Source organism: Camelus dromedarius, chromosome 2 (assembly GCF_036321535.1).
Source record: "Camelus dromedarius isolate mCamDro1 chromosome 2, mCamDro1.pat, whole genome shotgun sequence".
In the NCBI taxonomy this organism is placed as follows: Eukaryota; Metazoa; Chordata; class Mammalia; order Artiodactyla; family Camelidae; genus Camelus; species Camelus dromedarius.
This window is the reverse complement of record NC_087437.1, coordinates 120723713-120845608: the sequence shown is the minus strand read 5'-3', so window position 1 is coordinate 120845608 and position 121896 is coordinate 120723713. Positions and strand designations below refer to the sequence as shown.

At 52.3% G+C, this 121896-nt stretch overlaps 3 protein-coding genes across 9 annotated transcripts; all 3 read right to left on the bottom strand.

The window, feature by feature from the left end:
- Positions 1–1283: 1283 nt before the first annotated feature.
- Positions 1284–11478, bottom strand: GATD3 (glutamine amidotransferase class 1 domain containing 3). 2 transcript variants are annotated; one of them, XM_031460708.2, is made up of 7 exons: positions 11276–11476; positions 10984–11036; positions 9462–9575; positions 8413–8532; positions 5799–5891; positions 3171–3327; positions 1284–2022 (listed from the first exon to the last, which is right to left on the bottom strand). In XM_031460708.2, the coding sequence occupies exons 1-7, from the start codon at positions 11432–11434 to the stop codon at positions 1894–1896; spliced, it is 825 nt and encodes a 274-aa protein (XP_031316568.1). In that variant the 5' UTR covers positions 11435–11476; the 3' UTR covers positions 1284–1893. The 2 variants fall into 2 exon arrangements, with proteins under 2 accessions (XP_031316568.1, XP_064332563.1); XM_064476493.1 differs by having other exon boundaries at positions 1284–3327; positions 11276–11478.
- Positions 11479–19448: 7970 nt separating this feature from the next.
- On the bottom strand, positions 19449–33255 carry PWP2 (PWP2 small subunit processome component). Its single transcript, XM_010997671.3, has 21 exons — positions 33196–33255; positions 31482–31594; positions 30668–30762; positions 30321–30420; positions 29900–30043; positions 28958–29093; positions 28534–28748; positions 28088–28231; positions 27493–27563; positions 26993–27129; positions 26517–26665; positions 26180–26327; positions 25716–25866; positions 24828–25008; positions 23697–23844; positions 23278–23386; positions 22691–22756; positions 21629–21847; positions 21266–21416; positions 21046–21120; positions 19449–19937 (listed from the first exon to the last, which is right to left on the bottom strand). The coding sequence occupies exons 1-21, from the start codon at positions 33211–33213 to the stop codon at positions 19754–19756; spliced, it is 2754 nt and encodes a 917-aa protein (XP_010995973.2). The 5' UTR covers positions 33214–33255; the 3' UTR covers positions 19449–19753.
- A 3204-nt stretch (positions 33256–36459) lies between these two features.
- Positions 36460–104418, bottom strand: TRAPPC10 (trafficking protein particle complex subunit 10). Of its 6 annotated transcripts, none has more exons than XM_031460676.2 (23): positions 104247–104417; positions 88914–88995; positions 85478–85613; positions 76567–76763; positions 72589–72784; positions 70692–70803; positions 68090–68337; positions 62756–62902; positions 62000–62114; positions 61078–61154; positions 60196–60287; positions 58011–58151; positions 57617–57729; positions 54647–55161; positions 53761–53902; positions 52026–52184; positions 51018–51247; positions 45880–45980; positions 44453–44579; positions 43281–43451; positions 39076–39253; positions 37466–37660; positions 36460–37236 (listed from the first exon to the last, which is right to left on the bottom strand). In XM_031460676.2, exons 1-23 carry the CDS (start codon positions 104311–104313, stop codon positions 36998–37000), a joined length of 3780 nt encoding a protein of 1259 aa, XP_031316536.2. In that variant the 5' UTR covers positions 104314–104417; the 3' UTR covers positions 36460–36997. The 6 variants fall into 6 exon arrangements, with proteins under 6 accessions (XP_031316536.2, XP_031316533.2, XP_031316544.2 ...); XM_064476472.1 differs by having other exon boundaries at positions 37091–37232; positions 104247–104418; XM_031460673.2 differs by lacking the exon at positions 88914–88995 and having other exon boundaries at positions 104247–104337.
- Between the last annotated feature and the right edge of the window lie 17478 nt (positions 104419–121896).

Genomic DNA, 121896 nt, shown 5'->3' with positions numbered 1-121896 from the left:
GTTCTCCTCCCCAGACGACAACCACCACCGTGAGGGTGGGAAGCAGGCCCACGTTAGATGAGGGCTGTTTGCTCATCAAGATGCCGCTGAGTGAAAAGACAAGATGGGTGAATACGTGCGGTCCGTGTGACAGACAAAGGACTTGTAACCCAGACACACAAAACTCCAGTCACGAAAGACAGACAACTGACAGGTAAATGGCCTGAGACTCCAACCGGCATTTCACCAGAGGGTCCCCAAAGGGCCAGGGAACATACAGAGAGGTGGTGGCCCTCAGCGGACACCAGAGAGAGGCAGAGGAAACCACGGAACCGCCATTCACACCCACCAGGGTGACGAGAGTGAAAAAAGAAAGCCCGACAGACCCCAGGGCCAGACCCGGCGCCCTGCTGGCCAGGGACACGGGCCGAGCGGACGTGCCTGCAGACGCTGCCCCGCCCTGCCCCGCCCGGCGGAGGCCGTGCCCGTGGGCCGCGACATCCTGCGGCCAGGCCCCCTGTGCTCGGAGCTGGGATGTGCGCCACAGCCTGGCTTCCTCCCACAGCCGGGGGGGGGGGGGGGGGCTGAGGCTGGTGACGCTGTTTACTCTGGATCCGAGCGGCAGTTCACACCACGAAATCTCACCAAGGTGCGTGATTTTGCATTCTACGTGCACACACGTGTGCTTATTTGTAAAGTGTTTCAGCGAACACGTTTCTCGGGAAGGAGTCGCTGACCTCCGACGGGCCATGCAAAGGAGAGGTCAATGATGGCCAGCGTGGCCGGTGCCTGCAGTGGGGCCGTGGGGCTCCTGTCCCAGAGGACCCAGCTCCGTGGGAGACAGGCTACGAGAACGGAGCCCCCATGGAGGAAGGACCAGAAATGTTGGAGGCCGGCTGACGCACGACACCGGGGGAGCTGGGGGGACCGGCGATTGTGGACCCGGGCTCTACTGCCCCTCCCACGGGCCCTGCTCTGCCCGCGCTCCTCAGACTCCGGGAACCCACCGCAGGCGTGTCCAGCACGTCACCTGATAACGGCAGAGGGAAGGGGTGCAGCATGGGGGACCTGTGTCTCTGCGCCCCAGCCACATGGCTCAGCGTGAACTAGGCCATACTAAACAGGCTGCAGCGCTGGCCTGAGCAGCTTTATCAAAACCAGACAAAAACACAGCCGTACCATGCGTCCAGCGCGCTGCACTTCCAGGGCACCATCCCGGGTCACGGAGGACAGACTGGGGGGCTGCGTTGTGATGGACGAAGCACCCCGCCGTGCTTTCTCCCGGACAGAAGCCACACACCGAGGAAAGCGCCAGCCAACGAGCTGCCACACTTTATTGCTCCTTCTGCACCATGTCCCATCCGCCCCGCTCGGGGCCCGGGGCCAACTGCACTGCCCCCCCTGCAGGCCGACACACGGCTGAGTGCCCACCCCTAACATGAGAAGCTTCGTGCATATTACTAGTCGGCCAGCCTCAGGAGGCCTGAAACGGGGCTGCCCGAGTCTATCTGGGGGAGGGGCTCATTCTCACCAGCCAAAGGGCACGCCTGCTCCAAAAGCCCGACTGTCCTGATCAGCTCGTATCTGCTCCAGATCAGAGCATCTTTAACTAGCGATAATCGTGGTACTTTGGTTTCCTGATTACTAGGGCTGCAGGGTCACCTCTCTCTACCTGAGGTTCCTGCTGAAAAGCAGACTTGATTTCAATTCCGAGGCTGCCTCTGATCCAGTGGCCACTGCCCGCCACCCTCCCCACCAGGAGGAAAGGCCTCACGCTGTCTGCCCCTGACCCATGTGGCGCCAGCTCCCTCTTTAGAAAGAAAACACACAGATTTAAGCAGAGAAATAAAGTCCTGCCCCTCCCAAGCTGAGAGGGGAGCCATCGGCCGGGGGCGAGCTGGCCCGGCGGTGGCCTCACTTCCGGGCGAGCTCCAGCACCTCCCTCACCATGGCCCCGGTCCCGTCGTGGACGTGGTGCAGCGCGGTGTCGCACATGAAGGCCGGCGTGGTGACCACCTTGTTCTTCCGGTCCACGTGAGCTTCGTGCACACGAGTTAGGGAAACCCATCCTGCAGCGAGAGGGTCTGGCGGAAAGCAGCCCCAGCCACCGCCACAGACGTGTCCCCCGCCCCGCCGTCACCAGGAAGGGTCTTTCTGCACCGCCTGCACTACCTCCGGGAGAGCTGGTAACAGGTGTCCCGGCAGCAGGCACAGGGACCAGCACCCCACAGAGCCGGGCCAGGTGCCAGCACTGCCAGGAGCCCACGACCCTGAAGGTGGAGGCAGCCCCGCATCCTTCAGATCAAGAAGCCACACTTAGCCTGTGTGAGCGCCTGCCACGACCACCATGGGCAGCCCGACCTGGGACCCACCCTTGACCCCATCAGGCTCCTGCCCCACATCACCCACACCCGGCCTCGCCTCCACCCTCAGACCCGCTCCCTGGACTCATGCCAAAGCCCCCAGGGCTGGCCACCCTACACTGAAGGGAGGTGGACACTTACACCTGAAACCGCCCGCAAGGAGACACACACCCTAGGAGAGCGAGCCCCCTTCGGACAGATGCCCTTTGGGACAGACACCCAGAGGGTAACAGGCTGGCCTCCAGCACCTCCTCAGGCAGTGTGCTGCTCTGTCCCGACTTCCGCCACATGGAGACCCTCTGCGTCCAGGTGCGGACCAGGACGGTGGTCAGCCTGTGGCCTGAGGCTCTCCAAGCCCACAGATCGCTGCCCCAGTACCCTGGCACCCTCAGTCCACCACCTCCCAACACAGAAGACCCACTCACGGGACAGAGGTGATGAGGCTGCCTGGCGCAGCAATCCATCCACATCACCCAGGGAACTTCTCCCAAATAAAGACAGGAAGCCCCCCATCCCCCAAACTCCTTCCACCCTGCCAAGGGGCACTCCCTCTCCCTCCACCTCCAGGCAGCCCCCCAGCCTCTACACCACAGGGTCATCCCCCTCAGGCCCAAGGCTGTCTCCTTGCCCAACTGAACGTACTCTGGGCCTGGGGTGTGCTGAGCTCAGCCAGCGTCACTGCGGGGACTTGGGAACTCAGCATGAGATGATGGAGGCGTCACCACCTCGGGTACTACGCCCCATCACGCACACGCTCTGGGCACCCCCTGCAGGGCAGCACGGAGGTGCCAGGGGTCCCCCATGCCGCTCTGGATGCTGGAAGGATATGGTCACTTCCTTCACACAGTGCTTGGCGCCCAGGGCTTTGATGGCCTCCGCAGTCCCGGCGTATGGCCACCTGCCGCCTTCCTCCTGCTCGTGGCCCACGGTGACCTCGACGCCGCTCAGCACTTTGGCCGCGAGGACAGGGGCGATGCAGCACAAGCTGAAAGGTGAACAGAAGAGTGTCAGCTCAGGCTTGTGCGTGTGGACATCAGGCTGGGGCACGGCAAGGCCACTCGGACAACACGGCTGATCTGGAAAAGGGGCACTACCCTAGTGCCATGGGGGCGGAGGACAGCTCTGAGGGCTGGAGGCTGACCCCCGACCCCGGGATGCCCGCAGCGGTGGTGATGGTGGAGCTGGGGGAGCCTCTGGGCACCCGGTGCCGGCGGGGCAGCCATGGAGGGAGGCTAGCTGAGCCCAGCTGCTGGATGCGCACCAGGAACCTGATGTGGTGTCCAGAGTGGGGAGGCTGACTTAAGAGAGGAGGCCACAGATGGCCGAGTTGTCTTTGGCCCCAGTTTGAGGGTCACTGGTCACGTGGAAGCAGAGAAGCACAGCTGTAGGGACTGGACGGGGGCGCGAGAGCCCAGGGAGCTCGACCCTGCAGAGCATTGAGCTCTCCCCTCCCCACAGGCAGGCCGTCCCGGGGCCCTGAGCCCTGCAAGTTCACACTGGACGCCTGTCCCCAGGGTTCCTCCGAGGACCTGCTCTTCACCAGGGGGTCTCCAGACCGGAAGATCATGAGACCATCGGTTTAGCCAAAACCAAGGCCTCCGGGAGCCGAGGGCCCACCAGTGTCCTGTCCCCAAGAGGACACACGGGACATTAGCCACAGCAGCACCAGGCCAGGCTGGCCCGTCATGCACCTGTCAGGGACGGCCCCCTCCCCAGGGGGGCTGCACCCCTGCCTCCTGGTTCTGGTTCTCTGTATTGCCTTCAAAGGCCCCATGTCCAAGCTGCTGTAACGAACTGGAATAAAACATCATACAAATGTGTTTACACACTTGCTACACGTCGTGACACCTGAACAACCTCTGCTTAGGAACCTGAGATAAACCTCTTCAGACCCAAATGGGTGGGACATCACTGGAACTGACACCTTGGGAGCCTGCTGGGTCGTGAGGTTCCATAGGCGCCCAACGGGGGGTGGGTGACCTCCAAAGATGAAGGCCATACCATGAGCCTCCAGTCTGGCCATTCAGGCTGCCCGGCCGTCTCTGGCTGTGAACACCAACGCTCCCGCGCTGGGGGAGGGACGCACCAGGCAGGTGGCAGAGCCATGGAACCCCACGCTCCGTCTGTGCGGTGGAGTGGTGGGACGGCTCAGTGCACCTGGCCTGGGAAGGGGGCCTGCCAGAGGCGGGATAATGCTACTGCTGCTGGAAAGAGAAGGCCGAGCAAAGCGCTGCAGGACGGGCTGAACAGGGCCCTAACGACACAGGGCGGCGGGTACGCGCAGTGTCCCCATCCTGCGCCCCACCCAGGGGAGCGGGCTGCTCTCCATCTGTGCAATCGAGTGGGCAGGATGCCCGCAGTGAGGGGGCCAGTCTGCTCAGCATCTGTCCTGTCTGTCATGTTGCTGAATCCACCACAGAGGGCGGGCACTGGGGCCCTCCCTGGTGCTCGCCTGCATGAACAAGTGCTGCCCCCATGAGGCGTCCCAGGAGGCGACCTCCCTCCCTACCTCCCTGGGCACCAGCTCCTCCGTACCCAGGGGGATGGAGAGAGAAGCGGGAGGTGCGCCTGCAGGCTGACCGGGCAGGGCCCCCAGTGGTGACAGTGGGTCCATGAAGGACGCTGACCCCTGGTGGGGCCCATCCCCTCCAGTCTCTGTGCCCCAGTCAGACTGGTAACCTCGTTCCTTTCCAGTCGGCTGATAAAAGGCAGCGAGCCACCTGGCGGAGGGCCTGTTCACCACGGTGCTGCTGAGAGGCCTCCCCAGCCAGGGACGACCCCAAGCCTGCAGCCACTTGCTCCAGCACCGCCCTGGGACGCTCAAGTCAGAGCGGGACGAGGAGCCCCCGCTGGACGCTGGTGGGAAGGGCCACCGGACCAGCAGGTCTGACAGCGGAGTCGCCATCACTTGTCTCCGGGGCCTCCGGGTGTGGTTACGGCCGACCTCGCCAGGCCAAGGACAGGGGTCCAGGCGTGGGCTGTGGCTGGGCCCGTGATGTGGCCCAGCGTGCGGCCGCCACAGAAGCCAGTCCTGGGGCGGCAGAGAAGGATCGGCCCGTGGCCCCTGGGGAAAGCAACCGAGAGCCACGGGTGTAGGAGACGATGCCCACGGCAGCGGTGGCAGAGCACCGACGGGGCAGCAGCTGAGGGGCCGCTCCGAGCCGCGTCAGGAAGGCGGCAGCCAGGCGCGGGCCAGGCAGGGACGGATACTCTGCTGGACGCTGACAGAACTGCCCCCCGCCCCCAACTAGGTCATCAGGAGAAATTACTATAACCACACAACCGCAGGATTTTCAGGGCTGGAAGGCACCTGTGACAGCGCATGAAACCCCCTGGGTTGTAACGAGGAAAGGGGCTGAGAGTTTCCGAAAGCACACAGCTCAGAGCAGCAGCTCCCGCGGCGCGCCCGGCCGCCGCCCCCGCCCGCCCTGCAGGCCGCGCGGCGCACGCACCCACCCGATGGGCTTCCCGGCCTGGTGGAACTCCTTCAGGACGCGCTCCACGTCTCGGTCCACCCGGCAGTCTTTCCCGTCCACGGCGAACGTGCTCCTGCCACGAGAGAAGAGGCCTCCTGAGATCTCGGGGCCCCACGCCTGTGTGGGGAGCCCCCAGCCCACCCCAGGGGCCCTGTGCTCCCTTAACTTCTCAGCAACAGGAATAATTAACACGCGTGTGCAAGTACGTGTATGTGGCCTTTTATATAATTATGTATCTTCCTTTTGTTTTTTAAAATATAAAGCAGCATAGGAAAAAAAAGGAGGGGGGCAGCAGAGGTGAACGGGGAAGCTGCCACAAGTCGGTGGGGGCTCAGGCCCTGAGCTACGCCCACACGGTCCTTGGGGGTTGATCCATCAATCGCGGAGCAGCAAGATGTGCCACCAGCGATGGATACTGCACCTCGCAGCAAGGGGAAGAGATGCAGAGTGCACAGGACCCCTCCTCTCTCTCCCGACAGCAAGACACTGAGGTATCTGCAGTGGTCTTCCTCTGGCTGGCAGACTCGCACCGGTACCACCTCTTGGGAAGATAAATTGCTGAGACTCAGCAAATGTCAAAGACCACACCTGTTTGCCAAGAGCTCCGCTTCCTGTTCTTGGGGTCGATGCCTCTGCCCCGGGTGCCTGGTGGTTGAGCGCCCAGGACAGGACAACTCATGGGCATGCTGGGTGCTCGCTACCATGCCGTGGGGCTGGCTTCTCAGGGTGTGTATGAGTCTCAAAGTGGGTCAGATTCTACACTTTAAACACACGTGTGTCACTCTCACCTCCAAGAAGCCATGAGGATGAAAGAGGACTGGAGGCCACGAGCCCCCATCAGCGCTGGGGGGCTCACGCAGCGGGGTCCACGTGTGCAGCTGTCAGACGATTAATGGACGAGCTGCAGAGCTATGTGAAAACACGCAGTGCAGAACAGAGGCTACCGTTTGGCTGGATCTTTAACACAGCCGTACGGCTCAACCTCTCAGAAATAAAAAGCCACCAATGGTACCAGGGAAGGGTCCACAGGAGGACCTGGGTTTCCACAGTGGACATCTGTCACACTGACCTTGCCTGCTGCCCGCTGCCTGCCACTCAGGAGACCACCAATGCAGAGCCGGCATTTCTTTGGAAAGGTCAGAATGGGAGCAGCGGCCACAGGCTGCAGCTTCCCCAGGGGTGTGAGCTCACACATGTGCAAACCTATCCAAAGCCCTGCTTCCTCGCGCGCCAACACAGCCCACCACAACCCAAGGCTCCTGGAGCCGGCACTCCTCCGTCACCCGAGGTGGGTCAGCCACGCCAGGGACACATCCCAGCCGACCCTCAAACTACCCTCACGCCAGACTACCCTCCCATGGGCTCCTGGTCACAGAGGAGCTCTGCCATCTCCCAGCCAACCCCCCAGCAGACCCTCAAACTACCCTCACCCCAGACAAGGTCTAAGGGCCGAGGGGAGGTGATAGGTTTGTGAATCCAGCTCATCCTTCAGAGAAAGAAACCCTGGTTGCGTTGGAAGCACAAGTTCAGCCGCGGGGAATGACCCACTGTCTCCTGCCAGGAGGCTGATGAGGACAGTGACATGGAGAGAGCACTCCAGAGGCTAGATATGGGGAGAGGGGTGAACATGAGGAGGGCCAGTGGTCCCAGAGGGAGGAAGGACTGTGGGAAAATGAGTGGAAACCTGGAGAAAGGTGTTCTGGTGACGCCCGCAAGCAGAGGGAGCCTGCGAGGTGCCAGGAGGCGAAAGGGCCAAGAGCAGAGCTGGACTTCAGGGAACAGAACCACCTCTGCCCTCACTCCGGGGTGCACTGGCTGCCTGAGGTCACAGCCAGGCACTGTGTCACCAGAGGCCCCGGGCCTGGGACAGAGCAACGTTCTCATCCGTGACACAGGAGAACACCTGATTTGCGGGTCTGTTGTTTCCGTCTATACGTGCATAGTCCAGGTTGGTACGCACACTACACTATGTTTAAAACCCCAAAACCACGGGGCACAGCTGCTTCACATCTTCTCGCCCCGTGACAGCTGCGGGTGAACCCTTCTGTCTCCAGAGCAGCAGCCCTGCACCACTTTGGGAGGGATGTGCCGGGACCGCGAGGCCAGAGCGGGAGGAGGGTGAGGAACGAGAGAACAGAAAAATGATCTGGAGCCCAAAGCACCTCACAGCCTCCGGGAGAAGGTCCGCTTATCATGGCAGAAACCCAAAGAGCAGCCTGAGAAAGGACTCCCTTTCCCGTCAGGACCGTCATCCAAACAGCCCCACAGGAAAAGCAGTTTTCCGCACCACAAGGTCCACAGGAGAGCTGGTGACCATGGGGAGCACACACACATGTGGGGAGAGCGGTTTTGCTGTGATCAGACTCCACATGGCACCTGGCTCAGAGGGCGCCCGTGTCCCCGACAGCGGCCAGGCCCCACCTGCGCTCAGGAAGAAGCCGAGGAAATGCGGCCAAGCCTCCTCCCGTAGGTTCCTGGTCACAGAGCAGCTCCACCACCGCCTGGCTGACCCCCCAGCAGCGGCTCCCGTCACCACCGCGTCCCCCTCTAACGCTCCAGGGGAAAAGCAGAGGGACCCGAGCTGGAACACGCACAAGTTTTTGGCAGCTCCGAAGCCCCCGGGGAAGATGGCGGCGTCGTGGTCAGCAGCACGGAGCTTGGCCAGGTCGGTGATCTTGCCACGGGCGATCCTTGCTGACTCCGTCAGAACGTTCCTGGAAAAGAGAAGACAAAGGCTCCCAGAAAGGTTCAGTGCGCCGACAGACAACAGATGGAGGGGCAGACGGGATACAGGTGGGAGGAGCCCGCCACGGGACAGGAGGATGCGTTTTCCCAGCCTGGAGAAGCGCACTCACAGGCCAGGGTCGCTTTCTAGGAAAGGTGCCACAGCCACAGGGACCTGGCTCTGTGCTCAGATCAGATTGGCACTTAAGAACCTCCCCAGATTATGCAGACTCCTGGGTCGGTCAGGGCCACCAAAAAGACAGGAATCCTTCCGCGTACCTGAGCAGACGGCACTCAATGCAAGGAACTGGCAGATGATGGAACAGAGCAGGGACAGTTAAGAAGCAACCTCAAGGGATGAGTGAAACAGCCCCAGGTTCGGCCACGAAAGGAGTCCCTATGAGCCCAGGCTGTGCAGCCCCGGGCCAGTGTCTGGCCGGGGGAAACACAGCCCCCAGGAGTCAGAGCTGCTTCTCCCTCCCTGCCCCATCTGGAAGGCACTTGGGAACCACAGCCTGCAGTCCAGGCAGGGCAGGAGGGGAGAGGTGGGTCTTAGAGGACACAAGGCCAGGACTGCACACCCTCAGGGACAGAAACGCTTCTAGGAGCTGCTCAAAGACACCTGGGGCCCAAACAAGTGAATGAGGTTCGTGACCAGATGCACACACACGCCTCTGGTCAAAATGAAGGTACGAGGGGCTCACTCAGTAGGAATTTTCCTTCACTGTTTTGGCAACACTGGAAGGTGAGGAACATTCCAAGGCTCAGAGCTTTATCACAGAACAGCCTGAGGACTGCTGCTCTGAAGTCCACCAGAACATGGACTTGGCTCCCAGCTAAGATGAAGTAATTGTGTGCAGGATCTCGGGGAGTTTCAACTCACTGCCGTGCACATCCCAGGGTGAGTGGGGGCACATACCTGGTCTCACCCTCAGAAGGCTGCCCCTTTGTGTGGTCAATCACGTGCATCTGAGAGATGTCAGGAGCAAAGATCTGGACCTCGGCCCCACCACGGCTCAGGTGAACCAGGATCCTGCCCGGGAAGAAATCAGACAAGTCTCTGACGTGTGCCCAATCCAGCTTTACCTTACAATGGGTTTTTAAAAAAAGGATTTTAGCTGAGTGATAACTAGAAACCTCTTACCTAAGTTAACCTCTGTTTACTTTGCAAAAAATTATGGTTGGCTTACTAACGACCGTTTGAGTGTAATGTCACTGAACTGTCTACGAAGACCACTGAGCCCTGAAGCTCCCTTTGCAAACCAGGGCGCAGAGACAGGTGACCCGGCTGGTGTCACAGCCTGGGTATTTGGGTTCCTAGGCTACTCTGGGGCACTCTTCCCCCAACAGGCCCATCGACGATGGCCTTGAGGGTTTGAGAGCTTTTGGTCTCCAAGGTGAGATCAGTTCCTGGTCTCCACTCCCGTCAAAGGAGTGGGGAAACACAGGCATTCCCGAGGGCTGTGGACTACCTGCCCCTGCCCCTGCCCCCAGAGGCAGCATTTACCAAGGGTTGCTCTGTGCCAGGCCCAAGTCCAAATGCCAGCAGGCAACCCAACCCCCCCCTTACAGACAGGGAGTGCTGTCACTACCCCCTTTCAGGCAAGGAGGAGGCACAAGAGTGTGACCCCAAGATCACAGCCCTTCACTGGCAGGGCTAGGACCACCTGGACTTGGACGCTGCTCCTCGGAACCTCTCAGACACACAGGCAACTCCTTGCTCTGCTGGGCAGGTTTTAAGCTGCTGGCGGCTACTCCAGCCTCCTCGTCTCGTGCCCCCTCTCCCAGCCTCCATCAGGAAACTCGTCTGGCCCTCTGCCCCCACCAGCCCAGCACACTCCAAAGTTCGCGTCTTGTCTAGCCAACACCAGCACGTGCTGGCCATCCCCAATGAGAAGGCTGGGCAGCCATGCATAGTTACCAGCCTCTGGCTCCTCTGGGTACCAGAGAGGCCCTGGGCTTGGGACGGGGGTGTCCTAACTCTCCCCCCACAACTTAGACTCCAAACTTGACAGTCCCCACCGTCCTGCTCACAGGAACTTCTAAGTAAATAAAAAATCAAAATACAAACTACTGAGCAACAGCTGACAGGTTACATCACTGACACTCGTCTACAGAGAGGCTGCTGCACAGCCCTTAAAACCGCGCCGCAAAGATAGAAAATAGCTCTGGTTCCAAAACGCAGGGCAGTGTGATTCCAACAGCGGGGGTGGAAAAACAGCAGCCGGAGGTGTGAAGTGGTTCCCGCTGAGGGACAGCATCACCGGTGCTACTAAAAGCTCGTTCTGTGTCTCCCTGTATCTCACACGCGTGATTCACACGTTTCCGCTCCCGCCTCTCTGTGTCGCGTCAGTCATCTCCGCCTCTCTAATCAGGAGACGGGTTTCTGCCAACGGCTCAGAGGACCGCCCCTCCCGACGGCGAGCGGCCCAGGGGCTTACGATGAGGCCTCGTGGAGCTCAGTCCCGTCGTAGACGCCGCATCCGGACAGCACCTGCGGGAGTGGAGCGGCGGTCGGGGGGGGGGGGGTGTCACGGGGCCCACCGGGCGGGCCGACCTGGGGGGAGGGGCCGACGTGGGGGGAGCGACGTGGGGGAGCCAGAGGGGCCGACCTGCGGGGAAAGGGGCGGACTTCATGGGGGAGGGACCGGCCGCGGGCGGGGGTGGGTGGGAAGGTCGACCTCGGCCCGCCCCGCCCCCACGCCGCCTCGTCCCCATGCCCCGCCCGCTCACCAGCGCGACCCTGGTCCCGGGGCGCGGCGCGGAGGCGTGGAGGGCCGCGCGCGGGGTGGCCGCCAGTCCGCTCAAGGGCAGAGGCAGCAGGACGGGGCGCAGCGCGAACAAGGGGGTCACCGCCAGCCTGGACGCCAGCAGAGACCTGAGGGCCGCCATGCTGCACTGGGACAGCGGGGTCACAGGGTCACGGTGGGCGGGCCCGCGCCTGCGCAGTTGCCCGTGGCTCGGGCTCAGCCTCGCGAGTGCTGGAGGCCAGACTTCGGGTCCGTGTGGCCTGGGGCGTTGCCCGTTCCTCGCCGTTGGCGTTCCCAGGAGGAGCGCTTCGCTAAGATACGGCCTCCGGTGTCGCCGTCAGGCCTCAACGTGACTCCGTGACACCAAGTGGCCGGCCCCCAGATGTCCAGTTCCCATCACCGCCCCGTTTTCCTGGCCGTGCGCAGTCGGGACCCACGTGGGGTCCTCACGCCCGGCGCCCCCTGCAGCTGCTTGCCTTAGAATTTCCACTGACGTTGGCCCTTTTGTAAAGGAGCTCGCTGTGCAACGGAGGCCAGGTTTCTGCAGACAGCGGGCTTGACCGCAGGGGTCTCGGGAAGGAAGCCGGAGCGATGCTCAGATCCGTGGCGCCATGGGCTTTGGGCTGGGGTATTTGCCAGGGAAGTATGGAGCAGGAAGGGGAGGGGGCTGGGATGTGATTGGTGGGAAGCAATGTGGGTTTCAAGAGCTCTTTACGCAGCGCGGGGACCCCCTCTTCCTGCCTCTTCATGGGTCGCATGTGCAAATTGGGGGGGAGGGGTCATACGTAACATGCATTGGATTTTCCACCTGTGAGGTCTAGAGTTCACTGGCCCTCCCTCTAGCCCCTCGGTGTGCCTGCTGTCAGCACGTTGTTTCCTATCTGCCGTTTCCCTGGTCTGCAAACGGAGCTTGGTGTTGGCTGTATCATCTTGTTTCTACCTCATGGGCCTTGTAAATTACAGGGTATGTTTCAGTCCACTGCTGTCTTTGGTTTATTCCTCAATCTTGAGGGATCAGGGGCGACCACCCGCTCCAGCTGCTTCTTGCTGCTAAGGGGTGCAGGCCCAGCAAGGGCTTCAGGAGTGAAACAGGTTTACATTGAGCTGTTGGAGGGGTTGGTATCGCTTCAGTTCCGGGTGATGACAGGAAAACTGGTGGCCTACAGCCTTTGAGACAAACTTGACAAGAAAGTTAGGAATTATAAGCCCAGACAGGCATGTGAACGATGCTCAACATCGTTAATTGTCAGAGAAATGCGAATCAAAACTACAATGAGTTATCACCTCATACCTGTCAGAATGGCCATCATCAAAGTCTACAAATAATAAATGCTGGTGAGGGTGTGGAGAACAGGGATCCCTCCTACACTGATGGTGGGAATGCAAACTGGTGCAACCAGTATGGAGGCTCCTTAAACTAAAAATAGGCCTGCCATATGATCCAGCAGTCCCGCTCCTGGGCATACATCAGGAAAAGATAAAAACTCTAATTCAAAAAGATACATGCACCCTAATTGTTCATAGCAGCACTAGTTACAATAGCCAACACATGGAAACTTAGCCATTAAAAAAAGTGAAATAATGCCATCTGCAGCAACGCAGATGGTCCTAGAGATAATCACACTGACTAAAGTCAGAGAAAAACAAATATACCACTTACATGTGGAATCTAAAAAATACAAATGAATATATTTATAGAACAGAAACAGACTGACAGACACAGAAAACAAACTTACGGTTACCAAAGGAGGGAGGGGCAAGGGATAAATTAGGAGTATGGAATTAACAGATACATACCACTGTATCTAAAATAGACAACAAAGGATTTACTCTATAGCCCAGGGAACTTTAATAACCTAAAATAGTCAAGAATCTGAAATACATATGTATAACCGAATCACTTTGCTGTACATCTGAAACTAACAATATTGTAAATCAATTATGTTTCAATTTAAATAAGTAAGTAAATAAATTTAAAACATTAAGGGGCTCAAACAGAAGAATCAACGTGGCTGTGACCAAAGGAAATGTCAGTGGGCATAGCCATGTAACCAAGACTTACTGGGGAGAAAATGCTTTGTATAAAGAATTCCACGTCTCCTGGGCAGGATTACCGATCCCGCGTAACCAGCTGTCCTGTTGGTGTGTTTTCTTTGTTATCTTGCTCCACTGGTCCAGTGGTACCTGTCCTTGTGTGGCAGGCGCTGTCAGCAACCACACAGACATGGCCTTGCTCCGCGAGGAGGTAATCCAGGGCTGTTCTAGGATCTGAGGAGTTCACCAACATCTTGAATTGGTCTAAACTGGAGGCTAGTGTTTTGCTCAGTACCCCCATAGAGGCCGTTAGATTTTGAAGGGTAGTCTCGTGGCCAGCACGCCCTTCCCGCGGTGCTGCTGGTCCTAGTGCCGAGCCTGCACCTGTGATCATCAGTCCTGAGGCGCTCTTCCTTTTTGTCTGCTTTCCTGGGGGAAGAATACTTATCTTAGAGTGGACATGTTACCGACCCTTTTGAGTCAGGCCCCAACAGGGGTCCTCCTGCCTGGTGTCACTAACACCAATAAAACCAAACCAAGTAGTTTCAGGAAGAAAGGGAAGGTTTATTCTTTGATCAAAGGATGGAGAAGGCGGAGCTTCCACTCTGGAGCACACACGCTCCCCTGAAAGGCCGTCAGCAGAGCTGCTTTACAGGGTCCTTGTCTGGAGGGAGGGGCGGCGTCTGCGAGTCGGGTGGAGTCACGTGCTCACCGCGGTCCAGAGGGAAGAGCCAGGTGCAGCATTTCTGCACACAGCACGCTGTTGCCATCTTGAACTGAGGTGTCGTGAGCAGCCCCTCTGCACACGGCTCGCCAAGTCAGGGTGTCAGACCTAGAGGTTTTGCACTAGGAACTGATCCGATGTGTTAGGTGTGAGGCCTCTGCACAGGGCCCCCTGCCAGCAAGTGAAACTAGACTAAGCACCAGAGGTTAGGCCTTAACACCTAGATTCCATCTCATCTTTCCTGGGGGCCACAGGGGCTTTGTTGGTGACATTTCCTTTGGGCAGTTGGCTCTCTGGGCCCCAGAGAAACAACTCCCGGTTGCGTATTATCACCCACATGTTTTTCTGGAGAGAAAAGGGCTGAGGCCAAAGACGAGTTAGTGGCACACGAGTGACACGAGGAAGACAATGGGCCCAACTCGTAGGGTCTGGTAAGCCACAGCCCTCCTTGGGGGCCTGTTTCACTGGTTTTATTTTGGCATGCTTGAGCCATTCTTGCCGCTGGAGGGGCTCTCGGTAGCCAGCATGTTGTCAGACCCTCTGGGAAAGACGGGAGCGTCCTGGCAGGCTCGCCCGTGTTTGGTTGGGGTCCATGCCCAGGCTGACCCATTTTGGACTCCCCCCTGGAGTGGTTGCAACTCGTAAGGCTGGCATCAGCGAGGTGTCCTGGATTGCGGGAGAGTGGTGGGTCCGAGCTCTGAAGGGAGGCATATAAGTTCTCAGCATTAAGAGAATTGCATAGTGTGCAAGGAGAAGTCTTATTAATACCAGGGAATTTCTGTTTTGGGAGTGGATGCTAGGGAGGCCTCTAGAGGAAGGTCAAGGTCATATTATTTAGTTCTCTTTCAATTAATGGGGGAGCTGGGAGACGTTTTTGGCTGGCAGGGCTGAGTATATTTTTCCCCGACTACGAGGATTAGGATGACAGACCCAGGTCCCTCTTCACCCTTGCTGCAATGGTTTTTGAGAGCCGATTCAGTTTTTGTATCCCAAGCTCAGTGCGGGACAACTGGCAGGAAGCAGGGGGAAGAGGGGAAAAAAAAAAAAAAACAGGGTCCACCCAGTTCTCTTCACGCCCATGGGGATTGTTGACAGATGAGTTATTTGTGTCTGAAAATACAGGACTGTGAGTGTATTTATCTTCTGGCTTAGTAGGTCGGGACAGAGGGCTCTGGGAGACACTGTTCTGTTCACACAGGGAACGACTGCACACTCAGGTGCCACACAGACTTTCACAAGAGACAAGACCACACCGACGACAAGCAAACAACCCTGCTGGACTGGTGAGGACCCGCCTGCTAGTCAGCCTGGACACCTCCTCATTTTCCTCCTTATAGTTTCTTCCTCGAAAGCAATTTAAGCTCATTAAGGGCTCGTAGTCACAGCAGGGAGTGCAAAGTCAGTGTTGGGGTCTGCCACCAACCCACGTCCGGACATCCCGAGTTCTGTGACACTCCCTCTCTAGTTTCTGTTCCCTGTCTTACTTGGATGGAGTGGTCTTGGCGGTTCCCTGGGCTGGGCGGGAACTAACCTGACTCACGAGTGGCGCACCCAGGGCTTCATTCCCTGCAGCTATACAGAGGAGCGAGTCACCACGAGCACCTCGTTCAGTCCTACCCCACCCCCGGGGCTGGAGCTGGTCTCTAGGATGCTTGATCCTGCCGGGACTTCAGTGGTGCCCAGTCTCCTGGACACAGAAGAATAGGAGGATGAGGAGGAAACATTAATCTGCTAGAGGCGAATTTACGGAGAGCAGTTAATGAACAGCCTAAGGTCTATACATAGCTGACAAGCTCAAGTTCTTCACCTCTTTGGCCCTCTGGATTCCCCAGGTCACATGTGCTGTAGAGGACAGTCTCCCAAGTAACATCCCACAGGGGCTCCTTGGGAGCCTGCTTTGGGACAATGGGCAAGGTCTTGTCCCAGGTCAGGTTAGTTTCTTGGCAAATCTTTGCCAAAGTCTTCTTTAAGGTATAGTCTGTCTCTAAAATTATCCTCATTTCTATGAAACATAGCCAAATTAAGACTAATTAGTTTGCGAAATAAGCGGTTTCAAAAACCTTGGCCTAATTATATAAGTGTAATTGATCATATAGGTTCTTTTAAAGTGGCTTTCCTGGAACTCTTCATAAGGAATCTCAGGTTGAACTTTTCAAAGGCCTCTCGAGGCCAGGAAAGCCATACCAAGGGCTTTTCATCAGATTCTGCCTGCAATATCTGTAGATCTGGTGAATTGCTCTCTTCTCAAGGTCCCCCAGGTGTCTGGAGATTCCTGCACCTGTCCGGAGGTGGCCTTCTTTATTTACTTGATAAGGCTGCTGGGAACCTATGAGTTTTCAATTTCTGGAGGGTTCAGGTAGACAGAAAAGATAAAATGTTTCAATTCCACTTACAAAGGTATAATTTACCAAGTTGCTGTAAGTCATAATTAGCTTAAAGGGAAAGGTTTCCTTATAGTTGGAAAACACAGATTGAAAGCCAGTAATATTTCAGACAAAAAAACCCCCATAAAAACTATAGCCATATTCATCAGTTCACTCAGTCCTGTGTAACTAATCCTTGAGCTCGATCTTTTGTTAACAGTTTGATGAAGCCCTCAGGGTTTCCATTAGAATTATTTAATTTCTTACCCAGTTCAGTGGTATGAAAGTTACCAGAAACCTATAGTTGTCAAAGTCCTTTCTATGAATCTTCTTGAAGATACAGCATTTTTACAAAAGCATCAGAGTAAAACGGTAACTGTCTATAAGTGACAAGAGACTTACAGAGACACGTTTAAAGATACCTGACATCTGATGCAACTGACAAAGGAGTACGGTCGCTGCTGTGACAGACATTTTAATATAATGACTAGAATGATGACTGATATTATACCAAAGCATATTCAAATTTTAGAAATTCCATGTAGTTTCTAGAACATTTATATTAATGACATTTACCCACATAATACAACCTAAGAAGGTTTATCCCCACTCATTTGACAATGCTTCCCATGCAACTGAATGCACAAGTCAATCTAATTAGTTTAACATCTCTCGTAAAGAGAAAATAAATCTCTTGAGGTGTTCCGGGGGTCACTGGAAAACCTCAGTTAGCTATAGGTCAGATGAATTTCAGTTGGAATTTGATCTTTGGGAAGTTTGTCAAAAATATCAAAAAGGTTTTAAAACACCTGGCTGAACAGGATCGTAGATCATGGGGAAATGATACTCGTTTAACCAAGTGACAACAAAAGGTTTCAAAGGCAAGTAGAGAAAGTTACACCACCTTACTTAACAGGGAGAGAAACCTTTACAGTCTCATCAGCAGCCAATCAATAGTCCAAGGAAACCTTGTTCTCCTAACAGAGAGAGAATACCGAATTCCAGTTTTGCACCTGCTAGCTTTTAATAACAAAACTCATTTACTTTAATTCAATCTAGCCACAGCCAGTCCTGACCAAGCACAAAGCTCCTCTCCCAGGGCTCCTTTCCCACGAACCCTCCACAACCTTCCATGTCCGTATTAAGTTTGTCCCTTATTTTCTCCCCCTTTGGGGAATAACCAGCTTTAGGGCAAAATTACCTTCTTTCCCCTTAATGAACTGTATTTCTACACCTCATACCTCCTTTTACTGAAAACACACACATGCTGCCTTGCATACTGAAATGTTTCCTTTGTTATTTCTAGAAGCTTTAATTACATATGTTGCAATTTTTAAGCCTTAACAACCTTTATCTCCTGCGGAAACCACGAAGGAGACAACCGTGAGGCAGCCGGACCCGCGCTTCCTGACTGGCCAGCCGGCGAGCATCGTCTGTAACTGCCAGGAACGCACATCTTCTCACAGCAGCTTCATCCTCAGCGTGGGGCGTGTGTCTGAGAAGCCCAAACATCTTTAGTTTTTCTCTAGTAAGAGGACAAAAGCAGGTGAACTTGGGACTTGTTTTAGCAATTAGTGTTTCAGTATCTGATCCTACCTGGAAATGATCCAGACATTGTATAAATTTCCTTCATTTAACTTAACTTGGCAAAACCAAATTTCAAATTACCAAAATCTGGAGAAACTATTTTTAGACAGACGTACCTAAAACAGAATTATTCCTACAGAGTCCACCTGAAAACTCTCATTTACATTGAATTCACTGACTAATGTTTCATCATATTATGTCATTTTCTTGCTGACAAATTTTTGTAACAGAAACAAGATTCCATTTGACTTCTAGTAAACCCAGGTACAATAAAGATATGACCCTCTGAGAACCCATTTTTGGGCTATTTCTCCCCTAACTCCAATTGATATTGGGGCCAGGTAGTATTAAAATACATATATAATCACCTTTTTCAGAAGCTCATAGGTAAAAGTGCCCCGATTTTGGAGACTGCATCCCACTGGGCTGCAGGCTGGTACACCATTTGTGGTTCCCATTTTAGGGCTTTCCCCCAGTGGCTGCAGCGATCGGTCTTTCTAAGGGGCACTGGGTCAGCTTGGACCAGGTGGTGTTTGCAGCAACTACTCCTTACTGGTGCCGGCAACGCTCGGGTGCGTAACCCCCAGCAGAGCTGCCAGGGCCAACTGCTTCCCCACCAACAATGCAGGCAGGTCACAGGCAGAAGCCCCGACCCCTGAGCAAGTTCCCCAGTCACCTGGGAACGTTGCAAAGGTCTGGAGGAACAGTGGCACTTTTCTTTGGACTCAGAAGACTCATCAAGTTACTCCTGGGGGCAGTTTGCCGTGGTCAGTCCCCACATAGCCAGTTCAGTTTAAACTAACAGTAAGAGACAGTAATACGTACCACTCACCCACGCACATTCACAGGCCTCGATCCAGACAAACTTCTGGCTCTGAATCACACCAAAGACCAAACTTAATCTCTGAGTTTCCAAGAGGATCTAGACCACATTCAGGTTACCAGGACCTCTGAATGAGGGTCAGTTACCAGGGAGAGAAAACAGCTTTTGGACTCAGGCACCTAGATCTTCACCCAGAAGACTTCTTGTTCCGCAGCCTCTTTCTGCAAAAGTGGACCTGCAACGCGCCCAAGGTGGCTGCCACCATGCTGGATGGAGGTGTCGAGGACAAGTCTTCCAGGCAAAGCCACCTAGGCAGCTGCTGAGGTGGGTATCCAGGCCCCATTCCCAACGCAGCGCCAGCAAGCCACGAGCTGTCGTCCAGCCAGGACTTGGATTCCATCTGGGCCGCCAAAATTTGTACCAAGCAAGTGGGCTGCTTGCCCATGCACAACAGAAAGACCAGTTACCAAGGTACTAGTCTTCTGCAAAAAGGCTTTACTACAGGGCAGCCAAGCAAGGGGACAGGAGGTGCCAGCAGGCAGGTGGCCCTGCTCTCCCACAGGACAGTCACATTCAGGGTACATCACCAATGTTTCAAATTCAGAGGCCAGACTTAACCCATAGCTACTTTTTAGAAAAATTTATTTTCATCCCTAAGTTTATTGTCAAAACTTTGTATCAAACACGTAAAATTTCTCATACAAAGTCTGAGTCCACACACATGATCCCACTCGCCTCTCAGTTTTCAGCAGCAGAGGCTCCACGTCCACTTTCGCTCACGTGCCAGCTCCAGGCTGTGAGCTCACTGACCCCGCGGCCGCGACAGCTTCTCACAGAAGCGCCAGCCTCGGGGACAGAGCCCCACCCTCCAGCGGCGCCCACCTCCCCTGGGGTCTCAAGCACGGCCAGCGGGCCTGCAGCAGGGTGGCTCTAGGGCAGCGGCCCACCTGCGCCCACCTCCCCGGGGCGCCCCCGGAGGAGGTGCAGACCGTCCTCGTCGTCGTCGGGCGGACCTGCTTCATCCTCACTTCCCGGCGGGTCCGAGGGGCGCTTCACACCCCGCTGCTTGGAAACTGCCAGGGCGTACTGGACGTTGTAGCGGTTCCAGTCACAGCTGCGAAGGCACGCAGGCGGCCGTCAGCAAGGCCGGCGAGCGTCTCCCACCCCGTCGAGAGCCCCGCTCACGCAGCACTCGACCACCTGCTCCAGAGCCCAGAAACACCCGCCACGGGCCCCCACCCGGACAGCCCCCAACGCCGCCTCCTCTGGACACCCCTCGGCCCTCCAGGGCTGTCTCGAGGAATGCGGGCACGTTTAACACATGAGCCCCACACACCAACAGAGAAAAACCCCTCCTGCATCTCATGTAGAAGCTCTTGGGGGATGGCCTGACAGTACGAGGGTCCGTCAGCACAGAGCAGAGCAGACGGCACCCCGCCAGCCCGTGTGGGCCGCAGAGATGGGAAACAGCACCAGGTTCTGTAGTGCAGGCAGCACGGAAGCCGGCTGGGCCGACTCTGCGTCCAAGCATGTTGCGTCCACGTCGACACCCAGTGACGTGGAACAGATCTAACACTGCTTCTTGTGGGAGCCCGATGGAACCGCAACACGGGGAAGACCGCCCCCCAGAGGAGCCACCAGCCACCCTGCGGGCAGCCTGGAGCTCGGAAAGAGCCTCCAAGAACAGTGGTTTGTTGGAGACACGTGAAGACCAAGAAAGCGCTCAGGACAGACGGGAGGACCGGGGGACCTGAGCCACACGGGAAGGCACAAAGCAGACCTTCGGGGCAGAGTAGGGACACCTGAGCACCAAGCCTGGAAACAGCACGTCGGAGCCCCCCCCCCCCGCACACCTGACCCCAGCTGGAGGGGAGACCCCCAGGAGAGGCCGAGCGCAGATCCTCCGGGCCCGGGGGAGGGGGCAGGAAGTGCGAGGGCCAGGGCGACACCACCTGAACAGGAGGAGGGAGGCTTCGGACCCTCCCTGCTCATCCAAGCGGCAGGGACGCTCTGCCTCCCTGGGAGTGCTCTCCCGGAATCTACCGTGGGACAGCCCAGCGTGTTTAGTTTGCCAGCGGCATGGGAACAAGCACATCCACCACCAGGACTTTCTGTCCCCAAATCAGACAACGCAGGGAGCAGCCCCAGCGTGGAACCAGCTGGAACCAGCTGGCGACAGTCCAAGCCCTGCCCGGCCCACCAACCACTCCGGCAACACGTACAGTTTGGAGATGTCCTCCCAGTGGCGCTGGATGCTCTTCTGAAGGAACTGAACGGCCGGCAACAGCTTCCCCGCCCTGGAAAGGAGACTTCCCTCAGTGCGGTACCGGACGCCAGAGCACCCGGTGCTTGTGCGCAGAAGCCTCCGCCGGGGCCGCGCAGCTGCAGACCCCGCAGAAGGAGTGACCGAACCGCAGGCGGAGGGCAGGGGCACCCGTCTACCTGGACTTCAGCTTCTGTCCGTGCGCCACAAGCAGCTTCTGAGTCCATAGGAGATAGAACTCCAGGTGGCGGGACACCTCAAAGGACGAAGCTAAAAATTCCAGCACCTTCTCCACATACAAGTCAGGAAGCGAGGAGCTGACGACTTCAACTGTGAGGGAAGTGTGGACACCATGCTCAGCCTAAGAAGCCTTCAGAAGAGCCGGCCCCCACACGGCGGCCTCCGCCCTGCACTCAGTCCACCCCCCCACCACCCGGTCCACGCTCCGCCTAGGCCCCACCGGGCGCCTCCCCCAGACCCATGCCTGCCCTCGCCCCATCCCAGCCCCTCCGCCGGCCCACGCCCCGCCCCGCCCCACTCACTCTCATCCCAGGGCACTGACTCCAGGGCCTCCTGCAGCAGCTTCCTCTCGTTGAGCCTGAAGGCCATGAGGATGGCCCTGGTGAAGTCCCGCTGGCGCAGCGCAGCCCGGATCCGCCCGGGGGTGACGCTGGTGTCCAGCTCGAAAGGGTCAAAGAGCATGCGCGCGTCCAGGGAGTAGATAAGGAGTCCCTCAGTCGTGGTGGCTGCCCAGCAGCGTCCTGGGAGACAAAGCCTGATTAAGGCTCCCAGAACACTGATTTCCATGTTTCCCATGTTTTGAAGAACAGGTGCTGAAGACGTTCCTGGAGTCCCCAACACACCAGCATGAAGGGAGCAGGGGCGCCTGCCCCACTCCTACCTTGGCCACCAGCCCCTCACCGCTGCAGGTCCCCAGGGCCACCTGCCCGAGTTCACACCCTACCCTCATCCCCGCTGGGTGGGCGAGCTTCCCTGTGAAGGGCACACTCTCCAGCTCTGCAGGCCTCTCCTGCAGCTTCTCTACTCCATGATGGTGCGAGGACGAAACTGCCCAGACACCAGAGCAGGGGCCCCCGGACTCGTCCCTCGGGCCCCGGTCTGCAGCCCTGGCTCCCACGGTGGTGCAATGACACGTGCTGTCTGCACCAGCTGCCTGTCTCTCAACCAGGGCTGAAGGCACGGCCACCACCCCGTAGAGATGAGCCTGCTGCAACCCTGTCCCACTCCGTCCCCAGGCTCTGGGGGACAGACCCTCCCCCACTGGACACTCTCAGTGGTGGGGATGAGGCGAGGGAGCAAGGTGCCTGATGGCCCCAAATGGCACATGGGCAGGGTGCTCAGGGCAGGTGCCCACCTCCTGACTTTGGGCCTCGCAGGTCTAAGGTCACAGCCATCCTCAGGGAGGACGAGGACGACCACATCTTACCCAAGGGGGACAGCGGTGCACAGAGCTGGCCAGAAGCTCCATGCTGATCCTGCCCCCGGGAGCAGGGTGACAGGCCCACTGTGCACACCACAGGCCCAGAGGCCCATGGGACCAGGCCCACCCCTCCCACGCCAACCACCTGACCCCCAGGGCTCACCGGTGGGAGAAAAGCGGAGCGAAGTCACCCTGATCTCAGGTTTGAAGTGCCGAGAGCTCATGTCCCCTAGGGGCAAAGGACAGCCGGTCACAGCATGCACACTCCCCCACTCGGCCCACAGAGAGAGGGCCACCCTGTGGACCCAGCAGGAGTGGCAGCCCTGCCCCCCACCCTCCCACAGACACAGCAGGTGAGCCCTGTGCCAGGACCGCCTCCACAGATCAGCCCTTGGAGCAGACACTCTCGTGAGCTCCAGCCTGGTGGGAGATGGGCTCGTCTGTTCGGGAGAAAAGTCCCTGCCCAGCCCAGGGCTGTGAGGCAGGGTGGTTCCCGGTTCAGGCCTGGGAGGCGGCCAGCCCCCCCAAAAAACCGAGTCTTCCTTGTGGCCCAGGTCGGGGCAAGTGCAGGGCACAGGGCTGAGCTCCGGCCCGGCCTCCAGCAAGACGCCACACCTGTGCAGCAAGGACTTGGGGACATCAGCCACAGCAGCCCCACCAGAGGAGACAGCGTCAACACCAGGAAAAGCAGGTGGTGAGCAGGGCGGCCTGCTGTGGCCTGGCCACCAGGACCAGAGACCTACTGCTCACCTTTCTTTACACCCGGAAGTGGTATCGCGACTCCACCCTCCTCTGCGGCGTCTTGATCAATCAGCGCCAGGTTGCCAAACTCTGTCATTTTCCTTCGGTTCAAAAATTCCTAAAAGCAAAATCCAGGACATCTTACCATCAGAGGTGCAGGTAGGTCTGCCCCGCATCCCTCCTGTGCCACCGACGGTGGGAGGCCAGCCCCGCCTGGAAAGCACACGGCACACACAGGGCCTGAGACGGGACGGCCAGGCCTCCCCTCAGTGCCTGCTGCTTGCCCTGCGGTGGTTGGATTCCCGTCGGAGGGGGTGTGAGGAGGGCCGAGGGTGGGCTGAGGAGACTCGGGGCTCACAGCCGGCTGAGACCCATGTGGGGGCCCATGCAGTCTGCAGCCTGGCTCTGGAACCCCGCAGCACACTCACCTCCATGGCGTCCAGAGAGAGGTTGCAAGAGATCTCAAACTTCTTCCTGAGAATCTGCTCCTTGACATGATAAATGCACACGAACTTGGACATCCCTCCCGCCAGGATGCTCTGGCCGTCCGCGGAATAGCAGAGAGTGGTGAAGGCCCTGGACGGAGGGGACGCGGACTCAATCGCCACCCAGAAGGCAGATGGCACCCTCCCCAACACGGCCCTGGCCAAAATGCTGCAGGATGAGAACCGGCAGCCCAGCCTCCCAGTTCCTGCCGAGGCATCATTGCCCCAGAGGAGGGACAGCACAGTGACCTCCAAGAGGCCTTCTCACAGGACCATGTGGCCCCATCTGGGCAGCTCCCTGCTGAAGTCAGGACGAAGGGGGACCCATCTGCCCGCCACCCTCACAGCGGCCGCTGGCAGGGGTTTCTACTCAGTCCCGCATGACCAGAACCCAGGCACTCACTGCCGTGTCAGCTCAGGGACTCAATACAGTGACCCTGGATTTGGCAGAGGATTCTTGGATGTGACACCAAGAGCACAAGCAGCGAAAGAAAAAACACAAACGAGGCTTCGTGAAAATTTAAACACCTGTGCTCCAAAGAGCACCTTCTAGAACCTGGAGACGAGCTGCAGAAGCGGGGGAGGATGTGTCTGAGGAGGGTCTCAGGTCCCGAGTACATGGAGAACTCCCCCGAGTCAACAATACAGACACACAGCCTGTTAAAGCAGACAGGTGCTCCGCACAGACATTTCTCCAAAGCCCGCACACGAGTAGCCTATCTGTCCGTGAAAAGATGCCCAAAACCACGAAGCACCAACAGCTGGGGTTAAAAAATACACACGAAAGAGCGCCAGTGATTGACGTGGGAAACTGGAAACCCCTGCGCTAGTGGTGGTAACTGAACAGTGCAGGCTCTCTGCACAGCAGTCTGGTGGGTCCTCAAAAGGTTAAGCAGAGCCACCATGTGACCCAGCCAATGCCACTGCTGGGGATACGCCCGGGAGAACTGAAAACGGGGGCCAACACCCATCCTCAGGGTGAGGACGCGGGAGCCTGTTAACCCACAGGCCCCACCCACGCCCCACGGCCCCACAGGCAGGAGGAGCCCTGCTGGGGTGGCTCTCGGCACTCACTTCCCCTTGGCTGAGTGCTTGGCGGTGATTTTGTCCAGCTCCTTCCTGCCCGTCTTGAGATCATGCCTGCCCTCAATGGAGCCCGTCTGCACCGCGTTCTCTGGGTCCCAGAAGGTTATCTGTGAGTTTAGCGTGGCCACAGCCAGCTCTGCTCCGTCAGGGCGGAAGGTCACAGCCAGAGCTGCAGAGAAACGCAGGTCTGAGGCAAGGAAGACCCTGGGCTCCAGCCGGCAGGCCACACTGCCCTCATCCTGCTCCAACCCAGGCTGCACAATGGCACCAGGGGGGTCTGGGGGCCACGGGGCAGGCAGGGGGCACAACTGAGAGGGGCCAGCTGGGTGGAGGGCTCTGGGCAGGAGGATCACACTGAGATCATGGGTAGACTAGAAACAGACTAGCTGTGGGCAAGAGGTCAGTAAGTTAGCCCCACAAAGACGCAAGGGGCCGGCCACTAACAGCCTGAACCAGAGCCAGGTGGGGCGGCCAGAAGCACTGGACACGGCAGAGGCCACAAGCCCCTGGGGCCAACGGCTGTCTTCTGCAAGGACCTCTGCTGGGACCCACGGGCACTGCAGCCACAGCCGAGACGTCCACCCGCGGCCCACTGTGCACAAGGACACTTCGTTCCAGCCACCTCATGCTTCCCCGTGGTCAGCATGGGCAGAGCCTTGACCACTTCTCGCAGAAGTGTCACTGTTAACCCACAGGCAAGCTCAGACAGTGCCAGCAAGTCTGCTGCAATAGGGCCCACCTCGCTTCCCCGGGGGGCCCGGCGCCAAGTGACATAGCCAGCCCCTCAGCGCTTGGGGTCCTGGGTTTATCCAAACCGGTGCCCCAGACAGGTGGCTGACAGCACAGAGCCTGGGCCTCCCCCTGGGCGCTGCGTACCATCAGAGGTCAGGGCCAGTGTCTCTGTGGTCCTCCAGCTGTCTACCATGTCCCACAGCCGCACCGTCTTGTCCCAGGAGGCGCTGGCCAGGATCGACTTCATCGGGTTAAAACACAGACCACTGATGGGCCCTTCATGGCCAGACAAAACCTACAGCGGTTCGGAGAAGAGCTCTGAGAACATGAGACCCTCCGCGGCCGTCCCAGCCCGACGTGCCTGCCAGATGCTGGCTTTCAGAGGCCACAGCTGAAACACAGCCCCTCTGAGGCCGTGCTGCAGGATGAGGGGGACACAGCTCTGTCTTGGTGCAGGCAAGCGAGGCGCCCCCAGAATATGCACGTACATGGTGCGGCCCGCTCCTGAGATGCGACCTCTGCCCCACCCGCTCCTCTGGGGTCAGTGAGGCCCCCTCCCTGCACCCCAGTCCCTCGAGAGAGCAGCTCCTGGGACTCGCGGCCCTTACGTCCAGGAGCCTGCCTGTCTGCATGGACCAGATAAAGATCTCGAAGGAGTCCTGGGCCCCAGCAGAGACGATCTCCCCGCTCGAGTCCACTGCCACACAGGAGAACTGGGTGGGGCGCGGAGACGTGAAGGTGCGGAAGTTCCGGTACCTGCAGGAAGAGTGCATCCCGGGGGGCACGGCTCATGGAGGGCCCGCTCACCCTTGTGCGCGTCTGGGGTCTGACGCTGGGCTCCACTTCGTTCCCTTCCCGATACACCCAGAGCCCCCAGCCTCACTCTCAGCCCAGAGGGGACGAGGAAGTTGCGGAGCCAGCATCCTGAGCCAGCAGAAAGGTCACCTGTGAAGGTCAAAGGCACGCACGGTCCCATCCATGGAAGAGGTCACGATGACGTAGCCGGTGGAGGTGAAGGTCACGCCGGTGACCCCACTCGAGTGCTCCGTGAATGTGATGAAGCAGAAGCCACTGAGGGTGTTCCATACCTTGACCTGTGGCGGGGAGGGCAGGGGCGGGAGGGCCACAGCTCAGGTGGGCCACGGGGGCCCAGGTCTCCCCAGAGGCACAAGCGCCCTCCCGGGTCAGATCGCAGCTGCTGGGACCACAGAGCTCTGAGCCGCGCATGGGAGCCCAGCCCAGAAGAGACCCCCACAGCCCCTCCACCCAGATCTGGGCAGACCTGCAAACACCTCCTCCTGAGCCCAGACGAGGCGGGGTGAGCCCCAGAGCCCCAGGCTGAACCCCGCTGTTGGGGCCTGGCCGCAAGTGCCAAGGCTGGCAGGACAGGGACAGGCCCCCCACCCCCGACACAAGCCCACCTTGCCGTCGTCCCCGCCGGTCGCGATGCGCTGCCCATCAGGGGAGTAGGCCAGGGACACCATGCTGTTGAAGTGGCCCTGCTGCTTGAGCACGTAGGACTCGCTCTGCCACTCCCACACCAGCAGCTGGCCCAGGCCTGCGGGCACATGGCGGGGCTAACTGCCTGTGGGACTCACACTGGCATTCTGATGGCCAGTTTCACCCTGAGGCAGGTGCCCTCACCAGACACCTGAACGAGGGAACTCAGCAAGGAGATGCCAACCTCCCGATGCCCCAGCAGAGGGCCGAGGGCCAAGGCCAAGGCAGCGCTGCTGACGGACACTGGGACTCGTGACTCAGATGAGCGTCTGTTCTGAAAGTCTCACCGACTGCTCCTTCGAATGTGAGCCACCCAGCTGCCAGCCTGGCCCCAGTGCCTCAGGGGTGGGGGTGCAGCAGGCTGACTTCCTGGAGGAAGAGGTCTGCTCCTGTCCTCACAGACCTGGGCACGAAGACTAACCTGAGCATCCAAAGGCGATCCAGTCCCCGGAGCTATTGATGGCGATGGATGCGACCCTCTGATCTGAGACGCTGGGGAGATGCAGGCCCGGTCAGCACACAGGGCCTCCCGTCCCCACCTGGGGTGGCCGGAGGTGCAGACAGGGCTGGTCTCCCCATGTCTGCACCACTCCCCCCGCCGTGCGGTTACTGCACTAAATAGTTCACTTCATTCAGAGCATCAGCAGATGCAGAGCTGTGCTCGCGTTCAAAACCTCCAAGCCATGGGATTTTGGGAAACCAGTGTTTTAGTTTTTTCCATGTTCCAAAGGGACACGAGAGAACAATGAAGACAGAAAATAAAAATGTCGTGATGTACAGGTGGGACCAAAGCTCCCCATGACTGGGGATGAGGTGGGGGGAGCTGCGTTTCAGAGATGGGGGCAGGGCAGCAGCGCTCATATGCGCTCAACCCGGGACAGAGGCGACAGCAGGTGTCCTGGGAAGCCTGCTGGCCCTCCTCCTGGCCCCTCGGTCCGGGCAGGCACGGCACGGCTTCTGTCCACCCTCCTGCAGACTGGAGAGCACACACACAACCACACGGAGCAGGTGCTGACCTCAGGGAGTGGATGAGGCTGAACTCTGGGAGTTCATGCAGGTGGAAGATTCCGGAAGCAAAACCAGTGACCAAGAGGTGGACTTTCTTATGATATGCTGCCGCCGTTAGGTGGTTAAAGTCTCCCTCTTTATTAAAAAAGTACCTAAACAGACGGGACACGAGGACTGAGGGAAGAGGACCAGAGGCCAGGCTGGTCTTACACCCCTCCGCGGCTCTGCCCTGGACCCCGGGGTGGAGGACCTCACTGCACGCGGGCAGCCTGCCTGCACTGCCCCTTGTCCCTTGGGCGGCCCCCTACCTCCTCGCACCTGCAGTTCTGCGCTCCCAGCCTCCAGCCCCCATGCTCGCTCAGCAGCTCAGGTGCCTTGGGGGGCTCCCCACACTGGCCCGCCCAGGGCCTCTAAGGCAGGAGTCACAGCTCGGCCTCTGGAGGCGGAGACCTACTTGGCCAGCCGAGAGTACTTCACTTTGCCCCGCTGCTCCTCAGGCGCCGGTGCGGCCTTCCCGCGGATGGTGGTCTCCTCCTCCCCCTCTGCGTCCTCCTCCTCCCGCTGCAGCAGGTCCGCCTTCCAGCCAGTGGGGGCTTTGAGCCTCAGGCCCTCAGGGGGCGTGTCACACTGCCACACGCACAGGGCTCCGTCCTGGCTGAGCGTGTACAGCTGCAAAGGGAAATGTGTGGGTGTGGCCCACTCTGACCCTCAGCCCCTGCCAGCCATGGGCTGGAGTGACAAGGAAGCTCCACCCGTGCCACCAAAGACTGCCCCGCTACTGCTGGCTCCCAAACCACCCCAGGGAACCTGGGAGCGACTGGCAGGGGCCTCAAGGGAGTGCCCAGCACCCCGACTCAGGGCTGTGACCAGGGACATACGTCCAGGCTGCTGGATTCGAAGAAGCAGGCCACGATGGCATCCTTATGTCCCCCCAGAGCATAGTAGATGAGGTTGTCCCAGCGCTCGGCCCCAAACACCCATGTGGACATGTCTTTGCTCCCGACTGCAAAGCACCTGGATGGAGGAAACACAGCTCATCCTTGGAGCTGCAGCCGAGTGCAGCTGTCAACCTCCCTGTGTGGTCCCTGGACTTAAGGGAGATGCCAGGGTGACAGGCAGGGACTGGTCGGGTCTGCGCCTGCCCCGCTTGCATCTCCCCCGGCAGCTGGCCACACCCATAAGTGCTTCTCCCACGACCAGGAGCCTCAGCGGACACTGCCCCTCCTCGTAAAGCAGTCCCTGATGGAGGGGCAGCCCGGGGCAGCCCGAGAACCAAGCACCAAGCCTATCGGGGGCTCTGCCCCTCTCGCCTCCCTGGCGTGCCCTTGGTCCCAAGCAGCGTCCCTTGACTCACGGCATAAAGAGAGCCAGATGTGTGACCAGGCACCGCCGCAAAAGAGGCAGGAAGGCTGGGCTGCAGGGCGCCGGCCTCCTACCTGCAGACCCAACCTCCAGGGGCACACCAGTGTCTCCCAGGAACACACTTCACATGGCTTGGGGGCTGTGGCCACCACACTGTGGCCCAGAGCACGGGAGGACCGCTAGCCTGACATACAAAGTGGCAGCCACCACCAGCCTCCCCTCCCCCTGCACAGAATGCAGGACGGCTGAGGAAACAGGGTCCTGGTCAAGGTCCCAAGTCTGCCTTCTGGTTCCCGGTGACAAACACGGGGCACGCCTGACTCAGACTCGGGAGCCCAGCCTGCGTTCAGCCCCACAGGAGGTTCAGGAGGCCATTTGTAAACAAACGAGGACGTGACGAGTCACCACGCTCCCTAGTGAGACGCTGTTTACAGGGCCCCGGGGCCCCAAGGCCTCACCGGGAGTCGTCTGTCCAGTCGATGCACGTGGTCTCATCATAGGGCCCAAAGTAGGTTTTGTCCAGGATGAACGCGTTGAACTCCCGCTTCCTCCCCGGGGCGTGGTACATCTGCGCAATGTTGCCTTTTGTGACCACGAATTTCCTGCAGAAACGGCGCCATCCAATACCAGAGAGGGTCCTGAGACCAGCTCAGAGCCCCTGGGGGGACAGTTCTCTGCTCTGAGACCAGTTCCTTACGAGGCAAACCTGGGGACCTGCCTCTCACGGGCCCCGAATCCCCTCTTCTCTGGGTGGGCAGACCCAGTGGGAGCTCTGGGCCCAGGCACCTGTGGCCGGCCCTGACCAGGCCCTGGCACAGACTCTCCGCCAGAGGCTGCAGCTGACAGCTCCCTGCTCCCCGGGCACACGCAAGCGCTCACCTGCCATCAGGGGAGAAGGAGACGCTGTGCACGGCACCCTTGAAGTGGAAGTGGTGGAGCACGGATCTGCAGACCAGGCTGACCAGCAGCGCGTCGCCCCCTGCGGGAAGGGTTAGGGTTAGCGTCAGGCTCTGCACTTCACCCCGGCAGCGCAAGCCGCAGGCCCCAGGAAAGCCTGCCCCGGCTTGTCCATGCCCCGCACACCTGCCCTAGTCCCCAAGCCCACCAGGGTCCCAGACACAGAAGCAACCAAGGGAGAGGACCACGTGACTGGAGTCAGCCTGACACAGCCACTCTGTCCCCCAGTCACCAGCCCACGCCACCAGCTCCCGGCCAAAGGTGCTTACCTTCATCGACGATGATGGCAAGGCGGCCATCTGGGGACAGCCCCACACACTTGACGTTGTACCGAGTGGCCAGCGGCAGAGTGTCCGACTTGTTGCTGGGGGAGAGAGAGCAGGGCTAAGCAGCAGGTCTCTGTCACCAGGAGGGGAGGTCGGGCCAGCCTTGGGCCTCCTGCCTGCCTGCCTGCCCACCCCTGCAGAACCCCGGGCTGGAGCTGTCAACAGCCCCTCCTGCAGAAAACTTGGCAAAGCATGTTAAAAACCTTAAAAATGGGCTTTGAGCATATCAATTTTGCTTCAAGGACCCCATCCCAAGAGGACGCTGCAAACATAGGAAGTCAGGAGACCGGAAACAAGCCCGCTGCCAATGGGGGAGTGAGCCACAGGGACAGAACACTGGGCCACACTTTGTGCAAAAATGGAAAAATGCACAGAAGTGGAAAAGTAAATAATGTTAAAGACAAACCGCCACTGGATTCCACCCTAATTTTGTCCCTTATTACGTCATGTTCCAACTTTCCGGCTCCCACGGCCCAGGCATCCATCCCAAGACATTTCAGCCAAGTGACACATGTTTTCTACCTTAAAGGTAAAGTCAAAGACCTCGATACATGGGGTTTAGCTGAGGGACTAGAAGGAGGAAACTGAGACTCCTACAGCCAGTCCCACGACTGACCCTTCGACACCACGTAAGTCCTGCAGCCCCTCTTGGGCGGCCCTGAGTAACAGTGTGCTGCTAAGACAAAGGTGAGGAAAACTCCACGTTTTTACCTGCAAACTATGATCCCTAGCATCAACGTCATTCTAATGTACTTACTTTTTTAGGTCAAATACGGTGACTCTATTTCCCACGGGACTAATAACTGAATTCCCATCACATGTAAAATTTAAGTTTCCACACCGATAGACTGTCCCCAGCAAATTTGAAAACTGAAAAGAAAACAGAGCTGTCTTAATACAAAGAAAACACAACTCTAGGAAAGGGCTGCATGAGGCCCCTGGTAAGATGGCGCAGAGCACCCTGATCACTCCTGAAGTCTCTCCAGTCCTCCCACCCAGAAACTTCCTGGGCACCTGTCCGGCCCAGTCCTGAGCAAGAGAGAGGAAGGAGTGAGCCCAAACCCCAGGGGCCCCGAGCTCCCACCAAGGTAGATCAGGGGCACCGTGGCATGGGAGATCAGGGGCACCGTGGGCTCGGGGAAGTCTCCAGGCAGGAGGCGTCTGCCATGTGGAGAGGAGGACAGGACCTCGTGGCAGGAAGAGAAAAGCTGAAACAGCAGAACAGCCCCCACTGCACACGCACCAGGGGTTCAAGGCTTCCACAACAGGGTAACCTGCCGGCAGCCTGTCCGTCAACCATTCATTCCACCAGCAGCACTGAGCGCTGGCTGGATAGCACTCTGCACCTGGTCTCCCACCCCCATGTTCTAGTCCGGCAGGCAGGCCACGGCCATGGTCATTCGTGATTAGGAATGACCGCGGGGCTGCGAAGTCAGCCGATTCCATAGGCGTGATAGGAAAGGTAGTCAAAGGGGTGGCCAGGGAAGGACCCCTGGAGGGGCCACCTGAGCTGGAACTCAGATGACAAGGAGCATCTGGAGCTGTAGGCAGGCAGGGTCCTGGGAACCCCAGGCTCAGGGAGGAGCCTGTTCACCTGGAAAAGCTTTAAGCAAAAGTGAACTGTAATCAGTTCCTGTTTTTTGAAGGCCATGCTAGTGACCAAGGGAGCAAGTGGGGATGCACGGAGCCAGTGAGGGCTCATGGCTCTCCGCACAGAAGATGGTGGTGTCAGGACCAGAGAGATGACATGAGGGATGGGGAGCTGGGACGAAGGGCAGGCAGAGAGGAGCTGGACAGAGAGGGTTTGGGTCACAGGGAGGAGCAGTCTGAGAGGGAACACCAGCTTGGGTTTGGGGCAGCGGGCGTGGGATGGAGCTGCTGGAGGCCCGCGCTGTGGCCAGGGCCAGGCCAAGCCTGTAAGGAGCTGGGCCCTGACCGTTGGCGAAAGGCCGGAAGCGGCGGCCCGGAGGAGAAACAAGCTTCAGGGGAGTGGCAGCAGGAGGCGGGGCGCGCGAACGCCCCGGGCTCCAGACCGCGGGTGGCCCGCTGCGCCAAGGGTCCCGACACGTGGGCAAGATGCAGCAGCGCGTCCCGGGGGCTCGGCACCCGTCTCCCCGCCCTCTGCCCCCGCGTCCTTCCCACGTCGCTCGCCGCGGCTCCGGGAACCGGGACTTCAGTCCAGGCTGGCTTCCGCTGCCCTGCTCGGAGCTCAGCCAAACCCTCCCGCAGGGCTCCTGCCTTCCCGCCCACATCCGCCATCTGCCGCTCGCCCCTGCGTCCCCGTCCACCGCGCTGCGGCCCCTCACGACCCCAGGCCCGGAGGGACCGGTGCTGCGGTACCTGGCCCGCCCAGGCGGCTCTCTGGCCCCCGAGGGAGCAGTCTCGGGCAGCGACCCCACCCGCACCCCCGGACTAAGTTCCCTGCACCCTCCTCCCCACCCAACGACCCCCCGACCGCGGGCGGCGCTCACCCGGTACGCGAACTTCATCGCGGGAGCTGCACATGTGTTGCTTGCAGCCTCTGCGCCCCGCCCACCGGCCCGCAGGAAACACTTCCGGGGCGAGAGCGCGGCGGCGCGCCACAGCACCCCCCCGCGGAAGGGAGGAGCGCTGCCGCCGGAGGTGGGGAGGGGGTCCCAACCTGCTAGTCCCGCCCCCCAAAGCGTGGGTGCCCCGGCCGGCCCCGCCCTGAGGCGGAGTCCCAGCCAGCAGGCCCCGCCCCTGAGACGTGGGTTCCCGCCCTCCGGCCCCGCCCACCGCAGTCCCGGCTCGGATCCTCACCGCTAGGCGGGCTGGGGCTCCGCCCATGGCTCCCACAAACCGTTCAGGCACTACGGAGGATGAGAAGGTCCGACCCCATGCTTACTTGTTTAAAAGCTCTAGATTATGAAATGGGGACCGAAAGGAGACTCTTAAATTGGAAACTGAACGTTTCCGAAGAAATTGTAAGAGCGATGACAGAGGCAGTTGCGTTGTCAAATTTGAGGATGGCAACTATGTCTACCACCCGAAAACTGGAGACTCAAAAGTCTTACCACTTGGGAGCTACTTCGCAGCAAGTTGTGAAAAAAAGCCCTAGTGCGCCCCCAAAAGTAAATAATCTATGCTTCGAGTCAGGAACAAGGATCGGGGAAAGAAAACAATTCTTTAACTTTACAGGCTCAATTTTCACACTCCACAGCAAAATGAAGTTCAGAACAGCAAGTTTCTTCTTAAAATGTGTATTTTCAGAATTATAATGCTTACATTTTAAAGTCTTAATACAATGGTTTTAGTCTAACAATATATTACAGAATAACGTGAAAAATGACTTTCATAGTAAACCATGAAAATGGTATTAATACCTGCAGTATCAAAGTCACCAACTTGTCACCTTTTCCAGCCACAGAATCCCAGCAAACGGTATTAACAATGCCTTCAGGTCTTACAGCCTGACATACAGGATGAATAAATTTAGAGAAAGGGGCATTTTCATGAAAAATCAGATTTTAAAACCACATAGGATTTATTTTAAAGATCACAGTTGACAATAAAACATTTAGCTCAGTCTAGTTTGATCTTTTATTAAAAAAAGTAGTATAAGTTTTCATCGTATATACATACCTGGAGTGTTTAATTTCATTTTGTAACACAAACTTATTTTAAACACTAAAGAAAAGCTGAGTAGAAGCCTGTGTGTCTTCTCCGCTCTTACGGGGTGTCTAGCCTCATCAGCAGGGACTAACACAGGAATCTGGCCCACTACAATGGAACTGCAGGTAGAAGTCATTTTCAGATTAAATACCACAATTTCCACATTAGAATCAGCAGAGTTATAATTTTTCCTATCACAGGAGGCCCCATGAAATTCACCAAAATTATAACTTTTCTTTTTCATTTGCTAGTATTTACATGTCTCACAGATATTTGTAAACTGGCTGCATATTCTGTTTTTTAGACGCACAGTCTGTATCTGGCTTCACAGTTACTTAACAGCTGCTACACCTTTACCAGCAAAATCAGCTTGTCTCAAACCCGTAAGCCCTATTTTATTTTAAACACAACAAAAATCCAACTACAGCCTTTTAGTTTAAAAAAAAAACAAATTTTAGATGACATTATACACTGGTGTTAAAAAACAAAACAAACAAACAAAAACCCCGAGGAGCCCATGTAATTGAAGATTGCAAAAGATCTTTTGGGTAATTAGGGGGAAAAAATCCAAACCTCTGATCATTTCGATTTCATTCAATTTCCAGACATAAGAAACCACCATAAACATTCTGGATTTCCCCTTCATTTTTTTCCCTTCTGAATAGGTATGTAGTTAGAGAATTTCATCCCGGAATTGGAACCCAGCACAGAAGTCCAACAGAAATAGGGTAACCTAACCAGTGATCACGCCCCCCTTCCAGGTGAGCCGGGAAGCTCGTTATACTTGGAGGAGGGGCTCCTTCCCGGGGCTCCGAGGCTCGCCATGCGGTAGACGCTTTTCTGACAAATCTGAAAGGTCTCTTCACACATGGGGCGTGGCAGACCTGTAGGGCAATCAATTTTTACAATAAAACCAGTTTACTTTAGGAACCCTAAACTGTCGTTAGATGCTGAAGTTCTAGCTTGCCTAACCAGCTGACCAAGTTTACTGGTTTTAAACTGCACATAAGGAAAGAACGTTTCTGAAAGGTTTAATGAGACACACAAGTACTATCTTCTTTGTACACGTCTCCAGTTTCTATAAGTGAAGGACACGGAGGGGGATTCACCACCTTTATTCGTTAAATGAGCTAGGAGACCACATCAGAAGACTTCACAGATGTGCTCTGCACCCATCTTGACCTGTGCCTTCTCACCGCCCACCGCTGCAGGCAGGGGACAGGCAGGGACGGTGGCAGCTGCAGAAGGCTCCTTTTCTCTAAGGCTCACACACTTGAGGTTCTTCACAGGACGCCCCATCCTCCGCTCGACCTGACTACACTCACTCACTTGCATTAATCTGGCCAAGTTCAACTCCAACCACTCTTCCCCAGTGAATTAAGAGTTCTCTATTTCATATGTACAAAAATACCTCGCTTTGGAGAGCTGGAAAAGGGTTAATACACACAACATTTATTTACAAGCTGTGACTTTCACACCAATAGAAACACACACATTTATTTTGTCCTTGATTTTTGGTGCAACTTATACATAAACATTACATCAGTTAGTTTGTACTTTTAAAAATAATAAATCAACTTTATGTACAATTAAATTTACAACCTAAAGCAAGTTAATCCATTGGTATGACTGCGATTTAGCGGACAGCAGAGAGTAGTCCCAGACTTTCATCCTTCCTACGACCAGACTAGAAGTACACTGAGAGACCCCGAATCTTCATTTAAGTGGAACCTCTTAATTTCTGAGACTTAAGGTGCAAAAGAAAAATAGATTATACAGTTACAATTACATGTAAAGACTTTAAAGGTGAGAGAAAAACAATGCAACGTATTAACCCCCACATATGTGACAATTAAATAAACACACATTTAATTCCAAGTGCATGTGATACCTAATCAACATGGTGAGGGTGGGAGAAAGGGTTCCAGAAACTTTTCTTCCTAAATTGTTCAATACCGCGCTGTTTCTCATGCCCTGGCCCAGTTGTCCTACAGTACCTTTAAAATGGCTCCAGCTAATGGGTGCTCCAGGCCCACCCAGTCTGACCTCCCAAGGCACAGAAGGGGTTTGTTCCCTCCCCACCCCACCCTCAGCCCCACCCACCCCCAGCCCCACCCACCTGCCCAGAAGGGGTGTTACTGGAGAAAAGCACAACCAGATGACGTGGGGTAAAGAGCTGTGTGTTACCCCTGAGGAGACTTACAAATCCACCTGGTCCAGACACCGGGCAGCCGTGTGACACACACGGGTCACTAACGAGACAGCGAGGCCTGCTATGTGCACACCTGACGCACACCTGGACTTCCGCCCAGAACCGGCAGACTGCCGTGGGGTGGGAGAGACCACTGGAAAGCGCGTCCACGAGCAGGGTGAGTGGTGTCAGAGTGGGGCGCTGGGCAAACGCCAGAGGAAGCAGGGCACGGGGTCGGGAGCGGAGAAAAACAGCGAGGACTCCACGCCACAGACAACACAAAAGAACGACGCGGCTCCGTGGGCCAGCCGAACACCGAACACTCTCTGCGGCCGCCACGCCGGGCAGGACCTGGAAGTCTGGTTAGAGCTAGAAGTCACGGCAGACAGCTGCCGGCCGGGTCCCCTCAGGCGCACACACGCCGGCCTGGGGGTGCGGCCGGGGCGCGGTCATGTGACACTGACTTCCAGAACGTGGTCATCCTTGCTGGGGACGACCAGGACCTGCGTGCCCGCGCTGCAGTTGAAGACCTGGCCGGGGGGCAGCGCCTGCAGCCGGGGCATGGGCAAGCCCTTGTGCTCACTGCTGGCGGCTGAGTGCCCACTGCCCCTGCTCCTGATGCTGCTGCTGTCCAGCTGCTCGTCCACGTGCTTGTCCACTGACAGGCCGTCGTTTTCTATCCAGCTGTCTGCAAAATGCACAGGGGGTGAGGCAGAGGCCATGCTGACCTCAACCCACCCCCGACTCCCCTTCCCGGAACAGCAAGCTTCAGGGCACAGGGGTGTGAAGGGAATCTCGGGCAGGGGCCTTGGGGGCTCGCTCTCCCAGTAGGTGGCGAGACGCGAGCCCAACTAGGTGTCTGGTGTCAGATCCCACGGGGCCACCTTATCCCACCTTGGCACGGACCGCGCCCTTACCGGCATCCAGCTGTGAGGAGTGTGCAGAGTGATGGGGGAGGTACTTGAACAGCCTGACATCGGGGAGGGGGAGGTAGCCCGCGAAGAGGGGCATCACCTCCATGTGGACTCTGTGAGTGGCCCGAGCACACACGGGCATGGAGACGACGCCGGAGCTCTTCCCGCACACGGCCCAATTGCTGCTGTTGTCCACGACTGAAACAGAGAGCACGGCTGTCACCAGGAAGGGCCTTCAGCGCTCACACCAGAGCAGAGGCACCAACAGACCCGAACACTGGAGCACAGACCGAGACCTCAACATCTTGTAACTGCGCCTTAAAATGAAACACACTTGGTCCAATAACTAAGATATATGTTAGGAGCATGAGGAAGACCACTGTCTTCTCAGGTTAGTAAGCGAACGGTAACTCAGTTCTGTTTTGAAAGCTCTGCGTGTAAAGAACCAAGGGCGCGGCCGCTCATGCTGTCCCATCAGGGATGCGGACGGAGCAGGGTGTGGCTCGCCCGGCACCAACCCATGGGTCTGCCTCCCAACTCTGCCCTCGCGGGAGCCCCTGGCAAGATGGGAAGAAAAGACGTCTGGCAAGCACTCAGCGCCTCCTCCAGTGCCTCAGAGAGTCTCATGCGCGGCAGTGTCTTCAACACTGATGATCTTGGTGGGTTCAGGGTGAGCCGGGCACTGAAGGCTGCTGCACCGCGCAGGCCTGCGTGACTCGGGCACCACTTTCCCTAGTGACCGAAGCATGGTGCCACGAGGTGGTGCCAGAGCGGAAGAGCCCTTCAAGATGCAAGACAGACCAAAGCGCTTTGAGGAGCTGAGCTCACACATGTGGTTCAAGAGTCCACGCGGTAACTAGCCTGTAAAAAGCCACCACCTGTCAGGTGTCGGGGGCGTCAGAGAGAACTATCCAGTTATCTGAAGGCTGCTAGGTGCATCCTCCTTTCCCAGCCACGTATCCATGCAGGACCGGACTCCCTCCATGCCTTCCCCCAGCTCGGGCTGCTACCGCAGCCTGGATGCGCCAGGCGGGGACTCGGGCGCCTTCCCCCAGCCACACACGGCAGAGACGTGAGAAGATGCAGAACCACGCCATTCTTCTTGCTATGGTTTCGTGTTTTGGAAAACAGTTTTTTCCAGAGTAACATCATGTAGCAGGTTTCCTTTTATTTTAAAATAAGTACACAAATATCTGCCTCCATATTTATTTCTGGCACATGAAAAGCCTGACAACTTCACTGCTGAAGCAGTGAAGGCCCCCGACAAGGGGGCTGCAGAGGGGGATCCGGCAGACCAGGGAGGGAGGAGGAGCCGAGAAGGGGGGTGACAGGAGGCTGGAGGGAAAAGGGCAGGAGCCTGACCACAGGATGCCCGGATGGCTGAGCGATGGAGCCTGGACTCCGCTCACGGAGGACACGCAGACCCTGCCTCACGGGTAGAGGACGGGCTCAGCCCCAAGCCCCTCAACGGCTTGAACACCTCCTAGATGACTCCACAGGAACCAGGTTCAACACCCTGCGAGCCCAGGGCCACGTTGTATCACGCAACATTCAAACGCTCTTTTAATTCTAGAATGTCTCACCACCAAGGGGAGAGCCACTTCCAGACCTACCTTCGTACATAAGCTTTGTCGAAAAATACTCCGCAGATTCTGTCAGCGCCTCATCCTTGTCCACCTCCAAGAGGTCGGCGAGCCGTGTGATGGTCACCTCCAAGGAGCAGAGGGCGCCCGTCTTACAGAGCTCGGCCCCCGGTGGGGGCGAGATCTCAGCTGTCACACTGTACAGCGTCTGAAAGAAAGGAGAGAAGATACAGAGCAGACACGCAAACACTCTGAAGAAATGCCACGTGAGGCCGCAGGGTCCTGCCTGCAGACCGGAGCGAGAGCCGCTGCTCCATGCAGGCCACGTTATCAGCTGCGCCCCCGGACCGGCCCCCAGCACAGACCACGTTCTGGGGAAGCCCCGCCTCGAGAGCCTTCAGTCTCCCTCCGCGGGATCCGTCCAGGCCCCGCCAGCCCCCGCGAGCCTATTGCAGACTCAGGGTCACCACCGCCTGCCGGGCCCCTCCCCCGTCTGCGGGTCCTCCCTATCCAAGTGCCTGGGCTATTTCAGGGCAGAGGCCAGCCAGCCCGTCAGTTCACCCCACGGCTGCAGAACGCGCTACTAAAACCACGGACACGTTCTCACGAAAGCACAGCATCAGTAATCACAACATGAACGCCAGTTCCCTGGGATCATCCAGTACCAAGTCCACAACCAGCCGCCTCCACAGTGTCTCTGCCTCTGACCTACTGACCTGGTTTTCACACCTGTTCACCCGCACCCCATCCAGGACCAGCAAAGACCCAAGGTCTGCACGGGGAGACAGACAGCCCCGCAGGCAGCCCTGCTTCTGAGGGTCAGCACTCCTCCTTTCAGGACACCGTCCAGGGCGCAGCTCAGCTTCTCTGGGGTATCGCTGCCTCACCAACCGTCCTGCTTGACTGAGCGGCCTGCAGGGACCTTAAACTGACACTGGCCCCTCACACCAGTGCTCGTCCCAGACAGCAGCCCACAGTCACAAGCAGATGGAAGTCCCTGATACGACTTTTCCCACATCCCTTGTGATTAACCGTCTCCCGGCCTCCCAGGGCCTTCCGCCTACGTGCCCCTCAGATGAGACCCCCGTGGGGCTGAATGAAACCCGCTCTGTGGTGTGAACTGACTGATCCAGGCATAGGAACCCCTGACGCTCCACAGACCCACTCAAAGGCACGTGGCCCAGGCCCTGCCTCCCTGTCTGCGCGCGGCCTTGCCCTCCCTGTGTGGCCCCGGCGCAGGCCGCGTCCCTCCTCCAGGGCCCGTGAGCAGTAGACCTCTCCATCTCCACTTCTTGTGGTCGGTGTGGAACCGCAGTCCACCGCCGGCAACCCGTGCTCCACTTAACAAGCGTGAAGGTACCGACGTCACAGCAGCCATAGGTAGTGATCACAGCACAACCCGACTGCAAAGCGTTCTGCTGGGACAGCGACGTGTCCAAAGAAAAGATTTCGGAATTTTAAAAAGCCTGCTACCGAGACAGAACATTTCTCTGGGAGCTAACAAGGCCAAACACTGTCCCAGAGGGGCCTTGCCCAGCGACTCTCCCGTCAAGCACCGGCGCCGGGGTGGGGCAGGGACAGAGCTGCTGACCCGAGGGGCTGCGTGGCCACAAGGACACAAAGACGCCGCGTGTGTGGGGCAGAGGGATGTGACCCCCGGATGGGAGCGGACAGACCCCATCCCAGGGGAAGAAGGTGAAGGAACGCCAGGTGGAGAGAGCGGCAACAGCGAACGGGCTGACGGAGGAGCTCCTGCCCTGGCAGCTCACGGCCGGGCCGCGCAGTCCGGAAGGTCTGAGAGGCCAAAGACGCGTGAGTCGTGCTCAGGGCCAGGAAGGCAGCTCTGAGCTACGGAGCGACGGGTGACTGTGCTCCTAAGCGTCCTGATTGCCGCCCCTGGACACTCACGGGCTGAGGGGCGGCCGCAGGGAAGCCCTGGACCTTCGGAGGCTGCAGGCACCACGCCCAGAAATAAGCCTCCTCGGAAATCAACCCCAACACTGACAGCCACCAGATCTTCAACAAGGGTGCCAAGGCCACCTGAGGGGAGGGAAGAGTCCTGCCAACAAATGGGACGGGGGCACCTGAACGGCCACGCAGACAGAATGAACTTGGAACCTCCTCTCACCACACAGAGAAGTTAACTCTCAGTAGGAGTTAAAACTATACATGTGAGTAGAGCTAAAACTATAAACTCTAAGAAGAAAACACAGGAGACCTTTTTGAACTTGGGATAATAAGCAATGGTGGCTCAGATCCTACACCGAGAGTACAGGAAATAAAGAGAGCCTGGTAAGCTGGGCTCCAGCGAAAGTAAAACCGTTTGTGCTTCAAAGGACACCATCAAGAAAGCGAAAGTACAAACACGAAGTGGGAGGAAATACCTGCAGACCCTGCGTATGATCAGGGACTGAACACGCGAAGAGCACTGACAACTCAACAAGAAGACAACCGCACTAAAAGTGGGAAAAGGAGATGGACAGACGTCTCTCCAAAGAAGATGCACAAATGGCCGAAAAGCACAAGGAAGATGCTCACCGCCACCCGACGTCACGGAGGTGAGAGACGGCCTCCCTCCCAGCGCGGGGGCTGCGGCCGGACGGCCAGCGAGAGCGAGCGTCGGCGGGCACCTGGAACCCGGAGCCCGCACGTGCTGCCGAGAGAACGTAAAGTGACGTTCCCTTAAGAACAGTTCAGCAGCTTCTCACAAACTTACCACATGTGTCCCGGCAACACAGAACCGAGCACATCTGGGTGCACAGAACTCACCCAAGGACCCCCCCAGACAGCATCGCCATGCCTAGCAGCCCTGGGGGGGAACAGCCTGGACGTGCAGCGCAGAGGACCGAGCAGCCATGTGGTCCACCGCACCACAGGGCGCTATTCCGCCCCCCACGAGGAGGGGCCCCGCCACACAATGCAAAATGGGTGACCCTGGGCAACACTGTGACACGGAGAAGCAGCCAGTCTCGAAAGACCAAACGGAACACGCCTGCCCTCGAGCAGGTGGCAGAGGCACACCTGCCTCTGGGTGGGCCGGGGCTAAGAGGGGGGCGCAGGCGTGGGGAGGCCCTGGGATGGTGGAGGCACTCTGACGTCCGGTCCTGGCCGTGGTGACACAAGCCTGTCACACACAACACGCGCTTAACGTGCCACACGGGTGAGCTTCACGGTGTGCAAACTACATCTCCATAAAGCTTTTTCTTAAAAAAGTGGCATCTGTATCTCCGGCCCTCGGAGGACCAGTGTGGAAGAGAGCGACCCCCCAGGTGCTTGCGCTGGCCGTCCACCCGCTCGCTCCGCGCTGAAGGAAGCCCTTCCCTACACTCGGAGTCTGAAAAGAAACAAGAAAGATGGAAAAGTAACAGTGGACACGGCTACCTCGTTATTAACCATCCGCAGCGAGCAAACCACGGTAACAGTATGCCGACTCCTCATCGTACGAATCATTTACTGTTCGGCGGCTGTTAACACATTGAAAAGGCCCCTGTCTGTACAACAAAACGATGAGCTACACCAGGGATTACGCTTCACCCTGAGGCTAATGAGAAAGCTCAGAAACTCAGGAGGGTCCAAGCAAACAGACTCCGGGTTGGAGGAGGGACTGAAAAAACTGCTAATATCAAGAGCTACGCACACAAACACCTTCTCAGATAAAGTGCTGTGTGACAATCTCAGCTGTAAAAGGAAAGGAAAAGCCACAAAACAGTGTGTCCACATTCTGACTCACCTCACACGAAGCCCACTCAGCTCCCCAAGGAACAAAGCCCATCCCTCTTTGCTCGCCCAGCCCAGGCCACTTTCAGCTCCGCACTTAACGCGCAAGTTAAAGAAAACCTTCGCCCCATCGACTGCGTAAATTTCTATAATACTCTCAGTTTTCCTCCTAAGAAACTAGAGACATGCCTTAATAGAGCAGCAGCCGAGGGTCGAGGAGGAAGGAGTCGCTGTCGGGGGGGAAGGGGAGACGGGAAGAGGTGGGGGTCCCGGCTGCAGACCAGCACACTCAGTGGAGAGCGCGCAGGAGGGCGGGTCTCAGGCCCGCCACCTGGCGAGGACCCGGGGCTCCAAACGCTGCGGGCGACGCTTCAGCCCCTCCGAGCGCAGGCCGTTCCCGGGGTCTGCAGCTTCATTATACTGAAAAAGCCTGTCCGTCTGATCTCCAGAAGATACAGAATACGATGCCACCGTCCACCCCCCACCCACAACCCCACCAGAGAGAAGGCAACACATACAAAAAAATTGTCCACTTGGAATTCATACGTATAGGGCTTTAGGGAGACAGACAGTCGTTGCTCAGAAGCCGGCGAGAATCCAACGGAGAACTGGCCGTGCAGGGGCGGGGGAGGCTCCCGGGTCCACTTCAGCTCCCAGACGAAGAAGGCCGCCTGCTCGCTGCGGACGTGCTGCAAGAGAGCGGCCGTCACCGCGCATGCAGAGGCGGGGCCGACGCGCAGCCCCCAGGCGCCCCGCAGGGCCTGCACCAGCCTCCCTGCGGGGACTTGCCCTTGAGGAAGACTGCCCCCAGCTGGTTAAAAGGCTTTGATTTGTCATGGTTCACAAGCCTGACAGCACAGGGGAAGACTGTTTACTAGAACGCAGCAGTCCGAACGTTTCCGACATGGGACGTGTCAGCGAGCGTGTGAAAGGGCCACTGTTACACCCACGCCAGCTGCTCTGTTTCTACCACTAGGTGAAGCGAGGAGAAGAACTAGCACCCCTCAGGCATGAAGTCCACGCCTGCACGTGCAGCGACAGACGTGGGGAGCGCTTGAAATGGAGCAAATGCTAGTTGGGAAAAATCCTTTGTAAATACTAAAGATCAGACATCCATTAAGAAAAGTCTGATCTTCTAAACACTCAGCATTCACTGTCTAAAAACACACGCGACAAGTGGACAGAAAAAGTGGGGCCGGGGCTCAGCCAGGCCGCGCAGACGTGAGCGTGGCTCCTTTTCACAGCTCCCCCCTACCCCCGAGAGCCATCGCTGGGCACAGGCGGGCATTTAATCGGAGGCACTGCTTCCGGGCTGATGGAGTCCACGCGGTCAGCACGAGACTCAAGAATGAGCCTGGAGTGCTGTCGATCTGCGCATGGAGGCAGACACATGTAAGATTTAACCTTTCTGAAAACACAGATACCAGCCTATCTCCTAACCCGTCCACTGTGCCGCTCGGCCCAAAGTGAAGCGCAACCATATGATGTTGCGGCCACAGAGCCGAGCCTCAGGGCCATCCTCCTCCCGGTGTGCGCTCCGCCGACCACCGGCACGGTCGCGCTCTGTGCGGAGAGGCTTAAGCTAAAAACACACTGTCATTTTCATCAAGACGTGACGGGCGTGCCATCACCACACTTCTTCCACCGTTTTCTGTCCAGAAGTTCATGCTCGACTCCAGGGAACGGGTACCTGCTGGGAGTCCGTGTGCAGCGGTACGAGTCGCAGGTCGCTGCTGTCCCCGGCAGCCACGAGATTACTATCTGACAGCTGGAAGTCAAGTTCGGACAAGTTCTGGACACACACTTGAACATACTTCCTAAAGGAGAAACACAAAAAGTAAGATTCTGACACTTGAGACCTTTATCAAATATATTTTGGCTGCGTTAAGACACAGTCCAGGAAATAAAAAAAGTGACACAGTAAAGTAAGAACGAGTTGTTACATATATTTCTACTTTCGATTTCACATGTAAAACCGTGAGAAAGAAACACATCTTCCTAAGCAAGCTATCTCTCGGGAAAAACAGATCAAAGAATATTCTATTTTGGATACATCGTTGCACGATTATAACCGACTTTCCTAAACATACAACAGATCGCAACATGTCATGGGAAAGAGCAATGAACACTCTCCATCCTCAGAAGCGATGACGACTCACTGAGAAACCAGCCAAGTCCAGGGCTCACCCTAATTTCCATCACATGTAAAGAGGGGCTTTGAAAAGCAAGGCTCAAGCAAAGCAGCTCAGAGCCGGCGCGGGGCTGCTGGTGTGTCTGGCCGCTGACCCAACAGGCCCCTCGCTCTGATGTGCAGGGAAGACACGCCGCCGCTGTAACGCTACTCTCTGCACATACCCTGCAGCTTTGCTTCCGAGTTACCTGAACATCGTCACGGCTGAAAGCCAGAGGGGACCGTGACAGTGAGAGCCCAGGGTCCACGGGCGCGCGGCACTTGCAGTGGGGCCCTGGACAGTGCCCCCCGATGGGGGGCCGATGGAGCACACGACAGCACCTGCAGACTCTTGTCCAAAAACTGACTCTGAGCCGAGTCAAGCGCTACAGCAGTGGCTGTCACAGGGGCGGCATCTGGAGACATCTGCGGTCTCAGACTGGGGTGGGGGTGGGTGGGCGTGCCACTGGCACAAAGTGGGGGAGCCAGGGGTGCTGCCAAACACCCACAGCTCAGGGCTACCTGCCCGAGCTCCAGCGGGGACAGACAGCAGCTGACGGGGAACCAGCCAAACAAACCCATGAGGACACGGCCAGTCAAACCCAGAATGGCGGACCTTCTGGAGGACCACTGGCCCAAGCCTGTCAACGTGCCAGTGGCTTGAGAAATGGGGAGGAGGGATAAAGACGGATCTCAGAAGCAAAGGGGGCTTTGCTGGAATCCCATGTCCTACAAATCAACTCTGCTCGATCATTTTTGAGACAGCTGGGGGGGCCTGGGTATCAACTGGGCATTGTAGGACCCAGGGAATTACTGTGAATTTTAGCAGGTGGACCCTGGCATCACAGCTGTAAGAAAATATGCTCAATGTCACCAAGGCCAAGCTCTGAACGAGAGGGCCTCCATGCAGGAGAGCCCAGGAAAGGAGCCGGGCCTGGGGTCCTTACCGTGTCCCAGCCGACAGCAGGGAGTGCGTGGTCCGGAAGGGCATGCTGAACGTCAGTGCGATGACAGTGGAGTAGATGGACCACGGGCAATCGATGGACACCTGAGGACAAAGAGGGACACACATTCAGACCACTCACCACACGGCAGAGCCACCACCACCTTCATCCCTCCAAGTCTACAGCAGCTGCCAACTTCCTAGACATCTAATGTCTTCACCACTTCTCACCCAGAAAGAGCCCAGTCCACACCTGCACGAAGGAGACAGCCCCGGACACAGAGCGTCTCAGCAGCCCCGGAGCAGAAGCACCACCAGCAGCACAGACCCCACCTCACTGTCCTCGCCCACAGGTGGCCGCGACGCCAGGTGTGACTTTAGTGTGCAGGACGTTGTGACAAAGTGCTTTTACTCGCTTATGTGCAGATGACACTAACCAATGACTATTACAAAATTAAATGAACTGTCAAACTCTCAACCCACATGACACTGAATACCTAACTGAAAACCAATCAATTTAAGGATGCAGTGTGGACCATGCTATTAACTTCCTTAACGGCAGAAACCAGGTCTCAAACTTGCTTCCCCCACAGAACAAACGAACACACAGAGTACAGAACAGTTGTTCGCCCAGCCCCGACTCCGTGCGCTTGCTGGCGTGTCACCTTTCCCTCCCGAAGCCTGCAGCCGGTAAGGAGGGAGGGGATCTCCAGGACGGTGATGAGCACGTTGTTCCTGAGGAGCTGGCGTGTCTGGTGTTCATCATAATCCTCTGAAGTGACTGCTTTTCTTGGCCTTTCATCCTACTGCTTTTGTATACCCCTTCTTTTTTTTTTTTTTTTTAATTATTCAGTTTATTTAAACCAAAAGACAAAAAAATAACAAAAAAGATAGTTCACCCATTCTCTCAGTCCCTGCTCCACACCTCAGGTAACCAGCAATCTCTTCTCTGTATCTTGGTTTTTATTTTGATTTATTAGATTCCACATATAAGTGAGATCGTTTGCCTTTCTCTGCCTGACTTAACTTCACTGAGCATAATGCCCTCTACATCCATCCATGTTGTTGCAAATGACAAGACGTCCTTCTTCTTTATGGCTGAGTAATACTCCAGTGTGTGTGCACACCACATCCTCTTTCTTCATTCCTTCGTCGGTGGATACTTAGGGTGCTCCCATGTCCCAGCTACTGTAAATAATGCTGGAATGAACATGGGGGTGCAGGTATCTCTCTGAGTTGGTGTTTTTGTTTTCTTCAGAAAAATACCCAGAAGTGGAGTTGCCAGATTGTATGGTAGCTTATTTTTTTCAAATTTTCTGAGGAACCTCCATACTGTTTTCCACAGTGGCTGCACCAGTTTATATCCCCAACAATAGTGCATGAGGTCCCCTCTTCTCTACATCCACGTCAACACTTGTCATTTGTTGTTTTTTGATAATATCCATCCTGGTAGGGCTGACGTGCTAACTCACTGTGGTTTCGATTGCATTTCCCTGATGACCAGTGATGCTGAGCATCTTTTCATGTCCCTGTTGGCCTTCTGTGTGTCCTCTTTGGTAAAATGTCTCTTCAGATCTCCTGCCCATTTTTAAATCAGATTACATGTTTTTTTTTTTTTTTTTTTTTGCTATTCAGTTGTGTGAGTTCTTTATACATTTTGTGTATTAGCCACTTATCAGATACATGATTTGGAAATATTGATTCTTCCAGTCCAGGAGCATGGAATATCATTCCACTTATTTGTGACTTCTTCTATTTCTTTCATTCATGTCATTTAGGTTTCAATATACAAGTCTTTCACTTCCTTGGTTAAATTTATTCCTAGGTTTTTTTTTTTTTTTTGATGCAATTGAAAATTAGATTGTTTTCTTAATTTCTCTCACACTTCAGTATTAGTATAAAGAAATGCAATAGACTTTTGCATACTGATTTTATATCCTTCAACTTTATTGAATTTATTAATTCCAACAGTTTTTGTTGGAGTCTTCAGAGTTTTCTACATATAATATCATGTCATCTGCAAATAATGAGTCTTACTTCTTCCTTTCCAAGTTGGATGACTTATTTTTCTTGAATAATTGCTCTAAGACTCCCAATACTGTGCTGAACAAGCGGCAAGAGTGGGCCTTTTGTCTCGTTCCTGATCTTGCTGCTGATCTTAGAAAAGCTTTCAGCTTTTCACTGCTGAGCACAGTGCTGGTTGTGGGCTTGGCACGTACGGCCTTTATGATGTTGAGGCATGCTCCCTCTCTTCTGACTTTGCTGAGTATTTACCATAAATGGACGCTGAACTCTGTCGAATGCGTTTTCTGCGTCTATTGACAGGGCGTATGGTTTTACCCCTCAGTCTGTTAATGCAGTACAGCACACTGCCTTGTGGGTGTCGAACCCCCCTTGCATCCCTGGAGTAAACCTCACTGATCACAGCGTATCGTCCTTTTCACATATTGTTGAGTTCGGCTTGCTGATGTTTTGTTGAGAATTTCTGTATCTATGCTCACCAGGGATACTGGCCTGTAACCTCCTGTGGCGTCCTTGTCTGGTTTTGGTATCAGGGCAATGCTGGCCCTCCTGTTTTCTGGGAGAGTTTGAGAAGGACTGGTACTCCTCTGAATGTTTGGTGGAATTCACCAGGGAAGCCATCTGGTCCTGGTCTTTGGTTTGGGAGGTTTTTTGACTACTGATTCAATCTCCTTACCAGTAATTGGTCTGTTCAGATCATCCACTTCATCATGACTCAGTCTTGGCAGGCTGTTTCTAGGAATCTATCCAGTTCTCCTGGGTTGTCCAATTTATCAGCACATATGTCTCCCCAGAGGTATGTTAGTATCTGCTTTATATTTTAGGTGCTCCTATGCTGAATGCATAAATGTCTTAAAATGTATTTTCTTACTGAACTGACTCCTTTATCATTGCATAACTCCCTTCCTTGTCTGTTACTACACTTTGATTTGAAGTCTGTTTGCTGATGTAAGTGTAATTACTCCAGCTTTTCTTTTTCATTCCCACTTACATGGAATATCTTTTTCCATCCCTTCACCTTTAGTTTGTGTGTCCTTACATCTAAAATGGGTCTCCTTTTTTAAAACAGTATTTGATGAGCCTTCTTCTAATTATGTGGGGTTTTTTTGGGGGGGGGGGGATTGGGTTTACGTATTTATTTAATGGAGGTACTGGGGTTGAACCCAGGACCTTGTGTGTCCTGAGCATGTGCCCTACCACTGAGCTGCACCCTCCCCACTGAAGTGAGTCTTCTGTAGGCAGCTCATAGGTGGGCCTTGGTTTTCTTTTTAGTCACTCGGCCCGTCTTTCGGGGTCCAGTTACATTTAAGTGACTGCTGACAGGCACGCGCTCACTGCCATTCTGGTACCTGTTCACCATTTCCAGCCCCTCCCTGCCCCTCTGCCTCCTGCCGTGCCCTCTGTGATTCACTGCCTGCACCCAGTGGTGCTTCTACTCCTCCATCTTCCAGGTACTCACCATAGGCTTCTGCCCTGTGGTCACCACGAGGCTCGTGTGTAACAACTCACACCTGCAAAAGTCTATTTTAAGTTGATAACACCTTAACTTTGATCTCATTCTGAAGCTCAACATTTTTACTGCCCTCCCCAACATTTTGTTTTTGAGTTGTCACATTTTAAATCTTTTTATCTTGTGTATCCCTTATGTTATAATCATAGCTATTTTTATTGCTTTTTTTAACCTTCATACTAGCCTTCTAAGCGATTGAACCATTACCTTTATTAAACAGTTACTTTTCCAATGAGATTTCTTCTTTCCTGTGTTTTGTTACTAATTAGCACAGTTTCTTTTCAGCATAAAGAAGCCCCTTTAACATTTCTTGCAGGGCGGGTTCAGTGGTGATGACCTCCTTTCGTTTCCGCTCGTGTGGAAAACCCTTTCTCTTCCCTTCACTTCTGAAGGGTAACTTCACTGCCTGGGGGGAAGCTGCCCCTACTGTCCTCCTCCAGCACGTATGACGCCCAGTGCCGCTCCCTCCTGGCCTGGGCGGTTTCTGCTGAAGAATCTGCTGAGAGTCTTAGGAAGTTCTCTTACACATAACAGATTCTTCCCTTGTCTTTAACTACCTGACATTTTACCTATAACGTGTCATTGTGTGGGTCTCTTTGGGTCCATCTTGTTTGGAACCCTCTGGGCTTCCTGGATCTGAAGGTCTTTTTTCTTCCGCAGGTTAGGGAACTTTTTGGCCATTATTTCCTCAAATAAAATTTCTGCCCCTTCTGTCTCCCCTCCTTCTGGGACCCCTAGAATGTCATGTTTGTCTGTATGGTGTTGCCCCATAAATTCCTTAAGCTGTCTTTAATTTTTTCAATCTTTCTTCTGCTCTGACTGGGCAAGTTCCACTGCCTTGTCTTCAAGCTGACTGAGCCTTTCCCTGCTCCACCTAGTCTGCTGTGACCCCTTCTAGTGCATTTTCAGTTCAGCTATTGTATTCTTCAGCTCTGAGACTTCTCTTTGGTATCTTCTTATATTTCATATCTCTTTGTTGAAGTTCTCATTGTTTTCATCCATTCTTCTCCCTGGTTCAACAACCATCTCAAGCCCCAAGGATACACTTCTACCCTTGGGCTGTTCAAAAGCCCTCAGAACTGGTATCTGTGTTACAAGACAAGCATGATGCTAGTAACACGTTCTATGAGAGACTGACTGGGGACCTGGGGCCAAAGTCATGGATCTCTCAAGTAACTGTCAGTAAACACCAGCACCAAGGCAGAAAACGACAGTACTTCTTCTCTGCTTTGTGTGATGTGATGTCTCAGTGAGCAGAAAGCGAAGCACACCAAGACACAGAACTGCCTCTGGCCTAATCACCAGGACAAAAGGACGGCGGAGACACACTCACTGCCCTCTAAGCAAACACTGATCTCTGACAACACCCTGTCCCTCCTCCTGAGTTGGGATAGAAAAGTTAACAGACCGCTCGTCTATGTCTTTGCAAGATGTACCCCTTATCTAAGAAGGGCTGACCCACAGCTGTAAACACTGAACCCAGCCAGAGCAGGTGGTATCAGGTGCTGGAAATCCGCCCCCTCCACAGAAGCCATCCTGACGTACTGCCTTTCAGAACACACAGACGGGCAGAGGCCACCACCACGGGCTCGCAGCTCAGCCCTTCTTACTCTGTGGTCCGTGGTAGCCATGCTGTGGCTGGCCTTCTGTGTGTCCCTATGCTTCCAGTGGGGCTCTGTCGTCCCCAGCACAGCGCTCTCCCCTCCGGCTGCTGGAGCTGAAGGTAAGGAGAGGACTTCCAGCTCGAACTCGATCATGTGGTAGGCAGGGGCGGCCGGCAGACTGATGCTCGTGACCTTGTCAGACGACTGAACCCGGAGCGCTGCGTCAGAAGCCTTTTCTAGGAAAGACAGAAACGTCACTCCCAACACACTCCCTCTGTCTCCTTGTCCTTTCTCCTCTGGTGGGCGATGGGCCCAGCAGCGACCCGCCAGCCCAACCCGGTGCTCTTACACGGGGAGAGGGGTGTGTCTAGGAGGGACCACAATGGGAAGGAGGGGAGCAGGAAAGGCAGGAGCAAAGCCCCCTAAGACAGAGCAGCACTGCCTGAAAGCGGTCTGGTCGAGGCCCAGACTGTTGCTGTGCTCAGTCTGAAGACAGGAAAGGGCCCCCTTTCACACGGCCGGCCTGGCCCGCCTGTGTCCCCGTGACGCTCCCACTCCGCCCCGCTGCAGGACCAACTCGGACCAAGTCCGACTCAGAGAGGGAGCTGCATCCTTCCCGCCCTCCAGCCCCAATCCTCAGGGCTGGGGCCTGCGGCAGGTGGGACTTCACAGGGATCCTGACCAGCATCTTAAAAAGCTTATTTGCTTTTGCTTTTTGGCGAGGGGAGCTGGGGAGTGTGGAAGGAGGCTGGAGGCCAGCAGGGCCTCACCACGGAGCACAAGCCTCCTGAGATCACAGCACGGCCAGCACTGCCCCCGGCCGAGCGCGTGCGCAGCTCTCCGTCTCTGCCCTCGAATGCAACGCCCCATGGGTGGGCAGGGCCGCAGTCCCCTACAGGTGGGACACCGCAGTGAGACAGCGGCAAGGAGAAGCCGTCCTCAGGTGGACAGCAGGGACAACATTCCTTATAGCCTCACGGTGCGTCCACCTTTGCCAGGTGGCTGCCGCCTCACCTCTTGTGTTGGAGTAGATCACAGCTCTGTTCTCCGCGTGACACAGGATGAGCATGGCTTCTATGTTGCTCAGCTGGAGGCTGTCCCCGTTTTTTACAGTATAATGGCCAGTAGTGACAGTGAACTTGACCTTCTGAGGAATACCAGCCAAAAGGCTATCTAAAGGGAAAAGGACAGCAATGAGCCTCACTGTCAACCAGAAGGACCAACAGAAGGCCCACTGTAAGTTCAGAGAGCACTCTGTCTCTTCAAAGAGAAGATCTGTTCACTTTAAGTACTCCATGAATCGCTCAGTCTCCATCCGTCCACCTTCCCTTCTTGCCTCAGTTACCAGGACCGCAGGGCTGAAGGGGCCCGCGCTGGAACGAGAGAATCTGTGAGCCTGACGGGTCTTATCACCGCCTTGGTTTAGTGAGTTAGAGATCATGGTGGCAACTGTGCATATGAGGGTCTCAAAATTTACCTGCTGGTTAGTTATTAAGAAAGAATCACCTATGGTGACAAAGAATATGAAAACGAATATATGTGTGTTCATGCATGACTGAAGTATTATGCTGTACACCAGAAACTGACACAACATTGTAAGCTGACGATACATCAGTAAAAAAAAAAAAAAAAAAAAAAAAAAAAAAAAAATATATATATATATATATACACACACACACACACACACACAAAAAAAGAAAGCACGAGAGAATCAGATGATGACACTAAAGAAAAAACTAATAAAACAATGCGCTGCTGCCATTCAGATTTTTCCTGGCCTTCTGCGGTCAGGCCTTCCGCATCTTTGGTTCAGAAACAGCTGGCAGGGCCACCGCCTTCTCCTAGATGGAAACAGAGGGCAGGCGTGGGCTGAGGTTTCTGAGAATCCACTCCAGGGACGGCAGAAGGAAGACAGCAAGAGGGAAGACACAGGAAGCAATCAGCAGACAAGAGAAAGGAGGAAGGGCCTGGAGCTGGGCGAGGTGTGAGCCGGCATCTCCCAGGCCCTTGACTCCATGAAGCTTAGCCTTTCCCACAGAAGATTCTCTGATGAAAATTATTTGAGAGACTGACTGCTGTCTTCAGCATCTGAGGACCTCCTAGGTAGCCATGGAGAAGTTTAAAAGCAGAAAAATAGGGAGTTTGGAGAGGTTAAATAAAAACAAAGCTCTCCTTGATTTCTTTCCCCAAATGGAAGAAACAAGCAAATAAATACATTGTTTCCAGCCTAAAACAACCAAGCCAGTCACTCACTAGTGTTTCAGCCAAGGGCCACGCCGCCTCCACTAAGCTGCTTACGGCGATTTCTACTAATTTCAGGACTTAACAAAAAGGACAGCAGCTTTGAGTTTCCCAAACGCCGTGCTGGGGGCCAAGTGTAATCAACACTTGGAAAGAAGACTTCTGATCAGAGTACAGGCCATAACTAAGTCTAGCATTTTGCCTCTGTAATGGAACTCTAAGCATGAACGTGTACTTACTTACTAAATTCTCTGCAGTAGGCATCAGCCAATGTCTGGCTTTCATTTTTCCTACCTTCAGATGCAGAGTATTTATTAAACGTGAAAATAGCGGTTGCAGAAGAGCAATTATTCAGATGAGCAGAAGGGCCACAGTCGCTGCCCAAAGGCCCCGAGAGAGAAGCCGGCTCTGGGACGGCGGGAAGCCCGGCCGCACGGGGCTCCCCGGGAACGGGGCGGCGGGGCCCACGGACAGGAAAGCGCCCCCGCGGCCCCCGCGGCCCACTCACCGGCCAGCGGCTCCACACGCAGCTGCGGCTCCTGGGAGTACACGTCGTACTGCACCGGGGGCTGGATGTGCGGGAGCACGAAGCACACGGGGCCCAGCGAGGCGCACAGCTGCCGCAGCGTGTAGGTCCCGGGCTCCCTGGCCTGGGGGCGAGACCGAGCGTCCTGGCTCAATTAAGGGAGGGCAGAGCCACAGCCTCTGCGAGGACGGCCCTCCCCCCTCCTCTCCCGCCTCTGGGCTACCAGGTCCACCCTCGGGCTGCCCCACAGACCCCTCAGGATCTCTCGGTCAGTGGTCTTCTGCGGAACTGCGGCTTACATCTGACTCAATTTAGTAAACTTTATTTGTGGCATTCTCTTCTGAAAAGGGTCCTTAATTGAGACACTCAGCATGAAACTTAAGAATCAACTGAAAACACACGTGGCAAATAGCTGCGCTTTCTGCCGGCCAAGTCCTCTCCAGTCACAGGGACTTACAGAGCAGCCTGCACTGGAGAAAGAGCGCATCAGAGCGGCGCAGAGGCCACTGCAGCGCCATCCACGCAGCCACGAAAGGAAAGTGAAGTTCACCGTGAAACAGCTACCTTCTTTGAAACCTCCTCATTTTAACAACTGAGGGTGTATTTTAGTAACAGGGAAAAAGTCTAACTAAATCCAATGAGAACACAAATAATTCTCTGTTAAGAACTTCATTCAAAATTTATCTGCTGCCTTCAAATGATTTTAGTACGAAAAATTTTTCAAGACATCCATCTATTTTTCTTTCAGAAGATCAAAGCCTGGTTAGGGGACAGAGGCCTCTGAAGGACCTCCCCTCCTTCAGACAACTGTGCGAGCGCCACCCACTTCCTGACCATCTCTAAAACCAACGGCCGGCTCAGCGCCTACCTGCGTCCGGAAGGTTATGGTATTGGCCCCTGGTTCTAGGGTCACACTGGTGCACTTCAGCACATGGGCCCCGTCCTCCAGGGCCACGCCCGTGGATGCTTCCAGAGCAGCCCCGCTCTCCTGCCTCCTCAGGAGCATGTGAACATTTTTGCATATAATCCCTGTGGTGTTCAAGGAGTTGTCAGAAGGGCTTCTCTCAAACATCTCACACAGCTCCAGCGCGGGCAGGCTGCTCTGCGGTGCAGGGCAAGGCGCAGCCTCCGTGGGAAAGCTGACCAGCCCGCCGGCCGCCCTGTGCTTGGTGAGCCACTCAGCAGTCTTCCGGTAGTTGTTCTTCTCGATGCTGAAGTGGACATGGATGGCGATCTGCTCCACCTGGACGGGGACAGGCATCTGACTGCACACAGTTATCTCCACGGACAGAACGCCTCCCACGTGGACCACAGCGTTGGGTGGGGTGAAGCGGAGGTCTCTCAGGTGTGCAAAAGAATGCAGGGGCAGTACTATCTTGTGACCTGGGAACACAAAGGGCCATGTTTTACTTCCCAAGTCACACTTCCAGATGCCACAGAGACAGCGGGGCCTCAGTCACTGCCGGGCCGGCCGGCGTACCCTCCACTTGAGAAGCAGGACGCAATGGTGCACAAGAGATGGCTTAGCACCTCCCAACCCCATGCCATCTTCACACACTGAGAAGAGTCACTGTGTCAAAAGCATAAACACATGCCTACATAACTCCTGAAAAATCATAAAATCTGAAGAAATTAAGGTTTCTAAGTTCTCTTTTAGCAGATCCGGCAACTACAGATCAACTAACAACTCAGTTTCAAAACAAGATTTGTAAACAGTCTGATTCCTAGAGCTGTTCCAAGGAATCCCACCACATTCCCACCCACACAAAGAAATTCACAAGTGGAGAGGCCCGAATCTCCCTGTACACCTGGACATAAACCCAGGGTGCGCCACCCCATCAAGGCAGCCACTGGAGCGGGGAGCCAGGAGGGCAGCGAGCCGCTGGCCCACGGTCACTGTCGGGGAGGCCTGGCCGCACCCTCCACTGTCCTTTCTGCGAGCGCTGGCGCGTCTAGGAGCCCACAGGCCTCCGGGCTGACCGGGAGTATTTGCTAAATAAACACGCCTCAACCGCATGCTCTGCCAAGATGGACACTGTGACATCACAAGCCGACAGAGGACGGTCACAGGATGCTGCATCCACACAGCGATGCCACGGGCCGTAGGCAGAAGAGTGCCCCTGACCCAGCTCACACCCATGTCACACACAGCTGACGTGGCACACGGCTCTCCCGATGGCCAGTCTATGCACAGCAGACTCTAAATGACAGACTCGTCAGTGCCATGCTGCCTGAGAAGCCGTCCAGGGGGCCCGACATGATGAAGCGCACCCCCGTGGTCTCTGATCCTCAACCCGCAGCCACCACCTCTGGAAACACTGGCTTTCAAGCAGTTAGTAACTTCTATGGACTGAAGTGCCCCTCCCATATTATTAAGTTTGGAGGTGGGGCCGCTGGGAGACAGTCAGGTTTAGAGGAGGCCATGAGGGACTCCTGCCCTCCTGCGAGGAGGCAGCAGAGAGCCCCCTCTCTAAGTCTCTCCACCTCTCCTCCCACCTCCCATCCCCTCCCCCCTCCCCGCTCCTTGTCATGAAGGACAAACCAGGAAGAGAGGCCTCACCAGGAGCCAGCCCTGCTGGCACCCTGACCTCAGACGCCAGCCTCCAGAACTGTGAGGAGAGGGCCGTCCGCTCTTCCAGCGCCCACTCTGTGGCGCTTGGTCGCAGCGGCCGGAGCTGAGGCGGCAGCTGCTCTGAACAAACGCTCCTGATAAAGCAGACAGGAGGGGCTCGGCATCGCGATGAACCTCGCCCGCCGTGCAGCAGCATCTGTGTCTGCTGCGACGACTGGCCGGGCTCTGCCCTTCAGACCTGCCTTCCTGACAGGCACCCCAAAAGGAAACACTCAGCAAACTTCAGAAGCTGGGACAGCCTAGGAGACACTGGCTCGATGTCTCTAACAGGTCGGCGTCTTACAGCCCAGATGTCGCACACCGATGAAAGGAGCAGTGTGGCCCAGCCACACAGCAGAATAGTCACGAGAAGGGACGGAATACTGACACAAGCCACTACGCAGGCAGATCCCGAAAACACTGCTGCGCGAAGGAAGCCAGGCACAAAACCCACAAACTGTGTGATTCCACTTACATGAAATGTCCAGAGCCGGCATCTACAGAGACAGAAAGTAGACCGGTGGTTCCCAGGGACTGGGGGGTGGGGGGAGGGCAGAAGGCAGCTGGGTGGATGTAAGTATGGGGTTTCTTTCGGGGTGATAAAAATGTTCTAAAACCGACTGTGGTGACGGCCGCACATCTCTGTGATACACCAAAGCCACTGAACTGTGCCCTGCAAACAGGTGAATTACAGGAAATGTGAATTCCCTCTCAATAAAGCTGTTATGTTTAAAAAGGTCAGAGCCTTGAGAAAAGGGAGAAAAGGAGACAGGGAAGAGGCGCTCCGCGTTAGAGGAGAGCTGAGATGTAATCCATGCGGTGCGTGACCCTGGTCAGGCGGGGAGAGGCCGGCCATTCTAACACAAAACAAAGCATGAAAACATGTTTTGAGACAATGAGGGAGACTGGAAGGGGGGCCGCTTGGTGCCCAAGTCAGGACCTTGTCTGCTCCCTGGGCAGGGTGGCTGGGGGACCGCCCTTGTTTTCAGAAGATGCTAAACTGCCTCAGGGTGAAGAGGTACACGAGGTCTGGAGTGGCTCTGACGTCCGGCAAAAAGGAGAAAATAAGAAGAAAGGAGTACCCAACGCCCGTTCCCTACACAGCGGAACGTCAACAACTGCCGAGCCTAGGTGGCCAGCACACGTCACATACACGTTGCGTTACTCTTTCTACTTATCCACAAAATGTGAAATGTCTCACACGACAGTTGTGAACCTGCGCCTCACCTGGGCTGTCCGTCTGCTGGCCGGCAAAGCTGAGTATCTCCCTGCAGAAGGACTCCCGCTCCTCCTCGGTCAGGTGACAGTCGCTGGCTAAGAGGCTGCTGGTCTGCAGGTAGCTGAGCGGACAGTCAAGGGGCCTGAGAGGACCCCACGCTGCGGGAGCCGCGCGCAGCCCCCACCGCCCCGGCGCGGCCTGCCAGGCGGCCCTGCTCTAGGTTACGAGGTCAGACCTAATGACGGGGCGTCATCTGCTACCCAGCAAGGCCCGTGCGTCAAGGCAGCTTTTCTCTCCTAACTATCAGGTACTTATCAAGCAAGCACTCGGCCGTGGGCACTGCCACCGTGCAAACGGAAAGTGACTTTCCCATTTCACGACCGTGTTCAACTTAAAGGATACTTCTCAATTTGTCCGAGGCGCTTTTGACATTCGGCTAGCTGCTTCCTTGTGTGCGTGACAGGCAGGGCCCAGCCCTCAGCCAGGTAATTCTTCAGCGCTCCCTGAAGATAGACTTCTGCCTTTTGTGGGGACTTCTTCCTCCTTGCAAATCAACACACAGAAGCTTTCATTATGAGTCATAAAAAGCGCCAGACTCAGACACAGCCCTCCGTGCCTCGCCCTCCTCCGCCCTTCACAGCCCGCGCAGACACAGGTGAGCAGTCCCCTGTACGGGACAGAACGTGAAAGCAGGACACATGGCGCGGTCTGGGAAGTGCGCTCAGGGTGCGGGCCCGCACGCCGTCTGCCCAGCATCACACGTCAGTCAGAGAGCTTTCGGATCTGAGCCTTCAGACAAGAAAGTGAGGGCACCGCTCACTATTTCACGCTGACTCAGGAACACCCAGCGTAAAAGAAGGCGAAGAGTTTGTCCACAGGTGCACAACTAGTTATGGAGGGAGCCACGGACTCGGGGCTCGGTGCCACGCCCCACACAAGGAGACACAGGGCAGCTTGTGTGGACCCACTGAGACATGAGTCAGGGTTGCCTCCGAGACCCACAAATAGCACTGAGCAGGTTTATTTACAGAGAACCATGAAGAATTTAAACAGCAACACATACCACCCAAAAGATCTTCCCTGTCCCAATTTACACCCTGAAGATGTTCAGGATAAAACAAAGTTTAACACAGTTAATGAGCACTTTCCAAAGCTTCAGCAACAATACGGATCCCCTGGCCTTTCCCAAAAGTACCAAAGAAACTTCCAGGGCCAACAGGCGCGGGGCTACAGAGGTCAACACTAAGCAGCCCTCGCTCGCCAGGCGTCCCGGGAAACAGCCAGTCTTCATGACCTTACTCTGGAAGGAACGAGCGTTCCCACATTCTCAAATGCACTTCAAACCTATCAAATTACATGCATGGATTTTTCTAGACTTCCACGGCCCTCTCCCACCCCTATCTTTAAAAGGGTCACTGCCTCTTTGGTTACCATCTCTAGCCAAAGACTCTTATGTTCCAGAGCTGGAAGGGAGACCCTCTGTCATCCAGCCCCTGGAGGCACAGGCCGAGGGGCACCCAGCCCGTCTGTGGTCAGGCTGGAACCAGGGCCCAGGTCTCCCTAGCAGGCCAGTGCCCTCGCAGCACAGTCCAAGCCTCGGGTGGGCTCAACTCCCAGCACCTGAGGGTGTGGCTTCTTTGCTCTGTTAGCTAATAACCGCTCCTCAGCTGCACCTGGTGGGGGCTCAGGAGAGCCCGGCTCCAGCCCCGACATTGATTAGCTGTGTGGCTGGCTACCTGCTCCAACCACATCTAGAAAACGAGGACGGTCACTTAGAGGACCTACCTCTTCACAGGCCCCTCGATCATTTAAAATAAATGATTCTTCCTTGCTCCATCTAGTGAAATTACTTTACTAATTATAGACACACGTTTCTTCTAAGAAAACCTAAACATCTCTCCCTCACAATTTCTCTCCCTTCCCAGTGCTTTGAAACAGCAGTTACACTGCCAGCCAGATTCTGCTCTTTGACAGGCTGATTTCATCAAACACATGAGAAACAGGCCACGCTCTGAGTCTCTTCTCTGGAACCCAACTGTAAAGCGGGAGCCAGACTGGAAATGTTCACAGTGCCTGGACCCAGTGGCTGCCCGTCAGTCACAGCTCAGCCCTGGCGCTCGCCTGGTCACACACGTGCTTCCCATCACTGACCTCGAGGCTGTCCATCCTCCTGGGAGGCGTGTGACAGAAACCAGACAGACTGCTACAGAGCAACACGTGAGAATCCATGACACACATGACTTGCCATTGGGTGTGGATTCATACGTGTTGTCTCACAGCTCTTTAGATTTCATAATAACACTACATTTTACTGCAGATAATATTATATATATCTTACCTACATATATGAGATTATGTAAGTTCACTAAGTTAATAAAAGAAGCAGATCAGTAACAACTATTCAGGGTAATAAGCTGAACTCTCTGGCTTTCAAAAGAAATTTTCTTTGAAAATGATGATGACTGGTGAACAGTTTACATTTTTCATTTTAAAAGTTACGTACACTTCGTGTTTCCTCCCACATAGAAAACCTCTCACCATACATGTGAAATGTCTGAAATTCAAGTTAAAGTTCAAATTCAATTACATGTAAAACTCTGCCAGATCCTTTCCAACGAACTTAGCAGATCGAATCCTCCCGATGCTCGTATACATTTCAATGGTAGCATGGGACAAGTCCTGTGGGAAAGAAAAAGCAAGTAATTCTGGAATTTTAATGCTAGACAAAACTTACATTTATTTACCCAAAGCTAAAGCAAAAGACTTTGTCACTAATATTTTACTTTGCATCTATTTTTGCATTGAGTTTTTATGTGATAGTGATTTATACAAAGTCATTAACTTGTATATAAATTATGAAGCATGATAATAAAAGAAATATGAACTCAGCAGCACAGAATATTCACTTTTTTCAAAGTATTTTCCGTACGTGGGTAACATTTTGATATTTTTCTCACATTGTGGATAACAGAGATAAAATTACAGACTACTGTCAGATGCTCTTGAGTTTTCCATGACTTGAGAAAGCAAATGGTTCGCCGCGCCTCCACTGCACTGCTCTCTAAGCTCTCCCAAATTCAAGTCCTTTGAAACCAGGCACAACAGCTCTGCTCAGGTTCAGATTATTCCTCTGCACACAGAAAACCATTCACTGTCCTTTCTTACAATTTCCGTTCTACTGAATAGCAGTACCACTGTGAACAAGATCATGAACATCCAGAGATGCTTTATGCCTAATTACGGTACCATGGATACTAAGAAGCAACGATCCTTTCTGGTCTGATCTAATGAAACTGCTAATTACAGATTTCATCCGCAACTCCCTAGGGTACCAAAGAAACTTATAAGGCCAACAAGAGGGGGTTCCCAAACACCAGCTTATTACCAATTCAAAAGCTCATGTACCAGCAAAGTCTCAGGGAGACGGGCTGTCTGCCACGGGTGGGCAGGGAACATCTGTAATACTTACTAAGTAGTGTTTTTCAAAAGCTTCTACTGATGACAATGCTTCTTTGAGTTTCTTATAAGGACTCTGAGCTGTGTTGGCTTAAAGAGAAAGAAATGAGTCCTGTTTCAGCACCATCATGCCCATCATGTGTGTTTTACATTCAGCCCCAAATGCCACAGGTAGAGGACTCCACCTGATGCTTGTGGAGATCACAGACACCCATGCCAGCTGGAGCTGTGTCACCACTCACATCCGTGTCCAGGTAATATATTCACAAAATAGTCTCAACCCTTCACGTAATACTTTTATCTTTGAGACTAGAATTTTTTTAAGTATGTATTACAAATCCTCCAAAGAACTGAATTACTTCCAAAGTGATGTGAAGCGATCCCAAGCTGAAACAGTATAATTAATACACATGTAACACATTTTCCCTAACAAACCTACTCAATTCAGTAGGAGTCCTTTCAGGTCACTAGGATTTCTGTACTTAAGCAGCAGCTTTGCTAAACCACACTCGTCTCTATGTTCGTACCAAGAAAAATTAGTCATGCTCAAGTGCTTTATTACCTAGGAGTAATTTACTGAATAAAAGGATCTGTCTGGCCATATAGTTAAAAAAAATACATCACCTGTAGTTCAGAGGGAGACTGGTGCGTTTAAACCTCACGTGGGCTGTGAAAAGTCACAGGGAGCTCACTTAAGCCTGTGGGAAACTCAGGCACGTTTTTAAGAGTCCCTCCAATTTCTTAAACTATTTCTAACATTTCTTTATGTTACTAAAAGGTAAAATACTCCATGCATTAATCTGGCCAGCTAACAATGAGTACGATTTCCCAAGCGGTGAGTAGCTACCTTGCCAGAACCTAAGTCATACACGCCCAGTTACAGCCGACGTTCTCAGTACTTTCCACCGCGTGCACAGGAACATCCCAGAAGGTACCTGTTTCTGGTCGCTCGGCTCCCAAGCCCGCCAAAAGGTCAACTGTCCTGTTGAGGTCTTCTGAGTTAGGGCCCTTCTCAGACACAAGCCCACACAGGTAGCCCAAGGACTTCAGCTGTTGAGATAAACACAAACGTTCACTGACTTTGCCCTAAGAGTCAGCAGAGGATTTATAAATTGCAATGCAAAAATAAAATCCAAACTAAATCCTGGAAGAAATGTCGCTTTCCTACCCACATAACTCTCACTTGAATACAAAAATGCACCTCACTGGGGCTGCTTCACACTCAAACCTCCTAAGCACGGTAACTCTGAGTCACCCTGAGGTGGCCGCTCCCAGCCCACGCCTACCCCCAGGCTTTCAGGGTCTCCCACACCGCTTGCCCCACACAACCCCCTCCCCAGGGTCTCCCACGCTGCCTGCCCCACGCGACCCCCCCAGCAGGCCTTCCTGCGGCACGTGGGGCAGCCACCACCTGATTAAGCAGAGGCCACTCCACGCTACAGGAGGCTTCACACTTCGCCCTGTGGTGGCCCCCACCCCGTTCCTGAGTCCTGCCTTCGGCACAAGCACAGCACTGACCCCGGCTGAATCCAGTGACACTCACGGGGAACCACTTGGTCCAGCTGCTGCCAGACACGCCCTAAAGCAACTAGACCCGCCCGAGGCTAAGTGACCAGCACGCTCCCCACAGCTCACCCCGCCCCGGAGGCACAGCCCAGGGACACAGCTCACGTCTGCACGCCGGCAGTTACCTTCTCGGTGGCGTAGCTCCACAAACCCACGGTGTGGGCAATGTTGGAGTCTATCTGCACCCGGTCACAGCAACCTTCGATCCTCTGCAGCACCTCCAGACAGCTCAGAAACACCCAGCAGTCCAGAGCGCCGGGCGGGACGGAGACCTGGGGGCAGCGCGGGCGTGAGGACAGCGCTCGGGGAAAGGGCCCGAGCCCGCGCGCCCTCGTCTGCCCCGTCCAGCAGCAGCCCCAGCCCTGGGAGAGCGCCGGGCGGGGGGGGGGGGGGGGGGACGCCCCATGCCCAGACGTGCTGTCTGGGTCATGCTCCTGATGACCACGTTGACTCGGCACCGGTGTCACTTTCAACGATAGATTTTAAACGCTTGTTAAGAAAAGAAGCCTACAAAAAGGCTGACTAACATCCCTCACTCTTAAGGTCGAAAACCGACCACCTCTCAGGTTAGGGGCACGTAAGGTGAAGGCGGAGCTAAGATCTCGGGTGGCCGCTGGGTCACATGTCAGAAGGGGCATGTTCAACACTAGAAATCTGAATAGTAAGTAGATAGTAGATGATATTTAAGAATTACCATTAATTCTTAGGTGTAATTATGTGTGTAAAAGAGAGCTCCCGTTGCTCAGAGACGTGATAGAGTAAGTGTCGTATTGGCAGAAACTCAAAAGCACCAGCCCCACAGGCCCGGCTCTAAGACGGGCCCCCCCACGTCTCAGCGTCTCCGACACAGGACTGTGTCTCACAGCCAATGGCACCTGAACGCTTCTAGCTGGCAGTGCTGCCTGTCTCCCTGGTGGCACTGATATCATGAGGTACCCCACACTGTACCCCAGTTTTGGTGAGATTATGGTCATTGGTACTATTCCAAACGGGGACACAGTGGTGATGCTGTAGCTGGCGACAAGTGAGAAGCTACCTGATGCCGACGAGATGGACTTATGTAAGGACTCCCTCAACAGCACACCCTGAGCACAGATAAAAGGACCTGGAACCAAATGTAAAGAACCAGAGAATGCCATGAAATGTCCCTATAAACGCTGAACTGGCCAGTCTTTGAAAAATGAGATAAACTACTTAGGTCCTTTGAGAAGAAAACTCAGTATAAAAAAAAAAAACGTATGTGATCAGAAGCTACTTTCAGAAAGTGGTACAACTTTCTTGCCCGGACAATGGGCCGCACTCGAAGGGAGGCACAGGAGCTGGTGGGAAGGCTGCAGCCCGGGGCCCCGGTCGGAGCACGTCCCTCCGCCAGTCACACCAGGGCGGGCACCGCCTGGCATGCAGCCCCGGAGGAAGCAAACACCGCAACAAACACACGAGGCTGCCAAGCAGCCCACGTGGTCTCACCCAGGAGCCACCCGTCTGTAGACAGTGGCGGCGCACGTCCCTCTGAAAGCCACCCAAACCTGACAGAGAGAAGCCACTGCCCACCGCGGGCCAAGCACCAGAAGAGCTCGCAGCTCCGCCGCCCCGTTCGGCACCGGCGGTGCCCTCAGCGTCTCTGGACGACTCACACGCCCTGATGAGAAGGATGCCGACTGAGCACCTTTCCAGACTTCTGGGTCGCCTGATCACCTCTTTTGTGAGCAATACACTTTAAAAACTAATTTCTTAGTAGGTATTCTTCAGTCTTCTTAAAGCCTCCTCCTCTTCTGATACCAGCATTACCAGTAACAGCAAAGCTGTTTTACTGTTTTCTAAGCCTAAAATTAAAGGCATTCTTATCATTCTCTTTTGTGAAACCTACTTTTTTTACGTAACACAAATGCTAAAAAACCTGCATCCTAAGTGAACCCCAAAGTGGCCCCCCTCGCTGGTCACAGGTGCAGTCGCCCCCCAGCTCCCTGCCAGCCGCCGTCCCCTGCATGGAGCCACCACCGGCCAGACGCCTCCCAACAGACCACTTCTGCTTAATCTTGAACTCTGCACACACGAAACAAAATGCAGGGTCCTTTGGTGCCAGAACTTTACATTTGGAAGACTCGCCCACCACAAGTGCGCTGCTGCCACTGCTGGGTGCTCGTCTGCTGCCTGAACAGCCGCGGCCACTGCTCCCCTTGCACGTGATGGACATTTGGGTTATTTCCAGTTTCTAGTGATCATGAACAATGCTGCCACGAGCGCCTCTGCGCTGTCTCCAGGCACACCTGTGTTTCTGTGACTTGGGGTGAAACTGCCGGCTCACAGGGCATGCACACATTTGGCTCAACCCCACTCGCCTCGAGAAAGGCGCTCCGGTTCCTCCACCAGCTCACTGACCCTTGTCAGGCCTTTCCCTGCTGGCCACTCCGGGCGGGGGTGCTGGCACGTCACCGTGGTTTCAGCCTGCGTCTCACTAGGGTCAACGAGGCTGAGCGCCCTGCACACGCTTCCTGCCCACCTGGATACCTTCTTCTGTCTGTTTTCCACCGATGCGTCAGTCTTTTAAGCTGGTCTGCAGGACTTGTTGACATATTCTGGGTGGAGGCCTCTCGACTCCACAGCCTGCGGGCCCTCTCTCCCACCCGGGCTGCCCTCCCACCCACTCTGCCGCATCTACTGACGAAGGGGCGCTTGGGTTTCCCCACAGCCCAGCCTCTCCTGCCCTGCCTTCCCGGTTAGCGCTTTTCAGTCCTGTCTAAGGCGCACCTGCTAACCCCAAGGTCATGAAGATATTCTCCCATATTAGCTTTCAGAAGCTTTCCTGTTTTGCCTTTCATATTTAGACTAAAACTCCACCTGGAGTTCATTGTGTATGGTGTGAGACAGATATTCAGTTGACTCAGAACCATTTATTCCTTGAGTAAATTTTTTTTTACTGTTTATTCAGAATCTACCCCAACCACCTTAGTTCGGACCTCACCCTTCTCCCTAGATTATGGCAGAAGTCTCTCCCTCTTCCCTGGGCCTCCGTCCAAGTCTTTGCTTCTCTCTGCCCCCCACCCCCCAGGTCCTCACGCCTTTCATGGCACCCCACCTGCAAAGCCAGCGATGGCTCCCTACTAGCTACAGAACAAAATCCAACTTTCAAGATGACACTTTCACAATCTCCCTTCAGAATCTGGCTTCCAGTAGCCTCTGTCCAAGTCCTCCCTTTCCACCTAAGTTCTAGCAGGACTAAGTTCCTCTAGAGCTCTTTAAATACAAGTTACTTTTCTCTGCCTGAAACGCATTCCCTCTGCACCTGCCACTGAAGCCACATCTACCTGGGGATTCTGACTTGGTCTACTTGGTCCACTAAAATGAAAGCTCCACAGTGTGGCGAGTGGGGAGCCCTCCACTCGGGGAGACAGTGATGATAAGGACCACGTCACTCAGCAAAGGGAGGCGCGGGGAAGTAGCACCCTGACGCGAGGGGCACAGAGCACACGGCTCATCTCCAGCCACGCCGGAGGACGAGCGCCTAGACCCAGCCCGCCGCCCCCCCAGCAGCCACGGGCATCTCCGGGCATCCCGGGCCCCGGGGCCCATCACCTCCCCGGAGGTTCTCTTTCTAGCCCAAAGGCTGACCCATTCCAGCTACTTCTACAGAACTCGGGACACGGGCCGCGCTGGGCAGTGGGCGAGCGGGAAAGCATGCGTCTTCCCTGTGGCCACCGCACTGTGCCCACCGCACTGTGCCCACCGCACGGAATGAGAGGAGCAACGGCGGCAGGGACCCCGGAGGAAAAGGCATCACCACTCCCGCACCACACAGGCTGCCCCTAGCCGGCCTCCCACGTCCACTCTCCTGGCTTCACGCCGCCTGCCCAGGAGCGGTGTGTCGCGGGGCCACGGCTCCTCCCGCCCAGCTTCCGGATGCCGGGGGGCTCCCTCCTTGCCCGGAGAGCCCGGCCTCTCACCGCGTCCTCTCCTCTCCTCTCTGCAGCCTGGCAGCCCCACTGCTAGTCAACTTTCTAAGGCAAGAAAAAAAAATCTGAAAAAGGTTCTTGAATCCTCAAATTTGTGAGGAGCTGGGCCCGGCACTAAAGAGACCGGCTCCACGCCACCCCCCATGGTTTCCCACGCCTGCCCCAAGCTGCGTCCTTCCTACGACACCCCCCTGGGGTCAATTTGAAAGTGCCCAGTGTGAACAGTGAAATCTCTGGGCACCCCCGAACACAGGAGCCTTGCCCTGTTAATGAGACCCGCGCCCTCCCCAGTTAGCACGGAGGGAGCGGGGCAGCTAAAGCAGGTGATCGAGATCTGCCGGCTGGAAAACGCTGCTCCTCCCCATGTCCGAGGAAGAGAAACAACTCGATAGAAAGCCAGGTTCCCCATCTTTTGACTCGGCCACGCAAGACACCTCATTTTTAGCCATTAAAGTAATTTCTCCTCACTTGGGTTTTCAGAAGCGTTTACGTCTCCTCAGTCGAGCCTGTTACTTAGCTGCCCAGGGAACACACAGCAGGAGTTCCTAAACTGTGCAGACCCTCCCTACCGCTGCTCACACTGGGCCTCCCGTGGCTGCCGCTGGCAGCCAGGAGTGGAGGGCGGCAGGGCGACCCGGCTCAGGGACGGCCGTGGTACTGGTAGGCCGTCTAACCACTTCCAGACCCACTGTCCCCGTCTGCACAGTGGCATGAGACCCTTCGCGCAGTTCTCAGCCGGGGAACGGGGCGGGGCTGCCTGTGAGTCCTGCGAAATGGCACAAGACACTCCGTGTGCACGTTCCGTGTGTAACGCTTTGTATATTCTTCTGGGTAAAGAGGTCACTGAAATAAAAAAGCTGAGAGCCCCCAGACCGGACAGGCACAGAAGCTCGCTGGCCTCACTAAGTGTGCCTAAGCCTACGGGCAGGAAAAGAGTTCAGCAGCGCGGGGGGTGGCGCTCTTTAAAGGCAAGTATTTCACTACAAATAAACTGCTTCGGGCCTCACTAACTGGCTTCTCTCACCCACACGTGCACACACGTGTTCACAACGTGTCTCCAGTATACTTGGTGCTACTCATCACCGTGCACAGCGTGTTGTGTGCCACTCACATGGGTACCTTCAACCACTTATCTGAAAAGACAGTTCTAAAATCAAATCAATGTCCACCTACAAAACCTAATCCTACGTGTCCATCAGGTGAGTAATCCTCATCAGTGAAGACCAGCTCCCAGAGAATAAGCCAAAGTTACTTTAAAAAATTACATTAAGAAACTGACCTAAGAGGCTCGTTCTGGGCCAACGTGAACTCCACATGCTGAGAGCAGAAGTTACATTTTCAAGCAATTCATGAATCAGTATAGAGTAACTATGCAAATAATATAGTAAAAAGTGAAGGACATTCAGAAAGAACACTCTTTCCTAAGCACACACAGTTCAATGTCAGGACTGAAGGTTCAGAGTTCCGGGTCACGGTCAGGAAGGGCAGACTGGGAAAGAGACGACTCACGTCCAAGAGCTCCAGCTCCTGCACACAGCTGTGCAGCAGCTCGAGGGCGCGCTGAGCCACCTCCCACGGCCTCTGCAGGAAGAGGAGCAGGGTGCACTGGCGAGAGAACAGGTAACTGCGCAGATCTAACAGGGTGGCTTCTTGCCTCTGTATCAATTCGCGCTTCTCCATATCTATGGGCTTTCGGAGGATCAGTCCATTCCAGCTCTTCACCGGCTGGCAGAAAAAAGTCAGCCAGTTGGCACCATCTAAACAAACACACAGCATGAAAGGCGCTGACTGCAGATCCGTCCACCTCACTGAGATTCCTGCGCAGGACTGTGGCCCCCAGGGACTGACGGGCAGCTTAGAGGCTGGTTGGTCCCTGGGCGCCGGCCCACCCCTCCAGTTTTTGGGGACCCGGACCAGTGATGTGGGGACAGGGTGGTTACCACAAGGACACCCGCTCAGGACCTGGCATTTGGTGATGAGCACAGGGGAACGGGACGGAGGCCACAAGGCACAACGTTGTACTGGGCCCAGGAGGCCATGGTCAGGTCAAGGTGCAATCAGAGATGGCTGGGCCAAGGGTCAGGGACAGCTCAGGCTCTGGGGTCAGTCAGCTCCAAGAGAAGGCATGAGGCCCAGGCGGGAGCTGGGGAGCGGCCTGGCCATGTGACTGTGCTGGTCTGTCTTATCTTCCTTCACCTCACACTTCTCCTTACTTCCTTAAATGTCTGTCTCCAACCATGTCCACTACCTGAGTCATGCCCCTCGAGGAAGGGACAGGAGGCACAAGGAAGACATAGCAGCGGGAAGCAGAGGGGGAAAATTCTCAACTGTCAGAAATTTCCAGCAAGGCCCCCCGATTTTAACTGATAGCCCTAAGGCTTAAATGTGATCTTAAACAAGAGAAGCTACGATAACAAGTCATTCAATCTTCATGAAAACAGTTTAACCTGTTTTTCTTACTCTGGGAGAGGAGTCATAACCATCTCACTCTATGTTCACACCAGGACGTGGCTCAGTGCTGGCGCACGCAGTGCAGTCAGCGGGATGTCAGGGGGCATCTGACATGCCGGCTGCACCAGCACCCTTCACTGATCTGAACTCAGAGCTGCTGCAGTGCCCTGACAGAGGGGTCTGCCCCACCCATCAGCCCCTACCCCAGCAGGTCCCTTGGTCGGGGACCCCCCCATCCCAGCACCCTCCTGGCTCACTCCTACACCTCGGTCAGGCCTCGGTGCCAACGTTACCTCCCGGACCAACCGTCTCTCCCCAGCACCGTGTCCTCTCCTGCAGCCTGCACTCAGATCCTCACCACTGGACTTTAAGCCACATACTGACTTTCTGTGCCTGCCTCCCCTTCATGTAAACTCCACGGAAGAAGGAATTCTGCTCTGTTCCTACTGTATTTAGAGCAGTACCTGGCACACCTTGGCCTCTCAGGAAGTATCTGCTGTGTGACGAACAAAAACGAGCAATCTTACCATTTAGCTGCAAAAGTTGGTCCAGGCTTACTTTTGAATTTTAAATTGCCCCAGATTTATTTTAAAACTGAGAGAACAAAGAAATTGTGTGAAAGACAATGTAACAACTATACAAGCTATCTGAGACATGGATGTATAATGTGAGCTGGTAAAAGGCAAGATTTGTCATTTTACCGCTTCTAAATGTTTTAAACCTGATCGGTAAACCCTTTGCTCCGGGCACACGTCTGTATGTGTGTCTTAGCAGAGCAGGAGGTCCCAACCTGAACTGCATGGACCTGTCAGGGAGTGGGGCTCAGCTGGGGACACCTCACCACTCCAGGACAAGGACGGTGCCCACGGCTCATGTAACTGCCCCAGCACTGCACGTCCCTACCGGTCTCCCAGCATCACTCCTTTCTTCAGACACTGTGACAAGGGCTCTCAAAAAGGACCCCCAACTAAGACACCTCTCACAGCACTGCCTGTGGTAGCAAGAGTGGAAACAACCCAAATGTCCAACACCAGGGGTGGCTGAACACAGCTAACGAACCCGCGCTGTGAAGTGCTACGCGGCTGCCGTCAGCAGTGGCTCCGACCCTGACCCGTCAGCCTGAAGAGGCGCCGCGGGCGGACGGCTGACGAGGACAGCTACAGGCCGCGGGCGTCGCGGTGTGGTGCCACTTCTCTCAAAAGCAGCGTCAAGCAGAAAGCAGTGAGCACAATGAGAAGCTTCTTCCTCTGCCACTGTGCTAATGTCGTATTTGTAGAAGACTTAAGACATCATTTAAAAGTTTAAAAGATGAGCGCCCTTCACAACATTGTCACGTAAGACTCACTGCAACGACCACTCAAATATTACAAAGACAGCCTCTCAACAGAAGATTCCACTCCTATGCCCCCAAGGAGGCACAGAATCAGAAGCATCACCAGCCAGCTGTGAGCTGCAGAAATGACACTTTCTATCTAAAAACAACGTTAGCTCTCAATTCTCATTTCATTTCCCATAGGAACCATAGGAATATAGCCTGCATAATCCATGCAAAAACAACAAAGGACGGCCCATCGCTGGGTGACTAAGCGGCGGCCCCCGGCCCTGAGGAGCGGGGAGCCTGTGCGGAGGGAGGGGCTGTTTCTAGAGCTCTGCTACTCACCCCCAGCACCAAAGTTGACAACATACTGAGAAAACAGGGCGTCCAGCTCATCGTACTGCACCAGGGCGTCTTCAAACTGCTGCAGCATCTCAAAAACAAAGGCAAGTTCCTCCTGTTCACCCAAAAAAAGTCCAAAAAAAAAAAAAAAAAAAGCAAAAACATAAATGAATGTGCTGAAACACATAGCTATGAAAGATTAAAACACAGAAAAGCACGCAGCAATGAGCGATACTTGCGCTGTGTGAAGTCAAAGTCAACTTAGTGACCGCTCCTGTCAACCTTTGTGCGCACAGGGAGAGGGGACCAGAGAGAGGGAGGAGGCCCAGTGATTCCTGGACACTCCGCCCTGGCCTGTCAGCAGCAGGGGGCGTGACCATCAGCCTCTCGTCCCTGCAGGTCCCCCTGCCTCCCCAGACACGCACTTCTTAAATGGAATTCTTCCCCACGGAAGGGCTGGGCTCAACCTCCATTTACTTATTTAAACTGTTTACCTGTCTCTGTGTAAGCCTGTGGGTATTAACCTCGCCCCATGGGTTACAGCCCAATTCTAGCATTATTTACTTTGTCGCGCAAGCTGTTCCAGCTTCGGCCTGATCAGGAGGCTCCTCTAGGCGGTGCGTCCGTTCTCTTGACAAACCGTTTCTTCTTGTACGCTTTCTTACTTTCTAGTCCTACAAGACACTGTGTTTCCCCTGCACCAGCCCTGGGATCTAACCCTCCACGAGGAGCCCCGGCACCTTGTGCTGGAGAGTGCAGTGTAGAAACCGCGGTCTTGGCACTAACTCACTGCTACTGAGCTGCCATTTGTCCTGGAAGAAACGTATGGATATGTACTAACCCTCATTTACCCAAACGTCTGTATTTCTGAATCTATCCATCCGTCATCCATCCACCCAGGGGTTCACACTGAGACCTCAGATTCCAATCCAACACCACTGGGTTCATTTAGACTCCCTCTTTCCTTGTTTGTCACTCTTAGAAACGAGTTTAAGGGACAGGGCAACCTGAAAGAGCTGTCACGGGTCAGCCACACAGAGAACGGTGAGCACGCTCAAATCCCCTTACGAGGCCAAGCTCATCCAAACACCAAGACAGAAGCGGCAGAGTAAGAGATAAAGTTCAAAATTTCTAACGAGAACTGGTCTTCTATTTATTCAAAGCACATTATTTCTTCAGTAATTAATATACAAGTGATGCTAAAATAGGAAACTTATGCTTTTCAGTCAAAATATGGTGAACATACTCTGGTCCCCAAGAGAGACGTTCTTACCACCCTGTGCCATGTTAGCAGGGTCTTCTCCCCAAACTACACTATTACACATCCCTTCATTTACTTAAGACTTTTCTTCTTAAAAAGAAAAAGTCTGATCATTGACCACCATTTTTAAAAACTAAGCATCTCTGTAAACTAGAGTGAAGAACCGAGCTTACAGCAATCTTTTATTGGAACCCAAGGTTATGAAACGAAGCCACAGAGGAAGTATTCCTGAGAATTCATCACCTAACCACGGTGCTGGGCCGGGGGCAGATGTCTTTACCATCAGGGCCATCACCACTGCTGGGGCCCCTCCGCCCAAGTCATGTCCGGGGTAGACAGCCCAGAGGCCCAAGACCTGAGCAGAACCAGAAATCCTCTGAGGACGAGGCCGTTTCACAGAAGGCTAGATGCCAAGCTCTGAAGCGGCCGGGCAGCTGACAACATCATCACTTAGGAGATGGCCTCAGACCCTCTGCTTTAAGCCGAGAGAACGAAGCATCATCTGTTAGCCAGTTTACTGTCTTTTGGTTCTAAAACTGCGTCAGTTTGAATTACCATAAGAGAGCTCCTTATTCCTAAAGAATGAGAGAGGGAGGGAGAGGAGGAGAAAACGGCAGAGTCTGGTGGCTCATCACATACCTGAACCATGAAGTATTCACAGAAGCTCCAGCCAGGCTCAGTCCTCTTCTCCCTCAAGGTTCTCATGTCATCCTCAAACTTGCCCAGGTTCTTGGTAAAAGACATAAGAAGCAATGTCCTGAGTTTGGTCAGGAAGGCATTCCAGGATTCCTGAGTTCGGGAGGAGTCCTTCAAGGGGTCGGAGAGCACAACACACCTGCGGAGACATGAGCGGACTCTGTGGGAGACGCCCGAGCTCAGCACCACTGCCCAGCTGCCGCCGCCTTCCTGGGGTGCAAACTGACCTCCTTCTTCCCCTTCCTCCCTCCAACTGGTGAAACACATCAGGCAGGGGGTGAGGAATCAGATCAGGAAAAGGCTTATCATAAACTGGTCTAATACCACGTGAGCAGTGGGTGCTGCTCCTGAGAGCTGCTGAAGAACGGACTGGAAAGGGGGAGGGGCTTCTGATGCGTCTTGAGTGTCAGACCCTGCCTCCAGGGCTCTCTGTAACATACGGTGATCATGTCACACTCAGTTCCCAAACCCCATTCGCCCTGCCCTCCTCAAAAACCTCTTCTGGTTCCTTGTAACGGACAGACTGAAATTTAGATCTTTCAACGCGGCGCACAAGGACCCTGACCACGTGGACCGGTCTGGCTGTCTCACTGTGATCCCGACCGCCCCCGACTCAAGCCCGCGGAGCGCCTGGTGCTCCCACCTCCTTCCACCTAGAGAAAGCGGCCCCCCCCCCCCCGCCCTGCAACACCCTGCTCGGCCGACAGGCCACCGGCCCTCTGGGCAGCCGCGCTCCCCGAGCTGCCGGCCCGCACGGCCCCGCTGGGCTCACACTCCCGCTGCGCTTGGTTTCTCTCCTTCTTGGTCTGCTTCTCCCACCAGACCGTGAGCTCCTCAAAGCACGGCTAATAAATCATTAAAAACAAAGGCCCAGAAGAATGTGGCTTAAGTTGCAGGTATAATAAACCTTCACCATGAAAAGACTCCGTATCACGGTGTGAAGACAACAAAGACATAAAAGCACAAGTGCTTCCAGCAGAGCTGGAAAAGACAGCATGTTCATCCAGCAGGCTGGAAAAGGTGCCTTTCTTTCTAGAAAGAAGACGGATAAACCTGAGCTCAGAAATGCTTTTCAAATGTTGATGCTGGGAGTTTTAACACTTCTCCTCCGTGAATATCTCACACGAACTACCAGCAAGTAGCAGAACGACAGGTTTCTAAGTTTCATCTTCTCTGAGCCCCGTCATACCTCCCGGAGGAAGGACTAAGTCTATGCAATTATAAATCAGTGGAGAAAAAGGGTGAGATGGCCCATACTCTGGACAATCCACCAGGTGAATGAATAATCAGTACCAAGAGGAAAATGCAAAAACCGGTAGCTGGCTTTAATTCCAGTCACTCCACCCCACCAGACACTGCTTCTTCCCCTAAAGATGAGGGGGTCCAGCCAGCTCACTCCCAAGCTCCCCGCCAAAGGGCTAATGCGTATTACTCACTACGGGAGCTGCCAGAACCATCAGCTCAGTAGTCTGCCCCTAAGGCATTCTCAAGGGCTGCAATCATCAACATTTATTCTGGACCAGACACAGACCCTGCACCCCTGAACCTACAGGGGAGGGTGAAAACGGGAACTGACACAAACACTAAACACAAAAACAGCATTTTTTTCAGTGACCGGTACTTACCAATCAGACAATATATTCATTACACTCTCTATCCCTTATTCTGCCCTTCAGCGTTTACCGTTTCTAGATCCTCTTCTTTTATTAATAAAAAAAAAAAAAACAGCTAAGCTTCAGAAACTCACATCATGCCTAGACAGTTAACTCGTAAAGGGAGAACCCAAAACAGCTCAAAGCAGGGCGGCGGGGGCCCATGAGGAGACGAGCACAGTGCTGCGTGGCGGGGAGCCACGGGCTGGGACCTGCCGCCCCCGGAGCGCGGACCATCAGCACACAGCCCCCGACACAGCCCCCGTCTCAGCACCCCGAAAGCTCAAAAGTGCACAAAACTCTTACCAAGTACTTTTCCTTTTAGGGACTTAGCCTAAGGAAATAATTAAAGATGTAAATTAAGTTCTGAGCTAGAAAGAGGTTTATAATGTTGTTTATAATAGTAAGTAAGCAATAACTTCTAATTCCAGCAGAGGATTATATAAATAACTTACAGTGCATTAATATTGTAGAATAGTATATACTAACAATAATGGTGTAGAAATGCATTTATTGTTCAAAGAAAAAATTTTCTATTAAGTGAAATCTATACCTTAAGAACACAGATTTGACAAAAAAAGAACACAGATTTGTCAAAGGTAGCTTAGGAGATTAATGAAAATCAAAATGTTAGAAGGTATTTTTAAATACTTAAGATGAAATATTAAAAATTTTTCTAAGTTAAAATATAAAGAAGCATCACTAAAGTTAGTTTTAAATGGGCCAGCAGAAACATACTTTTGGCAATGAGATAAAAATTGTAACACAGACAAAAGTAACCCACAAGCACTCTGAAAAACTTACTACAGAATATGAACCTTTCACAAGTTTAGACGAATACACCGCGCTAGTGCCTATCTATTTACTGAGTGAAGCCCCCAAACACGCGGTTCCTCTGCAGTGCCCCGAGCGCGGGGAGGCCGGGTGGCCGGCTCCCCTCCCTCCACTCCGGCCCACAGCGTCCGCTCTCGCTTCCCCCAGAACAGAAACGTCAGTGTGCGGGGGCACAGGGCGGCAAGGACACTCAGCTGTGGGGCTTCTTGTTAGAATGTTAAGTTGGTTCCTTTGAGATAACTAATTTATGAACACCAGATTTTAGGAAAAACTTCCCACAAGTCCCAATGGCATGAAATTTCCCTCAGATAAACCGTAAGCTCAACAAACTAATATTTGACTCAAACTTTAGACAAAGCCAAGTCAGGACACTGCTACGTGGCCAGGATCATGTGGGACAGAAAGAGGAAGCCCACATGTGGCTGCTTCCCTGAAGAGCTGTGGACTCACGGGGTGGCCCCGCCGCGGACGCAGCCCGCAGGTAAGTCAGCCACGCGGCGGCCTCTGCTTGGTGCTCCCGGCCACACGCACCCCGGACGTCTTCCCTCACCTCCTTCTGCACCCTTACTTCTTAGCCTCAGCACTGCTTTCTCAGGGCAGCTCCAGCAGCCCTCAGAGCAGGCCAGACCCCTGCTCCAGGCTCCTGCCACACTCTGGAACCTTCCGTCTGAGCATTTGCCACCGTGACAACCCCAAGTGCGATGATGGGGGTGTGAAGTAACACCCGTCTCCGCCGCTTGACCCCGCAGCTCCAGCGCAGGGATGAGGCTCACCACTGCACCCCCGGACCTGGGGGAGCGAAAGTGCGAAACTACGAGATACAGACTAAAATGGGCACGGTGTTAAGAAACACGCTGGCCAGCACAGCTGGAGCGGCATCACTGAACAGCAAGGTACGGCAATGCCCACAGGAGGGAACAAGGCCCAGAAGGGAAAAAGCAAGAGGGGAAGGTAAGTCCACGCTCCAGAGCAGCCTTTCAGATTCCCTTTTAATCTTAACCTTGATCTGAAGGAGATTAAGTCAGCATCTTACAACATCTGCTTCAGGAATCCTACTAGGTGTTTAGGTAAACAAATAAAACACAGGGTCCCCTAACCAAGAATTGTTTAGAGACCCCCACTGCACACAAGGGCCACAGACTGCTCAAAACCCTCCTGCGCTGACACCCATTCCCCGTCTTCAGAAGGGCCCTGTGTTCGCTCCCACGGTTGCGGGTGTGGGGCCTCTCGTCCCAGGCAGCCCCTGCATGTTCTTGCCAGCAGCCCAGGAACTCCGCGGGGAGAGGGATGTGGTCCTCCCTTTAGCACACACCACATGCCCAGGTGTCAGGCACACAACAGGCGCACACAGCGTTCGTATTTATTCCTACTCGGGAGCCAGTAAACTGCACATCCAGGTATCAGCCCAATGAGGAAAAATAAAAGATACACTTACCTGTCACTCTGTTTATTACAAAAGTCATTCCTTATTTTGTCCACAATAGAAGTTCGAGGAAGGATGTTGGTTTTGTTTTTTTTCTTGGCGTCATTTTCAACTACTACTATTAACCAGTCCACCGAGCTATGAGATTTCAGAACATTTTGCCACTTTGTAAGGTCGTCTTTTACTGTAGCTTTATACACTTCAGTATCCTGAAAATAAACAAGTCACCGTGAAAGCAGGCTAATTAATACTCTTTAGTTTATCTGGCAAGACGTGTCCAATAACAAAGAATAGAGCAGCAACCGCACTTGACCACTTCGGGACGGGACCAGCGCGGTGCTGCTGCCGGCGCTTCAGGCTGGCTCCGCACCAGCCCGTGGACCAGTGGCTCTGAGGGAGGCTCCCCCAACATACAGGGAAGAGGCGGAGTCAGAGGGCTGAGCAAGCTGCCCGCAGCCACAGGATCTGCTTAGTGAGCTGGGACCTGGAAACCCAGATGTGTACGGCAGAGGCCCCGCACCCAAGCGCTGCGGGGTCCCACCCAGCCCCCGGCCCCACCGCGACGGAGCGGCGAGCGGCTTCTCCTGCTGCAGGCTCGCTGCCCGCCCAGGGCTGCGGCCACTCGCAAAAAGCCCAGGCCGGTCTCACCATGGTTTCCCTCGCAGCCCCTCGGCTCTCTGGGGGCCCCAGAACCAAGCCGACCTCCATGCCACTCGCAGGCCGTGTCAAGGCAAGGCCGCTTCAGCGGCGAACCCGAGGAAAGAGGACCATCTAGGGCTCTGAAAGTGGTTCTCATTCATATGGATCCATAGGGGAGCCAGCCTGGTCCCAGAAATGAATGTGGCTTCTGACTCCAAGTCCCAAACGCTCCGCCTGCCAACGAGAGCACCCTGCTTTCACTAAAGCCGAGTCCAGCCTCAGCGCTCTTCCGGGGAAGCAGGGGAACAGAAGTGGTCCTTGCTGTCTGTCTCTGCTTACAGCTGTCATGAATGCTGCACAAATCCACCTAGCAGACTCAGAGTGAAAACCTAAAACCAAGATGCTTATCTCATTTCAGCACAAGGCGCTTACAAACTTTTGGAAACTATAATTCATAGCTACTGCTTAAATATCTACTTCTCCCACTTTTAATAGAAAGATTCCTCATTATCCTGTCCGTATTTTGTCTGGATTTTTAGTCTCTCTCAAATAACACTCATGTGATTTTGATCCATGAATGAGTTAAATTTCATATTCTATATCCAGTCCCTCCTATGATTTAATTGACAAGTGGAAAGTTCTAAAAGGCAGTACTTAGAAGTTTTAAAAACTGCTATGTCCTCAATTTAAATTTAAAACAACTACAATCTGAAAAAGACCTTCTGGTTTAAAATTAAGAAGAAAACCACCCTGCAAAATTGATTTTCTGTGAATTACTATCCAACAGTAATGCTCATATACTGCATGTTTCCCACACAATGGCGGTTCTCGGGACCTGAGGTCTAGACTTTGCGATGTCGGTGTTCTGGCAGAACTCTATGGACCCAGATGCATGCCACCTGGAAAGTGAAACCAAAAGGCTAGGGGACCAGCAGCCACAGACTCTGGTAGCTTTAAAATCAAAGAGCAGCCAGTCAAGGTGCAGTGAAGAGCTGGGAAAAGCTCCAAGGCTGTCACGGGGGCTGGTTCCGGGCACCCTTCCCTGGACTCCAACTCCAGTCCCCCCTGCACCCTCAGCTCTTCTGCTGCACCCCAAGGGGACACCAGCTTGGCGGTTTGCAGGGACTCTCAGGAGAGGGCTCGCTGAGCAGCAGGCAGGACAGGGCTCCACAAAGTTCTGGGGAAAATCAGTACAAAATCTAGCCCATCGCTCACGACAGTGAGCAAATGGGGAATGTTACTAAAGAGACTCGGCAACTCTGCAGAAGAGGAACCCAAGCTGAGCCACTGAGGCTAAGGACATGGAAGCCAAATCTGGGATAATCTGAGCATTAAAATATATGACAGTAACGGCTTACACACCGGAAACTAGAAATCAGTGAGCACATGCTGACCACCACTTCCAGACAAGACGAAGTGACAAGGACCAGACCGACACAACGACCTGAAACAAGCAAAACAAACATGAACCAAGGGTTTCTGAGACCTGGACATCAGGCAACACGGGACAGTGACCCCTGAGAAAGGAAAACAAGCAAGGTGAGCCCTGGAGCGGCCCTGCTGACCACCCGGAGCGCTTACAGACCGCAACAGAGGGCGGGAGACTGAGCTCGAGCCTGGCGGACTCCCTGCGTGGAGGAGGAGGAGCCAAGGAGTCCTGGGAGGCAAAGGCGGACGGCCTCGCAGGTCAGAGCACCAGAGAGGAGCCAGCAGCACAGAGAGAGCCCTGGGGAATCCGGCCGGGACCTTGTCGGCACACTGGGTGGGAGCCGCACAGAGCCTCGGAGAGGCCGTCAGGCGGGACTGGACACCAGCACAGGGCCAGGAACAGTACTTATTTCCACAGTCCAGCCGGGAAAACCTCCTAATTCACAGGGCATCGGGCAGAGAACTCAGGAAGTGAGGGATAATTAGTCTTAAACTGATCACAGAAATAGACTCAGTAACGATACAGATTATAGAGTTAATAGACAAAGCCATTAAAATAGTTACTGCAACCATATTTCATGTGTTCACAAAGGCAGAGAAAGCCTGATGGTAAGCAGACATGGAAGACATTTTAAAAAGAAGAAAGAGACTCATGTGGAACTCCTAGAGATGAACATCATAATGTCTAACGTGAACAAACACACCGGGTGGGATTGAGAGCAGACCAGACACTGCAGAAGAAAGGATCCGGTCACGTGGAGGCGGAGAAACAGATCCTCCACGTGCAACACAGATGGATGGAACCGCAGCAGCGCCTCAGGGAGCTGGGGCTTCACGTGGCCTCACACACAAGTAACTGGAGTCCCCGAAGGAGAGCACAGAAGGAAAGCAACAGGAAAACTATATGAAGAAATAATAACCAAAAATAGTCTCAATCTGACCAAAATTACAAACCCTAAAAACCAAAAAACTCCAAGCACAAGAAACATGAAGGAACCTATACCAAGGCATATCACGACCAAACTGCTTAAAATCACTGATAAAGAAAAAAAATCTTAAACCACTAAAGGAAAGACATTTATGTACAAAGTAACGAGACAAACATCAAAGGCTCCTCATGGATGACAAGAGAAACGCGTGCGCGCCCCGGCAGCACGTGCACTCGCCCTGGAACGACGCAGAGAGGACGGGCACGGCCCCTGCGCGGGGCCGGCACGCAGACTCGTGAAGCGTGCCGTATTTTTAATAAAAATATACTGAAACAAACAAACAGAAACAACAGAAACCAAAAGACAGTTGAGTAATATCCTTTAAGTGCTGAAAGGAAAATTAAACTTCAAACTAGAATTCTCTATCAGGGAAATATTTTCCAAAAATGAAGGCAAAATTCTTTCTTCAGTACGTGACAGCTGAAGGAGCTGCTCGCCAGCGGGCCCGCGCTGCGCGAAAGGGAAAGGCCTCCGGGGAGAAGGACGCGGCACCGGCTGACGGGCGGGATCCACACGCCGGGCCGGAGGCGCTGGCAGCGGCTGCCCTGCAGGCAGAGAGACACCCTTCCTCACCTTTGCTCTCTTTAAAACAGCTTGACTATTTAAAGCAAAAATAGTAACAATGTATGTGGGGTCTACAACACACACAAGGCAGGGAAATGAAAGCACATGCCAAGCAGCCCAACAGCACTGACGGAAGGAGCCGGGAGTCACAGCGCAGACTGTAAACCCCAAAGCGGCCACTGAGAGAACCCGACAGAGGGCCTGACTTCTAAATCTAGAAATCCTCAACCGTGTCAGCCTGCTCCCGGAAACTTTCTTAACAGATAATAATCAAAAGTAAGACAAAACAAAAACCCTAAAACAACAACAACAAGCCCCAAAGGCTCCCTATTGAAAACTTAAGTTTAAGGGAAAACCCACAACCATACTGTCCACAAAAACTATATCTAGCAATAAAGCTGCAGGACTTCTGTGAAAAACATTACAACACATCACTAAAGGGCACAAAAAAAGGCATAAAGAATGGAGAAACAAACCAGGTTCCCAGATGAGAGAACTCGTGATCACTAAAATTCTTCTCAAATGAACCTGTAACTTTTTCTAGGCAATCCAACCAAAACACCTCCAGTCTTTTCAATCAGTGTTCCAGTTTTATCCGTGGCTTTGTAACAAACCACTATAATACCAAGTGGTCCAGAACATTTACTCCGCTCACAAATCTACACTCTGGAGATTTGCTGGACAGCTCGTCCACTCCACCCGGTACCAGCTGTGGGGAGCTAGAAGGCAGACACGGTGGTGGTGGACGCTGGCCTGCTGGCGGCGTCTGCTGGGACCAGGGGTGCACACCCCAGAGGGCCTTCCTGAGGCCACTGACTTCATCACAGAATGGGGGCTGGGATCTAAGAGCAAGCATCCCAGGAGGACCCGGCAAAAGATATATTACCTTTTATGACAGTCTCAGGAGTCACAGTGTCCCTTCTGCCAGTCAGAAGCCCACCCAGATTCAACTGGAGGAAACAAAGACCTAACCTCTCAACAGAGGAAGGTCACTGCCATGCAAAGAAGAGCACAAGGGACGGGATGCGCTGGTACAACAGACATTTTTGGAAAACAAAATTTGTGCACCTAGCAACCCGATTCTAAAACGTATACAGAAGAGAACATGTATACTAGCCAAGAGATTTATTTTAAAGAACAGACATCAATACGCGTTATAAAAATGTAATTAAATGTAATGAAAAGTCTGGTCCTGGCACAGAACAGACAATGGTCAATAGAACCGATGTGTCCAGAATATTGAGCATACAAGATATTGGTTTAAAATAAAGATGACACTTTCAATAAATGGGGAAAAGCTAGATGATTCTGAAATGTTAGGCCAATTCACTACCATTTAGACTTTAAATTAGACCCTGAACCCACACTGCTCCCACCATACACAAAGATAACTTGAAACCATACAGATCCAAATGTAAAACACAAATTATAAAATTATCAAAAAAAAAAAAAGGAGAAAATCAGCTATTATCTTCAGGTAGACAAGGCCTTCCTAAACCTGAAACAGAACACTACTCGGAAACCATGTTTTTAGTGACATATTTCACTCCATAAAAATTATTATACTTATGAACATCTATGCACGAAATAATACATCAACTATCTGTACAAAACAGAAATTATGGAAGATGCAAGAGGAATAGAAATGTACTAGTAATAAAAGCCTTCAACATACCAGTCAGTTACAGGTAAGCCAAGTGGACAAACAAATATAAACAACCTGAACGACATACCCAGTAGGCAGCTCTGAAAACAGAGAAAATACGTTCTCACACACACAAAACAGCTACAAAAACCTTTATTAGGTCACAAGGAAAAAAATAAGTTTCATAAAACAGAAATACTATAAACACCACTCTGATCATAATGCAGTAAAATTAGGAATTTTAAAGTGAAAAGAGTTTTAAATTTCCTTCTGAAGATTAAAAAGCTTTCTGTTAAACTACAGAGTGAAAGGGGCAATACAAACAGAATATAGAGTATTTTTGAAAAATAATAAGAGAGCACAAGGATATATTTAAATTCACGTCTTTAAAGACTTATATCATTAAAAATTTAAGAATGAAAATGCATTTCCAGCTTAAAAAAATAAGGAAAAGAACAAAGTAAATTACAAGAAAACGAAAGAAGGAAATAATAAAAATAAAAGCAGAAATTAGTAAGGTAGAAAATATCCTGATAGTATATCAGATTAATAAATAAAAAGCCTGGTTCTGAGGAAAAGAATCAAAGTAGCTAATTTAATCAAGGGAGGAAAGGAGAAAACACAAATATACAAAATAAGGAACAGGGGTGGAGGAGTGACTACTGACACAGAGCACATTTTAAAAGTCAGAAACAGAAACAGCCACTTTATACACCTCAATGAAAAGAAACTTTAAAACTTTACTGAAATGGATCATTTCTAAGAAAAATACAGTTTATCAAAACTGACAAATGGCTGAAGCAGACCAATTTCTATGGAAGAGGTAAGAGAGTAACCAAGGAACTATCCCTCAAGAAAGTACTGGGCCCAGATGGTTTCTCAGAAGAACTCCACCACACCCCCAAGAGCAGACAGCGCCCGTGCTACATAAATTGTTTCACGTACGGAAAACAAACAAAAACTTCCAAGTTACTTTTATGAATCAAGTATAACACTGACACCTAAACCTGGTAAAGACAGCACACACAAACAAGTTATAGGTCAATCACTTGTGAATACAGGTGAAAAAAATCGTAAATAACGTGAACAGACACCACCACCACATTAGGACAATAACACCCTGACCAAGTGGAATATACCAGGAATGCAAGTATGGTTCAATAATAAGAAACCCATTAATGTCATACAGCGTATTAGCAGATCTAAGTGGGAAGAATCATGAGTATCTCCACTGGGTATAAGAAAGCCTTTAACAGAATTCAACAGTGTATTCCTAGTAAAGACCCTCGAGAAAACAGGAACAGACGGAATGTCCTTCATGAGCTCGCATACGTTTACCTCAGCCGCATAGCCAGCATCCCACTCCATGAGGAGACGCCACGGGCACTCCCATCGGCGTCAGGAACGAGGCAAAGACACCCACGGCCTCCACTGCTCCCTGACGACGGCTTAGACAGGAAAAGCGACTTGAGGCACAAGAACTGAGCCGGGAGAAAGAAGACCACCTCTGTCCGCGGGTGGCGTGACAGGGTACCCGGAAAACCCCGGACTTCGGGGCCCAGAGAATCAATGACAAAACCAACACAAACAGCGAGAGAGTTCAGCAAGGTGAACATTACAAAACCAACAGCCTTTACAGACACGGAAAAGCACCGACTAGAAGATACAGCGGGAGAGAAAACCCCACTGACAACAGCAGCAAAAGCGTAAAACGCCCAGAAAAATAATCTGACACCAAAATTCATAAGGAAAAAGGACGTGCGGAGCCACCAGGCAGACACCGCGGAGAACGGCTCCTGAGGGACTGGCCCGGCCAGCTACGGACGTGGACTGTCAGTCTTGGGCGAGCACACGTGCAGACGAGGTCTGGCCGCTTCTCGGCGGCTGTCCTGGCCGCAGTGTGAGCGCAGGGCCTCTGGAGCTGCTCTACGCACACTGCAGCAGTGAGCGCGTGGGCTGGTGCTGTCAGGGCCAGAGCGGATGTAAACATTCCAGAACCAGGGAAGGCAAGAAAGAGCCGGGGGCGTTAGGCTAAAATCAGAGGCACATTGACTCATGATCTCTAAGACATCCACTTTCCCAGCTCTACAGAGCAAAGGTGGAGAAGCAGGGATGCTCTGTAGTGCCAAAGGAACCCGGTCTCTGTGAAAAAAAGGCTGAGTCTGGCACAAGGGCAGCAAGAAAACAAGAACCTAGAATATCCCGTGTGCCAGAAAGTTAGAAAACACCCCAAAGGACCCGGGAGCCAGTGCGAAGCGACCCTTCCTGCTCAACCTGAACATCAGAGTGAGGCCGGCCAACCACGAGGCACTAGACACACAGAAGCCCACACAGGCCCTTGCCTAGAGGAGAGCGCTGGCTGATCATCTAGGGGAGTGGTGTCTGCAATCCTGGGTGCTGACTGGTTCAGGAAGACTCATCACTGGGGCTAAAGCTCAGTGGGAAAGAAAGCTGGATACGGAGGACAGGCACGTGGTCCTAGGGTGGCTCCTCAGAGACGGCTTATTGGTTGTAAGGGGAAAAGAGACGTACAGCATGGAGAGAGTGGACAGCTCTCTGACCACGAGATCAAGCCCAACACCACCACCAAGGGGCTGCAGGGAGAAGCGTCGTTAAGCACAGCAGGCCTGGGGCAGCCATCCGTAGCCTGCCTCCAAGGTGGGCCCTCGCTGGTGCGTGGGGACGAGGATTCTGCAGGGGTTCCCAACACCGCGTGAGAGGCCTGCCTCACTGGGCGTAAAAGGTACTAACACCCACTCTGGCCCGGAGTCTGGCTTTGATACGTGCAGACAGAGGTGCCTACGTGGCTGGCCCTGATAAAAACCAGCACTCCCCTGGTAGACACCATCTCACATGCGCTGTCGCCCATTCTGGGGAGTAAGCCCATCCCACGTGACTCCACTAGGAAAGGCCACAAAGCAGAATCAGCAGAGGCAAAAGGTCCGTGGGGTGAAAGGGAGAAGAGGCGTAAGCTGTGAGTCCTTTCTCATTTAAATTACAAAAAACAACTTCTGCGTCCTCAGAGTCAGGTTAAAATGTCACGATAGGTCATGATTTATGTATTTTTGTATATTGCTAAATGCTAGTCTTATTACAGTCAAAAGGGACAAGAAGAAATGACCCATAGAATTTTCTATTCGTTCATGAAAGAAGAATTCTGTCAAGAATGGGTTCACGAGTATAAAACAGCCAAGTACAAGTAGGGGCTGCGGCGCTCACAGCATGGCAGCCCCGCCAGGATGGGGGGTGCGGAGCGAAGAAGGAGACACAGCTCCTGGCCCTCAGCAACAAGGGTTCTCAAGGACAGTAACTGCCACGACGGTGAACACGTGGCGCTACGAAAATGAAGCTGAAAGTAAATATTAAAAACGCCTCGTGCCCACAAGGGCGCAGTGAGATGGCTCACAAGAACTGGAAACACAGGAAATAAGAATCTATGTGGTGATTACCACGAGTGCACCACACTGGGCCAGGGCAGAAACAGGCAGCCACAACGCCATGCGCTTGGCTGAGAAACGGAGAAGAGGGACCAATACCAAAAAATTAAAATTAAAAAGTAAATCTGAAAAAGTATAGCTGTCTTAGCAAAACCCAGACCCGTGCATCTTAACTCTATTCCAGGACGCCTTCTGTAACGTTCCCCCAAAGGAATACTCACACAGCACTCCGTCCAGTAAATATGAAGGAAGGGGAAAGTGAGCAGGGCTTTGTTTCCTTCTTTGGGCAGCAGCTCCTCCTTGAATTGAACAAAGTTAGATTCGAGGTGAATCATCTTCGGAGCCCGGCCATAGGACCTATAAGAAATTTTCAACAAGTCACTAAGAAAAATAAGTAAAGAATGTTCAGCAGAAAGGATAGGAGAAAAATACAGTAATAATTTAATCATATCTATGAGCTCAGAACTATGTACATGATATTAACCATGAATTATAACTATTACATATTCTATCTGAAAAGATTCTATAAATTACTTTAAACCCCATCCACATTTACATGCAAAGCTCCCTCTCCATAAATCTTTCATTTCACTCAACGATACCTGCACAGTAACATTCTATCAAACCAGGACTATTTGCAACAACAGACTTGAGAAAAATGGATGTTACTTAATCGACAGTCGCTATAAAAGGAAAAGAGTTCCCCAAATGCCAAAAGTGCAGTTTAAAGTTACCAAAGCTTTTAACCGCTCTAATACTTTTGTGACAACCTGTATTGTCCAAAAAAGAAAATTGCTTGGTGGAAAAGAACAGGTTTTTGTTTGCACAGCATAAATAACAGTAGTAACCATCCGTCCCCAGTATTTCTCAACCCAAGAACTAAACACACAGAGAAACCCCACAAGCTACACACACCCAATCCACTGCTATCAAAGGGTAAGAAAGCTATTTATTATAGTTCTAAAAATAAATTATGCTACAGATATCTTTTCTCCATACCCCTATTTTTCACCTCCAGTACTTGTGTCTCTTTTAAATATCTATAAGCTGGATTTTGTATTTTTTAATCCAATCTAAGGAGTCTGTGATTAGTAAGTTGAAACCAACCATATTTAACATGATTATGCTTGAACTTGGGGATTTTCTATTTTACACTCTTATTTTTTTTCTGTCCTTTTTGAGATTAATCAAGTTTTCTTTTTCCATTCTTTTTCTCTGCTGGTTTGAAAGTTTAAGCAACCATTTCTTTTCCGCTGTTGATTACATTTTAATGTTTAGTATGCACACACTTAAATTCTCCTTTCTAAGACTAAAGCAAATGCCTCCCTCTCCTTGAACAAGAAAGACAGAACACTTTCTTCTCTACTGTCTTCCACTCATCCAAAATTTTAAACTTTTTACTTTGTAAAAGGATCGATACCATAACTAGAGCAAAATATTTTAATGACTTGATTGCTGGCAGCTGCTTCCTTCATCTTGAGCTGTGGGTTCATTTTTCTTCTTGTTGAGACACACCCTTTGATTATTTCAGAGAAGGTGGTAAAGTTTCTGATCATCTACATCTGAAAATGTTTATGTTGGCTGCATGTTTCCCAGCCAGCTCCACTGGGTGGCACGCAGGAGTGTGAGACCTAAACGCACTCTGGGGCAAACACGTGGGGCTGCACAGCCAGAAGTGACAGATCAGGGCCCCCCCAGGCCTAAGAGAAACAAACCCTCCGGGCACCCTGTCTCCTCCAGGGCCTGGGGAGGCTGACTCGGCCTTCCCTCCGGCGGGGGTGAATAGCACAGAACTCCAGGTTCAGAGGCACTTTCCCTCAGGACCTTGAGAAGACTCTTCTTAAACACTCTACTCTATGCAGTGTTTGAAATGTTGTTAGAGACTGCAAATTCGGGTTTTCTTTTCTCCAGTTTTTTTCGGTATGGCTTTTTGTTTCCTTGTTTTTTTGTTTGTTTGCTTGTTTGGATTTTTAACCTGTTTCTTTTATTGAGTTATAGTCAGTTTACAATGTTGCATCAATTTCTGCTGTACAGCGCAATGCTTCAGTCATACATAATATACATATATTCATTTTCACATTCTTTTTCACTGTGAGCTACTACAAGACACTGAATATGCTTCCCTGTGCTGCACAGTATAAACCTTGGTTTTGTTTTCATTCTGCTAGACATTCATCAGCTCCTGCCATCTCACTCCCACTTCCCAGTATTGCCTGTCCCCCCTCCCATGGATCTCCTGAAACTTCTCCTGCCACCCCTTCCACTGGGTCTTGCCCCGGCCTACCGCGGTCCTGGGCCTGGGTCCTGTTGCCTGCTTCTCTGGGAGCCACCACTGCAGACACGCGGGCTCAGCTCTCCCTCCGTCCATCCTCCACCTCCCAAGAAGGCGTCTACCCTGCTCTGTGCAGCCATCCCCACCCTCCTCTGCCCTCGCACACTTAGGCCTCCCTATTCTGTTCTCCACTATTTCCAAAAAGGTGAAGAGATGAATACATATTGAATCTACGCTGCGTCTCTATTTTACCTTTTCCTCCTAACTCCCTTTCTTGTCTCTTCTATCTTTCTGAATGATGTATACTTATTTGAAATCCTTTCCAGATTACTCCTATTTTTTTAAGTATTAAACTCCTCCATTTGTGAGTTGTTTTCCCTCGTTCACAGCACTGGGCCTTCTCAGATGCGGAATAATTTTTTTTTCCTTTGGTTTTGGGGGTAGGTAATTAGGTTTACTGACTTATTTTTAGAGGCAGTACTGGGGATTGAACCCAGGACCTTGTGCACGCTAAGCATGCGCCCTACCGCTTGAGCTATACCCTTCCCCCTGATGTTGAATAACTTCTCTGGGAGAGAATTCTCCCACATCTGTATACTCTAGATTACGTGTTAGTAACTAAATACATTCCTTGTAACACTGTAACTGGCACAAAAATTAGACTAGATTCAATGGAGAGCCTGGGTGAGCCATCCGGAATGTTAATTCTTCCTGTCAGTTGGGGTACAAACTGGTGGTCAGGAAGGAGTGACGTAGCCAGACTCAGAACTGCGTGACCATAGATAACAACAGGAAATTTTTCACACACCTTGGTTAAAATCAGATTACCTGTATTAATAAGTCAAAATCCAAACATTTTCTACAGGTAATATCTAATCTTACCAGAAATAAGTTTTCCAGTAAGATGACTCAAAGTCAGTTATTTCCTCAGAACAAGTCATTAGATGAACAATTACAACAACAGGATAAATGGGAGGGTTGGCCTGGCTTCTCTCATTTTTAAATAACAACTTCCTGTAGACTTTCTCGTCCTTAAGAGAAGAGCCCAGGAGCGCAGGCCGCAGAGGAGGGCGCCTGCGCCACCGCGGAGGGAGGCCGGGCGCGCCTCCGCCCCAGGACGCCTGCGCCGCTAAGATGTCCTGATGAGCCATGGAGAATCAGAAGCCACTCCTATAAAAGCGGGCCCTTAGCTCAGAAGAAGTGTCCTGCTTCTGTCATCCTGTGTCTTGTTGAGAAAATCAGCACGTTCCTCAAAGAAGGCCCACAGATTACGTGGCGCCGTTCAGTGTCCTTAGAAGTCAGGCTGCAAGTCTGAGTCCCTCACTTGCTCACACAAAGGTCCACAGAACGAAGAGGGAGATGCAGCCCAAACCGGGCGACCGTACCTTCTCCATTCCATCGGCTCTCTCGGAAGTTGCTGGGAAAGCGTTGGATAAATAGAGGTAAATAAGTTCTGATCTCCAGCACCTTCAACAAGAATAAAAATGGCATTTTTAGGTGAACATTGGAAAATGGGCTCTGAAATTTATTAAGTTGGCATTTTTAGACAATCTGAAAATTCAGTAAAATAATATCACAAAACAAGACTGTTTCATGTCTTTAAATAAGTGGGCTCAAGAAAGCACAGTACTTGACCCCCAGGATCTAAGGAAGCCTCACGTGGCCTCTCAGAGCTGGGTACAGGTCTCCCCACGAGGAGGAGGAGAAGGGGAGGAGGAGCAGGGAAGGGGGGTGGAAAGCCGAGGAGACGGCCGCCAGCTCCCGCGTGGCTCACTTACAGAGCTGCTGCTGACTGCAGCTCGCAGAGATCGCCCCGGAACCCCGTAAGAAAAGGAAACCCAGACAAGGGGACGTGAGTTTCCTCAACGTAAAAAGCTCGAGGTGTACCCAAATGCCAGTAGGAGCAGAGACACAGGGACACGCGTTCTCCTACTGCGTCCTCGCGACAGTCCCAGGACGCTGGGACAAGCACGGCCGCCTCCCAGAGAGGAGAGCACGGAGCCGGCTGGGGCGGGGACCAGAGAGGAGAACAGGCGTGTCTGGCTCTGCACGCTGGGTTGTTAATGCAGCTCTTTTATCTCAGCTTTAACAGAACTGCAAAGTCCACTTAGCTCTCAGAAGTGAGAGTACAACCATATTATACTTCAGCTACAAAAGAACCTTTTAATACAGATGACTCCAATTCTTCTACTCAGAGGATCCTCTAACTCCAAACAAAACCATTTTCCAAATTGCTTTTATATTGATCTTAAAGAAATCATTGGGAATTGATGTGGGCCATTGACGCATTTGCTTATTTTGTTATGGGGAGCCTAAAATAAAACAAAACAAAACCCCCCCAAAACCACGTGACAATGTCAAGTCACTGCTCTGAGTAATGACGTTTCTGGGCAGCTGGGTTGAGTATCAGAGAGGCAGAGAGGCAGTGGGCATCGAGGCTAGACACGGACGCTGAGGGTTGACCACTGGGTCCCACTGAGCGCCTCTCTCCACGCGCTGCGTAAGCCTGGGGCGGCCATTTCCCTTCCTGTGCCTCGGGGACCATCTGTGAAATGGGAAAACAAGAAGAGCTGCCCAGTAGGGCTGTGGTGAGACTGAGTCAACATAAATAACCTCGAACAAGGCCTGATGCGAAGTAAATCTTCAGTAAGGTTTCCTATTAACACATTTGCTGTTGACATAAAAACAACTTCTATGTTTTAACTCATCATTTTTCATGTTCATTTATTTGGTAGTTGTCTTAGAAATCATTAAAGTAAGAAAATCTTTAGTTAGCTTCAAATTTCTTATCTTTAAGCGCCAACTCCTGCGGCCTCTTTAAAAGGCTCCAAGATTAACATAAAAATCACTCCTCTTCGCTAAGTAGAAATTAGAGCAACTACAAGGAAGCTTTCTCCCCTTTCACTTGGTTTACTAAGTAAATATATAGAATTTGTATATGGTCCTTGCAGTAAAGCCCCACTCTAAGGTACCATCACCTTATGCCCACAGTGTAAACCAATGAAGAGCCTCCTACATGCCCCTCCCACGTCTCTCGCACAGGAAATCCTGTGACATGACAAAACCTGTCTAAATGGCGACTACGAAGTCTTACATTCAACCGTAAAATAAATCTTTAATTTGCGTGCTAAATTTACTTTTTAAAGATTATAGGTCACTTAGCACATCTGTCAACGGCAAAGATGTCACCTGGCAGTAACAGGGGACTTAACATGTGACCATCTGATCTCAGTGCCTGTTCCGAGCTGGGTAACAAACTCCTGTGTTGAAATCCTAACCCCCAGCACCTCTGAATGTGGCTGTGTTTGGAGATTAGGTCTGAAAGAGCTGATTAAGTTAGAATGAGGTCTACAGAATGGACCCTGATCCCATCTGACTGGCGCCCTTCTAAGAGAAAACGCGGATACACAGACATCAGGGTGGGAAGAGACCACGTGAGGTCACGGCAAGTCCAGCGTCCACGAGGACACTGGCCATTACGAGTCAAGGGGCGAGGCCTCGGACCCCAACCCTGTGGACACTGACCCTGGGCTCCCAGCCCCCAGCGCTGGGAGGAGACGTGTCTCCGCCGTGCGCGCCCCCGGGGCCGGGCTGCTTTCTTAGGGCAGCTCGAGCAACAGTGCCCCCAGTTTACATTTTAAGGTCATTCTTCTCACCCACTGAAATTCTACACTGACTGGCCGTGAAATGAAGAGAAGCCATCATGACTTTCTCAGAATACATGGCTATTCATGACAACACTCTCCAAGCCATGCACTGAGCACCATGAAAAGCCGACACATCTCTGAGAACGGGCGACAGAGAGCCAGAGCGCCAAAAGCCTGGGTGTGAACCCCACAGAATTCAATCTCGGCTTGTGTGACAGGCAATTAAATTAACAATGTACACTCTGTAGCCCCCAAAATAGTCCCGCCACTAAGTAGAAAAGCATTCGAGTTCTGAGGCCTGCGCTGTGAGACCAACCCCAGGCTGATGTCCATGTTGATCCCATGGGCATGGGGCCCAAGGAAACGGGTAAGGATCCAGCCGCCAGGAAACGGCTCCTGGAAGCAAAGTGAGACGCAGGGTTGACACCGCGTCCAAAGAACCCTGTTCAGAAAACTGCAGTGTTTACAGTCAACTCAGACTATTTATTTCAACAACTAAGATTTCTTTTCTCTTTTCTTTTTTTTTTCTTTTTTTTTTGTGAGAGAGGGGAGACTTATCAAAATACTTGGCAAGAGTAATTCAGAGCACAGTCCCGTTAACATATCTCTCTCTCCCTGTGTGTGTGTCCTCACTCGCTAGGGAACACGTGGCGATGAGGCTGGGAGGCCCAGGGAGCATGGGCCCGCCCGCAGGCAGCGCCAGGGGCATGCGCAGACCATCACGGCCATCCCTCGCCCGCAGCGGCATTGGCACGTGGGGCACCCGGGCAGGAGGCAGGACAGGCAGAGGAGCCACCCGAATGCAAAGGGAAACGTCAGGGGACAGGGGCCTTGCTCTGAAGAGAGGGATGGTACTCTGTCCGAATGCTGCCCAGACCCACTGGGCACCTGCCCCCAGGCTGCCCCTGAGCCCAGAGGCCGAGGAGAGCCCGGCTCAGGAGCTCCCAGGAGAGGCAGGCAGAACCCTGGGTCTCTGACTCTATAAGCCTAAGTGCTTTCCCGTTCACGCCAGCTGTGATTAGACTTGCTGTTTCTCACAGCCGGGTAACTGATGCAGAAAGTCCCTATTTCCTGACTTACGACTGCATTCTGAGGTTTTTACAAGCATATATCCATGTATTAATCATGCAATTTTAAACTTTTTATGTTAAAAGCAGATAAGAACTAATTAAACACAGGGAGGGGTAAGAACTCAAAAAGAAGATTTCAGTGACTTACGCTTAAATGGGTCATATTTCAACAAACTGCTTAACACTTTCTTAAAACTTTTAACAGAAGGACGTGGGAACTCAATTATTAAGTAGTTAACTTTTACCAACAGTAAGTAAAAAGACACTAACACATGTCCAAGAAAACGTAAATAACCACAGATAAAGATGTATCATTTAGGTTTTAGATCACCAACAATAAGACAGTAGGAAAAATGCTTATTTCTGAAAACAACTCTAATTTTCAAAGAAGTCGATTATAACGAAAACTAGAAACCTGTAGGCTAGATAGTCTTTTAGAGCTCAGACACTCTCACTAACACGAGGGTCCAAGCACAGCGTGGTACCAGGCCCAGACAAGCCCAACGAAAACGCCGCGGACCCGCCAGGGCCAGGGCCAGGGCGGTCACAAGCTGTCGTCACAGTCAGACGTCGTTTGTTTTACCCTTCGCCAACCCGAAGAGCAATGGAAACTTTAACTTTCAATCATTTAATGCGCAAAACTTTCATGTTAGGGTCCACTAGAAGTGCAAAGTCACAGAGTAATTTAGTGTCAAAGCAGTTTTAAAATCCAGGTTTTCAATTCTCAACAGCCAGCCGCAGCCAGAACAGAATCAGCATTACGCTGACACCTGAAGGGCAGAGGACCCCAGGGCGTCCTGCTTTGTGTGACAGTGCCTCCAGCAGGCGGGCAGACAAGCGACGCTGCACCTGCTGAAAGCGTACACCCTAACCACGCCCCGCAAAGTGGTTCCATCCGGGGAGGAGACCACAGGGTGCTCACAGTCTGCATTTCAGGCTTTCAGGGAACATGGGGCATCCAAACTAAACTGAACTAAAGGCACAAATTCTCTTACCCTAAAAGGAAAAATGTATCTATGTTCAAAAAGCTATATATTTGTTGTTGCTAATGTTCCTATAATGCTTATGCAATAATTTTTTTGAAGACTTTAGGACTCTGTTATGACATTAAGATTGATTTTGGCACTAAAGAGTTTACCGAAAAGATAGAGTAAATTACCAAATGTGGTTTGCATGCTCTACAGCTATAAATTATGCCTCGGGGAGGGAGGCGGACAAAAGTCACCTCTCAGCTGGGAAAGACACCACAGGGTTTTCATACTTAGAGAATCATTACTTCCTATGCTTTTCCCCAGACACATGTTAAGGGCATTCAGAAGTCTAGGTCCCACTCCCTGGGGCCTGTGAACACGTTACTTTACATGGCAAGGGAGAATTAAGGTTGCAGGCAGATTAAGGTTGCTGATCAGCTGATCTTAAAATAAAGAGATTATCCTGGATTATCTGGATGGGCCCCAAGTACTCGCAAGGATACCTGAATGGGGAAGAGGGAAGCAGAAGTCACAACCAAAGGGATGGCCCCACGAGAAAGACTGAGCTGGTCTGGTCGTCACCAGCTGTGAAAAAGGAGGGGCCAGGAGCCAAGGATGCAGGCACCCCGAAAAGCTGGGAAAAGCAGGAACAGGTTCTCTCCTGGAGCCTCCAGAAGGACCTTGACTTTAGCCCAATGAGACCCATTTCAGACTTCTGCTCTCCAGAACGCTCGGAGAATAACTTTGTGTTGTTCTAAGGCACACAGTCTACATAACCGTTACAGCAGCCCCAAGAAACTGACACAACTATGGAAAGTGTATGAAAAACTTAAAAGGGGAAAGTAAAAGCATTTGATTTGCACCCTCCCCCCAGAAATCATCTATGTAGTACTCACCACAACATAACTTTGTGACTTCACAGTTCTAGGGGACCCAGGAGGGTCCGCTCAGCTATGGCGGGGGGGGGGGGGGGCGTCAGGAGAGAGCCAGCTACAAGAAGCGAACAGCTGACCGTGCACTCGTGGACGGCATGGTGGGCCTGGCAGTCACCCCAACCCTCACAGCAGCCAGAGGATCCAGTGCCACCCTGCATGTGAGGACACCCCTGCCTCACCAGAGCCACGCGGCTTGTGCGGGGCTGAGTCACACCCAGGCTGCCGCTGCCCCTCATGCTGTTTCCTAATGAATCCGCAGGGGCTGTGCTGACACCACTTGGCTGAAAATACAGGTTCCAGAAGACCTTCAGCGACACAGTGACTGCTTCTGCCCCTGGCATCCCACTGTCCCCTACTTCAACATACAGAGCTGTGAAGGTCTCTGCAAAAGTACAGAAGGATCAGGAAACCACAACCATGAGAGAGCGCAAAGAAACACAAAGTGCTCAGCCCATCGGCCCCTGACACACAGCTTTCCCAGATACCTGATGCCAGCTATTTCGAGATTAGTATCTTTATTTGGATATTTATGTTGGATAAAAGATCTTAGCACCTCTAAATATTTGTTAATACTCTCATACAGTGTAAGTTTTCTTCAGATTCTTTAGTATAATCTTAGTGAAAGGAAACAGTAACTTTTCTAATAAAAGGCATCTCTCATTTGACCTTGAATTGAAGACCCTTCAGCTTATTTAGCCTGTTAACAGGATGGCTGTCTTCACCTACCTGATGGGCAATGTCACATGTACCCTTCAGAGGGCTCCGGAGACCCCTGAGCACCAGGAACGCAGGGACAGGGACCGGGCGGGCTCCAGCCCCGCCGGGAAGCCGCCCTCTGGTCAGAGGACCTCGCGGCGCGGCCAGACCAGGACTGCGGGACCCGTTTCAGGCCCTTCCGAGCAAGAGAGGCTATGACTTTACTTCTGAACAAAAAAGCCAAGGAAACACATAATTTATCTAACATTTGCTTTACAGAAAAATGTAGAAACGGCATTCAACTAAACAAAGCTCCACTTCACTGTGAGGCAGCTCACTCCCGTTTAACACTCCCAAGGAGTGTTAAGGAGGCGTTGTCCTACACCCGGTAGGAACGTGCGCTTCCCTCAGACCACACATTAAGTTCTCCTCAACAGCTTTTGGTGGAACAGACTTTCAAATGGACAATAAAAACGTCCAAAGTCATAAACTGGGAAGTCACTTCCGCCTACTCAATAACGTGTAAAATGTATTTGCCATAATTTATGTATAATGTCATTGCAGTAATGAAATTTAACTAATGCTTCAAACTGCAAGCTCTTTTATGGGGAAAACTAGTATTAAATGCATAATCATGGAATATGGAAGCCCTCCCCAGCGGTCCTCCCAGAGTATCTGCACATAAAAGGCTTTCATATTTGGAGGTGGGGGCAGTGAGTGAAGGTTAACGACAAAAAACAGAAAGACCCAGAGGATATCCAGACTTTCTAAGGAGACATCAGGGTTTCACTTGTGCCCTAAAATGACCAGGCAACTGACGCCCCCCCCCCCAATCTCTACACATAAACACTGCCCTGCCTTTACTGGAAGGTACATATTGAGAAGAAAAGCAGTGGGCACTCCCACTGCCTTACACCCCAGAGGCCAAGGTTAAAGAAAATTAACTCCTACAGTAGACGGGAAGGGAATCACCTTCCTCTGCTGTCAGCTGTCCCAGATCCTCTGCGTCAGGCCTTCCAAGGACGCTGATTTGAAATCACAACTCAGGACCCCTGCCACTGCACCCCTGGCTCTCACGTCAGGCCCGATCCTTCCAGCTCTCCTCCTGAGCCGTACTGGGACACACTCACGTGCTCCTCCCTGCCCTGCTTCCCTTCCGTACCCAGTACCTAGTCTACAGGACAGTGACTGCCTGTAGGTGTGACCAAAGGGAAAAAGTACAACAGTGAGTGTTAAGGGAGTTCCATGCTGTGGGAGTCTGCAGAAGGGGAACTACAATCAACACACAGAGCCTGCTCACAAGGCACAAAGTCCCAAAGTCTTTCTGCTTTTTAACATGAAAGACAATCCAGCACACGTGCCAAGTGTTTAAGGAGGTCTGAGCAAACACCTCCAACCAGGGGCACACGGTCACCCGGAGACCACACAGCTTAAAATTGAAGAGTTCCAACAGAAAAAGATAAGATAAATGCATCTAAATACAAGAACACTGAAGACTCAGCCTTTAATGGTTTTACATATTTTAAAATAAAGAAAATGTAGGATGGCAGTTTGGATCACAGTATCTGCAAGTTCCAGAAGAGACTCTGCTCAGTCCAGGCTCACCCTGCCCTGCAGCCTTGGAGAGAAGGGTCCCCAAACCGCTCTGCCCCCAGGTTCCTCCCTCGCCCTCTTAAAGTCTCTGTTCAAAGATTACTTTCTCAGGGAGGTCTAACTGCAGTTTTCAAAAGGTGCACCATTAGCAAGGGGAATTTGGAAACATCCAGCAAAATTAAGCATTTACCACAGCCCTAGCAACCCTCGCTTGAGCAATCCCAACAGAAACGCTGGGGTGGGGCCTGACCAAACACGGAGGGATCCTGGTCTGGCCCAGCAAGCCTGGCCCTGGGGTGGGCAGTTAAGAAAAATAACACTACCTGGTAAAAATAAGAAAACTTTCCAAACATACAACACTCCCTGGTGAAACCAAGGTCCGACCTGTTGTCAGTTTCTTCATTCTCTGCTCACTCCTTAGAAAAATTTTGCAAACGAGGGCCTAGAGTATTGAGGAATGAAGCGTCATGTAACACAACACGTGCAAGAAGCCAAATAAAGGCACTTATTTCCCTGGGGGAAAAAATAGAGAAACTGCAGAAAAGGTTCACCTCTTCCTAAGAGATCATCCCATCTTGTGCCAACGTCTCAAGCCCAAAATTCCAGACCCCAGGAACTGCTCCTCGGCCTGGAGCACAGAGCGGACAAGCCCCCAGAGACAGACGAAGTGACACAAAACCGGAGATAAGCGACGGAAGCCAGCCGAGGTGCACTTGGGCACCAATGCAGACAATGACGAAGGAGCTGAACAGGGCCCCCAAAAGATGTGTCCATGTCCTGACCCCCCAGAACCTGTGAATGAAACTTACTTGGAAAAAGGGTCTTTATAGATACAGTTAAGTTCAGGATCTCAAATGAGATCATTCCAGATCGTGTTTAGATGGGCCCTAAATCCAATGACAAGAGGTCACTTGTCAGGTCAAGTAAGAGACAGAAGGGAAAAACACAGGGAGAGAGGAGGCCATGTGAAGACAAAGCAGAGACAGGAGTGATGGGGCTACAAGCCAAGGAACGCCAAGGATTCCTGGGAGCTGGAAAGAGGCAAGAAGGACCCTCCCCTCAAACCTTGGGAGGGAGCACAGCCTTGGTTGATGCTTTGATTAACTGCTAACAAGTACAAGGGAACATCTTGGGGTGATAGAAATGTTCTAAAACTGACTTATGGTGATGGCTGCACAACTCTAAACACTAGTGGTCAGAGAACTGTACACATACAATGGATAGTAATGTTACGTATGTAGATTAAACCTCAATAAAGCCGTTCAGAAAAAAGAAAACTATGGTAGTCTTCCCCCATCCATCAGACTGGTGAAAATTAACAAGATGAACCCTACCCAGAGTAGCAGAGTATAACTCAGAATACAGCTTCTTCACAGGGTGATTCAGAAGCAGGTCTCAAAATGTAAACCGCGCTCACCTTCTGACCTAGCAAGTACACTTGGATTCCATCTCTTACAATAAAAATGTATTCCTGCTTTATACACGTGCAGGGGTGAAAGGCACATTTTGCAAAGGTACAGATATATCTTCTTCCAAGGCTTCATCCAGACGCCAGCTTGACAGTTCCTCAAGCAGCTGAATCAGCGACCCAGAAATGCTTTGGCTTGGTGGTTGTTAAATTTCTTCTGACTTGGAGTAGAGAAAGCATATCCGAACAGAACTCAGGAGGCCCACTTGGAAGACCACAGTCCCTACCACACTGCTGAGCTTTCTTTCTTTTACTGGATTAACACATATTTCCTTGATTCAAAAACTCCAGAGAATGTTCCAGTATCAAAAAAACAACAACAACAGCAACTAAGTGCATAGCAGTTCACCTAAAACAGTCTGAGTGATCAGGATTCAAATTACCCAAGCATCTTCTGCAAAGCTGTCTTATCTTGATGAAAACACATATTTAAAGGAAACAATATGACACCATCAAAAGCTCCCACCTGATGGAAGCATTCAATGACATACAGGAGTTTCTCCCTTAGAGAAATGCTTACTCGTTTATTTAATTTATTCACAAATATCTACTGAACACCAACTATGTGCCAAGCACTGTCCAGGTGCCAGACACACAGAGAACAAGACAGGCGAAGTTCCTGCCTCTCTGAACCCCACATGCTAGTTTGTGGGCACTCTGGGTTAGGAGTGCAGAGAAACAACAGACCAAGAGAAAACAAAGTTTTCTGTCGGGGGTGCTGAACCAAGAAGACTGAACGAAGTCAAAGCAATGGCGAAAGGTAGGTGGGCGTGGGAAGCGGTGTGTGAGCAGCCACCGGCCGCGAGAGGGCAGCACCCGGGGGCCAGGGCACAGCCAGGAGGCCAGTGCGCGGCCCGGGGCCGCGGGGCCCAGGGCAGCAGGCCACTGAGGGTCTCACGGCCCCGGGGAAGGTCTGGGAATACTATGCTGAGAAGGTGGTTGGCCCCTGCGGGTCTGAGCAGGGGAATTACACGCTGTGACTTCTCTCTCAGAGGGACTGCCCTTAATTTCCAGGGGCCAAGCTGTTAAAAGGGCGCCAGCTGGGAAGCTGCAGGAGACCCAGGGAGAGATGAAAGGGCTGGGGTCTGGGGTTTGAGCAGCAGTAAAGCTGAGAAGTGGCTGAATTCTAGATAAACTTCAAAAATGCTTGCTGATAGACTCAATGTCTGTTGGGAGCAAAAAAGAGGAGCTGGGAACAACTCTAAGGCCATCAATTTTAAATTTAAAAATCAAATATTCTCTAAGCACAAAATACTGTGAACACAGTTAAAATTCACCTTAAGAGCAGTTAACAAAGCACAAGTTGATTAGACAGCGAGGACAGGAGGGAGGGAAGAAAGAAGGAGAGGTAAAGGGAGGGGAGAAAGCGCCAGGGGGCTCTGGGCAGACTGCCACCAGGGGCCTCAGGAAGGTGTGATGGGGGATTTAGAGGCTTTCCAGTGGAAGCCCACCACCCCCCCCAGCAGAACAGAGGGCGAGGAGATCAGCTCGGAGCCTCTGTGAGGCCATACACTGAATCGTGCAATACACATGAAAAGACACTCTGTCAACCGGCAAAAAACTTTTTTCAGACAAAAAATTCTTCAGTAAGTCCCTTGCATTTTCAAAAGGCGACCACCTTGGCCCTTCCCAGCTCCCTCCGCGTGGACCGCACCACCATGCTGTCAGTTCCTTTCTAGGGAAAGACTGGCCCGCGTGTTACGTTGGCAAAGCCTGGTTATTTCAGAGACTCATCAGTGCTTTAAAAAAAAATCAGACCCTTGAGCTTCATTTCCATAAACCAAATTTTACTAGAAACCATTCAGAAACACATGTTGTAAGTCTGGCATGACCTGAAGTTCAAATGGAAAAGGAAGCTTTTCACTTCTAAATTCTCAGTTCAAATCCACCCTAGAGTTGAGCTAAAATACTAGTAACATGGGTTCCCAAACTGTGTACCCCGGTGCCTCGGGGTACCGCAGCAAACCCACAGAGGGTCCAAAGGGCATTTTAAATTTATGAGGGAAACGGCAGTACTGAAGATATCCCAGACCCCAGCTGAGGTATTGTTTCCATACAACCTCGTGCTACAATTCTCTCAATGGCATCATTATCATCACAAAACAAGGGAGCTGCTGTGATAAAAGACTAGTACCACCTCCCCACTAAAAGGAAACAGAGAAGGCAGCAGAGACCAGCCTGACCCCCAGGTTAGAGAAGTTGTGCAGTGCCCAACAGATGCAACCATCCCATTGGTCTGTTACCCTGGTTATCTAAGAATGAAATAAAAATTTTCTTCCCATTTATGTGCATTTTTTTCAAATAACTACTGTTATGACATGACACTTGATAAAATTATTTGAACCTAACTACTTAATAAATGAAATTATTAAATGTTCTTTTTAGCCCAGAGGTGGGATGAAAAAAGTATTAAAGACACTAAAGCCACCGTGAGCAGAGAGAAGGAAGGACTCCCTCCTTAGAAGCTAGCATTCTTTTTGCACATTCATCACTCTTCTGAGTGCTTTACACATATTCTTTCAAGCCCTACACCCACCCCAAGAGACCAGCACTACCTCCTCCCTACTTCACAGAGGGGGAGGAAGGCACATATGTTTAAGTCCTGACTGTTTGGAACCACGCACAGGGAGAAGCGATTTCAAAAGCAAGGTAATTGCACTTCAGTTTACAGGGAAAAAAAGAGGAGAGGAGGGGAGGGGAGGGGAGGGGAGGGGAAGAAAGAAAATTAATTAATTAATTAATTTCCCCCCAAAAAGCAAGGTAAACAAAGCCAGTAGTGCCTTGGGTCCCACCTCCAACTCCATCCCGTGGAACTGTTTCCCAAGGAGAAATGCTTCTCCCACTTCTCAATAGTTGATTCCCTACTGGCTTAAGAATTCAATATGGGCCAAGACCACCATTTACATGCATCAATTTAGAAAGAGGACATTTTAAGTTACTCTTCGGCAACGAAACAAAGAGTGGTTAAATCACAAGCACCATACTTTCACGCCCGGTGGAAAACCATGACGTGCAAATTTAAAAATTTTAACCTACAGGGGAAAAATACAAATTCCAACCAGATACAAAGCATTACAACCAGATACCAGATACAGATTACAGATCTACTCATTTTTGTTGCCGTTTTCTCCCTTTGAAAAGTTATCATGTCAGATCTGGAACCCCAAATACAGAGACTGAGAAAAACGAAAACGGCAGCGTCCAACGTGCCTGGGTGAGAACGGGTCGCTCGGGTGGAGCGCTGCTGTTTTTCAGATACCACACAATCCTATGTTGAAGGAGGTGCTATCTTGGGAATGATGCCAACAGCCAAAACAGAAAAGCCACAAATCAGTAGGATTACAATAACCGTCTGCTCAATGAGACAGCTGGAGAAGGAACATAACCCTCCTGGATACCCTTAGATCAGAAACCCAAGTCTTTATTCTCAAGAGTGAACTGATCTGGTGGTTGAAAAAAAATCTAAGCTATTATTTAAATTTAGATCAAATGGATCTGCTGGATTTGTTTCAGTTTCATTGTGCATTTTTCATGATTAATAAATTATGCTATACATATTCAAACTGCTATGATTAGGTGATTCATCCCCCGACGTCATCACTAACTGTTCGGCGGACATCCCTGTGCACTTCAGATACATTCTCCAGTAGTCAGGCACTTAACCAGTCTTGGACGTCTAAGCAGATCCTCCACTGAGGCAGTCACTCTGCACCGGAGGCAGTTAGGCAGCAGGTTCGGAAATTTTTAATTACGGATTGAAGGCCATTAAAACTTTCAGGTAGCTTCAGAATATTATTAAAATAATTCGGTAAGGCTTTCAAGTAATAATGTATTCTATTTCCCCCTAACCTCCGGGGACTTCCCAGTCTTCTTGTGGCCACAAATGAGCAGTTCCTACACAGTACCTGAACCAGCGACATGCTACATTCTTCTCAGAAAGTATGCTGCACAATTCATTTCCATTCAAAGTAAAATGTTCCAAATTCTATGAAAAAAATTGAGAGCAAGCATAAACTCTGCTTTATTTTACAATGAACAAACACAGACCTCCTCAGGGTGCAATGGCTGGAAAAGTATTCAAGGAGATGTAAAGGCACTTTTGAAAACTAAAACGCTGCGTAACAAGGGGAATGGACATAATAGCTGAGCCTCTGGATGGACTTTTTCAAGCAATTTTCCTACTGCCTTTGCCTGCACTGCTTAGGCTAGCTGCTCCCCTCAAAACACGTCCACCCGTAAAAATGGAACCACACGAAGTATGACGTGAAACCAGAACAAGTGCTCACGAAGCTCCAGTCCCTGATACACCAAAACGCAATCTCAAACGTGAACTATGAAGCCTTTCTTAAAAGTTAAAACATCTTTAACTTTTAAAGGGATCTTTTTCATTTTTCAAGCTAACTTTCTCTGAAAGTTTACTAAAGCCTTTTCCTCTTCTGAGACTCCAGTGAATGAATGGTTGCGCCTTTTAAAACAGAGATGCCGTCAGTACAGATAACACTTCTTCTTTACGCTTCAAACACCGGAAAAACCTCCACCAACACGGCTACTGCAACCAACCTGCAGGAAAGGAAATTGTCCCTCAGCTGCCTGTCGCGCATGTGTGTGCAAACTTAAGCAGCAAACACACACCTCGAGCACTACAAAGGTAACAACTGACCCATTTAGTCAAGGTTGACTCCAACAGGGCTTTACGAACCTCTTCAGATGTGTATCTTCATAACGCCTAAAGAAGTATATTGCTATGAACCTGTAAGCTAAGGGGTATGGGAAATAATTAGCCACATGGATGTCCCACAAGCAACACTGATCCGGCACCCCTGATGTGCAGGGCACTTGGGGAGAAGTCTCCAGGATCTGGAAGGCACTGAAACCCAACATGAAGACCACCCGAGACCAGTCCTCTTCCCCGAGGATACAGAAAGCACCTGGGAATTGCAGGACCTCCAGATCAGCTCTACGCACACCTGTCCTCTTGCACTGAAGGTGCAGTCTTGAGTAAGACTTTCAGTTGACAGGTATCCTGACGAGAAAAGAAAACAGCTATTGCTGAACTATGCAAGTGTCCAAATTTAGAGGTGACACATTCCATTTTCCTAAGAAAGTTTTACCAGCTAAAGATAAAGCAACAAACTTTAAACATACGAGTTCTCAGGGATCTGAAGAAAGGAAGCATACAGGGAGGATATCCATTAATTATAAAAAAATGAAAAGGAGAAACAGGATGGAGCTCAAGACCTACAGAACCATTATGGCCTAAGTGCTGGGACTTTGCTACAGAAAGAGTGTTTCCTTTCAGAGTGTGGAAGACTTTTGGAAAAAGTTAGCTGGAAGTAAGAATATTGTCAAAGCTCAAATCTCATAATAGTTTGAAATTTCTCTCTGCAAGTCATCAAAATGTCAGCCAACATTTCAAACCCCCTATGAGCTCAAAGTTTTTGGAAGTATTTAATTGTAAAATCACAACTATAAAACTTAACAGGAAAATATTTTCTGTAACAGAGAAACAATTCCTTTGTGTGTGCTTAAATGTGGTACACACACACACAAATCGACACCCCAAAGAAGGAGGCACCAGTCTAGCAGTCCAGTGTGGATGAGCTCACCTAACCTTTATAGCCTCATCCGTAAAATGGGTTTCTGTTCCGTGCCAGCGTCTGGGAGGTGCCCGAGGGGCCTAAGGAGGAGATTCAAGGAGGTAACGCGCGTGAAACCAGTCCTGGCTCGCAGTCCCAGCTCCGGCAGGGTTGTCATGTCCATGCAAGTGCAGCTGTGCACGGCTCTGACGGAGCACCTGCGTCTGTCACTGTTTAACACAAGTACAAACCCACGTCTCCTAACACAATAACCGCACATAAACTTCGTCCACGCCCGCAACCGACAGCCAAGAGAATGCCCCCGCGGGATCAGAGGGAGAACGGTCTCCGCTGGGAAGGACCCGTCCCCGGGTCGCGGGACGAGCTGCCGAGCCTGCGGCTGGACGGGGCACACGGCGGGGCCCCCACTCCGGGCCGCGCCCTAGATTCTGGGGTGCACCGCATCCCGGGCCTGTCAAACTGCAGCCCAAACAACCTGGGAAGGCGTCCCCCGGCGGAGTCGGAGGTCGCCCGCGTGGGGTCAGAGGTCCCCCGCAGGGGAGGCTGGCGGACGGCCCCGGGGAGGTCGGAGGTCGCCCGCGGGGATAGGAGCCCCGCCGCAGCCACCGCCCTGGCCACACCTCCGTTCCAGGAAGCGGCAGGGCCGGGAGCGCAGGCCCTGGGCCGCCGGGAGCGAGGGGCCGGCGACCTGGGCCCGGCTGCCCGCCACGGCCGCCCCCTCCCGCGCCGCCGGGCACTCACAGGTGACGATGGGCTTGTTCTCCATGGTGTAGATCACCGGCGGCAGCGGCTCCTCAGGGGCGTCCATGGGCGTCCGGCGTCACCGGCCCGGCCCCCCGCGCCCCATGGGCAGCCCGAAGCCGCGCAGGGCCAGCCCGAGCCTGAGCGGAGCCGCGGCCGCGACAGCGACGCCCGCCCGGCCGCGCGAGGCACCTCCAGAGCCGGCCGCCCGCCGCCGTCGCCGCCGTCGCCGCCGCCGCCGCCCGCCGGCCGCCGGCCGCATCCACTTCCGGTGCCGGCGCGCCGCGGGACCGCTTCCGGGGCGCGCGGCTTAAAGGGGAGGCCCTTACGCCGGGCGAGCGCTGTCCTCCGACCGAAAGGCGCCCCGGCCGCGGGGTCTCCGCGGAGGTTCCCTCCGAGCCTCGGGGCCGAAGCCCGCGCGGACCGGCCGTGGGCGGCGGTGGGTCCTGCACTGGAGGGGCTGCACGGCTGGGAGCCGCCCCCGGGCCGGCGCCCTCGGGGGACAGGGCTGGCCTGGGGCGAGCAGCTGGGACTCGCCGCGGAGCGCCCACGAGCATCACACCCCCCCACCCCGGTGCCCGATGCGGAGGACGGCCCCAGGGGTCACTGACCGCCGCGTGCGGACACGGGGACCACTCAGGGGTCACTGACAGGCGCGTGCGGACACGGGGGGTCACTAGCACCGACACATGGACACGGGAAGCTCCCAGGAGTCACCAGCAACAGCAGGTGGACACACGCACGTCAGTTTCTCTCCTGCGCGGGACGGTTGCCTAGAACCCAGCTTTGTTAATTTTACCAGAGGCCGGATGCCTGGGGGGATCAGTTAACAAAACGGGTTAGTCCCCACGGCTGGGCTGACTGGCAGTTACCCCTTGCAAAACTCTTGGGCTTGTTTTTCTTGTCCTACTGGTTTTGTGAGGTCGCCTTGCTGCCCTGCAGTGAAACAAGGTCAGGTGCCTTCACAGTAGAACCCAAGGCCCCCAAGCACCTCAAGTCCTTCTTGGGGGCTAACGACAGAAGCGGGCTCACACCAGCTACTCCCAGTGTTTGGAATGAACCGCTTCTCTCTGGATTTCCGCAGCACTAGTTTCCTGTCTCCATGATGTTAAAATTCTTGAATTAGGGACTGCCTTTTACTTGTGTCCCCAACCCCTCCCCACCCCAATACCCAACCACACAGAGCCTTCCATGGAATAGGCACATTTTGAAAACGCCACAAAATGAAACCTTGCTTTAACTGCATCTAAGTTTCTTATGGAAGAAAAGTAGATTTGGGGTAACTTTTCTAAGTGAAATAAAGTAAACATATGTGAAATAGTTTGAGTGTGAACACAGCTGCTAAATGTGTGTGCATAGTGTAGCATGGTGCACTGTGGCTGGCTAAGGAGGCAAAGGTCAAGAGTTTAAGACACCTGGAGCCTGCAAGGCAGAGCACCGGACGAGAAGAAGGAGCTAAGGATGGAGAACCGGAAGTCTGTGTGGAGGTTCCCTGTAGTCGCTGGCCTCAGCTGGGCCCAGTACTCATTGGGTCAGATTCCATAGGGTTTACCAGGAAGTGGCTGTTACAGAGTCAAACATGGGTGCAAAGATTGGAGGCCAAGCAGGGCTGTAGGAGAGACCTTGTTGATTCCTCATTAACACTGTGAATGAGAAATATTGCAGCCGTATCAGTAAACAAGGAATGCCGTGGCCCGCAAGTCATCAGCCGCTACCACCGACTCAGGATGCAGACAAGCAGGCAGCCTGGTCTCTGCATCCACCCCAAGCGGGGCACTGTGAGGGACGGGAAAGGGCAGGGCCCTGGCCCTAGGTAGCTAGGTGCTTGTCAAAGAATGATTTCAGTGAGCCCAGATGTTTGCGCCTTCCCACACATAGAAAAGTGCTAAATTCTTTAACCTGAGATGTCTGGTTTTCTTTAGTTAACAGTAATCTTTTGATGTTCTGACTACCTGGTCTTTGTTGTAAAACTCCTATATATCCTGGCTCCTCCCCTACCTCTTCTGAGCCGTCCCTCAGAGCGATCTGAGAGGCGGTCATCCCAGGCTCGAATGGGTTCAAGTCCTCAGAAATGTCCGCCGAATAAAACGTAACTCTCAACTTTTACATTGTGCGTTTTATTTCAGTCAATAATACCCAAGGCATTCAGCCGAGACACCAGACTGAGGCCCCATGGGTCAGCCAGCTTTATCTGTAAAAGCCAAGTAAGTATTTTAGCTTTGCAGGCCACATGCAAAGCTGTTTCACATTCTTTTTTTTTTTTTTTTTAACAATTATGTTTAAATATAAAAAAAAAAAAACATTTTTAGCTGAAGGGTCACACAAAAACAGAGCACAGCCCAAACGTGACATGTGAGGTTACTGACCCTTGCCCCAAACCTGGCCCACAGTTGACCTACCTTCACAAAGTGTAAAGCAAAGCCTTGGCAAACTCCACAAGAGAGACAGAGTTTGGACGTTGACTCCTGCCAAGTTGGAGGGGCTTGGGGACACCATGGACATTCCTCAGATCCAGTCTAGCAAAGCATAAGACTAAGCCCATGGAAAGTCAAGGTGAACTGCCAGTTAGACCAAAAGTCAAGACTCTTCCGTGGAGGATGATCCAGGGTCAATACAATTTATGATTTACCAATGCCCAATATACACTAAAAAAATGACTAGACATTCAAAAACCAGAATGTGTAAACCAGAGTCAAGGGGAGAAAAGGCAGCCAATAAAAACCAACTCCTAAGTGGCCCAGATGCACATTTACAGATGAAGACTGGAAAGCATCTAAAACCACTGTGTTCAAAGAATTCAGTGAAAGTATGGTCTCAGTGAGCAAAGGGGTGGGGACTCCTGGCAGAGTAATAGGAAGTATAAAAAGAATCAAACGGAAATTCTAGGACTGGAAAGCACAACAATTGAAATGAAAGTGTCACTGCATTGGCTTAAGAGCAGATTGGAGACAGCAGAGGAGTCAGTGAAGACAGACCAGTACAATTATTCAGTCTGAAGAAGAGAAAAACGATGGAAGAAAAAGGAACAGAGCTTTAGGGACCTACAGGACAATATAAAACAGCCTAACACATGTAATGTGTGAGTCTCAGAAGAAGAGAGTGAGCATAGGGCAGAAACTTTATCTAAACAAAATCATCGCCCCAAATCCACAAATTTGATGAAAAACATTGATTTACAGCTCAGGAAACTCAGGAAAACCTCAGTAGGATACTTACACAGAAAATCACACTTAGGCACGTTATAGTCAAACTGACGAAAGCCATAAAGAAATACATCTTTAAAAAGAAAGAAAGAAATCTTGAACACTGCCGGCAAAGAAACACACTTTCTGGGGAACAGTGGTAAGGATTTCCACTGTCTTTCCATCAGACACAATGTAAGCCAAAAAACCAATGGTATAAACCTTTACAAACTCAACCATGCAGCATACATCCAGCCAAACTACTCTAAACAGAAGGAGAGCAGACCAAGCTATTTCCAGGTGAGGCTGGGAGAGTCGGGCCCACAGGCAGGCACTGCAGGAAGTGCCGTGGGATGTGCTTCAGGAGGAAGGGAGAGACCCAGAGACGGTGACTTGCACGTACAGGAGGGAAAGCCTGGCCCCTCAAAAAGTCCGCAGACGGGGGACGTAAATGGCTGCTGCCTTTTTCTCCCTCCCGTAGTCTCTTTAATAGACAACTGTGCTTCAAACATGCTTAGTAACTTTGTGTGGCGGTTTTTAAATGTACGTGGACGGAAAAGCTCTGACGACGACGGCACAAGGGTGGGGGTGAAGGGCGTCGTGCGTGCGGGGCGTGTTACGCTGCGGAGCGGGCGGGAGCGGGGCGGCGAGTCGGGCCTGCGTGAAGGGCGAAGGCTGAAGTGATGCGGTGTCGCCGCCACAGAGCTCGGCGTGAGCCTGAGTATGTGCAGCCGCAGGGCAAGACTACTGGGAAAAAAGAATAAAAGGTTCGGCCAAGAATCCAGTAGAGGAAATAGACTGGGACACGTGAAATGCCTGATTAATCCAAAAAGAAGCAGGGCAGAAGCACAGGGGGACCAAACGAGAGGGGACCAACCCCGAGGGCCGTCGTCGCCTCTAGGCAGCAGGGAAGCGCACGTTACAGGGACGGCGACCTGTCGCTTCACATCCACCCACACAGCAAAAACTGAACTAAACTAAACTAAAACTGACAGCACCACGTGCAGCCTCAGCGCGGGTCTCCACGTCCTCAGCCTGCTCTCGCAGAGCCGGGTCCGGGGGCTCCGAGGAAGCAGGCACCAGCAACTCTCCCGTGGTGGCAGCGCTGCGGCCCGGCCTCCCGGGCCGGCGCTGGCCGCGAGGACTGCCCTTTCCGGCGGCTGGGCGGGCGGAGGGCAGGGCAGGGCCAAGCCGGCCGCTCTGTCCCAGGTGGCCCCCCGGCTCGCGGGCCGCAAGGGGCCGCCTGCGCTCTCCCCACGGAGCAGGCCCATCAGAGACCTTTTTATCACGTGCTAATTTAGACAGTGCTTGAATTCAGCACAAATACTGGTTCAGCCACTCCTTTCAATCATTTTCAATTTGTGAAAATGATGCTATGCTTATTAGTCAATGTCCATTCTTTTTTCTCAGATTCTTTTCTCCTAAGACAGCATTTGTTTTTTTCGAGGTTGCTGGAACTGGAGCCCAAACGCTCTTTCCTGGTAGCCCATTACGTTGTCTCCGGATCGCAAAGAGCCTGTTCAATTATGTATCGGGATAGCTGTAGGCGTTGTCTGAAGGGAGCCCCGTGGGGTTTGCTCTGCCCCCAGGCAGGGCCTCCCCAAGGAGGGCTACGCCAGGACGAATGGTGAGCCCGCAGGGGTTCGGGCAGCTCTACCCCCAGTGCCCGAAAACTGGAAAACCCCACCCAGGTACCCTTGGACGGGTGACCAGTTAAAACCGTGTGGTCCGTCCACACCACGGAAGACACAGCAGCAAGGAAAAGGGCTGAACTGCTGCTACACACCACCACCAGGATGGGGCTTGACAGAGCTACGCTGAGCGAGGAAACTCCAGCCCAGAGTCAGAGGCCTGCCGTGGGATTCCATCTGTGTCACACTCTTCTTTGCCCTGGGGGGTTTCCTGGGCACAATGGCTGAGCGCACCATGATGGATAATTGTATTGGGCACGATCATTTTTTGATTAGAGTTGGTTGACGAACTGTGTTAGTTTCTAGTGTACAGCACAGTGATTCGGTTATACATATATATTCTTTTTCATTATAGGTTTTTACAGGATATTGAATATAGTTCCCCATGCTCTACAGTAGGGCCTTGTCGTTTATCTATTTTATATACAGTAGTTTGTATCTGCTAATCCCAAAGTCCCAATTTATCCCTCCGCCACCCCCTTTCCTCTTTGGTAACCACAAGTTTGTTTTCTATGTCTGTGAGTCTGTTTCTGGTTTGTAAGTAAGTTAATTTACATCTTTTTAGATTCCACATATAAGTGACATATGACATTTGTCTTTGACTTACTTCACTTAGTATGATAATCTTTAGGTCCATCCATGTTACTGCAAACGGCATTGTTTCATTCCTTTTTATGGCTGAGTAGTATTTCATTATTTATATATATATATATATACTACAACCTCTTTATCCAGCCATCTGTCAGCGGGCATTTAGGTTGCTTTCATGTCTCAGTTATTGTAAATACTGCTGCTGTGAACATTGGGGTACACATATTTTTTCAAATTAGAGTTCCCTCCAGACATATACCCAGGAGTGGGATTGCTGGATCATATGGTAAGTCTATTTTTAGTTTTTCAAGGACTCTCCACGCTGTTTTCCACAGTGGCTGCACCAGACTGCATCCCCAGCAGCAGTGCAGAAGGGCTCCCTGTCCTCCACACCTCCGGCATTTACTGTTTATGGGCTTTTTAATGACGGCCATTCTGACTAGCGTGAGGTGATGCCTCACTGTAGTTTTGATTTACGTTTCTCTGATAATTAGCGATATTGAGCAACTTTTCATGTGCCTCTTGGCCATCTGTTATGTCTTCATTGGAGAAATGCCTGTTTAGCTCTTCTGCCCATTTTTTGATTGGGTCATCTGTATGTATGTAATATTCTTGAAACAACAAAATTAGAGACATGGAGAACAGGTGAGTGGTTGCCAAGGGTTAAGGCAGGGGTGTGCAGTCAGGAGGGGAATGGATGTGGCTCTAAAAGGGCAGCGGGGGTGGGGGGGACGGACCTGGTGAGCACGGTGTGTCCTGAGTCTGGCCGGCAGCAGGCCCAGCACCCTGCCGTGATGCTGGGCTAGAGCTCTGCAGGACGCTGCCCCGGGGGACTGGGTAAAGGGTGCATGGAACCTCTCTTACAACTGCATGTGAACCCACGTGATCACAAAATAAAAGTTTAATAAAAACTCAGCTGACTGTAAAGCTGTAGCACGTGAGTTTCCGAAGAATCCACCAGGTGAAGCGTGTGTTGCTCTCAGCGGTCCACAGCGCGCTGGCTCCTCTGTTTACTGCACTTCCTTCCCTCTCGCGATGTGCAGAACCCCCAGGCGAGCCATCCACAAATAACAGCCCCAAGTGAGCAACCAGTCCACACGAGGCAAACAGAAGTAGCAACAGAGACAGGAGAGAGACTCTTTCTCGTGAGCAACGGAGGAATGCACGTAAACATTTTTTTCCCACTAAATTAACAAAAACCTGGGCTGTTGGGGAGAGGAGAGCTGAGGGAGGTGAGGGTGGGGCAAAGCCAGCAGTCTAGCATGCCTGGACGGTATTTTTTCTGCTTCAGGAGATTCTCTGAGATGCCACTGTTTTAAAAAGCAGTAACACCCTTTCATCCTTTGACCCAGCAACTCCACTTCGAGGTCTCTTTAAGGAAACCATCTCTCCCAAACCTTTGTGGATAAAAACACCTGTTGCAGCGTCGGCTGCTGTTGTCAAAAATGGAAAATAACTGAAATAAATACCAATGACAGTGTTATACAAAGTGTGCTGTGTTTATTGGCTGAACTATTATGTAACCATCAAAACTCTGTTTAGAAAGGGTTTATGATAGTCTGGGAATGTTAATGTTGCAATGTTATGTACATCAGTGGTAACTGTGAAAGTGGATTCCTGGATCTTAGAACTCTCTCCCTCGCCATGCTCGTGACTGCTACCACCATTGTTTTTCTCGACACTTTTGGAGTGGTACCCTTGATGGAGCATGCCAAAGGTCTGAGGACTTTGCCAGTCCCCAGCTAGCAGATCTGTGGAGATACAGAATTGAACACATTGAAATGGACGCTCTGGCGACAGAGAAACCAACAGTCAGCACCTGCCTATAATCTTATCTGAAACCTGAGTAACTTGAAGCCTTTTTAAAGTCTCTGGAGCATTTTAAAAGGAATGAATGTTGGCTTTTAGAAAGCTTTAAAAAAAAAAGGTCTTAAAATAAACATGGTGTGATATGATCATAACTAAATAAAAGGAAGAAACACAAAACAAAAACAAAACTATTTTAAGAGATTGGAATAAAATGCACAGAAATGCCAGCAGTGACTGTCGGGCTGGAGGTGATTTCTTCCCCCTTTCCCATCTATCTGCCTTCCCCACTTGTCTGAAGGAGCCCGACTGTGTACAAAAAGGAACAGAGCCACACTGCTGGCTGGGTTCCAAAAATTACCCTTCTCCTGAGCCTCAGTCTTCGCATCTGAAAGCAGGGATCATGATACAATTTCCCCCCCAAAGCACGTATGCTCCGCATTTGAGCCCCTCAGAATCCCCAGGAGGAGGTATTCCGAGCTCCACTTCACAGACGGTTGGTGGAGGCACAGACGGAGCAGCCGCAGCGCAGGGGCGGTGCCTTTACATCCCCTCCCCGGTCCACACAGGAGGGGCCGGGGCACCGCGGGTGGAAGGGCAGAGCTGGGGTGCGGCCCGGCCCCAGCCCGCCTGCCCTCCTCTTGGTCTCAACAGTGGGCTTAGTTCCCTGTTCGCTGTGACTGTTTTCGTGTGTTATTTCCACAAAGAACTCACTCGGCACATCTGTTGGCACAGAAACCATGTCCTCCTCCCAGGTCTTACTCTGCAGCACGCGGCTTCAATCCCTCCCCCCCCCCCCCCCCCCCCCCCGCCTCCCGCCTCCCGCCGTAGGGCAAGCAAGCCTGGCGCCCTGGACGGCGCTTCCCGACATTCTCATCGGAGCTCTTATTTTGAGCTCCGTTGCCTTTTCCTTGGCTTTCTGACAGCCTGGATTCTCGCCTTTCAGGCTGCAGTTATTCCCCGAGAGGACTTTCCATGTCCAAGTCTGCTGTCCCTCACCTGTGTTCCTGCCAGATGGGGGCGGGAGGTGGGGGCAGGCGCGACCCCCTTGCTGGAGGCCCTCGTGTATCCTCCATCCACCTTTTCGGGCTCTTCTCCAGCCCAGGGAGCCACCCCCTTCCCTGGTGGCAGCAGCCAGCTGTGACCTGACTTAGCCATGGGAGCAGGGTTAGTGGCTTTTGTGCCAGCCCCTGGCATGTTTAATATTGGGTCATGGGGGCAGAAAGGAGCTGTGGGAGGGACGGGCAGGTTGTGAGCTGAGCCACTCAGAATGCCAACCTCCAAAGGCACCAAAGCTTCATTGGTGCAGGGGGGAAGGGAGGCGTCAGCTAACCTAGATTTCCGCATCTCTTCCCTGTCACCCGCACGATGTGAAATTGCCCGGTCACGGTGGCCCGCACGGCGCACACAGACTCTAGCAGACATGTTGGGTGCCCTGGGCCCCTCTCCTGCACTCACTCCGACTCAGCTACAGCTGGGCAGCCCGGCACTGGTAGGGCCCGCCTCCAGGACCTGAGGGGGCCCAGAGCTGGCTGAGCAGGAAGTGGTGGGGAAGTGACACCACCAGGCCCTCCCTCGACCAGCGGGTGGGTCACCTTGCAGAACTCAGTGCAAGGTGCACAGCTCTGAGGGCCCCGGCGGAGTCCAGCCCACAGAGGTAACAGCTCAGTGACAGGCACTGTCACGGCTCCTGGTCCTCCCCACGCCCCTCCTCCTCCCCCTGGGCCGCCGGCAAGGAAGCCCTGCACCCAAGTCTTGCTCACTCATACCCCTACCTAAGGCCTGGCTGATCAGTCTCATGGTGGAGGGACACTGCCCAAAAGTCTAAAACAGACAAAAACAGACACATGCATGGCCCAGTCACTGACACTCAGAGGTGCCTCGATTACCTAAATGTTACCCATTTAATTCCCTGAACAGGAACTTAACTGGCTCAGAAAATCACACGTAATAACTGCTTTGTTTTGCACAAGAGCACTTAACTGTTACTAATAGAAAACCCATTTTCGCCCTGAATCATGTAATGAATGTGGAAGTGGTGTTCGTGGACCACAGCCCTGAGGGAGGGCCAGTGGCCCGCGTGCCTTGGCCAGTTCTAGGGGCAGCTGAAGGCCGCCGTCTAAGCGGCCGGCCCACTGTCCCTGGCCGTCCAGCCCAGGGGCTCCAGACCTGAGGTGACAGAAGGCGACCTGCAGTGTCGGTGGCTAGCTTGTCACTGTCTGTTTGTCCCGCTCCGACTGCAGCTGGCGCAGAGGCCCCGGGGGTTTTGTGAGTGAGGGGCCCCCAGGGCTGCTCCCTCAGGCCCAGCAGCCACCTCTGACCCTGGGCTCCTCCTCGCCTCCCTTCCTGCACAGAGATTTCTACAGACACTGGCAGCTGGGGAGACAGCGAGGGGGCAGGAAGATAGGCTGTCCTCCCAGCCAAACCCCAACAGCGTTTCCTCCCTCCGAGGCTGCTCACGGGAGGACAGAGGAGCCCGTGCCTCTCAGTCCGAGGCAGAACCAGTATGAGAAGTAACTACATTCGGGTCCAACAAGACGGTCACCACGGTGAACGTGAGGGAGGCAGTCCCAGCGCAGCCGCAGGGAGGGGCACCCTCTCCACATAGCCCTGAAGCATCCGCAGGTGCTGGCCATGCACCGAGCCTCCGAGAAAACCTCAGTAACTTCCCAAACTGCAGGAGAAGACAGCAAGATTCTCTGATCAAAATGCAGCAATGTCAGAAATTGATAACAAAGTGAGGAAACCAAAAAAAGGCATTCTATTTGGAAATCTACAAATTTTTTTCCTAAACAACCTGGGTCAAAGGGCAAATATGAGCCCACCTGCACGATTTCTAAAAACCAAAAACACTGCCTATCAGGACCTGTGAGTGGTGGTCTATGGAAAACACATCACCTTCCATTCAAATATAGCCATTTTTTAAAAGGGAAGAATGAAAACAGATGAATTCAGCACTACATTAGAAGATTAGAAAATGCCAAAAAAAAAAAAAAAAAGGTAAGAAAGTAGAAGGAAGAGGTTAAGACAAAAGCAATGACCTGAAACATTGTAGATCAACTCTACCTTAATGAGAGAGAGAGAGAGAGAGGACAAAAGCGATAGAAAGGAGAAAGCTATTGAAAGAAATAAGCTGACACTTTGGAAAAAATAAGTAAGCGACCAGCTGAGTGAGGGGAAGAGGGGGAGAAGGTACACATACACAGTATAAAAACGGCAAGGTGAGAAATAACCACAGAGACGAGAAAAAATGCTTTTTAACTTAAGTGACTAATTTGTACTAATTTAATTTAAGCAACTATTTGTTTGCAATAAATCTTAAACTGGGATGAAATTTAATTTTCTAGGAAAAAAAATTGACTCTGGAAAACGTAGGAAGACTAAACAGACAATTTCCAAACAAGAAATAGAAAAAGTTGTTAAAAGTTGTGCCTCCCCTACCCCGACCCAAAATCCCACCCAATCCCAGGGACAGTCTCCCATCCTTGGGCAGCTCCAGAGCATCAAAAAAGAAGGAAAACTTACCACTTTTTTTATTTGAAGACACATTCTATTGATGTCAAAGCCTGATAAAGACTGCCCACGGAAAGAAACCTGGAAATCAGTATAAATCACAAGTATGAATGCTAAAATCTTGAATACAATATTAGCAAATGGGATCCGTCACCTGTTAGAGAATAATCTGTTACCAAGCGGAGTTGGAAGCAAAAGCAAAAAGGCAAGTTAACGTTAGAGACCTATTCTTGTAACCCGCCAGATTCATAGGTTTAAGGATAAAATCCTTGTGATTATCTCTATTAATCCAGAGAAGGTGCTTCCCAAACTCAACAGTCATTCTGGAATTTTAAAAAATGCTCAATAAAATGGGAATTGATGGAGTCTTCTTTACCATAGCCACAGATATAAAATTACCCTTGTGCGAGCACCACCCCCAAAGTCGGCATCACACATAGCGAGGGGACGCTGGAGTTATTCCCATGAAAGTCAGAAGCAGGACAGGATTTCCAACACCGTTACCCCTATTTAATATTGAACTAGATACTGGTCAGTGCAATTAGACAAGACAGAGAAATTGGAGGCATAAAAACAGTCATTACTTTGGAAATCAGGTTCAATAAAGAATCTATTTTAAATGAGCACAGAAAGTAAGAGAACCTAGCAGGTTACTTATATTATTAAAATGTAAATAATATTAAAATTAGTAATATTTATAAATAAATTATATATTATTAAACAATCATATATTATTATATAACACATTGTAATATAACGTGAATTGTAATCTACATAAATTGATATACAATATTAATTATATTGATTCCACATAGTGATCAGTAGGTAGTGCGTATGTCTGACCACATAGAAGATACAGGAGAGAGGATCCCACAATAATAACAGCAAAAAAGATGAAGAATCCGTGAATATGTGTAACAAGTAACGTGTAAAACATGCCTGAGGAAAACAGTCCAAGACCCCAAAGCGGACTTGCACAAATGAAAATACAAGCCATGCTGCTGGCTGGGGCCACGCAGTATCATGGGCGCGCCGGCTCTGCCTGGGTTGATTTATAAGTTTAACGCAAGCCTTACAGTCAGAAGTACCAACAGGCTTACATTTCTGTTTCTAGAAAAGCTGATTTCAAAAATGATACGAAAGAATAAACCCTGAAAAGGAAGAGTAAGTCTCCTACTGGCTTGGAAAGTGCTCCGCGAGGCCTTGGTGGCTGTCCCCCTTGAGTGGGAGGGACAGCCACCAACAGACCAGCGGGACAAAGCCTGAGAATCAGAAATAGACCCCCAGACACATGGGAACTTAGTATGTGATAAAGTTGGAATTTCAAATCAAAGGGTGTAAAAATGGACCTCAATGAAGATCATGTGGAAGTACGAGGAGGGACTGAGAGGCACTGAATAAAGAAGCCAAAATTGTATTTCTGTTCTTTTTATAACGATTTTCAGGAGCAGGGCCAAATTCGTGCAACAAGACAGAGAGACTTTCCTGTTCGCTCCGTGCCCGCTGCCCCCTGCCCACGCCCGCCCAGGCGACGTGTGGCCGTGTGGCTGTGCTCCTGCCCCGGCGCGCTGACTTCTGCGGTTCCGTGTGTCCGCACTTAACCCACGCTGAGGGTCTCACGCGTACTTTCCCCACTGAATCCAGCCACTGAAAGGAGAGCGCTCATCGCCATTGTCCACTTGGGACCTCCTTCTCAAACAGAGTCACTGCCAGCGTGACGGGGCTTTGGGGGAGCTCATCAGAGACTTGAAAAAGAGCCGCCGTAAAGGCGTCGGCAGAGTTCCGTCAGGACGGCGGAGCGGTAGGACCAGCGCTCGCCTCGCCTCGCGACAACGAGACCACAACTGAATGCTGAACGACCATCGAGAAAAGACTGGAACCTAGCAAAAAAGACCTTCTGCAACTGGAAACAAAGAGGGAACCACAGCAGGACAGTGGGAGGGGCGTGCTCGCGATACAATGGGGCCCCAAGCCCCAGGAGGGGCGACCCACAAGCCGAAGGACAGTTCAGTCACAGAGGCCCTCCCGCAGGGGTGAGAGCTCTGAGCCCCACGTCGGGCTCCCCAGCTCGGGTCCCGGCACTGGGGAGAGAAGGAGACCCCAGGACATCTGGTTTTGAAGGCCAGGGGGGCTTGGCTCTGGGAGCCTCATGGGACAAGGGGAAATGGAGACTCCATTCGCTTGAGAAGTGTACACGGAAACTCACGTGCACCGGGTCCAAGGGCAGAGGCAGTGATTTCATAGGAACCTGAGCCAGGCCTGCCTGCTGGATTTGGAGGGTCTCCTAGGGACATGGGGGATGGCTGCGGCTCACTCAGGGGACATAAAAGCTGGTGGTGGACATTCCAGGAGTGTTAATCTACATGAGCTTTCCTGGAGGCTGAGGATCTTGACTGGATCATCAGCACCAAGACCGAGCCCCACCCAACAGCCTATAGGGAAGCCTCAGGCCAAACAATATAGAGTGGGAACACAGCCCCACCCATCAGCAGACTTCCTGAGCCACAGAGGCCTCTAGACACAGCCCTACCCACTAGAGGTCCAGGACCAAGCTTCACCCAGCAGCGGGCAGGCGCTGGCTCCTCCTGTCAGAAAACCTGCATAAGCCTCTAGTCCAGCCTCATCCACCAGGGCAGACGCTAGAAATAAGAAAATAATAATCCCAAAGTCTGTGGAAGGAAATCCACAAACACACAGAAAGATGGACAATATGAGGTGGTAGAGGAGTATCTCCCAGGCCAAGGCACAAGCTAAAATCCCAGAAGAAGAAATAAGTGATGAGGAGATAGGTAATTCATCTGAGAAAGAGTTTAAAGTAATGATGGCCAAGATGTTCAGAGAACTCAAGAGGAGTATAGACGCACAGAGTGAAGTTTTTAGCAGAGTTGGAAAATATAAAGAATACCCAAACAGAGCTGAAGAATAAAATCACTGAAATGGACAACACACCAGAAGGAACCAAGAACAGACTAAATGAGGCAGAAGAACAGATCAGTGAGCTGGAAGACAGACTAGCGGAAATCACTGCTGCAGAACAGAAAAAAGAAAAAAAGAAAAAAAGGAATGAGGATAATTTAAGAGAACTCTAGAACAACATGAAGCGCACTAATATTCACATCAAGGGGTCCCAGAAAGAGAAGAAAGGACCTGAGAAAATTTTTGGAGAGATAGTAACCGAAAACTTCCCCAGCTTGGGAAAGGAAACAGTCACCCAAGTCCTGGAAGCGCAGAGAGTTCCACACAGGATCAGCTCAAAGAGGAGCACACCAAGGCACACAGTCATCAAATTGACAGCAATTAAGAATAAGGAGAAAATATTAAAATTAGCAAGAGAAAAGCAACAAATAACATACAAGGGAACTCCCACAAGGTTATCAGCTGAGTTTTCAGCAGAAACTCTGCAGGCCAGAAGGGAGTGGCACGGTATATTTAAAGTGATGCAAGGGGGAAACCTACAACCAAGAACACTCTGTCCAGCAAGGCTCTCCTTCAGACTTGAGGGAGAAATCAAGAGCTTCACAGATAAACAAAAGCTACAAGATTTCAGTACCACCAAGCCAGCTTTACAACAAATGTTGAAGGACCTTCTCTAAGTCATCAAACCACAAGAAAAGAGAACAGAAAGAAGAAAGAGAAAAAAAAAAAAAAGAGGTCAACATAAGATTGCTTTGGCTGTTGGGGGTCTTTTGTGGTTCCTTATAAATTCTGGAATTGTTTGTTCTAGTTCTGTGAGGAGTGTCGTGAGTATTTTGGTGGGGGTTGCATTGGGTCTGGATTGCTTTGGGCAGTGTGGCCATTTTGATAGTGTTGATTCTTCCAATCCAAGAGCACAAGAAAGCTCTCCATTTCTTTGTGTCATTTCGGTTTTCAGAATACAGGTAACCTCCTTGGTTAAGTTTATTTCTAGGTATTCTGTTGTTTTTGATGTAACAGAAACGTCTCTGCCAGTTATAAAATTCTGGTTTTTGAAGTGAAAGAAAAAAATGAATGAATGAAGGGCCACAAATGGCAAAGTATCCCTCTTTTTTATGGGTGAGTTGTATTCCATTGCATATACATGTGCTGCATCTCCATTGTCTATTCAACTATTGATGTGCACTTAGGATGCTGCCATTTCTTGGCAATTATAAATAATCTTGCTCTTAGTAGCAGGGTGTATGTATCTTTCTGAATGAATTCTTATTTTCTGGTTGGCTTTATTTCTTTGATAACTATGTAAGTTTAAAAAGCTAAAGCTCTAAACGTTCTTGAAAAGAATAAACAGTACATATATGTAAATTAAAAAATATATGTGCAGTAAAAAAAGATCTATTAAGCCATTAAAGACATAGAAGAAATTTAAAAGACCTATTACTAAATGAAAGAAGCCAGTCTGAAGAGGCTACAAACTGTACGATTCCAGCCAAAGGACCTTCTGGAAAAGGCACATCTACAGAAACAATAAAAAGATCATGGTTTCCAGGGGTCTGGGGAGAGGGAGGGAGGGGTGAATAGATGGAGCACAAGGGGTTTTTAGGGCGATTAAACTATTCTGTATGATACTATAGCAGCAGCTACATGTCATTACGCATTTATCAAAACCCATAGAACGTACAACATCAAGCGTGAACCCTCATGTAAACCGTGGACTTCGGTTGATAATAATGTGCCCATGTTGGTTCATCAATTGTACCAAATATGCCACACTGATGAGGGATGCTGAGGGTAGGCGAGTATATATGCGTGGGTGGGGAGGGCTATGGGTGAACTCTGTATTTTCTGCTCAACTCTGTTGTGAATCTGAAACTGCTCTAAAAGAATAAAGTCTATTTAAAAAAAAGACATTAATAAATTGTGTTGGGACAGCTAAGTACCCAACTAGAAAGTGATCGGATTAAATCCTCGCCTCAGGGAGATCAAAGATTTACATGTAGAAAGTGAAACCGTGAAATTTTTAGACAAAAACACAACAAATTTCTTAATGATCCTGGAGTGCAGAAGACCTTTCTAATATGTGTCAAAATCCAGAGACCAAACAATAAAAGGTGGATGAATTTGCATAAAAATTAAAACATGTGCCTGGAAAAAAAATACCAAAAGACAAGTTGAAAAAAAATGGTAACATATCACAAAGGATTAATCTTCCTAATATATGATACATAAAGAGCTCCTAAAAATCAAGAGGAATAAGAATAACCCAATAAAAAGAGGTAAGACAGGAACCGCACCCATTCCCCAGGTGACCCACGACTCCTGTCCGACTTGGCTGCAAATCGGAGGCTTGCGTGGCCCCTCCTGGGTCCAGTTGGTTTGCTGGATTGGCTCACAGAACTGGGGGAACGCCTTTACCAGTTTAGTAAAGGACATGATGAAGGACGCAGAGGACGGAGGAGGAGATGCGCAGGGCCACGGCTGGGAGGGCCCACGTCCAGAGGCTTCGGGCCCTGTGGAGCTGGGGTGTGTCCCCTCCTGGGACGGGGATGTGTTGACCAGCCTGGAAGCTCTCTGAACCGCTGCCAGTGGGATTGCGTGGAAGCTTCCTCACAGAGGCATGGTGGGTTATTAACTCCACTTCCAGCCCCTCTTTTTCAAGAGAATGGGAGGCGGGGCTGAAAGTTCCAAGCTTCTAATCCAGCCTTGCTCTTCCTGCTGAGACTGGCCCCCATCCAGGAGCCCCCCGCCCATCCCTCCCCACCCCCTCATCCCCCAAGTCACCTCTCTAGGACAAAAGATGCTCCTAGTTCTCTTGTCACTGAGGAATTTACAAGGGTCGCAGAAGCTCTGTACAAGGAACCCAGAGGCCAGTGAAAATCTTCTGTGATCACACACCCATCAAATCAGCAGAAATCCAGGTCTGACGACACACTGAATGGGGGACTTAGCAGGAAGTGGGTCTCACGCTTGCTGCTGGCGGAGGCTTAGAGGCAGCAGCATCTGGGGCCGGGGACGAACTGGCAGTGTCCCTCGAAATGCCAGCGTCTTCACAGCACTATGCAGAGGAGACACGTGGCCGCCGGGCCTGCCCGCACACAGGGAGTCGGGGAGGGAGACACGTGGGCAGGTCCGAGGAGACCGGGACCCCTCCACGCACACCGGGTTATACAGTGGATGCATTAACTACTCAGAGAAACTAAACAGACGGAAATTAATCTTTCCTATCACTTAAGAACCCTCCTGGGAATGATTTTTCTCACCTGAACTTTATACACAGTCAGACATCCTACCAATAAAACCAGATGAGTTCGAGGTTCTTTATAATTAAGAGATGTCTTCAAATGAACTTATTTACAAAACAGAAACAGACTCACAGACATAGGAAATAAACTATGGTTACCAGTCAGGGAAAGGGGGAGGGAAGGGATAAATTAGGAGTTTGGGATTTGCAGGTACAAACTACTATATATAAAATAGAAAAACAACACGTTTCTTCTGTACAGCACAGGGAACTGTATTCAGTATGTTGTAGTAACCTGTACTGAAAAAGAATCTGAAAACAAATATATGTGTGTACATGTATGACTGAAACACTGTGCTGTACACCAGAAATTGACACAACATTGTAAACTGACTACACTTCAATAAAAAAATTTTTTTAAATAGGTAACAACAATTGAAAAAAGAAAAAAAAATAGAAATGCCTTAGAGACTTTCTCTAAGAGCAGGCAGGCCCTTTTCTCAGAGGCTGGGCCCCTGTGTCCCTGGAGGATGATGTGTGTTGACCAGGGCACCTGCTGCAGGCCCGTCTTTCTCGGGTAGCTGTCACTGCAGTCACTTACCAGAGGGTCCTGGGCCCACAGGCCCCTCACTTCCCAAATACCTCGCCAGCCAGTGCGCTTGGGACCCACTTCCACGGCTGGAGGCTCAGCCCCGGCGCCCTGGGCTCCTAAA

Excerpts from the sequence above, each read along its gene's own strand:
- GATD3 (XM_064476493.1), bottom strand. The coding sequence starts at position 11,434 with ATGGCGGCCCTCAGGTCTCTGCTGGCGTCCAGGCTGGCGGTGACCCCC. Across the intron at positions 9,576-10,983 it reads GAGCTCCACGAGGCCTCATC|GATCCTGGTTCACCTGAGCC; the intron begins GTAAGCCCCTGG and ends CTTCCCGGGCAG. Across the intron at positions 5,892-8,412 it reads TTCGGAGCTGCCAAAAACTT|GAGCACGTTCGCCGTGGACG; the intron begins GTGCGTGTTCCA and ends CTCTCGTGGCAG.
- PWP2 (XM_010997671.3), bottom strand. Across the intron at positions 27,130-27,492 it reads GATCGCCTTTGGATGCTCAG|GCCTGGGCCAGCTGCTGGTG; the intron begins GTTAGTCTTCGT and ends ATGTGCCCGCAG. Across the intron at positions 19,938-21,045 it reads TGGGAGGACATCTCCAAACT|CTGTGACTGGAACCGCTACA; the intron begins GTACGTGTTGCC and ends GTGCCTTCGCAG.
- TRAPPC10 (XM_031460676.2), bottom strand. The coding sequence starts at position 104,313 with ATGGACGCCCCTGAGGAGCCGCTGCCGCCGGTGATCTACACCATGGAG. Across the intron at positions 61,155-61,999 it reads AGCCGAGCGACCAGAAACAG|CCAACACAGCTCAGAGTCCT; the intron begins GTACCTTCTGGG and ends TTTCTCTTTAAG. Across the intron at positions 44,580-45,879 it reads CTGCTGTCGGCTGGGACACG|GAAGTATGTTCAAGTGTGTG; the intron begins GTAAGGACCCCA and ends TTTCTCCTTTAG.